At 41.6% G+C, this 144,179-nt stretch overlaps 9 protein-coding genes across 9 annotated transcripts in view; 5 read left to right on the forward strand and 4 right to left on the reverse strand.

Annotated features, from left to right (window-relative positions):
• Nucleotides 1-1,379: 1,379 nt before the first annotated feature.
• On the forward strand, nt 1,380-4,804 carry LOC139305544 (thioredoxin-like). Its single transcript, XM_070929425.1, has 5 exons — nt 1,380-1,497; nt 2,063-2,167; nt 2,310-2,375; nt 3,972-4,037; nt 4,544-4,804. Exons 1-5 carry the CDS (start codon nt 1,474-1,476, stop codon nt 4,607-4,609), a joined length of 327 nt encoding a protein of 108 aa, XP_070785526.1. The 5' UTR covers nt 1,380-1,473; the 3' UTR covers nt 4,610-4,804.
• Nucleotides 4,805-5,044: 240 nt separating this feature from the next.
• svep1 (sushi, von Willebrand factor type A, EGF and pentraxin domain containing 1) lies at nt 5,045-85,412 on the reverse strand. Its single transcript, XM_070929424.1, has 49 exons — nt 84,864-85,412; nt 63,210-63,465; nt 61,422-61,598; nt 43,822-43,980; nt 42,349-42,528; nt 40,599-40,778; nt 38,242-38,436; nt 35,875-35,993; nt 35,002-35,131; nt 33,492-33,599; nt 30,640-30,771; nt 30,274-30,465; nt 29,966-30,087; nt 29,773-29,878; nt 29,459-29,662; nt 28,999-29,232; nt 28,670-28,831; nt 28,251-28,412; nt 27,601-27,762; nt 26,519-26,607; nt 26,260-26,356; nt 26,001-26,114; nt 25,775-25,888; nt 25,309-25,510; nt 24,798-24,955; nt 24,303-24,501; nt 23,914-24,089; nt 23,596-23,720; nt 23,316-23,445; nt 22,950-23,120; nt 22,601-22,774; nt 22,348-22,467; nt 22,050-22,226; nt 20,163-20,247; nt 19,825-20,016; nt 19,294-19,461; nt 18,419-19,091; nt 15,283-18,011; nt 14,835-15,069; nt 14,317-14,472; nt 13,572-13,635; nt 12,928-13,101; nt 12,627-12,803; nt 11,511-11,693; nt 9,989-10,159; nt 8,502-8,597; nt 7,272-7,367; nt 6,314-6,407; nt 5,045-5,313 (listed from the first exon to the last, which is right to left on the reverse strand). Exons 1-49 carry the CDS (start codon nt 85,410-85,412, stop codon nt 5,283-5,285), a joined length of 10,899 nt encoding a protein of 3,632 aa, XP_070785525.1. The 3' UTR covers nt 5,045-5,282.
• A 17,220-nt stretch (nt 85,413-102,632) lies between these two features.
• Nucleotides 102,633-120,311, forward strand: slc7a8a (solute carrier family 7 member 8a). The gene is made up of 11 exons (XM_070930282.1): nt 102,633-102,765; nt 109,689-109,893; nt 112,682-112,833; nt 116,598-116,723; nt 117,652-117,805; nt 118,264-118,387; nt 118,578-118,681; nt 118,942-119,038; nt 119,198-119,347; nt 119,677-119,854; nt 120,157-120,311. The coding sequence occupies exons 1-11, from the start codon at nt 102,633-102,635 to the stop codon at nt 120,309-120,311; spliced, it is 1,578 nt and encodes a 525-aa protein (XP_070786383.1).
• A 2,481-nt stretch (nt 120,312-122,792) lies between these two features.
• Nucleotides 122,793-125,457, reverse strand: nedd8 (NEDD8 ubiquitin like modifier). The gene is made up of 4 exons (XM_070929741.1): nt 125,330-125,457; nt 125,138-125,185; nt 124,946-125,028; nt 122,793-124,538 (listed from the first exon to the last, which is right to left on the reverse strand). The coding sequence occupies exons 1-4, from the start codon at nt 125,345-125,347 to the stop codon at nt 124,412-124,414; spliced, it is 276 nt and encodes a 91-aa protein (XP_070785842.1). The 5' UTR covers nt 125,348-125,457; the 3' UTR covers nt 122,793-124,411.
• Nucleotides 125,458-125,855: 398 nt separating this feature from the next.
• On the forward strand, nt 125,856-130,527 carry gmpr2 (guanosine monophosphate reductase 2). Its single transcript, XM_070929612.1, has 10 exons — nt 125,856-125,899; nt 126,338-126,499; nt 126,629-126,748; nt 126,866-126,949; nt 127,052-127,225; nt 127,324-127,405; nt 127,809-127,915; nt 128,767-128,809; nt 128,914-129,073; nt 129,224-130,527. The coding sequence occupies exons 2-10, from the start codon at nt 126,413-126,415 to the stop codon at nt 129,411-129,413; spliced, it is 1,047 nt and encodes a 348-aa protein (XP_070785713.1). The 5' UTR covers nt 125,856-125,899; nt 126,338-126,412; the 3' UTR covers nt 129,414-130,527.
• Nucleotides 130,528-130,539: 12 nt separating this feature from the next.
• LOC139305691 (tripartite motif-containing protein 16) lies at nt 130,540-132,725 on the reverse strand. Its single transcript, XM_070929613.1, has one exon. The coding sequence runs from the start codon at nt 132,579-132,581 to the stop codon at nt 131,022-131,024; it is 1,560 nt and encodes a 519-aa protein (XP_070785714.1). The 5' UTR covers nt 132,582-132,725; the 3' UTR covers nt 130,540-131,021.
• A 2,048-nt stretch (nt 132,726-134,773) lies between these two features.
• homezb (homeobox and leucine zipper encoding b) lies at nt 134,774-136,565 on the forward strand. The gene is made up of 3 exons (XM_070930211.1): nt 134,774-134,779; nt 135,168-136,085; nt 136,185-136,565. Exons 1-3 carry the CDS (start codon nt 134,774-134,776, stop codon nt 136,563-136,565), a joined length of 1,305 nt encoding a protein of 434 aa, XP_070786312.1.
• Nucleotides 136,566-137,339: 774 nt separating this feature from the next.
• Nucleotides 137,340-140,138, reverse strand: cideb (cell death inducing DFFA like effector b). Its single transcript, XM_070930090.1, has 5 exons — nt 140,113-140,138; nt 139,379-139,493; nt 138,478-138,630; nt 138,157-138,347; nt 137,340-137,481 (listed from the first exon to the last, which is right to left on the reverse strand). The coding sequence occupies exons 1-5, from the start codon at nt 140,136-140,138 to the stop codon at nt 137,340-137,342; spliced, it is 627 nt and encodes a 208-aa protein (XP_070786191.1).
• A 722-nt stretch (nt 140,139-140,860) lies between these two features.
• The window catches only part of tinf2 (TERF1 (TRF1)-interacting nuclear factor 2), a 4,484-nt gene continuing 1,165 nt past the window's right edge, over nt 140,861-144,179 (forward strand). The window contains exons 1-7 of the mRNA XM_070930000.1: nt 140,861-140,893; nt 141,572-141,774; nt 141,950-142,057; nt 142,314-142,409; nt 142,490-142,600; nt 142,723-142,846; nt 142,964-143,747. Coding sequence (XP_070786101.1) covers nt 141,649-141,774; nt 141,950-142,057; nt 142,314-142,409; nt 142,490-142,600; nt 142,723-142,846; nt 142,964-143,747 — 1,349 coding nt within the window. The 5' untranslated portion in view covers nt 140,861-140,893; nt 141,572-141,648. The remainder of the gene's footprint in view (nt 140,894-141,571; nt 141,775-141,949; nt 142,058-142,313; nt 142,410-142,489; nt 142,601-142,722; nt 142,847-142,963; nt 143,748-144,179) is intronic.

A 144,179-nucleotide genomic window follows, 5' to 3' on the forward strand; every position in this document is an offset into this window, starting at 1 on the left:
TAACCTGAGTTGAGGACGCACCTGCACATGGCAGGCAGTGCTTAAACATCTGGATAAACTGCAGTATCTTGGTTTCCGATATGGTATTTGAGTTTCTCAGGTTTCTGAAACCACAATGTGATGTTGACTGGCACAAATGCATAAATATGATACTTCTGATTATACTGGCGTGCATGTAAATACTCTCCTTTGATACGTCATCTCTCTATTTCTTACTGTAAGCTATCAAGTGAAATGTGTTATAGTGAGTTTGACAATGAGGGGAATAAAAACTTAAAACATTGCTGCAATGCAATTCCTCTATTCTAGCACTCTCAGTGGGGAAATGTGTGTTCATAACCTTTTCCTGTAAGGTGATTTGTACAAAACTTCCTCACAGCTTCATTGAAAGTATCTTGGCAGAACAACCAGCAACAAAACACACATGAATGTAAGGTACATCACTAGTGGACGATAATGTATAGATATAAATCATGTAATTTACTTCCTGGAATAATTCTGAGCAAGCAGGCAAGAGCCTTTCCTTAGAAATTCAACAGATTCGTCACTTCGTAATAAAACCGCTGGCGAGGATGACTCATGAAAACATGGGACTTCTGGTGAAGCTCATTTGTTTACTTCAGGCCTCAGTTTCTCTTCACCCAAAGGACCGTGTACAACAGTAGAGGGGAGAGCAGAGCGCTCATTCTGCATGTGTGACTGCAGTATGCAGGATGGAGAATGCTAAATATCCAACAAATGTTTAAATGCAGCCAGTAGGATTTAGATATTCCATTAAATATGTGTTTTACTCTGTAAAGTATGAACTAAATTACTCTTTTTTTGAATAGATTCTTAATAACTAAACTCCAGAAATTGTTCCTAGTTTAAAGGTTTAAACAGTTGGATACTATATTTTATAATGTTTTATACTAATACTTATATTTAACGTGTCCGCTCCACCCTGGACTGCAGTGACATCTGTTCGGCCTGATGCATCTGTCTTCATGAGGAGGAAGTCGAGTCTACAAAAACGATGCTGCATTTTCTCGGCAATGAGCAAATTATAAAGATATTCATTTTGTCTACATAAAAAGAACCACTCACCAAGAAACTATATATCACCCAGAGAAAAATGCAGCAGCAGAAAACAAAAAGTCTTTATCAGAGAAAGCTCTGCAGAGCATCACACAGAATCAAAACTAACAATATATTAATTGTGAAATGCGTACGGAATGAGAATGCAGTTAAAGCAGGTTGCACATGCACAACACACACCCATCGCTTTAACGCTGTGTACGCTTGCCGTTGTTTTCAGTAACTCGCTTTACAGTGATACACTTTTATTTTGTAAAGCAAAGCACACTGACTTCCGCTATGGTTGAAGTAGCTTGATGTAGCTGCAATAAAAACGCAGCGTATCCTCTGAAACTCGGGCATTCTCAAAGTTAGCCGTTCGTTAACCACCCAAGGCGCGGTCACTCAGCAGTTATCATGGTTCGCGAAGTGGAAAATTTGGTAAGTTGTATCTTGTTTGTGTTTTGTGTTGTTTCCGTAGCGGTTATCGTTGTTAGAAGCCGCCATTGTTAAACATTAGGTTAGTTGATGTTTTATGTTAATAACGTTCGATGATGTGGGGCTTCCACCAGCCGGGCTGCCGCGCGCCCGTTTCCCCCTCCCGTTTCCCCCTCCCTGTGTCTTAAATGCAGAGTAAACTAAAGAAGCAGTGTTTGAAGTATAATATGGAAAAATAAAATAATGTACAATTTTGAATTCAATAAGCTGCCTTTGTTTGAAGCCTGTGTGTGATGTGGTCTGGTTGTACTATAAGTTCAGAAAAACGGCATTTCTGTCTGTTACACGGCACTGAAAGTGAAAGCTTTCAGTTATAATGAAGGAAATGTTTAAACTACATCACTGACCAAATAAATAACTGCAGATGATGATCACGAGACAAACGGCCGGCAATAAGTAAAACAAATTGCATATCAAAACAGCGTTGCTTTCCAAATGTAAGTGAGGTCAGGTTAGTTAATCACCATCGCAAGAAGTTACAGACATTAACGGTTTTTATTTTCTGTAGGCGGAATTCAAGGCCATCCTGAAGGAAGCTGGAGACAAGCTGGTGGTGGTGGACTTCACAGCCACGTGGTGTGGCCCCTGTAAACAGATTGGGCCAGAATTTGAAGTAAGTGGATGGTTTTGGCCCTCAAGTCTCAACCACAGCTGGATGATGTCTGTAGAGTCTTCTTCTCACAATCGTATGGCAGCGGACGTTATGTACACTCTGTCATTCATATCTGAATGCTCACTGATCGACTCTCTTGCAGAAAGAGTCGTTAAAACCTGAGAACGCGAACGTGATTTTCCTGAAAGTGGACGTGGATGAGGCTGAGGTAAGCGTGCCACTTCTGTTTTTATTTTTCAGTGATTGTTTTTTTTAAGTCTGACAGACCAGCAGGTTTACTACAGCTGCCGCTAGCACAGACACCTCCAACACACAGTGTTCTTCTTCTCCATGTAGCCCTGTGTGTTAACCAGTGTCGTGGCGTGACTTTTCCACTAGGTGGGGCTACTAAATCTTGGCATGCTATCCGCCACTCTGTCACGTAAAAAAAAAACGGTGCCGATTGTCCACTGCGTCTTGGTGTTATTTACGGGCGCGCTGCTTCTGTCCTCTGTTGTCTGTGTCGGTGTTGACACACACACACACACACACACACACACTATTGACAACCAAGAAAAGAAGCAAGCAGGCTAGCTAAAGCCTTGTTTATCTGTCAATCCTCCGCTCCGTTTCAGCGCCTCTCCTAGCTACTTGGGCAGTGTTGCCAGGTTGGTTCAAAGACGTAATTATTAGCCAGAAAATAATATCAATACTGGGTGGGGAGATAAGAGAAATGTCCGCACCGTCTGACAAATTAGGCCACAGGAGGGGCGGCGCCTCAACGCCCTTAAAGGACCACACGCCACTGGTGTGAGCCACATATTTGAGCATTAGAAGTGAAAAGATTGACGTGCACATCACGTCACATCAACAGCTGATCATTGGTGGAAATTGTAAAGGAAACTCTGGTGTTTTATGTGAGAGAAGGTAATTGTCCTTTTTTTCTGGTGTTGTTGGGGGTCATGTCAATAATACTCGAAGCAATGTGGATTATTCATGAAATCCATTTCACCAGGCCACGTGGAACCACAGCTGGCTCATGTGACCAAAGTTTTTCTGTCTCAGTGCTACAACACAGCAATGTTAAAGAGACAAAGACTTCTGGGTGGCTTATTGTAACCACATGTGGTAATTTTCTGGCACACATTCAGACATAAGGGGTGTGTTTACAAATGCTGTGTGTTCTAGCTGTTGGCCAAACTCCAGGTAATATATGATCTGTAAAGCTGTTAATATGAAACTTTGATACCTTGTTTGATTCTCCCTATGTAAGTCAACAAAACATGTATTATCAAGTGGCTCATAATCTTATCTTTAAAGTTATTAACCTTTTACACAGAAAATGTTTCCAGATAACTTTGTAAAACAGGTGCAAGCTTCCTCCTGTAACTGTCTTTACAAATAAACAGCTGCTGTGGTACAAGACAGATTTAATATACAGACAGTGAAGAAGAACAATAATTGGGGTCGGTCCTGTGGGAAACAAGGCAGTGAGGATGGAGGGAGAGGCTCAGGTGTCCTGTTCACCCAACAACTCACAATAGTTTCCTGTTTATCGTCTTGTATCTGGATGCCTGAAACAAGTCCGTCACGTGCATGTAAAAGCTGCCAAAGCCTGTATAAGTTACTCTACTGCTTGCTTGAGGGGAGGCTCGGCCCTGTACTCGCAACACAACACAGTTTTGTTGACCTTCCAGTTCATGCTTCACACATGTATTTGTCTGTTTGACTCATGCATGTTCACTTGAATGGTCCTCAATAAAGGGCGTAGAAGTGTTGTTGACTTGGTCCATCCATCTTACTGTTTCCCTTTTGCTCTTTTCAGGATGTGAGTTCAGAGTGCAAAATTTCTTGCATGCCCACATTCCATTTTTACAAGAATGGAGCGAAGGTAAGTGTTGCATGAAAATTAATAAACATTGACATTATCACCTTTTTTATAAAGTTGTTAAGTAAGTAAGTCGTGTTTCTGGCCACCTGATGAATCCCTGGAAGAAATATCTGGCTTCTTTAGCTGCTAAATGCTCCACTTTCCTCACAGGCTAATCTCAACATGTGTCTGCCTGCCTTTGTCTGAGAGTGGTCTAGACCATTTACGACAAGTATGTCCAGTTAAGCAAGTTTAGTGAATCTATCACTAGTATGAGGTTTAGGATAGGAGACGGAGAATGCTCTTGCATGAGGCCCAGTGTGGATGAGGGTGGAGTTTGTGGGCTATAAAACCAAAACAATAATCTAAAAGAGATTTTTTTTTTTTTTTTTTTTTGTTAAAGGCCCCATAGATCTGACAGGAACTGTTGATTTGATCCATAGTAAAGCAAAAAATATTGTATCAGTGTGATTTTTATTTTCTGTAATTTAAAGTTGTTTTCTTTTTTTAATCCTCTTGTCTTTCAGGTGGATGAGTTCTCTGGTGCTAACAAAGCTACACTGCTGGAAAAACTGGCAACTTTGAGAACATAAAAACCACAGTAGCCACCGTTACCCTCTGTACATGCCGAAGAAATCCCAGTTCCCATTTTATGTACAATAACCATCAGGTCTTGTATTCCACCCATCATGTACTGGTTACATCCTGTAGTCCTGTCAGCTCAGTGTCTGTATCAACTGTCTCAACAACTGGATGAAATTTGATTAAAACCTGATGACCACTTTTAATTCTTTTTTCTTTTTTTTTTGTAAATGACAAATTGGCTGTCTAACTCCTGAACTTTCTTTATGTTCAACCAGGTGGATTTAATAAATGAAGATCAGTTACACAAACTTTGTACTCTTCTAATTCACATTTGAACGCATCGCATGACTTTTGATACAAAACCCCTTGCTGTACGAGCAAAGAATCTGATCAGAAGAGAGCATTTAATGGCATTTTATGCTTTAATAAAAATGTGAGAATAGTTTACACATATACATTGGACAATCACATCAATTTTTTTTTTTTACACATCGTACAAGTATATAGCAGCATATGTTTAATACTGTTGAGTCTCTATATGAAAAAATACAGCTTTATTTTACAAAATGGTTCTTGCTTTGCCTTTTGCAGAGAGATGAGAATGAATGGTTTACAAGTGTGTCAGTTAACTATACAAGAATTCCCTTCATAAGACGATTCACATAGAACTGAGTGGAACCTTTAGAAGTGATAGTATCCTGATTTCCTTTTCCTGCAAACAGAAGGAAGGAGAAACGGTATTCAGTCATGTATAAAATTCAGGCTTCGTGGGGCTCTTTCACAGCCCTTTTTTTAAGAAAAAAATGACTTAATATTCAAAATATGACAGAATAAAGCTGTAACTGTGCATCAAAGCTGAGTGCAAAAACCCATGAGGAATTAAATTAGACTTTACATGTACGTAGTCTTTCTTTTCCTCCACTGATGGAGATATTCATTTCCAAACACTGTCTCTTTAAAGAGTAAAGGCTGCTACGTACCGCCCATCAATATTTCAGATGATGAGGTTTTTCCTTTCTCAGGGAATATGCCTGCTCAACTCATTTCAGTTCCTTGAGTGGTAAGTGTAGTTCCCTATTGATTCATTTTAGGATTTCCAACATTTCCCAGAATGCTTTTTGACAACACCCAGAGAACGTGCACACTAGTATCCCAGTTAGGAGTCTTAACCTGGTTTTGGTCATGTTTGATATTAATTTCCCTGCATGTTCTTCTGATTGTATGCGTGCAGGGGTGTCTTTGACTTCCTCCACAGTCATCTCTTTTGTTGCTGAGTTTATAAACTCTGCAGGCTTGGCTTCTCCATTTGATCACCAGTAACAGTGTCAGCATGTACTGTAGAGCTTCATTACACATAATCATCATATTTTTTTATTACACTAACTGAACTGTATGTAACCTGAGTTGAGGATGCACCTGCACATGGCAGGCAGTGCTTAAACATCTGGATAAACTGCAGTATCTTGGTTTCAGATATGGTATCTGGTTTCTGAAACCACAATATGATGTTGACTAGCACAAACACATAAATATGATACCTCTACCCCTATGTTTTGTACTAATACTTACATTTCTTCTATATACATATCTAGCTTTACATAGTAATTCATGAATCACTGATGTGAAAGAACTTATTTTTGGAATGTTTGAAAAACAATCTCGGGATAGTTTTGCATTTTTAAAAGACCTTTTTTTGGTTTGTCTCTACTCACCTGGAGCAGTCGTGTCCGCTCCACCCTGGACTGCAGTGACATCTGTTCGGCCTGATGCATCTGCCTCCATTCAGACAAGGTGATGAACACACAGCTGTGGACACACACACGCAAACATGAAACACAGCACAATCGTCATTACTGTATGTGCAGTTTTGTGCTCATGAGGAAGTGGCGCTAATAAATTCAAGAGATAGTCGCCCATCAGATATTAACTTTCTCTGCATAAAAAGAACCACTCACCAACAAACTATATATCACCCAGAGAAAAATGCAGCAGCAGAAAACAAAAAGTCTATCTTGGTGGAAGTACCCTTTAAAGGAGTGCTGACTCAGTGTGTTTGCTTTGAGCTCTCGGAGCACAAAACCTGTAACACACTGTCATGACAGACAGATGGTCAAGTGCCCTCTCACTCCTCTTTCTCCTTGATGCCGTCCATTTTTACCATCATCAACACTGTCATTGATAAAAGCCCAGTGAGATGGCTATAATGCAATACGTTGTTAAAAAGGCATATTTGTAGGAACAAATAAATAAAACACAAAAAAAGATACATTCATAAAATGTTTTTTTTTTATCTGGGTTTCTCATATTAAAGCTTCAGAGCTCCGGCAGCAAAATGCATTAAAAGTCAGTAAAGACAGTAAGATTACAATTCTAATAGTTATTGAAATAGTTTATAAGCATGCAGAGCAATAAAGAAGAAGTAGATTAATTTTAATAAAGCAATCATGCATGATATCATTATGCTAAACTGTTATTTACGTATTTATGACTTCATATCTAATCAAATACATAATACGTCACACAACCCTCCTGAGTCAGTGGCATCAGGATGGGAGTGCATACAGAGAGTAAACCCTCGCTTCACAGGATTCCCTTTACGTCGCTGTGTTATTAATGCGCAGGTACCAGCCTAAACATGTGAAAGCATCACTGGCTCGCGCATGAACTCACCACTGTGACAGCGCGTGCCCGCCCACCCGGTGGGACACTCGCACTGGTAGGGTGCCACGCAGCGCCCTCCATTCAGGCACGGCAGGATGCAGATGGCTGTTATTAAAGAAGAGAGAGGAGCGTAAACAGGAAGTCATTCAAGGTCATCAATCCCCTCTATCTCTCTTTGTTGAAATCCCAGACACTTGATTCGGTTGTGAAATTCAAGATCTCTATGACTGCAGGCTTGACAGAAGAATTTTTGTCCTGAAGAAGAAGTGATCCGAAATTTAAGATGACTGCATGAAGAGCATAATCTCTCCAGTAGTCTGTGTTAAGTGTAAAGTACAACAATGTACAGTAAAGTTAATCATTAATAGCTCTATTTTTTGCTAATTGTTAAAGGGATGCCTTCGACGGACTAACTGTTTGAGAACTACAGTAATCTTTGGCCACACACATATTTTAATCTTAAAAACAAGTGTTTAGTGTTTAAAGTGCATAATAATTAACAAACACATTTAACACGGTGTTGAGTTTCTTCTCTCCAGTAGGTTTATCAAGACTACAGCCATGCTAGCAGCTCTGTGAGGCTGTGCGTGGGGCACAGCGGCGCTTTGAGCTAAACGCTAACATGCTCACAATGACACTGCTAACAATGCTGATGTTACGCAGGTATGATGTTTACCATGTTCACCATCTGAGTTTAGCGTGTTAGCATGCGAGTACAGCTGCGGCTGATGGGAATGTCATTAGTTTTGATGGTAGTTGGTCTTAAACAACTCACTTAAATTGATTATATTGATGATGGCGTTAAAAGTTAAGGGATTTTCAAGATTGTTACAACTGGTCCTGAGGGAAACGTGAATGTCTTTTGTGTATTTAAAATCTTTTCAGTCAATTTGAGAGCAGTTTCCAATCACATGATTCTTGCATTATTGTTCCTTTAACTCCTGTGTTGAGTGAGCAAGAGACTAAATATCTATAAACTGTTGGACAGTGTTTTGTTTAAGTGCAGAGACTGAATGACAATAACTCAATTTCTCAGTTGAAAACAAGCCGTCACTCCATTATCTCTGACCCTCTTTGTGCACCATTGTCTGCTAAAATCTGCTTAGCAAGCCAGTTGGATCCCTGTGTGTTAGTGAGGGTTTTGTTTGAGTTTGGGTTGTAACACACTTAGGATCATGTTCTGGGTGTTAGTTTACTGACAGTGTGTGTCGATTTTTGACTTATCGATACTTGACTTACGCTCTTCACAAAGTCGGCCCATCCAGCCCTCGGGGCAGGAGCAAGTGTTGGGCCGCTGACACACACCTCCGTTCTGGCAATGCAGCCAACACACTGCTGAGGGAGAGGACACACACACACAAAGGCATATCAAAGACACATTTTCATACTTTACATACATTAGACTATCTTCAAGTGTACTCACACAGAGGAGAGTTAGATACCGAACACATTCAATCCTCTTCCAGTGAAATAAGAAACGTTTTACAGGTTATATTCTCTGCCACGCCCTCCAGAGCATCTGGTGCAACTCTCGGCCATGCAACCTCATGCACGAGAACAAAAGGCAGCATTCACACACTGCAGATTCAATTCAAGTACAAACTCGCATCAACAGAAATGCCCCGACTGTGTCTGTGTGTGTGTGTTTCAGCGTGTATGAGGAGACAGGAACGTGCACGAACACAGCAGCTGTTGAGGAAAGGCTCGCCTGGATCCAACCTTTGTTTTCATGTGTAAAACATGCGAGAGGCCATTTGAATTTCATGTTGCGTGGGGGATCGGCGGTGGTTTCTCTTCCTTTTTAAATTTGCAGCAAGCGAGGAAGCTCATGAATATGGAGTCTGACTGGTTTGATGCTCTGATGTGTCATTTGTACCCATGTACCCATGATGTTTTAATCGGTCACATTTGTTTCCTGTTCAAATTACAGCTCTTGTCTTAAATTTTGGTCATTAAACAATGTTTATGGATTAGTACATGTTCTGGCTTGTGCTTGCTGGACAGAATATCCACTTTGAGGACAAAGCATCTATATGTCTAATCTTCCACACAGAATATCTTAAAACTGCACTGGAGTCTGGTCAACTGAGCCAGCTGTCATATGAGAAATTGATATATTTTCCTCTTTGCACTGTAAGACAGATGACAGTTCTCAAATGAAGCTCCTCCACTTTGATCCTGAAGGCCATACACAGAAACTAAAACTATGGATGTTTTGCATAGCTGAAAAAAATTACAACCAACAATTTTATCCAAATCTTCCACAGGAATAAGAAAAATACACCAATAGGCACTACAATGGTCCCAATCTTTTTTTTTCTTCCTTTAATGAGGCTGGATCTAGGCTTTAGAAAGTACTCATATCTGAAGGTATCAGTCAGGGTACAGTGAAAGGGAAGAGGTTCTGGGGTGAAGCTGCCTTTTTAGGTTGACTACTTGAACCATATCCTTTCCCAACCTTAACTGGTAATGAGGAAAAGGCACATGCAACTGGTGTGAACCCAGTAGAAGAAGGCATTAGAGGACAGAGAGAGCAGGCACAGAAACGTTAATGCCCTCCAGAGAAGATGGTATCTGTTGGGGGTGAGCAGGAGCAGACCAGAGCAGAATTAAAAGGCTGAGAAGCAGCAGGGCGTCATGAGCAAAAGGGAAAGTCAGATGAAGCAGGAAGTGTCTGGGAAAGGGGAGAGTCCCCTCTGTTAAACACAGAGGCGTGTTTGCTCTACCTCTGCATGTGGGAGGCGGCGTCCAGGTGCCGTTCTCCAGACACCTGCTCCTTCCAACGCCCTCCATGGCGTAGCCGCCAAAACACGAGTACACCGCCACGTCCCCGAACTGGAACACCGCCCCCCGCACCACCCCATTGGCCACGTGGAGGGGGGGGCCACAGGACACCCCTGTACAACAACCCAGATGGAACGACTCACGAGTTACTCACTACACGTCTGTCTAAGTTAATGTCGGCCTTAACATGCTGCTGTGTTTGACACTCACCAATTCAGGAAGCAACTTTCTAGACAACAAGTAACCACAGATTTGCTCAGCAACAATACAAACAAGAACCTTAAAAATGACCAAAAATGTGTTTGTTTGTGGAGCCTCTATATCATATTGTATGGTGCTTCTGTCATTTTGTCTGCCCCTTGTATATCTATAAAATTTTTTCAATAAGATGTGTCCATTGAATGTTTTCTGTATCCCTCATGACCTGTGAAGACAGTGAATTTCATGCAAAATATCCAAATGTGTCAGATAGTTCAGTTGTCGGTGGACTACCCCTCGGGGCCAAAAACGGGACTAAAAGGATTACGGTAAACATGCATATAGGAGAATTAACACCATGCAAATACAAACAACGAGCCATAGCAACGTAAGCACCATTGTGTTGCATATTCAGGACAACTGCACGTAAGAAAGATCAGAGGATTATCTGACAAAGGTTGCCATAGAAGCTGCAGAGGTGCCCATAATTAGTCCAGCATACAGGACACCAACACAGTGTTTGATGCAGCTCCCATTTGTTTTGATAAAAGCTCAGAGAGACGGACAACAACAGAGAGAAAGACTGAGATTTAAGCCAGCGGTCATGCAAGTGTTTGGCACAAGACAAGGGGAGCATGCAGAGATGTGCAATATCAAATACACGTTTACTTGATTATAGTTTGAGTACAGAGACATCCTAATAATTACATTTGATTTTCCCACAAACATAACTAAATCACATGACCTGGATCTCATCTGTCAAAACTGAAAGAGTTGTGACAAACACATGTACTGAGACAGGGTCATTTACAGTTGAACCATAAACTTTACTACCACAGACGACAGAAACAGTGAAGATGGCAGTACATTTTGAACAGTAACCCTGCCTTAAATTGAGAAAAATTAATTTAATGCAATCAATAAAACAAAATGTATTGCAAATTATATTTACCTGTCTATCAACACATGTGCTGATACTGATATATCAGTGATAATCCAATATCTGTCAATATTATTGATAGCTGATAGACTGGTCAGACTTTATTATTGATGGATTATGTGGGGAACTGTGGTTTTAGATTTATTTAAAATAAAAGAGTGACTTCGCAACTTTGATTATTGAAATATTTTGAATATTTGCAACAGAAGATAAATTACTCTTCTTTTTGAAGAACTCATTCTCAATAGTTATCTATACTAATATATATTTTCCACCAGATCCTCACTTAACGTGCAACAAGAGCATATGCAGTACTTTTCACCTACTTTCACACACAGAGCTGATAGGGCTCCAGGTCTGGTCTGGCCTGCAGGTGATGGTGCCGCTGCCTTTCACTTGCTGGCCTTTGGGACAAGTGACTCGGACTGACTGTCCAACATGAAACTCCTGCTGGGATCCATTCCCGCTACTGCCCCCCCTCCAGCCTGGAGGAGCCGGGCAAGACTTGGCTGTAAGGAACCCAGACGAAGGATTGTTTTTTAGACTAATTAAGGTCTTTATACAGTTGACACACAATATCTGTTAGTAATACAAAATGATCATTTCTTAAATGTTCACCACAGATTGTAATCGCTAACATGGATTGGATTTGAGACAGTTTGAGAATATACATGTATATGGAAGTTTAGGAGGGAGAGAGTAATACATGATACCTGATATGATACCTATAAAATCTAAAAGTTTTGAGTTACAATAATATAAATTAGTTAGGCTATACTCTGTGATATTCTTTTTTCTCCATGTATGTAAATTGAGGTAGACAAACATTGAAAACTTCTTTAAATGTAATGTAATCTGATGAGACACCATCACAGGCACATTACCACAGAAGTGAGTCACAACCAAGTTTGAAGTTTCACAAAGACTGTATTCATTGCAGGACTCATATAAGACTGCAGTATGTGATACAGGCGTTCCTATTTTCACTTAATATTTGTTTGGTGTTAACAGTGCATACAAAGAAATGTGTATATAGTATATATGTTTTTGAGTTTTATATTTCATTATTTTGAAATTATCAGTCATGGCTTTTTTACGCATATCCTGACGTAAGACTCAAAAAAGTGTCTTTTCCAGTGAAGGGCTCTGACTCAAACTTTAACTCCGCTTTCATCGCAGGCTTTGTTGTGAAACAGATGTTGAAACTCAGTGATGCAAAGAATTTAGAGTAGGGTGTTTGCTCGCACTGTGTTATCTATGTGCAACAGCGATCATGTCGACAAGCTGTGAAGAAAGCAGAAAGTCAAGCATAACAGGAAGCCTGATAAACACAGTGAGTGGTACACAGTGGCAGGTAGTAATATTATACATAATAATAATACATCAGTTAGACTTCCCCTGTATTTTGCGTGCATGTTTCTGTGGTTGTGTGAGTTTCTCACGTTGGCAGGTGGGGAAAGTGGAGCTCCAGGTGTTGCCCCCCATACACACCACCAGGCGATCTCCCACCAGGTTGTAACCTTTATCACACTGGAACTCCACAGCGCGCCCTGTGTTCAGGTTGTGTTCTTGCACTTTACCGTACAGCATTTGCTTCGGGCTGTCGCAGCCTTTGGCCACTGACATGAGAGAAAATGATAAGGGATTAAAATTATGACTCAGAAAGAAAAACTGAAAAAGAAAGAAACACAACGAATAACGATGATGGATGCGGGTTGTGTTGCCCATGGCAACCCTCCATACCTTCACATGTAGGAGCTGGTGGGCTCCACGTGCCGTTAGCCAGACAGATGACAGTCTTTGGGCCGACCAACTGCAGGCCAGCATTACATACATAACTGGCATTGTGTAGGTAAGTCTCTCCTGTTGTCTGCACCTGTGCATTTTTTACTGTGGGAGGAGACCCACAGGACTGTGCTGAGGAGACAACAGACAAGCATAAACAAAGTGTCAAGGGCGTGGTGGGGTTGATGTATGTCTGTACAGTATACTGTCACAGGTTGCATAACATTATGAGGAACTCTAGGTTACACCCTCTATACCTTCACCTCTATACTTTTTTTTGAAAATGTTAAATATTTCTGACTGGGATCAGGTTTTTTTTGTCTTTTCCACACAAATTGCAGCACAAATTAGCAAAGCACAGATTGTGCAACATGCCCGTTTTTGTTTTGTAACAGGAACACATGAGAAATTGTCTTCATGTGAAATTTCAGGCGCTGCCTCGTGACTCTAATCCTCGTCTACCTGTCATTTAATGTGTTGTCTTGTTAGTCTTTGTAGGTTTCAGTGATCTCAAGGTGTGCTCCAAGGTTTACTGATTTACAACAATGGGATTAAATATTTGACATTCTTACGGACATTTCCTGGTCTGTAAACAAACCTACCAACACACACTGGCTGGGTGCCACTCCACGATCTGTCTCCCTGGCAGGTCTGGACAGAGTCTCCCTGTGACAAGAAGAAGTGTAAAGTGTAAAGCTACAAGAATAGTAGATGACCCAAACACAGCAAAGTGTGCCCTACTCGATATTGATCTGTAGCAATAGCAGGAAACGTGATACAATGCACGGTATGTATTTTTTCACTTTGGGCTTAGACAATGAACCTCTTTTAGCTTCTATTAAAGTCAGCAGTTTGTCCTCTCTATGTGTCTTCAGTGTAATAAAAGGCATTCATTGTCGTGAGTATTCAAATTGAAGAGGCTAGTGTATCAGTGGGCTGGAGATAGAGACAGATATCAGAAACAGAGTGACTCAGCTTCTTCTGTTTGCTCTGCAACTACACACTCGTACTGATTACCAAGGAGAAATCATGTGACTTTCTGTAATCTGATTGTTATCCATTAGCTCAGCGTGGACAGCCTGTTGTTTAAAAGCACAGTGCAGGAGAGGAGAGGAAGCCCTCTGTTGTATTACAGGAGAATATTAGTTCTTTTAGGAGTTATGAAAACTTGGAAAAAGATGCATTGTTACAATAAACTCAGTAAAGGAAGAATGTTTTCTAATACAGCTGTGTTTTTTGCATGTTTTTTTTCCCCTGTGTATGTTTTCAGGTGAGGTAAATGTTTTCTAATCTTAGCTGCTAAACTACTAAATTCTACAAAAGGAAACTTGGCCTGATGAGCCGTACCTTCATGTCAAAGTCTGGCAGGCATGAGTACATGACAAAGTCTCCGTAGTTGTAGCTGTCCCCCTCAGTGACACCGTGAAGAAGAGGAGGGGGTTTCTCACAAACCACCAGCTCGCAGGAAACTAAGGAGATGCTTGGCGCCCAGCTTCCACCCAGCTTATAACACAATACAACAGACAGGACAGGAAAGCACTACATTATTCAAGGTTTCTAATTGACATGTTGAGTGGAAAAGAGGAGAGCTATGTGCCAAGTGTTGCCTCTGCAGAGAGAAATTTCTTCATGGGTCATTGCACCCATAATGGCTACTTCTTTGGATTTCACTGGTCTGTCATAGCAGACAGACATTTCACATCTGCACTTCATTGTCAAAAAGCGTTACCTAGCACAACGTGTTCTTAGCACATAGAGTGACCAAGAACATCTTGTTAAAGTTTATTCCACCAGGTAGTCACATTAAGATTAAGAATCTATGAGACTAAATAAACAAATAAATAATTGACCAATGTCTTTCCTACCTGACACTCAGCTAATGCTAACCCCTGCAGGTAGAGACCAGGAGGGCAGGAGAGGGTGATGGTGCCCCCGACAGGAGTGAGCTCCTTCCCAGTGACTACCACATGGGGGATGGAGAAGTTGGTGGGTAGCGGGCAGGGGGAGGGGCGGCACCGAACACTGTGTTTGGACCAGGTGCCGTCACTCTGGCAGGAGAGAGAGTATGTCTGTGTGGCTAATTCGTACCCATCCTCACACCTGGAGAGCAAGAGGGAAACACATGAAAATGAAGAAAGCAAAAAGAAGCGACATTCATGAGAAAAACTGATTCGGAAAAAGAGCAGAAACTTAGGGCTAGAGTTAGAGCTATCAGAAATACAGCTTTCTAAAAAACATGCAGGAGGTCAGGTGATACACGGCAAGGTTATGCAATGTAATTGGACTATAGTTTCACCTTACTGGCTAATTTACCTGTATGTGATTTGGTTTGGGAAGGTGAAGGTGTCTCCCACCACCTGAGCGTGGGCTACAGCGGGAGGTTTTCCACAGCTCATAGGCTCACAGCTAATCCTGGGTTCACCCCACCTGCCGTCTCTTCCACAGGAGAGGTGTGGATACCCCTTTGGCTGGTAGCCGGGCCGACACCTGTATATAACTGTGTCTGAGAAGGTGGCACTGCCGCCCTGCAGGACAGCGTTAGGGACTGTAGGCGGGGCGGCACTGCACCTCCCCCGGCCACACAAAGGCACACCGGGGCTCCACATCCCTCCCTTCTCACACACCGCCTGAGAGGGACCCAGCAGCTTGTAGCCGTCGTCACACTGGAAGTGCACTCGGTCTCCGCAGGCACGGTCGCGACCAAGGACCACCCCAAATTTCACCACGGGTAGACCACAGATGCAGGGTCGACACTGAGGCACGGTGCCCACCCAGAAGCCTTGAGCAGTACACCGCAGGACAGGATCCCCGACGACCTCATAGCCATCGAAGCAGACATACTCCACCACATCATCGTAGTCGAAGCTGGAGCCGTTCAGGAAGCCATGACTGATGTCCTCAGGTGGATCACAACTTATGATGTCACAGCGAGGGGCAGGTTTGTCCCAAAGTCCATCTGACTGACAGATATGCGTGGGATCTCCGTTAAGTGTGTATCCCTCATCACATTCATACTTTACCTTGCTGTTGAAGCCAAACTCTGACCCCAACACATGCCCATTGGTTATTGGTGAGGGTTTGCCACAGCGGGCAGGTACACAGGTAGGAGACTCATGGCTCCAGGTGCCATCAGTCTGGCAAACACTAATGGATTTCCCTTGTAAGAGGAAACCAGGCTGACAGCTCAGTTCTATCTCACTATTATAGCTGTACTCCTCTCCTTTAAAAGTAATATCACTGGGGACTTTAGGAGGACCACAAGATACTGGCTCACACCAAGGCTTCGGCCCATTCCACTTTCCATCCACATGACAGGCGATGGTGTCCCTACCCTTTAGGATGAATCCAGGACTACACTCATAGTGCAGGACCTCAGGATACACAAAAGCACCTCCGTGAGCTGTGCCATTAGAGATAGCACCTGGGTCGCCACAGGATACAGGGCGACAAACTGGGGCGTCGTTAGTCCATAGTCGACCTGATACACACTGCCTCACAGGCTCCCCCTCCAGCTCATATCCTTCCTCACAAGTATACTTGACCATACTGCCGAGGGAGGTATCAGTCACATTCACCCACCCATGCTCTGGACTGGGTGGTGTTTCACACTCTGCTGGGACACAGGACGGGGCGGTCCCATTCCAGCCTCCGTCCTCCTGACACACCAACCTGGTGGGGCTTGTGAGGTCGTAACCTTTGTGGCAACGGTACTCGATAAACGTCCCATGAAGGAAGCTCAAGTCCATAGGTGAGGCCGGTATTCCAGTGTCTTTAGATGCAGTATCAGAGCCAACACCCAGCTGTGTCACCCTAATATATTCCCCAAAGTCAATGTGAGGAGGCAGGCCGCAGTCTGAGGGCACACAGACAGGAACAGAACTGGACCAGCCGAACTCCTCACAGGTCAGATGGTCCTGTCCTACTAGCTGGAAGCCAGGTAAGCAGCTGTAGAAAATAGTGACACCAAAACTGTGATCCTGGCCCTCTACGAATCCATTATCAATAGGTTGGGGTGGGGTGCAAGATATCTGCACACAAGCAGGTGGCTCAATGTCCCACTCCCCACTGGCCAGGCACTTCAGAGTCTCTGGGCCTTGAAGACGATAACCACGACGGCATGAGTAGGTGGCACTGTGACCAAATTGGAGTTTTGTATAAACTGCTTTTCCATTGGCTATCTGTTTAGGGATTGAGCATTCAATTGGGCGGCAAGAAGGTACTCCTCCAATCCAGAGTCCCTTCTCTCCACAGAGGACAGTAGAGTTACCCACTAAATTATATCCAGTCTTACAGCTGTACAGTGCTTTGCTGAGGTACATCAGACCTTGAACATCAACAATACCATTAGAAATCTCCACAGGCTGAGGGCATTCAACTGGGATACACTCTGGGTAAGGACTGCTCCACTGCCCGCTGGTTAGACAGGACACGTAGGCCTCTTTTCTTAAAGTAAAGCCATCCATGCATGTGTAGCTCACCACGGAGCTGAAAGGGAATGGGGGAGAGGACGAGGAAGGGCCACCAAATGACACTTCAGGCAGCGGGCCGCAAAAAACCTTCTTACACACAGGAAAAGTGTCGTTCCACTCCTGTGATGGGGTACAGCGGAGGATCCGGGCACCCTCAAGGACGTAGCCATCCTCGCAGGATAATTCCACTGTTCCAGATTCAGAGTCCAGGCCCTTCAGGACCAGGTGGTTCTCCTCCAGCGGTGGCTCAGGACACTGCACCGGTGAGCAGCGTGGACGCCTCGTCTTATCCCACTTTCCATACTTCAGACAGGTCCAGGTGGCATCCCCGGCCAGCTCGTAACCCTCATCACAGACATACTGCACTTTTCGGCCCACCTGGAAATCAGACCCCCTGTAATGTCCATGGACAATGTCGGGAGGAGGGTCACAGGTCAAAAGGACACAGGTGGGAGGGTCGTTGTTGGACCACTGTCGGTTGGCTTGGCAAACTCGCTCTGGACGACCGACAAGTCTGTATCCTGCATTACAGGTGTATGTCACCTTGCTGTTGAAGGTTAATCGACCTCTGCTCTATAGGGGAATAAACAGAGGGATAGCTCAATCAATATATTTACAATCAGTCATGTAACCAATTTGAAATATGAAAATATGTGTTTTTTACAGACATGTAACTTCTCAATAATTTCTAGAAAGTTTATAATAAGTATAATAAATAAGTAAATATGTATTTATCACTTATTTACTATTTGAAACTTCATTCTTCCAGTAAACGTCTTGGGGAATTATTAGGAATTTACTGACATGTAATAGAATCTTTAAGGTTAGAAACAGGCTTCGTGCCAGTATCAAGTAAGGCTGTATGATATTATAAAAAATGTATTATTTCTTATTATTGTTATCAAAATATAATAATTTTTCATCATTATAAGACGGATTAATGTGTGCAGTGTGTAATAATTCTGGTGTATGTGACTAACCTGGATGTATCCATTCTTGAGTAAAGGAGGAGCGGAGCAGGACACAGGTACACAGGTAGGCAGAGCTCCTCCCCACTCTCCATTGGCCTTGCAGGTCCTCCTCTTCTCCCCTCGGATCAGGAAGCCTTTATCGCAGCTGTACGCCACCACAGCTCCAAAACTATAGTTTGATCCGCTCACATAGCCCCGATCAATGCTCTCAGGCTTGGAGCACCTCACTGGCACACAGCCGATATCATACGGCGAAGGCTCCCACTCTCCTCCCATCAGACATCTCAGTGTGGCTGTGGTGTTGAGCATGAAGCCCTCCTCACATTTATAGCTCACTTCAGTGTTGCTGGCGTATTTGGGTTTGTTGACCGAATCTAAAATTGCATGGGGTAGCTCAGGTGGACGCAGGCAGAAGTTCGCGATGCAGCGGGGGGCCTCCATGCCACCAGGGGGCGCCCACACACCCTGAGCATTACACACCATCTTAGAGTTGTTGCCAGCAGTGTATCCGTCAGTGCAGTAGTAGTTAGCAGTGTCTCCGAACAGCTGGTGGCTCTCGTAGGGCTCAGCGTGGTCGATGGCAGGTGGGGGTCCACAGGAGCGGGGGACGCACTGGGCAGAGCTGTCACTCCATTGGCCACTTGGAAGACATTCTCTGGTCTCTGGGCCAATCAGAGTGTAGCTGTGAAGGAGACCAAACGTGATTAGCAAAGGGCAAAAAGAAGTCACAGCTCACGTAACAAATGTAAAATTTGAAGAGGGGTCAAATGCAGAAGACACATTTCTCCATGGGCATTAACTAAATATATCTTCTTAATTTTAACATGTTTCAGTTTCTATTGACAAAACAGAATGATAACTGAGTAGACTTCAACCACATTTACCCTTCTTTGCAGACATAGTGCACCTTGTTTCCCAGTTCATAGTTCTCTCCTATGGTCACGGCGTCTCTCAGGGCCGGAGGCTCGCTGCACAGGACGCTCACACACCGCGGGACAGGCCTGCTCCACTCCCCTGTCGCTTCACAGACCACTTCCATGGAGCCCTGTGGTCTTCGCACCGACACACTACTTAGTTTACACATTCACACTACTGTAATTACAGTGTCACAGAGATTCATAGAGGACAACTTGTGAAAATAAATAAATCAAAACTGATGACATGTTACAAATTCAAAGTTCAAGAGTTCATAATGTCATTGGAGGTCGCAACTGCATTGCGCTGACGAGTTAACTGAGTCTATAAGCTTAAATTTGAACTTGAAATAAAAAGGACTTATTTCAAGAGAAATGATGTGGTTTATTCAGATTCAATAAACAGTGGACTCTTTGATGCTCCAAACAATAAAGATTCAACTGATCAAATATCATCAGACGGGATAGTGAACAGTACAGCTGACGGTCATTTATCCATACCTGTATCCCTCAGCACAGGTATATGTGACAGTGGATTGGTATGTGTTTGTGTTGAGGGTGTAGTCGGCATTCCCGATAGTTGGAGGCCTCCCGCAGGTCACTGGGTGACAGACAGGTGGCGTCCCGCTCCACCTCAGACTAGTGAGACACTGGAACTCGTAGGGGATCTGAGGCAGGAAGCCATTCATACAGCTGAGGAGAATGAAAACAAAGTGAAACAGAGTTTAACAAGAAACTCCAAGCTTGTAATATTTAATTTGACACATTTGTAAACACCTTCTGTAATATTTCCTACTGCTATCATTACACCTTGGTGTTGTAGGGGATGCAAATGATACCTGAAAGTCACCTTGCTTCCATAGGTGAAGTTGTTTCCCTTCATGATGGAGTTCTCTGGAACAGTTGGTGGCGGGCAGGATAGAGCTAGAGTGCACAGAGATTATTAGTAACTGCTGTTTTCTACTGAAAACATGAAGTGACTAAATGCAAGCCTTGCTACCTTTGTCTTTAGACTAAAGAACCGCTGTACACATTTATATGAGGAGAGATAAATTTACAGACGCCTGTAAGTGTTATTGATTAAATGTAGATTAGATTTTGGCAAAGACTTCGTCTAGGATAAATGCCCCATTACATTTTACACTGAAAGGATAAAAGAGGCACACAGGAAAGTACATAAATGGACAGAAGCCAAAGAGATGTGACTGAGAGGGGAGCGCTAATCAGATGGTTACTTCAGTGATTAAGTATTGCACTTCCATGAATATGTGGGACTCACAACAGAAAGATTTAAAAAAAAAGAAAGGCCAAATTTGAAGCAGAAGAGGTCGAGATATCCTGACACTTTCAAAGGCTCCAAAAACACTGGATCCTACATTTTCCATAATCCAACAAATAGCATGCTTTCATTAGACCCCAGGGATGACATCTCAGCATTTTGAAAGCTCCCTTTAGAGCCACAAAAGACATTATACAACTGTTTTCACAAGCTGGGGTCAGGTACTGTTTGGCACCAGTGACTCTACCAGCCATACACCCATCACCTCATACTTTCAATATTCAGATAACAATGCTTAATTACAACAATGGAAGATGGAAATTTTCCACCTCACACAATGATGCAACTGTATTTGTGTGTGCTTATCACTGTTGCAGAAAACCTTGATGCTGTAGCCACATGTTGAGCCATTAGTTTTCTCTCTAATGCGTAACAACATCAGTTATTTAACTTCTGTTATTGTTACCTATAACGCACAAGAAAACAATCCAAATTAAATTAAACTGTTTTGATTTTGGCAGAGAACATCACACAGATGCTTTATAATTTTCGGATGATACAGACGAGTTCCACTTTCAGTTTGACGATCAACAGTCAATGTGGGCTGAGGGTTAACAAACTGATGCAGTCTGCAGGCGCTGAGTAAGTCAGTTCCTCTTTCTCTATGAGCAAGAATGTGGCTGAGAGCCAGTGGAGGTGCTGCGGCAGTCAGGCCTTTCAGCCCGCTGCACAGTGGAAGACAAAAAGACAGCTGCATATTTAATCACCCCTTCTAGCAACAGGGGTCAGGCACACTGCATAATGTGTGTTTGTGAAAAGTGTACATGGTTGTGTATGTATCTCTGTATATGTCTGTACTATTTCCTTTTGTGTGTTTATGCATCCACAATATCTCTGTTTTGTGTGTTTACGTGAAGTGTATCAGTACTTCTGCAATCTGCATAATGACAAAAGACTGTGATTACATCTGTGTAGTTTCATTTGTGTGGTGGAACACATAAAATAAAGAAATAATAATTATATAAAATGTGAATGCTGTGAATGCAAAAGCGTTGTGTATAACAGGAAATGAAATTAAAATGTGTCTTCCTGACGTGCTTTTGTTGTCACACCAAAGACCACATAGCACCTTTACCACACAAAGTAGGGGAAGTTTGTTTACGTGATCACTCAGACAACAAGGCCACCATGATTCCTGCTACATGTCTACATTTTACAGTGACAGGTCACAAATATAAAGACTTATTTTTACTGTTTTTTTGTATTTGTTGATTGTGTATATATGATTGACTTATATAAACTACAGTGGCTATGTTCATGGTAATTAAGGAACTTAAGTGACCTTAAGGAACTGACTTTAGAATTAGAAAGAATATGAATCACTTGAAATGCCTGAGGGACTTAATATTCCACTGCTGCACTGCGATGGCATGACATGACCCCTCACCTCTGCAGTATGGGACTGGATTGTCCCAGGTTCCTGTCTCCAGGCAGCGGAGGTGAGACGAGCCGGTCAGCTCATAGCCGTCCTGGCAGCCAAAAACAACCTCACCGCCCATCAGAAAGTTGCTGCCGTCTCTGTGACCAAACTCTGGAGACCCGGGGTTCTCACACTTGACTGGCTCTGGCGGGAACACAAACACATATAATAAATAGGTTTATATATGGACAGATAAAATGGCTCACAAAGTGTCTTAATAGCACTTTCTCCAAACACGAAAGCTTGTGGACCTGCATCTCGTTACCTGTGCAGTTTTTGCCGTCTCCACTGTACGGGTGGATGCAGGTGCAGGTGTAGGAGCCGTCCGTGTTCTGACAGCTAGCGTGTTCATCACAGTCAGATCCCAGAGCACACTCATCCACATCTGAGCACACACATAGACAAAGGCATGTATACACATAGTATATGTAGTATAGTATATACATAACTCAAATATTTTTCAAACAGGGGTTTTCTTCTCCCATATATCAGTGATTAAAAAAAATCTAATGAAGTACCCAGACAGGCTGGTGGATTTCCTCCCCACTTGCCACTGTTGGTACAGTGCACCTTGGTGTCGCCCAGCAGATAAAAGCCAGCGTTACACTGATAGACCACAGAGCTGGTGGCATGGAAGTCCGTCCCCTGAAACAAGCCATTCTCCAGAGGACGAGGAGGCCCACAGGATACTCCTGTAACACGCACAGAGGACAGAGGAATCAGGATCTTTCAAATTACTTGATTTTTTTCATCACCACAGAAATGTACTCACATACATCAAATCAGCCAGGAAAGGTGGAAAAACATATGGTAAGATATGACTCATTTACAATTCAAATCAGAGAGTCGTTTGTGTCTCTGCCTTACGTTCACAGCTGGGCAGAGGATGGCTCCACAATCCTTTATTTTGGCACTGTAGCACCGGCTCCCCCAACAGGTAGAAGCCAGGATCACAGGACAGCTGGACCTGTGCGCCGGGGCTCACCTCCACTGTGGAGGCGTGCAGGTGGGGCACTGCGTTCTCCAGCTTGGGGCAATCTGGAGAAACCAGGCGTGGTTTTCAGTGTTGGTGAAAGAGCCAATGTGACTTTATTTGCACACAACAGGGTCGGTTTAAAGAACCAAACTGTTGTTGTTAGTGGCTGCAAATAGTAAAGCATTCTCCTAAGGAATACAGAAATGTATTTGAGTTCATCATTCCAGGTACGTTGACACTTAGGAAGCCTCTCTTACCAGCACAGAAAATGCTGTTGAGGTTCACTTTGACTCGGCCCACCACCCCGCTGAGGAAGTCGGGCCAGGCAAGGACGTTCCCCCTGTGGGTCACATGGGAGGCTGGACAGTTGCTGGCCAGGACCTTGATCTAGAGTAAACAGGAGGGGAAGATCAGTTGGTACAACACATAAAAGAAATCATTCACATTCATAGTCTCATAAACTTGGGTTCAAATTTGCCAAAGAAATCCTCAGGAGAATATTTGGCACTTAACAGAAAAACTAATCACTACATTTACCTGTTGAGGTGTGAGAACACGATCCCAGATGTTGAGTTGGCTGATGGAGCCAACAAAGGATTCGACGGGGTTGAAGCCCTCTCCCCTCTGATCCTGGTCCTGACCTAATACCAGCGCCCCACCACCTATACGACACATGTTAAAGGTCAGATGTTAACCACAACTCACTGAGAAATGATTGTCCTTGCCTACTGGGTTACTGTGTTCAGAAACAAAGACATTCAACGCTGTTTTACTGAAGCAATTAAGCAAATTAATACAGATATGGAAAACTTTTCTTATAGCAGAAAGGTGACCAGGTCGAGGATAGCACTACACCTGGGATAGTGGTGCCGACTGACAGGCCTTTGCCTCCGTCTGAGGGCTTCCCATTGATGTAGATTCTCCAGTCACCATCCCAGCTCCTCCAGGACACCCCAATGTGGTACCATAGACCGGTGTTCACTGCAGGACAGTCAGTGATCCGCTCCTTACCATTCACATACAGCACCCACCTGTAGGGAGGGAAAACAATGGGAAGAAGGAAAAATGGTCAGAGATGATTTCATACAGAAGGAAGTGAGATATATAATTAAGCAGAAAGTTTTTCTTTAATTCAACCTTTTCTTAAGTGAAAAAAGGACACAGAAAGAAAACATTAAAGATGTACTGCATGAAATAATACAGTGTATGTCCATTTATATTCTCGTAACTCTTGCATCACTGACCCATTGTAGTCTATGAGTAGGAAAGCGTTGTCGCTGCCCTCCACGGCGTAGGAGACAGGTGTGCCGTAATTGGTGGTGTCCGATGACCTCATCCAAAAGGTGCAGGTGATCTCTGTCAGCGCCGGCATCACTCCATCCATCATTACATAACCATGGATACCAGACACCTCAAAGTCCAGGTTGAAGGCAGCGGACATCTCTGATAGGACAGAAAAGCATTTACGTTAATAGAGTGAATTAAACAATTTCTTTAAATTAGGTTATTAGTGTTACTATTTTATCTTCTCCTACGTGACTGTTCATGACTTCTTTAATCAATGATTGGTTTAACTACTCACAACTCATAAATACATACAACTTGTAACAAAGGGAGAAGTTGCTTCGTTTTCAGGGGTCATATGCCGAAAAAGTGACACTTGGATAACCTTTAAATCAGTTATCTCTCTTTTCCTCCTCTAGAGTTGCTATGGTGATGTGTCATCTGTCCTATAGTACCTGTCTCACACCTGGTTCCGTTGAACCCAGGGAGGCAGCGGCAGGTGTAGGATCCCAGACCGTCCAGGCAGCTGGCCCCGTTCACACAGGGGTTAGGATCGCACTCGTCCACGTCCACCTCACACAGGTGGCCACGGTAGCCCTCCACACACTGACACCTGAGAGAGGGAAGCAAGACACGGTACAATACCACCTACATGACACTTCACCTTTTCCAGCTGAAATGCATGCAAGTATGGTGTATTGCATTGCTATATAAAGCTGTATCCTCCATGTTGTTATTCAGTTTTGAGTAAATCATTTCAGCAAGCACAGTTTCTACAACAAATTACATTTTCTCATTCATTTGAAAAAGTTATGTTTGAAATTTCCGAATATTTTTCTCTTTAAAGCTTTAAGCTGTAGATCATGTATTTTCAAATCCTTGTTCAGAAGTGACATTACAGCATCATGCATGCATGGGGTGTCGCAAATGCAAAGAGCTGCTTCCTCTCATCAGGATCTTTATTACCTGAAATTGTTAACAGCGTCCAGACATGAGCCTCCATTCAGACAGGGGGCGCTATAACATTCATCGATGTTGACCTCACAGCTATCCCCTGAGAAGCCAACAGCACAATTACAAGTGTAGCCACCCGTCAGGTCCTCACACACACCTCCGTTCAGACAGGGGTTGGAAAGGCACTCGTTTATTTCCAGCTCACAACGAGATCCTGCGGAAATGTGAAAAGACAAGATGGAAAAAAGCTTTTCAAAGCCGTAACTGAAGTATTAAGCCTTTTTCTGCACCAAGGTAAGACTTTTTGTATACGGTATTATCATATGGTTATACTGTATGTAGTCTATGTAGTAATAGCAGATAATTTACAGAATGAAAAAGAGCCAAGAATACACATGAATAATTATCTGATGTTATGTCCGATGAGGAAATCAACTGTCAAACTGAATGAGAATGTAACCCAGTCCTGTTATCTAACCTGTGAAGCCGTCAGCACAACTGCAGGTGAACTTGTTGACCTCATCCACACACACACCTTCATTCAGACAGGGGGAGGAGACACACTCGTTCACCTCCGCCTCACACAGAGAGCCTGAGACAAACGGGGGCAAAAGTTAAGAGTCAAACAGAGATCGGGGGAACAGCACAAAGGTGAGATACAGAACAGTTTGTGATAAGACTTTATTCCCTCAGTGGTCCCTTACCTAAAAATCCAGGCTTGCACTGACACTCGAACTCTCCCATGCCGTCCTTACACAGGCCTCCATTCTGGCATGGAGCAGAGTCACACTCATCTATGTCAATCTCACACTTGGCACCTGAGAGTGAAATATCAAGAGGCTGAATCAAATTGTCATCATAACAAAGTCACATACAACACAACTATGGTTGAGATGAATGATGAATGTTCTTCATTAAAGTTAATAAACATCAGACCAGGTAAATCTCTGACTGGTGGTTTACCTGTGAACCCAGGCATGCAGGTGCAGACGTATCCCGCCCCGACCTCCTCACATGTCCCCTTATTCTGGCAGGGATTCAGGAAGCACTCATGGAAAACCTGCAGGGACAACCAATCACATCAATCTGTCACACAGATCTCTATCTATAATACATGTCCTATGTAGAATTTTGGACATTTGAGACCTATAATGGTGGTAAAATGCTTTTAAATTTGTTTTTAAAATTTTAAACATGTAATGTAAGTTTAGACAAGACAAACCTGACTGCTTGCTTGGTAGTCCTCAATGACCTCCACCTCTGGAGCTGCAGTTACACTCTCCTCTTTGGGTAGAAAACTGGAGCCAAAACCTGACAATGACACCCAGAGAAAATACAGGCAATGTAAGCGACTTGGAAAAACACAGCAAGGATCTTTCCCCTTGCCACCAGACACGCAGACGGTTGTGATCTGTCTGAACAAAAGTCTGTATTCTTATTGAAAACTGGCAGCGTGTCCCGACCACTGTTCGTTCCCACACTTAAGGCATACAGTGTTTTTCATTTCCATTCAGCAGCAGAGCAATAAAAGTCATATTATTTCCATTTCCCCCCTGATCCCGTGCAGTAATTCCTTTTCCAATTGGACTGAGCTGTCACAACACAGATCAGACACCACACAACTGGAGCAATGGCAGCAAGTTTTGAAACTGTAGACTGGCCGTCACACAGAGTGGCACAGAACAGTTCCATATATTTCGCTCTCTGCTGACTTCACTTGGCACGTCCTGTAGAAATTTAACATAAGTCATTTTAAATGCCAACTCAACACAGCACAATGGCGTTAAAATAGAACTCGAGGTGCAACATACCAGGGAATACAATGCATACAGTGCCTATATTTGTCCAGATCTCAATCCAATTGTGAATTGACTTGAAAAAGACCTCCTTTACTTATGCCAACAAGTAGTTCATGCGTTATATTTGTAATTAATTAAGATCACTTTGTAGAGATCTGTTTTCACTTTGACATTAAACAGTCCTTCTGTGTTGATCAGTGTCACTTTAAATCTACTTTGTTTCGATGTTGTAAATCAATGAAAAATGGAAATTGATCAAATATCTTTTATAGGCATTGCGTTTATCATGACAACATTTGAAGAAAGCCAGTACAACTGGTGAACTGTAACTTTATTTTGAAGTATTACATTTATGTTTTTATACTTCTGAATAATGTGCTAATTTCATTGTGTTAAAAAGATTTTTAGTTATTAAAGAATGGTTTAATACTGTTGAGAGATTTCATTTTGACACCAATTCAATTTGAAGAGGATTTGGGGGGTTTTTCTGGTCAGGGACACTTACTGGAGCAGTGCTGTATGGTGGTTGCCCCAGTTACGGTGGTGGTTCCATAGAAGGGACAGGAGAGGCAGTAGGAGCGGCCATGTTCAGGCTGGTAGTAATCTCTGGGACAAGGGTAACAGGGAACCAGACCGGTACGGGAGAAATGACCTGCCGAACAGGGGACTGCAAGGGTGGAGACCAGAGTAGACCAGAAGAGAAGAGAACCAGAGAAAGAAAAGAAGAAGTTTAGGAAAATAAAGGGGCAGGTGAAGAGCCAGAATCACCCAAATATTATTTTTAAAAGGTGTGGCATTTGCTGGTTGAAAAGTCCAAATGTCTGGGAGCTTCAAGTCTACATTTTCAAAGGTTATAGATTATTTTTGTATTTTAACTGGGAAACTCAGGTAGCAAAAATGTTCACAGTTTCCAGATTTATCATCCAACTTTAAAGGGCAATCATATGAAATTTCCAAGTAGGAATGTCTGATATAATTGCACATGAACGCCAAATACTAACAGACACATTTTTGCTTACAGGCAGCAATTATATTTGTTTTTGTTACCTAGCAGCATTTTGAATAACTTCAGAATGATTAAGGCTTTTCAAAGTTAAAATAAGCAAGTTGATAGGACATTAAGGGAGTGCACTCCACACTGTCAAACTGTATCACCTCCACACTCTGCCTCGTCCACTGCTCCTCTGGTGACAGTCGAGGTCTCGTCAGGACAGACGAGACACTCCCTGGCGCCAAAACCAGCCTGGAAGTGACCCAGCGGGCATGACTCGCAGATCTCCAACCCATTCAGAGAGTGACTACCAGGCTTACACTGCCCTGCAAACACGTGCAAACCACCACATCGTGAGCAATATTCAGACGCAACAATTTCAATCTGAGGATATGTATGAAAATTAAGCACTATTTGTGACTCATTTGTAATTATTACATCCAGCTTATGGTGCCAAATGAGCAGGATAGTCGCTAAGGATAGTAAGATTAGTATCAGTAAGAGGCAATTATTGTACATTTTTATTATCAAAATGTACCAGATACCATCTAAGTTATTTGCAAATGCTGTGAATGTATCTTACCTTTGCACTCAGCGACGCTGCGGGAGTGCAGGTAGGCCGTGGATGTTCCCTCAGGGCAGGACTTACACTCCAGCTGACCCTCCTGGTCCTGGAAGGAGCCCAGCCAGCAGCTCTCACACTCGTTATGTTCCAGAGAGAAGTATGTTCCCACCGGGCATTGGACTGCAAGAGCACACACAAACACATAACTTTTACAGCAGTATTAGATTTTCTTAAAATCCCATAAATGTTCATGTATTTTATATTGTTATGAAGGTAATTAAACCCAATACCACAAATGAAAAAGAGATTAGATGAGTTTAGGCTCCATTGAATTCCCTCCCACTCACCGCACATCCTGCCTTTGAGCACCGAGCCCGGCCTGCAGAACAGAGAGGGCTTTTTGCTCTCCAGAGATTTGGGATCAGCTACAATCATCTCTGAGGACACGTGGAAACTGGACAGCGGCTGCTTGGCCAGCGTTCGCTTCAGACGATTGGTCAGTTGCTCCAGGGTTCGCAGGAGTCTCTTCTGATTGGCCACCTCTATTGAGTCGTTCCTCGACAGGGGCAGAGGGATGCTTGCTGGGAGAATGGACAAAGTTTAAAAGACTGATAACTAACAACTGATAGTTTTGAATATAAAAAACACAGATATACTGTATATATATAATGGGTTTAAAACACATAATATGATCATTAAGCAGACCATAACATATATATATATATATATATATATATATATATATGTATATATATTCCCAGCACTCAATAAAGTCAATAAACACATAGCAAATCACATTCGATATACCTGTGATGTTGAAAAAGATCTGGATCTTTTGGTCTCTGGTGGGTCCTGTGATTTTTCGGTGCCTCTTGGTGCGGTGGTTGGGTTGCATGCTGCTGCCTTGCTGCCGCCTGGCGAGCTGCCGGGTACCTGTGGCAAAGCCTGATTCAAAGTAGGCATAGTCCTGGGCACCCTGAGGACCCCAGCTGTTGCTCCAACCCCCTGGTACTGTTAAATATTAGATAGGGAGAGGGAAGAACAAGGAGCTAATAAGATGCTTCCATTAAAATATAGGTGGGGTGTTTAGTGAGGGTGTATTTTGTGCATGTAAATCCTACCAATAGAAAACCCGTTCTCGTAGTCGTAGTTGTACTCTAGACAGTGACCCTGTGACATCACCTCCAGCTTGCAGGTGACGTCATCGCTGCTACAAATATTGGGGAGCTGTGGAGAAGAAAAGAAGCAACACGTGTTTGAGAGTTGATTTACAGGATATCAGTGTGTATGTGTGTGTATATCGCAAGTCCTCACCATGCCTCCCAGTTTGGTGTTGAACTCCCCAGTAAATGACTTGACCAGGTCCACATCGTCACAGCGAGATGCTTTAAACAGCATCTCAAAGGGCTTGAAACCGTTGTTTGCTATACGGTTCACTGGGAGAGACAAAAAAGGGTTTATACAGCACTGCTGCACATGTTTGAATGTGTTTTATCGTTTAAGTGGCCAAAACCCATGTAATAAGACCAAGAATTATGTGCACATGCAGGTATTTATGTAGACTGAAATGTACCTGCGAGAGTAATGAGACGTACCTAACAGAATACCTGTGCTGTGCTTACCTGAGCAGTCGGGCCTGTCTGGAGAGTAGGCGGGCTCCCACACACCGTTGTAGGCACAGAAGTAGCTGTGCACTGCATCCTGAGTGAAGCTGTAGCCGTCTTTACAGTGAAGAGTACAGTTGACGCCCTCCTCTTCTTCAGAGCAGATGAACTCTCCATTCACTGGGACATATGGCTGGTCACAGGTCGTCCCTGGACACACACATAATATATAATAATTCCATGGTTTAGGTGATGTTAATACGACACAGACGTGTATACTGCTACATGCACAACTGTCTAGTCTCAGGGTTTGATAATGCTATTCATCTTATATTTAATTGTGTATAATAGTTCCATGCTGTACCACGGTCCTCAGCTCTGTACCTTGCACGGTGATGGTGAGGTTGCAGGTGCGGCTGTTTTCTCCTGCATCAGTAGCTGTGTACTGGACCAGAGTTTCTCCTACTGGGAACGGAGAGCCTGGACTATGGCTACTGGTCACTGTGAGACGACCACCTGAGAGAGACACACATTACAAAATGTTGGTAATACATACAGTACATTTAACAACACATAATTGTGTTGTGACTGTAAAATAACACCATCATAGTAATATTACACAATATCTTTATACTTTATTGCTTATTAGCTAGTCACACATTAGCATTACTCTTGAAGAGTTATTAGCCAATATAATTACAGTTACTCCAGTTACCCTGCAGAGGGCAGTCTTGGCCTTACTCCCTTTTCCAGGACTAAATGAGTCACTCTTAGTAAACCATAGAAGTTATGTTAAACAACGATATGTTGACATGGGAATGATGTGTCTGGACATAATGTGTCAGCAGAAAAATATAGCTCTTGGGATTGGAGAGGGAAAATTGTTTAAGTCTGGCTGGCTTAAAAACACTGAATGTGAAGAGAGTGATGGAGAGCCTTGGGAGAGGCAGCAGTGATGAGGGGAGTGTATGAGTGTGTGTGTTTGCATGATTGAAATCTTGTGGCTGACACACTGGCTGTGAACAAAAAAACAGTGAAGACATCTGCACTGTAAGTGTGAGAGACACAGACAAGATTAAAAAACAAAGCAAGAAGGTGGAAAACTGAGTGATTGACCTTTCGTTTGACTCCAATCCACTTCCTCCATTAACGTCGTTCTAACAGGGCTGACACACGTCTGGCCTGTTAGAGTCTGGTGTCTCCCCTTATATATAGCCAGTGTGTGTGTGTGTGTGTGTGTGTGTGTGTGTGTTTGGACAAGTGTTTATGTGTGTGTCTACCGAGTCGTGACTATATATAGCGCTGGCATCAGGGTGTGGGCCTGGAAAAACAAAACACTGACGTCGAAGCAGCACTGGGCTGACGTCGTGTGGCCCGAAGCAGCCGCAGCAGCCTGTTATTACAGTGTATGTGTGTGAGACGAGTGTGTATGCGAGTGTGTGTTTGATGGGGGTGCACCTCTGCAGACAGGTGGGGGAAGGAGCACCCTGGGTTTTGGGAGTCAGATGTTAAGTTTGAGGCCTGTGATTGTGTGCGCGCCCATGCTTGCGTATGTTTCTGCACGCACACTAACACTTATCTGAGCTGTGTTAGTGTTGTTCATGTATATGCGTATGCATGGAGCCAGAGCCAGTGAATTACATGGGCCTGGCTGTGGGCTGGAACCCTGGAGAAGTCTGGTTTGTTGTCTGTCACCACTATGGCTGTTTGGGTAAAGCTAGAGCGCCAGCAAAGAGCCAGCCAGCTCTACGATATTTAGTCTATTTGGCAGAGTGGCCTTGATGCACTCCTTTATAGCAGGATCGGCCTGAATTGCTAAGCATCAACGTAGTGAGCGTAGCAGGGTGGCATAGGCTGAAAAGAGAGACTAACGGGTTGCATATTAAATCCTCACGACAGCCAGTATGTGCCTTGTGACCTTCTGGACTGCCCTTGAACTATCTGAGTCAGGTATAAGTGGTCTACATTTACAGGCAAATGTGCAGAGGAGGACAGTAACTATGCACTGGACACAGTATATTACTGTTGTACTTTACTTATGTATTTCAACAACTCAAAATCTGTTTTTGTCTCTTTCAATATGTTTCAGGTGAAATTAGCATAGCTTTTACTCCAGTACATTTGCTGTAGTTACTACTCACTTTAAAAATAAAAATGTTACACATGTATTAACATATCATGAGCTTATGAAATAAGTTGAATTTCTACAGATGAAGTAAAGTAATCATCACATCTCCCATGTCTTCAGCAATTCATATAGCGTGAATGAAGTGAAATTAAATAGAGTTTCAGTGTGATTGTAAAGCTTGATCAAGTTTTTAGTTAACAGTAATAGTTAACAGATTTATGGACTAATAGATAGTTAATAAGAGACACCACCAGGTTTAACTCCTCAATAATTGACTACTCTAACATTTAAAGGGGGTCACCCTCCTTCATATGAGGACTTTTACTTTTGATACCTCAGTATATTTTGCTGTTAGTACTAATTAATTTGCTGTTGAACGCAGGACTTTTAGCTGTTATACTCTGCAGTATTGCTATTCTAGAATATGAATACTTCTGGCCAGTTGTGAACTGGGAACTAAATGAATATTTTTCCAGTGGGTGTAATGCTGGAGTGTCAACTTTGCTAAGACACTGATTAATAGCCAGATCTATTGTGCAGTGCAGTCACACTGATTAAGAAAATATTCAAAAACATTTAACTCCCATATGAGTTAAGTACTGTGCATGCTCACAAAATTATACAAATGACTGTGAAAATGGATGGAATGAGTGCAGATTCTCACAAAAGAGCTTATTTTTATAGCAAAAACACCTGTTTCTCTCTGCTGCCTCCGTCTGTTTTAACATTAATGACACTAACAGACACTGTAACAACTTCATCTGTCCACAAGTCTTATTCTCTCTCTATCTCTCTCTTAAACAGACACACAAATGAGGCATTCATGAACACAATTACAATCCATCCTCTCACCATTGGACCATATGTCCAGTGTCTCTCATCATTATTCACACACACACACACACACACACACACACACACACACACACACACACACACACACACACACAATAAATCCGTCTCCTGATCCCCTTTTTCCAGTCACCCAATGGAAAAGATCCTGTTTAACCATCATCAGTGGAGGATGAGGGTGGAGCGGAGTGGAACAGAGGAGCAAAAGAATAAACCATCTACGGAGCTGCTGTCTGAGAACGGCGACCAGACATACCTGAGTTGTCGGAAAATTGTGGCACCTCCCAAACGACCGCCGTCTCCGTGTCTGTGGCCTGGACTGTGGGCGGCGACCTGCACCTGTCAATCACTGGGGGCTCCGTATCTAGAAAGGGATAAAAGGTTGTCAGCTGCAGGTGTAATGCCTGATAACCAGAAGGAGAAGACACAATGAAACATTTAAACATATCAATAGCAGTCATTTGACATTCACCAATGCAAAGAAAATCAAACTTACACACATTTGCTCAAAAGACTGGAATAGATTATAGCAATGTTAGAGAAGTTGGGAGCAGAGTGCTACGCTGTGATCTGACTTCTTCGATGCAGCGGTACAGAGTGTCAGAGGGCACTAGTTAAACACATGTCTCTAATAAAAAACCACAACGTTCCACCACCATAATAACATATGGAAATGTTCATGGCTACCATGCTTGAGGTTTTTCCCCCTGACTGCTGTGATTATTGAGCGGTTGACATGGGACACCCCTGTTTTTCACTCTCTGCAGTAACCCTGTTTGGCACCTGCTGAGGGGTGGACGGACTCCTCAACTAAATCACAGTTTTACACTGAATGACAGAAATAAGCTGCAGCACAGAGGATGGAGATGGAGTAACAATCCAGGCGGTCGGGTCTGCACTGATGGATAGAGAGGCTGTCCTGTAACTGAGAGGCCACTGGTTTGAACCTAACAAAGGCAAGAGTGAGTCTGAAAACTGACTTTAAGTTGTGCCATGCAAGTATGTCAGCTAATTATGTTAAAAGTAAAATGCTGACTCTTTACCCACATTCACACTAACGCTAATCATCTACAAAGTTGCACGTACAATATCTGTTTTGCTTTCAAACCGCTGTCACCTTCGGCTCTCGTCCTCTGAAAGACATGGTTGCTCTGAGTTGAAGCGCTTTGACTTTTAAGATTGAACACATGTTGCTTGTTGCCAGGATGTACACGCCTTTCTCTTTGAATCGGTTTTGATGTGGACCCCAGGGTAGATATTGTGGTTTAGAGTGGTACATGATCAACAACCTACATGCGACTTGTATTTAAACACTTTAATTGGAATTTGTCAGAACTTCCAAGAAAAAATAAATCTTTACATCAGTCATCTAAAATATATTTCATAAGTAAACAAAGAAGCTCAGCCGTGTGTACTTGAGCCAGCATTAGCAGGGAGAAAAATGAGACAAAACGATAGATAGAAAGCCAAAAAGCTGACGTCACTGTTATTAGGGAGACGCATCGCATCAGTCAGATGAGATGTCTTATGTCTTTTCTGATGTCTTTAAAGCCACTATGTGTATGAGACATCAGAACCTGGGGGAAACTACCCCCAGGGTGCACCGAAGTCAAAAATGATCTTATTCTATACATCGAGTTTTTGTCTTTATATCTGTCAAAAAAGGGTCTACAGTGTGAACAAAGCTTTTCCTCTCATGCAAGGCATGCCGCAGACCACATGAAGCACACATTGCGTTCATGCAGTCTCCAGAAGGATGAACTCACCGATGACAGTGACTGTGAAGGAGCAGTTGGCCTGGTTCCCCGAGCGGTCTGTCGCAATGTAGGTGATGGTTTCCTTTCCAATGGGGAACAGCTGGGGAGGGGTGTACACTGGTTTCACCTGCACGGCCACCTGGAGGAGGGAGAGACAGTAAAATATGAAGAACTGACTCAAAACTGAACTTAATGAGTGGCGTCATGAAAAGAGATAGTTTTGATTGATTTGATTTTATGCAGTTTACTTACTTACTGAGCATCACTGTATAATTCACTAACTGATAATTATATGAAACTAACCTCAGTGGCTTATGACCCATAAAAATGAAGTAGTATATACTTATGATCCCTTGTCACAGGTTATGTTGGATATAAGAGTGAGTTTTCCTTTATATACTGATCCATTTGAGGGATCTTTATGGACCAAAAAGTATCCAGTATTTCATGAGAAAATTGCAAAAAATAAATTTTGTCCAACACAACTGTTTTTGTCCTTTTTTGATCCTTGAATCATCCCATGACTCATTAGATTTATCATGAGACCCTTTGGAGTGCCCCAACCCGCAGGTTGGGAACCACTGATCTAAATCTTTGAGTCACTCTGGTGACTGAGAAGGGCTAACTGACTAAGATTAGTCAAAAGAAATTTAATCTGCAACATTTTCATAGCTGTTAAAGCCGATTAATCATCAAAAATTCCAAAAATGATCTTGTTCCAGCTACTGAAATGGCAACTTAGGCATTGGCAATGGCTTTTTTCACTATTTTCCAACATTTTATAGACAAAATGATTTCTAAATAATGAAAATCTTTTATGAAAACAATTCATAGTTGCGTCCATTCTACTGCATGCATTGTTTGCAGTGTCAAGTGTCCAACCTCTTCTTTAGAGTTGTCGGTGGCAGTCGGGACGTTCCAGCTAACATTGGCGGTGCCGCGCCGCTCATCTGTCTCTGCAACAATGTTCCCGGGGCACTGGATCCACGGTGGTTCAGCATCTGAAGAGACACAGAAAAAAAACTATTTTAGAGGAGGGAGAGAATCAGATGAGGGACTGGACACTCCAAATACTGCAGATGTTCACATCCTGTATACACTGACCTCAGCCTGCTCCTTATTATCACTGAGGAAGTCGCTGCGTGATGTAATCTGACCCATGACCTTTTTAATCACACACTCATTATTGGTCATTACTGAATCAAAGAGAGAGTGCATCACTGTCACAGTCATTGTTCCAACCAAATCCCACTGATGTTACATTAATACTGTATGTGGGTGTAACTGTCCCTTATCTCTCTTCATCCATTAGCTCAACATGAGGCCACAATGGTAAAGGCCACAGGTTAATAGATATAGAAGTGAAATGACGTGTGTGAAACAGGCTTTGTCATTGTCAAAACAGTTGGGCTCATGGAAGCTTCAACTGGGATACATTACGTTTTTCAGTCTTGATAATCAGTAAAACAGAAGATCCACATTGTATTGGTAAAAGCAACAACTTGGTGCTTGGGGGTGAACACAATTATTCAAATCTTCACTTTCAAACAGCCCCGATTATTTTAAATATGATATTTTGAGAGGCAGGTAAAAAAAGGGGATTAAAGGGTTAAAATGAAAAAAAAACAACAACAAAAAAAACCTCATGCCAAATGTAGATCTCCTGTATCTACTGCCAGGTACAGTAAATAGCAATGAGGCAGCAGTAGCATTAAGATTTGAGAAACGTGGATGCGTTTGCAAGGTCCCAAACAAGCTGAAAAAGTTAAACCAGAACTCCTATTTGCTTCAGATGATGGGTAACCCTCTATATATTAAGTAAATTTTTTACCCTAATGTCTACCTATTTGGCTACCAGCCACCATGACCCTTGGATGAAACAGCTTTTTCTTTTTTCTCATTCTCCATACAGTATGTTGTAAAAATGAGAAGCCAGCACAGTTCAGTTCAACTCAGTTCGAGCCTGCAGTAAATGAGTAAACCCTCCAAGAGCTGAATCTCCCATCGATCGGCAGTGGTCATGCCTGTTGCGTTGTGTAAGAGAGTTGTTCTCATCTGGACCTGATAACCGATCCACTTAGGCATCCATCTCTGCTAAACACTAACACACTTAGCTCCAATCGGCTCCATTCATCTTCATAACAAGGGAGGAATATTTCACTATGGGTGTCACCAACATGAAGTGAGAGCCGAAAGAAGCCAGAAGCTTACAAAGAGCAATTTCAACTTTGTAATAACTTTCTGTTTCTTGATCTCCTCATAATGTGCCGCTCATATTGCAGCATGCTCTCCTTTTTCTTTCTATCTCATCTACATCTTCTTTTTAATATCTCTTTTTCTCTCCCTCCCTCAGCCCATTTGTGCCTGAGGGGATCAGAAAAACTCATCTTCTCTCTACCACCCCATTATAAAACACCTACAGATGACTCATCCTCCCCTCTCACCTCCCTGTCCGCCCTACCTCTCCATTCGTTTTCATCTTTATGGCACCTCTTCCTTTCCTTAACGACAGCAGTTCCTTCATTAGCAAACTTTCACTGTGAGGAAATGAGGGGATTGAGGACATTGGAGGGGAGGCAGGCGCTGCACCACCTGTTTCACCTGCAAGGCATCTGGAGGGCTGCAGCCTATTATAATGATCCCCAGCCCAGTCGGAGTGGAGGGGGGAGACATGAGAGCTCGGACATGGTATGGTTTGAGTTAGTGACCCGAGGCTTGCTTCAAAACGGGGTTAGCGCCATTCTCACCATTCACAAAGCGGAGAAAAATGCAGAAAGGAGAAATAGAGAATGGAAAAATGTTTCCCTCCAAGTTTCCTGCTGTTTTCATTTTATGTCTACCTCTTTCTCCACGTATTCAGTATCTGTCTCACTCTCTCCTTCTGCCTTGCAAATAAACCTCCATGTTACAAATGTCAATCTTCTCATCTAACTCTTGTCAAGTGTATTTCCTAAAATGTTGAAGTATTGCTTTAAATATGCCCTACCCCAATTAAATTACCAAACTAATTGGTGACAAGATTCTAATCTAAACTCCACGATCTGAGCTCCGCCTACTCTAATCTTGACCTTTGACCTCAACATATTTCACATCCTTGTTGCGATCTTACAACCAATTTACAGCCCTTAAAGCTGACCCTGACCTCTGACCTCAGGATGGCAGAAGTGAAAAGATGAATTTCCTCTTTAGGGAAACTCACACACACACACACACACACACACACACACACACACACACAGAGTACGTTACCTGTACAGATGGCTTTATAGACATTAGCTGTCCAGTTCCCAGAGCCCAGGCACACCGCCTTCCTGTTTCCCTGGAGACTGTAACCTTGACGACAGGTGAGCAGGCAAGCGGAGCCCGGCGACACTGCCCTCTTCCCACAGGCAGGGGGCATCAGCAAGATGTTCTTCAGGGTCACGATGGGGGGACAACGCACCTCTGGGGAGAGAATGGGAGAAACCGAGAGATGAATCTGATATCTGAAATAATTTATTTTTTGTTTATTTTTATTTCAACCTCAATCAGTCAGAGTTGAACTGGATTCCACATCTCATGACTCTTTTTTGTTGTTGTTCACTTTTAAAAGTAGTTGAAGAAGTTTTCATAACTGCATTTGAATTGGCATTTATTGTGCGTTAATGAAATCAGGCTTGCTGCAGAAAAAACAATCTATTGAGTATTAGACGATACGGTCGGTCTGAGCAGAAAAGACAGAACAGAACAGGCAAACAAACCTCTTCCAAGATCATGAGCGTGCTTCCTGTGTTTTTACCCGAATGCGATAAAATCTTACTTTCAGCTGGCTCCACTATAACTGCTAACAATAAAGCTATTTTCAGGGGCTGTCTATCAAAAACTGGCACAAAAACAACAAACATTTGGTCGGAAATCAACCTAAGAAAGCTCTGACCACAGGACTCATGCACTGGAGGCTTTTTATGCATTTTTGAGATGCAGGCCATTGTGGCTTTCACTTGATGATGGATGGATCATTCTCATTCTCTCCTCTAACTCCTGTTTCATTGGCTTTAGCTGTAGGAGCTATAAAGGGAAAAGCTCACTGAGAGGGAGATTAAACATGGGAGATTTCAATCAGAAAAAATATCTCTGCATCCTCTCAGGGCAGCCAGAGGCGATCCTGTTTCACCACAGTGCAAACAAACACTAAAACAAGCCACTCAGCTGCATCGGCCCACAGAGTCCTCTTAGCTGTGTTAAAGAGGTAACAACAGTCTGCGGGGAAACTGAGATGGTCAAACAAACAAGCTGTAGCTCAGTCAGAGCATGCGGGAAAGAGATGGTAGCTATCGATGTATGGATAGAGATGATGGAGAGAGTTTTCCGGAAGCTACAGAGTTGGGTTTTTTAAATAGAGCAGCTAGCTGGTTGGTTGGAAGTGAGTCAGTGCAGGCCGGAGGTTTGTGGCTCTTACACTGTCCCTTTTTTGTGTGTTGGTGTGCCTGACCTGGGTGCTCTCTGTGGCGGGCATGAGTGTGTGCAACTATTTTAACTTAACTATCAGTTCTGAAGTGTGTGGGTCATTTTGTGTGCATGTGTATATGTGGTGACTGTAGTTGTGCTATGAGAAAGCAGATGTATCTTTCTCTGGATGATGTAGTGTGGCTGTGTGCAAATACACACCATATGTTTAACCACGGTGCATGTGTGAGTGTATGTTCTCCTGTGTGTGTTTACATATGTGTGTAAAACCACATGTTTCTACATAGAAATACCCATATCATGTGCTATTTTAGAGTCATTCATTTGATAAATTGTCTTTCTATTATTTTAGCCAGACAGGAATCACTAAGCAATAGCTAAACAGATAATATGAGCTTACAGTTAAATACAGTCAGGCTATAAGAAAGATGTACTGCTAGAGAAATGTACTGTGTGTGTTTGAGTGAATGCAGGGCTCTGCCATTTATCACAGAAAATAATGTAAATTGAATAACCAAATAAAAAAATCTCATTAAACTCCATAGATGAGGAAACTACAAAACTTCGACATGACAAATGAAAACAAAAAAACTATTGGATGAGATAGATTAATTTCCTTGGAGAGGATGTAAGTAAATTAATTAAACTGGGATTGAACTGCGACCCAGTGTCTCCGAGCAGATTTATTTTAGGATGTTTGCCAAAATGGCCACATATACAGTGCATATATATTTCAAATAAAGAATTTATAACCAAAAACAAGAAACATATCACAGGAATAAACTGTGATTGCAAAAAGATTGATAGCACAAAACAGGTTATGTCTCACTTTTTACTATACAAACAAATAAGACAGCTATCCCTCAACTTGTTTTTCCTCTTCTACTTTCTAAGTGCCTTGTCTATGTGTTCTTTTATTCTTGCAATGAATCATGGGACCTCCTTTGTTTTGGAATCATATTTTGCCTTTAGATATTAGGTCATAAATGTAATTGAGAACATATGTTCAATAATGCATTTTGATACAGAACCACAAGCTAAAGCGTTCTGAGTTCCTTTCACGTTGGCAGATGGTGGAAACTTAAGATCAAAGCACCTCATGACGACATTTTCTGACAACACACAGGGTGAGATAGTGTTTGGAGGTGATGAAGGCTTACCCACACACCGAGGTTGGGGTCCACTCCACTGAGAGTTGGCCTGGCAGGTGAGTTTGGAGTCTCCCTCTAGCCTGTAGCCTCGCTCACAGCCCACCTGACACTCCGCCCTGTAGGAGGTGCCGCCATCGCTGCACCTCAGGAAGCCATGCTGAGGCCGAGAGAGGGGTGGGCAGGAGCGGACTGTGGGTTGAAAAAAAATAAACATAAGAATCCAATCACTCAAAACAGAAATATATTGTTAGATTTCACTGGATCTATTTATTGTGTTTTTTTAACCTCCCTTTATTTGTTACAGTTTGTCAAAGTGAAAGAAAATGAGAGCAACAGACGAATGAAAAAGCACTTTCAACTACATTTTAGGGTTCGTTTTAGACAATTTAGAGGCCTACAAAATGTGACAATCACAGAAAATATTTTACTCTGAAAAAAATATACTTTTTGATTGGCACCCAACCTCAAGCTGCAATATGCTCACCTGTATGCTTCTTCAAGATGACTAAAACAAATGCTAATCATTTAGTTATTACTTCTGTATATGATTTGCAAATGCTTTTGATGCTAAATATGAGTTGTAACTTATAAGCACAGGTACTGTATATAAACCACAAGAGGAGGAGAAAGCAGTAAATCAACTTCAGGAATGTGCAGCACTATTATCATCTTCAGCTACAACTTGGGGTCTATCATTTAACCCAATGTGTGAAAGTCCCTATGAAATAAAATAAAATATTCTCATGAGTGCCTGTTCTGAATTTTGCTGAGGTCTAGAAGAGGGTGTGTAGTGTGTTATTTCTCATCACCACCCGCAGACAGACAGGCGGTTCAGAGGAGACCCCCCCCCCTCGGGGCTTTACTAGCTGGGAGGTCCTACAGTATGTGGCAAAGACTAGGCTTAGTATAACACATACAAGCAGATGTATGCACACACACTCAGAAACATATATACCCAAAGCCACTACTATAAATCTTCAACACACACCCTTGAATAATCATTGTCTTGGTATTTCTATGAGTCACACTGTTGCTGTCTTTCTGTTAAAACTGGCATTTTCCTCATTAATCTCTTGACCTCTCAAACTCCCTCTTCTTTTCTTTCTTCCCTTTCTTGAACTTCCTTACACTCTTGCTTCAACAACCTTCTGTCCTTCCTTTCCTTTAATCCTCCCTTCCTTTCAGTCTCTCCTCCATGGACTCTCTCTCTCTCTCTCTCTCTCTCTCTCTCTATTTAACTGAATCCTCCCTACCTTTCTTCCTCTCAACATCTGGTCTGGCAGAAAGCAGTAGTCTCCCAGTAAATGTTGATTCCTTGTTCAGTCTAAACACATATGATCTCAATACACGGCAAGAAATCTTTACACGCCGAGACATGCGGACTCCCTCTCACTCTGGCTTGAAGGAGACAGCGAATCAGTACAACAGATCAACTCACTCTTGATAAGTCGCTTAAGGACCTGAGTAATCAAGAGGCTTGACTGATATTCATATTCCACAAGCTAGAAAAGACAAATTCTTCGTGATCACCAGCTATCAGCAGGCGATCTGGTTTCTGTGCTTACTTGCTCTGCCAACCAAAGACATTTAGCTTCATTATTCGCAGTTCTGCCTTGTTTTTTGTTGAGATTCAATTATAGAGAGATGACAGGAAATGAGGGGGGAGAGAGAGAGAGATATGGGGAAGGTCTCGGAGGTGTTTGTCAGAGCCTTAAACCTCTAGGCCAGCAGCAGTCTCATCGGCCTGCTTCCTCCTCACCTCTGCAGCTGGCAGGTGTCCCTGACCAGGTACCGTCAGCCTGGCACAGTCTGATGCTGGTTCCCTGGAGATCAAAGTCTGGCTGGCATCGCACGCCGCAGGCCGCATCAAAGTGGTTGTTACATACATTTTGGACGAAAAAGCCATTTTCTGGAGGGGAGAGTGCTGGACAGTATACCACTGGGAGAAGAGAAGAAAGGAGACATTTTCATATTGTAGTGAACACAAAAAGTCATTCAAAAACAAAGAGACACAAAATATAACACACACACACACACACACACACACACACACACACACACACACACACAGAAAGCCTGCTGGTGGGAAACACTGATTCTGTGACACAATGGAAAGTTAATGTTCCTGACAAAAAGGATGAGAAGGCACAAAAGCAGAAAATTACAGGTTGTCAAACATCATCTCCCCAATATACAGAGAGGCGGGAGGAGAAGCCATGAAGCTGAAGATTAATGAACACCATTGTGTTGAGATAAACTGCTGTGTGGAAATCACTGGCTCATGCTTCAAGGAAGCAGATTGATAACGCAGGATGTGCTGATGCTAACCTCGTACTTCTGTGGAATACTGTGTTTCTGTTCCAGTTGATTCATCTTCATGTATTTACAAACCCTCACGATTTTCACTGCCCTCATCCAGTGGCCACAAATTCTCCCATATTTCTTACTTTATGAAACATGTTTATTCATGTGTTAAGACCATTATATAGTTTTTCCCACCATTACAAACTCATGAGGCCAGAAAATCACACTATTTCCAGGGTTTACTACACAGCAGCTTTGACTGAATGACTTGTTGGGAACAGAGTGAGATGAAGAGCTAAAGTATGCACTTGGAAGGAGGACTTTTGGATATTAGTTGGGAAATGTATGCTCTGCAGGAGGGTTCGCACCCAGCACGGTCATGCTGTGTTGCTTTGAGGCAACAGTGTGTTAAATCCTGTGCCATCTTGCCATAGCAAAATCATCAATTTCAGACCTACGTTCTTCTTCTCAATCATGAGGGATGTATTCAAACTGCATTATGGCTCCTGAAAAGGCGTCATTAATGGGCCATCAAACAGTCATAAAATCTGCTCCACCTACACAGGACATGGTAACAAGTATAATAATGGAAATCAGCAATAGTGAAGTTATGTGATGCCTTTTTTTCTTGGCTTTTCTCTTGATGTACTTTAGTTTAAGTTGGCGATTTTTATTATGGCTCACACTAACTGTTTAAACACCATTCTCGCAACAGCCATTTCTTATGCAGCAGGAATGCTGTCTTGGGAAAGCCTTACATTACATTTAATGTTTAACATGAACATGATACAGGTTGAATCACTTGAATCTGTTTTATCAACTGTTTGAAATGTAGAAGGTGCCAAAAGTGATTTTCTGCAAAAGCACACACAAGCGTCTGGGATTGAGACTCATCAGGCATTGCAGTTAACAGATCAGTTCCTCTTACCCTGGCAGGTCATGCCAATTGGCTGATAGCCTGGCTTGCAGATGCAGTCACTGAGGGAGGTGCTGCCAGGCTGGGAGGTGTGCTGCGGGTCGGGGCATGACAGGCAGGAGCTCAGGCCTCCTGGTGTTCCCTCTGGTTTATAGGTGCCGGGTGGACATGCTGGTAGGAGGAGAGAAGAGGAGAAATACTGCAGTTAGAAACAAAACTGCTTACTATAAATGTGTGTAATGTCATGCACAAAGAAAAAGACAGCTGCATGGAAAGATTGGATGATGAACATGTATAAAAGAAAATTTAGCTGAGATGAAAAACTGCCTCACTACTGCAAGACTGCTAAAAAAGCTTCGTGACTGAAACTGAAAAACAGCTTCACAGATTTATGAGGAGACTTTGATCATATTCATGTCTGGACATGTAGTGAAGGAAAATGTGGCAAAAATGACACAATGATCTCACTGGCTAGGTAAAAAAGACAAGTTCAGGAAAGCATCTTAATTGTTCTAAGCAGGGAAAACTGTTTCGTGGCACCAAACACAATATAGAACATTTTTATTTTGAAAGAAATGCAACAATCAAAGAAAGGTTTATGAGCATCTAAAACCAATTACCGTTCACATGTGAGCGCACATGGGCTACATTAGAGAAACCCTTTTGATCACCTGCACGTGCACACACAGACATAATACAGTAAGTTTCCTATTAGCATCACCTGAGTCCGATCAGAGGACATGCTGTAAAGATGAAGACGAAGCAGGGGTCATATGAAGGCCCTCCAACATTCTTTCATTCACCATCAATCACCATCTCCATGCATTACTTGCATTGCAGAGGAGTGAAAATGAATGACTGAATCCATCACATCAGGGTTTAAAGGTTACTTTCTCGTGGGACTGTTCATAAATTACAGATTTCCTGATTAAACGTGTGATCAGTGATGCAATTCACTGTAATATATTCAGTGATGTAATGTGCGTCTAATCCCCTGATATCCAGTGATCTCATAAGTCTCTGATGTTTTTAGATCAACTTCTTTAAATTAGCTCCAAAATTCTGATTCTGATTATTTGACTTACGTTATTACCAGGGACAACAGCCCTTATCAAGCATTATAGGGGTAGTTTCACACATGCAATTAGCTATTCTGGTGATTCCCATAATTCACAGCGATTACTGGTGCACTTTGCAGGGAAAAGCCTTTTTCAGTTGCTCCCCAAAGTCAAAGCAATTTTCTCCCGTGTTGTTTTTCTTCCTGTGTTTCCAAACCACTTTAAAAGGAAACAGCACCACATCACAGCCACTATATCTTTGATGACTGCAGTTGTTATTCACATGGACATATGATTCACTCCAACTGTTTTACCGTTACGTCCATACTTTAGAAAACCCTCTCGGGAATAACTACAAAATGACTTGGTTAATTAATGTTTGTATGACCGATTAATCATTTTGTCTGAAACCCAAAGACACTCAGTTTATAATAGTGTTTATATACGGGGGCCTAGAGTCACAGAACATTTGGCATCTTTCCTTTTTAAATAAATTCTTTTTATACATATATTATTTATTTGGTTGTTAGTGCTATGTACAGTGTGGTTTTAATATTGATGCTGTCATGTTTTGCTATTTTACATAAGTATCAAATAAAGTTAATTTGTTAACAGATTACAGTTGTCATTTCTTTCCTGGGTGCTGCACTGTTACTCACATCATAGTCTGTACAAGCAAATCCAAATGTTGTTTGCATATATTGGAAAAACACACCCTTAGTATTAACTACAGCAGTTTCCAAATCAAAACAGGCTACAGAGAAAAGGGGAGTTTCAGACAGCTTCTTAGACAGTTTCATTTGGTGTTGAGCACTTTAAATGAGAAAATCATAGACTCAACCCACACCCACACACATCATTTAAACACTTTTAATAAATAAAAAAAATATGAGGAAAAACTTGTATCCATATGGGAAATCTGATGGGATTCAAAACCCTTTAGACTAGTTATGAGCTTTACCACTATTTCAGTATATGAAATGACAATTTTATATCAATGTCTTTGTTGGCTTCAGTTCAGAGGTCTCCAGTTCATAACATTAAGCTTAAGTAAACTGTGTCAAAAAACATTCAACAAGCAGGTTGAATTACAAGCTGTTCTGTACGGTAGGTGCAACAGAGAGTCCACAGTACTAATATTCTTCACAAGTCATTTACTCGCCGCTAAGCCAGAGGCCAGGTGTGAATTTCCACCGCTGAGCCAATGCCAGCCTGGCCTCTCACCACGCCCCCCCCCCCAATGAAACCCGGCAGCAGGTCAGCCAGGAGATGTTAACTGACTGTAAAGCAGGCACTGGCTGCTGGCACTAAAATGCACCCAGTAACCCACATCAAACACACACACAGAAAAACCATGTGGTATACCTGTTCTGGTGCAGACAGTGTGTGTGTGTGTGTGTGTGTGTGTGTGTGTGTGTGTGTGTATGTGTGTGTCGGTCTGCAGTTTTCATTTGATAACACAAGCAGCCGATGCAACTTCTCCATCCTGTGTCCTTTAAACTCAGAGGAGGCATCTTACATAAGATGGCTAAAAGTGTCTCCTCTGTTCAAGTCCTCAGGAATCTGTTTTACAGCTTCATTTAAGGTTTACAGGAAGCCTAGTCGTTTTTAATGCGAATAATAATTCACCCCAACGCAACAGTGGAAATACTGTATCGAAAAAACATAAAATTTAAATTCCTGGCAGGTTGCATGTGCTGGCAGATAGAAATGTACACAGACAGACGCATGGTCACATACACACACACATACACCCACACGCAGAGTTTAAACCAACCAAACCGGGCTTCTGGCTATGGGAATCGGGACAAAGGAAGGAGGGCGGGATGAACAGGAAGGGATAAATGATGAAAGAACGAGCAGCAAAAAGGAAAAGCTGGAAGGTGAACATGGAGAAAACTGTGTGAATTTCCTTTAAAATGTATCACTGCTCCATGACTTCAGCCAAAAGTCAGACCCCATACTGAAACTAATTGTGTTTGGACCCTGCACCGGTCTGAATTACGCAGCAGCCAATAGTCTCATTTTGGGTCCATCTATTTACTGCCTATGACTGCGGAGTTAACTCTGCTGCACTGTACCCGTCATTTAGAGAGGAAGTGGACCGTCAGCGGGCCAGATGACCATAAAACAGAAAGAGCCCGCTGTGTCTGGACTGGCTGTAACTATATGGAGGAACAGCAGCTGGTCAAAGAGATCTACTGTACGCAGTAATGATCTTAGGAAAGGAAAATGATCAGAAGCTATTTATTTAAAGTTAAAGCAATATTTGAGCAATCCTAATAACTAATAATGAAGCTAAATTATGTATCATAACATCACCAGTTTTCATATTTTCCGATTCATATTAGGTCTGTTTGAAAATGAAGTTTTTAAATAGTTTCTTCAAAAATTTGCTACATCAGACAGAAATATTACTTTAATAAAGGAAGTCCTGAGTACGCCAAACAATCATTTTTGAGAGGAGACGGGAGATAAGATAAACAGAGCAATCGAAATGGATGTCTGATTTTCCAACAAGGGATGTCTCCTTCATCATTCCTGCGACTAATGTTGACTCCCTCAACAACTGACCTGAGGTCCGCTCTGCCTCCTTTTAAAGAATGAGTTTGGAGATAGTCTGCATTTTTCTGATGGTCAACAAACTTCATGAGAAGACCAACAATTAATTGATCCTTTTAACCATTATTGCCTGTGTACAGTAGCCGAAGCTTGATATACAGTGTATCTTATTCCCCTGTGCCGTAGACCTCCAGTTTGGTCGGAGATTTAGGTGTGTTATGCTAGTAGTGGCTAATGTAGCCTCGAGCCGCTAGCCTCAAGAAAGATGAGGAAAGGGCTACAGAGGTCTGGTACTACTCAAGTCAACACTCTCACATCTTTTAAATTTTTAAATTTTGAGTCCTCAGCACCAACCAATGCTGATTCAAGTGACATTGTTTAAGGCAATTTTTCACATTTCGAGCCACAAAACACTTTACAGAACTTTTTTTTTTTTTTTTTTTTTTTTTTTACATATGCAGTAGTGCTTCCAAAGACCTCAAGGCAATCTAGGATTTTGATTTTGGATTTTTCTTCTGTACATTTCAAGACATTTTGAAATTTGCAGTGCCTTTTTAATTTATCATGTATTGACTTTCAGTGGAATCATGTGTAGACATGAACATATTGTGTTATTGTTTTACAAAATAATTTAGTTGTACAAGTCAGATTTTGATGTGTAAAGTCGTTGGAGTAACCTTTACTCAGGAGTCCAAACCTCACCTCTGAATATAAAGACTTACATAACTCACATAAGAGTTAATTACAGTATCTTAATTTGTCACTAACATCTAAAATGGGGAACAAAATATGGATTAAATAGGGAGTCAAAAAGAAAAGACAATGACAAAACCAAACATAGGCCGGTTCATCTGTTAAAGTCCTTTCTCTTAATATGAAGTGAGTAAATTTAAACTGGCAGACACGTCTGGCCCGGGAGCCAAAGTTACTATCACACGAGAATCTCTCAAGTCTCTGGGGGGAGGCTGTGTTCGATTAGCCAGGCCTAAAAACAGACTGGGACGGAAACGATGAAAGGAGATCCAGAGGGAGAGCAAGAACATCTGCCTCCTTAGCCACAATGACAGAGAAAGAGAGAGAGTGGTTTCCATTTTAGAGGGACATATTCTGCTTAGTCCAACAAAATCCACAAACATGCTTACAAACACACAAAATCATACAGTGCTCATACACACACTGCTTCTTACATGTTATCTTGAACATGAACCACATATCTATGATATTTCCCATATAGAAGCAATCTATATGGATCTCAAATCTTGCAAGTCAGTGTGGTTCATAAGTAGGTGAACGTTGTCTGGTCAGATATGTTTATTCATTCTTTGATCAGATAGTTCTTGATTTAAATTATAATTTTGCCAATTTTAAACTATTTCATGTAAGCAAAGTTCGAACATTTCCTATGCTTGTGCCAATATTATACCTAACATTCAGTACCAAGAAAAATAAATTAATATGAACAACACAACCGTGTCTTTATCCCACATCGATCTACTACTTGAAAGACTCTTCTTTCTACATTTAACAGACAACATTTAGATTTAGGGACCATAACTGTCACTGACACAACGTGTAGCTAACATTATGGGCATAATGTGCAAAGCAGAAAATAAAAGTAGCAAATGTTGCTGTGATCCTATAATATTGTGATGCCGTGACCCAATTCTGTCTGTCTGTCATCTACAAAGCCAAACAATGGAGACCGAGGAAGTCCAGCAATATTGTGAATGGGCTGCCAAATCTGGACAGAGGCCCGGCCACTTGTGGTCGAAGGCCCTCTCACACAAGAAATGTTGTTAAGTTGGGCCTTAAATTCCAGGGTATTTCACTGAGAAAACAATGTTCACATGCGAGGAAACTTTCCACCGTTAACTGAGACTCCCCATGCACTCTTAAGGTGCATAAATAGAAAATGGAAATGGACAATTAAAATGTATAGTCTAGCCCTCAAAAACAGACATACATTCACGCAAAGGCCTGACAGAGACATGAAGAAACTGGTGCTCAGTCTGACTGCTTCATTTCAGGTAAACACAGTCTGTATATACATTTATTCTGAGCCAGCAGACTATGCAACTCATACTGAATTCATCTGGACCACCAGGCTAGCTTAAAATGGTGAGATTTAGGGATGTGAAGAATGTAAAGGATACATAAGTGCGACTAAGATGAACACATTAATCCTACAAGTGTCAGAAAGTCAAACACAATCAGCCCTAACAGCACTGATTGAAGACTACATCTCCTCCTATCATTGCATATACGGTTGCCTCAATGACAAGCCACCACAACAAGAGAGCACTAGCATCTGTCTACCATTCACCATTTCATTCACACTGCTCCATATGGCAGACTTTCCCAAGTTTCAGGAAGATGAATCTGTGAGGTCCTATTGTACCAAGAAGCTACCATGGGTGTGTAGCGGCGCAGAGAATCAATGACACAATGGCAAATTGTTTGTAAAGTGATAATATCAACAAGAGAAAATGAACATAAACATAATGCATTGTAAATAGGAAAATTCCTCCCTGCTGAAGTGTCCCTGAACATGACACTGGGACCCTTCCAGCTTTAATAAAACAAATATTTCAGCTATTTATTATGAAGCGGGAAGCTTTCAGCAGGTTTCAGACTTAAAATCCACTGAGAAAAATCACACAGCCAGCCTACAGACAGCTGTCACCTGGTTCTGCTCTGTTTGAGGATACATTTTGCCCTCATAGAAGACTGAAACCAAGATGTGCAATGTGTCTGTGTTTGCAACGATAAGGGTGACAGGAATTTTCCAAACTCAATGCATGGGTCACCTGTAGCAAAAAAGTTTGGGAGTCCCATCAGCGTGGAATGTCAGGAGGCTCTAAATCACATCGCCAGAGTCTCATTGAAGTCTAGTCTGCTCTCCAGCTGGATTGTGGAGTCAAAAAGGGGGATGGGGTGAGATGTGGCGGTTGCACAGCTGTCCACCTACACAGCCTCCATCTGGGGGGGATACAGACCTCCACGGACCCCCTGATCCCAAAAATGTAAAATTCTGCATTGTGATGCAAGGCAGTCTTTGGAGAGGAAACTTAGGAAGTTCAGTGGCTGTTCCATTGCTGTTTGCCTGCTTATTATTCAATCCGACTCCCCAGGGAGAATGACTTCACCGCAATTGCTAGATACCTCTTCTGGATTCCCAAGGACAGGGAGACTGTCCTGCTCACTTATTACAGACTCCGGGAACACTGGGATTCAACGGGAGAGCGAGGCAAACCGCTAAACAACTGTACAAACACAGGTTGATCCCCAGTCTGGTGTGCTTGATTACAGATGTCAGTGTGCAGAGAAATGTTGTGATAAAAGACTGTGGTATGATCTCAGTACACTCTGGACAACGTAGCATAACTTTCACAATGTTAACACTAACATGTTTGAAGAAAAAGGCCTGTTTTCATTACGTCACCGTTTCACCAAATCCCTCAATGTTTTCACACTTCGGGATTTGAAGGATGTGTTATCAGACGTGTATATGCACACATACAGTACATGCATGTGTAAAAAGCACACCACCATATGCACATTCGTCCACCACACACAATCTGCCGTTCCCACAGTAGCCTCAGAGTTGGTGTTTCCTTGTGGGATTGTGAGTTGAGGGGTGGTTTTTCCTAAACAGATTCACTGACAGGACACAAGCCCATCCAGTGTGTGTGCTTGTGTCTTTCTGTGTTTCCTTGTGTATCTATATACAGTATGTGTTTATGTGTGTGTGTGCGTGTGTGTGTGTGTGTGCATAAAGCAGATGCTAATCCAAATGAGTCATAAACAAACTGAAAACAATTGTGGTGTCTGCCCTGTTGTCCTGCCAACTCTCCACACCCTAATATTATCTCACATCGCGTTTTGTGTGTTTAATGGACATTGACACACTATTTCTACTGCAACACAACAATTTCTGGAGTTGAAGAAGCCGTTGAATCAGAACAGGAGCTGATTGGTGGGTCACAAGAGCAAGAGAAAAAGAAAGAGAGACAGATGTTTCTCTTCCAGAAAGCTGGCAGCTGCTGACTTCCTCCATCCTTAGCCTGTGACCTTTGACGTAGCGTGTGTCCCTCTTCGTCACCTCCTACCAACTGGAGAGATTTCAGTCAACAGCTCACACACACAGAATGGGAAGATCAAAAAGTGAAAGGAAGTAGGAGGGAGCTGAAAGAAAGGGGGTCGGTGAAAATATCCAGAGACGGATGGGGTCATAGGAAGGGACAAACATGTTGGATTTGAAGAAGGGCAAAGGCCTTGAAAAAGACACTGGAGAAAAGCACTTAAGATGCTAAAGAAGAACTTCATTCCACCTTAAATTCCCATGGGCACATTTGTCAGTTTAAATTATGTGTGAGAGAGAACTGGAAGCACAAAGAAGAAGAAATATTTAAGTGCAAAAAGCAAGGCAGAGAAGATATAATGTGCACTTTGTCAGCCCTATCTGAGCTAAGAGGTTATGTTTGTGTCTCCACCATGGCCCTGGTCTGTCCTAAAGCTACGAATCGGATCTGAGAAGATTTAACAAGAGGTGTTTCTGGCCTGCTTAATACGGCTCTGTAAATGGCCAATTTAAGCCTGGCACACCTGGTGACACAGTACAGTAGCTGGAGAGAGGCTCGGAAAGACGGAGAGAAGAGGGGGGGTCAGGGAGGAGACCTAGCAGTGGAAGGCAGGAGGAAAATAAAAGAGAAATTGACAATGGAAAGAAAGATGGAGGGATGGATGGATGGAAAGAGGAGTGTTAATGACACAGTGAGGTTCTGCTTTGCACCACTGGCTGTTTCACGGCTCCTTGTTTTTCATGCTCTCCTGCCGAGGAGGGTCCTATTAGTCCCAGTTTATAGCCTCTCTGCCTCCTCGCTCCTTCATCTCTGTCTCTTTTACACACACACACACTCACACACACACACAGAGTGGCCTCAGTTTATAACACAAGTCGTGTCTGCTTTACAGCATCCGTGACCTACAAACACGGCAGCAGTAGTCATCAATTAAGGCTTTTTACAGACCTATATGTGTCGTTTAATGAGGGGAGGGAGGGTGGAACGGGGCTGAAACATGTGGCGTCGAGGGAGGGACTAATATGGATTTCAACACTGCCTGTACTTTAAGATTGACGTATACAGTCTGCTCTAAAGCAAAAACTTCAAACGCCAAATGACATGAAAGACTGTCTGAAAACACCTGAGGGCGGTTCAGACACTGGGCTCTTTTTTAAAAGCAGTAGAAAAACTTTCTACTTCCTTTCTAGACATTTTTGGTGAGCTGCCAAGTTTTGTTTCAATTGCTGTACCTCCTGTTTCGCCCCATTTAATCTTGTATTTCACTTGTTAAAGGATTACTTTAACGTTTATTACAACTTGGGTTTTATTTTCAAAGCTTTGGCCATCATTTATATCTATTATAATAACATTGTACTCACAAAGTAATAGCTGAGACCTGAAACGCGGCATCATGTCCAAAGGGACAAGAAACACGCGTGTTCAGGTGTTCAGTCAGGTTTTAAACAAGCAAGCAGTTTAACCTCATTATCTACCACTTTATTTGTAGGTAAATCCCAAAGTGAGCACACCTGAAATGTCAGTAACAATCCCTCACTGGCCAGTAAAAACTGAGCACACAACTACAGAAATGCAGTAGGCCAAAACTGAACCAGAAAGTCGGCCTGTAAAGTGTGAAGGACTGTTTACAATGGACAGTTTGAATAATAGTATCATTTGCCTTTGTTTTCTAATCCAAAAAAGTTTGGCCAGCCTCTTGTATGTTCATCTGAATGCTTGTGTTTCTTGCCCCATTTGACTTCTTTTTATTGACACATTATTGTTATTATTATCTATAAGAAACAAGACTAAGAGCCATGCTAGCAGCTCTGTGAGGCTGTACTGCACAGCAGTGCTGTGGTGGTGTACCAAATTTCATGGCAATAGTTTTCGAGACATTTCACTCAAAACCACAAATTCATTGTCTAGGAACCGCGAATGTCTGTGCCAAAGTTTGATCCCATCCATCCAGTATCTGTTGAGATATTTACTAATACCAGGGATAACCAAAGTCATTAGGATTCATTCCCTGGGGACCATAAATGTCTGTAAAACATTTCATGGCAATCCATCCAATAGTTGTTAAGATATTTCAGTCTTGACCAAAGTGGTGGACCGACCCACAGACAGACCGTCATTGCCGTCCCTAGAGCCACGCTGCTAGCATGGCTAATAAAAAGTACATTGCTGTCATAAACGAGTCTGGGAGAGAGATTTACTTTCTTTGCATTAGAGTGCTACAAGGCTGGTCCTCTGTAGGTGTTAGGGTTATTTTTTAATCACTCATAAAGACACTTTCACAGGTAGGTTCATACAGGATATACAGTGCACTTTATAAAAAGTTTGAACCTAACTTATATGCCCATTTCATTCCTCTGTAATCACCTTTTGATGTTTTATTTGTCTGGCTTTCATTAACATAACATCATATCAGAATATCACATAATATCTTACGGCCTATAAATCACTTTGCAGGTACGTTCCATATAAATGATCTTTATTACCAAGCTTATTAGTGGTAGTCCCCCCCCCCCCCCCCCCCCCCGTCTGGCACAGAGCCAGTCTGATCTTTCCCCAGTCACTGAAAGCTACCAGAGAAAAACACAAACCTACACTTCCATCCACTCGGGGTGGGGGGGTGATGCTACCCCAAAAACCCTTCTCTGCTTGTCCTCAGGAAATCCCAGTCATTTGCCCCCCGCTCATAACTAGACCAAAACTGGGCCAGGATTCATGTTGAGCAACTGAAGCTTTTATTTTCACCACAAAAACATTGAGAAACAAGGACTTGGATGGACGCAGAGATACTGTACAGAAGCAGACAGTCTGCTGTGGTTATTGAAGCCGTGGGGATTAGGATTTGTGCAGTTAGAGGAAATAGAGAGTCTTTATAAGCATGTTTACGTAACATGTTGGATGAGTTGGTCAAATTCACTCCCCTGGTAGAAAATAAATTTACTTTTGAAAACATTTAAGTGCAAATTACAACGACTGCGCAAACAGAAGGCCAGTGTCAAGTGTTAGGCCGCTTTTATCCGTCTGCTGGCAGAGGCGCTAATGAATGTCAGTTTTCTGTTAGTCTAACATGCTGGTCCAAAACACGCTAAGATTCAGTTAACTCTCTGACCTTTCGTCTAATATCACCATGTGGTTGGCATTTGCCCTTGACGAACATTTTGGTCAGGTATCTTCAAAACCACTGACCATGACATCTGCTGTAAATTGTCATGGACCTCAGATGTTGAATCTTAGCCCTCCTAACCCTGCTCTTGTGCCATCATCAGGCCACATTTTTTCCACACAAAATTAAATGGGCAGTTTGCCATGACATCTGTTGAGCATAACTTGTTCCTAGGCGATAAAGCCTTATTGATGGCCTTTCATCCAGCAGCACCATCAGGAGAAACTTAACCTTTTGAGCATCAACACTGGTAGGAATAGCAAAACCATCATTACATTGTTTTTATTGGGTGTGTATTGAAAATTGTAGTCTGTGATGTTTTAGGAGTGTGGCCTTTTGGTCTTTTATTTATTCATCTATAATTTTACCTCTATTCATGTAGCTTTTTAAATACTTTTGGCCACATTAAACTGGTACCAATACAAGCTCTTTAACTAACTCTTTTCTTTGAAACACATATTCTAATGCATTATTCATACATGTTTTCAATCATTTTTACTACTAGTTTTTAAAAAGCCTCGTGACCATGTGGACAAGAACGGACAAACCACACATAATGACTTTCCAACAACATACACATACATAAATTAACATTCATCAGAAAGATTTACACTATTTAGAATAATCTTAATTAGAACGGCAAACAACAACTGAAACTGATTCCACCCAACTTGGTGCAGTCAGTTGTCATGGCCAAATCAATCAAATCGATTCAGCAATCAGTAGTTGGGGTCCCCACCTTTAATCCCTATAGCCAAAGAAGAGAAGCACATAAACAGAGAGAAATAAAGAAACAGATAGTTGGAGAGAAGACCATTTCATTGTGCTACTGTAGGCTGAAACTGTCAATCCACTGCTATGTTTACAAAAGGATTTCTAAGACACAAGTCTTAACGTAAGCGTATTCATTTGGTGTTCGTAAAAGATTTAAAAGCTCATTGTTATCCATTACTACAGTATGTAATGTCTGTGCTCTCTCAGGTGATATAACCAGGCTGGTCTCTGCAATATTGCCTCCTCAGACAGGCATCTGGAATGTGTCAGATCCTTGAATGTGGTATATTTTAATGGATCAGAGGTGTGTGCACACAAAGCACGCCAAAAACATGTGGCTGTGCATATGTGGTGATCCCTGCATAGTATATACTTGTGTGTAACCAAGTGTTAGCGTGACAGTGCAGAGGGATGATGATAACCAATGTGGTGCCAAGTTCAGCCACATTCCTCAGAGTTCACAAAAAGCATTTATCTTTTGCAGCTTTTTTATTTTTATTCTGACTTGTCTTCATTTACACGGGAGACCTCTGCAAGGGGGTTGAGAGAGTGAAAGGAGAGAAGACAAGAAATAATGATTGCAACATTCCTCCCATTTCAACACTTTTCATAATCCTCCTTAACATTTAACAAATTCCACCTCTTGTTGTCATTTTAATTCTTCTGTGGAATTTATGTCCACGCGTCTTCCACTGCCGGGATCTCTCGGTCATTCACATCGAGACCACAAATATTTACAGTGCAGACGCAGTGAATGCCTCCTTGCAACAGACACAAGGAAACAGACACAGAGAGATGGATGTGTTATGTTCAGGGTCGAGGCGAAGCTCACTGTTGCCACGCGTCTCCTCTTGGGATCAAGAGGCTTTCATGGAGTAAATATTGTAAACATTGAGCAATTCTTCCAGTATCAACTCTGAGGAGGCGGCAATGTTTTGTTGCACTCACAGCATTCCAGTCAACAGCTCATGAAGGGTAGGCCAGTGAAACGTATTTCTTCATATCCCAATCACAGATATCCATCAATAAACAAAATACTGTGAATATTTCAGAGGAACAGAATCTACTCAGACACAAATCTCCTAAACTACCCTAAACTAAGTAGTAGAATTAACATAGTTCCATTAATTCACTGTGTGTCCGCTGCCTCACTTGAGTGACAGGCTAACAGGTGGTAATGTAACTGTAAGACAGCCGCTTTTTGAAAGTTTTTGAACAGCCTTACGTTTATAAATGAATTTTGAATAAAAGGGGGCAGCCATACAGTAGTAACCTATTCAACATGTGCAAACTTGTAAGTAAAGTATAAATTGCTTGAGTATCCTGGTTGATAATAACATATAGTATATTAAATTGCCCAATATAGAATCAAATAAACTGTAAGGTAATTTGCTACACTGGATAGACCCAGTGAATTAAAATTAAACTGCAATAAAGTGCGTGACTGCAGTCAACTCTTTAAAGCTCCTTCTTATCGACGCATTAAAGTGGGAAGTAATTCTTGCTTATCTAAGCAGCAAAGCAAAAATTAGAACATTGAGAAAGATCAAATATACAAAGGTAGAGTATTTGACACAACGCCTTATATCTCTAAATCAGCCTGCAAATAATTTCTCCAAATTTTTTCCTGTCGTCTCACCTGCCAAGCTTAATCTTTCTTTCTTATTTCTGTCTTTTATTTCTTTGTTTCCTTACTGCTTTCATGCTGTCCTCTGCTCTCTGTCTCTCCCCCATTCATGCCCAGCAGAGCCGTTCTGAGAACAAAGCCTGTGCTGACACCACATTAACACAGTCCAGAGCTCCTGTCATTCTCTCAGGCTACAGAAGAGGCTGATAAGCTAGAATGTGTGACAGGAGGAAAACATGTTCTGCACCCCCTCTTCTCACTCCATTTATCCACTTCCCCATTCCTCTGGTGATCCTCCTTGATGCAGATATTGTGAGCTTGAGATCGGTATTTGAAGAGAGACAACAATGTACTGTTTGGCCTGTCAGAGTAAACCAAACTGTGCAGGAACTGGGTTCATCATCCGTTTCTATCTGCTGGGATTCCAATCGTGTTTGGTGGAAGAGGCTGTTTCACTTGGCTGTCGACAGATTCATAAACAACACTGCTGTGCACTGTAGGGATTTGGATAGTGTTTCCAACAGAGCCTTTCAGCCAATGATAATAATAATCCACTGACAGGCCTAAGGTTCGGTCATATTATTTTCAGATGTGTCAAAGACTGTTAAATGTGAGAAAACAAAGTCCAAAAAGAATAAAACCTCTCCAAACTCTCAGTCTAGACAACGAGCCCACCTGAAGCCACACAGCGACCATCAAGCTTATGCAAACCAGAGCAACTTCTGGCAGTGTATGGCTGCGTCTGTCTGCCACTCAAGAGCCCTGGCATTGCTGACGCAGACGGTGTACCCATAATTCACAAAACACCTTCGGTTCAGCCAAGCCCATTGAGGTTAAAGCAACAGAATATTAAAGAGAGACGCTGGATTTTTCTGAAAACAGCAGGAGTTTGTCAAGTTTACTTGTATGTTTCTTGGTTACGTACTGCTCTTGCCACAAATCTAATTGGCTTTGGAGCCACTACTACTTCAAAAGAGCCTCGTCAGTTATTAGAGAATAAAACCTTTAATAAATGCAGTGTTCAAAAACATATATGAGGGTATTTCACACCACTTAACAAAACCAAAACTGAGATGAACAAGGATAATACTGCCTTAGCCTGCCAACAAATCCACAACAGCAACTTCAGTGACATATATTCCAGTCTGGGTACCTGTCAGCTCTTGAGAATGAGGATGACGACTCTGAGACAATCAAGTGTCCATAACAAAATAGCCCGTTCCTATGGCAAATTGTTTTAACATTAAATAGCTAGACTAGATATATATTGCAGATATCTGTAATTCAATTCTTCCTAGTCAATAAGAACAATTCCACAACGTCATTCTTCCTAAGACAAATTACGTCACTTTTGCCATTCATTGGGCTTTCAATTTCAGATATGCATTATTACATTTTGATATCTAGAATGAACATTCTGGATATCTACAATAGCATTCTTACTAGGAAAAACTCCTTGAAATACAATTTCTACTAGTAAGAATGTCATTGTGGATATCTTTAATTACCATTCTGACTAGTGAGAATACAATTTTGAGTAGGAGAAATGCTATTATGGATATCTAAAATGTAATTACAGATAGGAGTGTGGTTCGAGTAAATGATAAAATGGCTTGCCCTAAACTCCTCTCCCATGAGACCTTGTTATATGAGTGAGTGAGAGACAGACAGAGGAAGCAGTCGTCAGCTGCGGTTGCAGCGCCTCGCTGAGTCCTTCCTTCCTCGAGCCGGGTGAGCCAACTCTGCAGTCTGCTCTCTGCTATTAATTAAACCATTAAAACAGATTAATAAGCAGAGTGGGGCTCCAGTCTCGACAACATCTGATGAGAATTAGGGAGGCGAGTTTTTTGGCATGATGACCCCGATGCCCTTTCCTTTGGCACTCACTTTGAAAATCCTCCTCCCTCTGCTGCTTTCTTTTCTCTCAGCGACTTTTAAACTCTGATCTGACTTATTTACACTTGTCTGTCATTCAAATGGCCCTTTTCCCCTCCTCCTCTGCCTGTTATCTAATTCTGGATTGAAAACATGTGGGTACAAAGAGAAAGACCTAGAGGGCAAATACAACCAGGATTATGGCCCATTGTTTCCTATTATTAGAGAATATTGTTATCCAGATTTCTACTGACTGTTTCTTCTACGCAGCGTTTTTTTTTCTTCTAGTCCATCTTTCCCTCCCACCTGCCTCCCCTGCGAGAAGGGTGAGCTGTCTAAATAACTAAGGTTTAACACGGCAGTTACTTAAACACAGACACGCACACACTAGCCAGTGCATCTGTTAGTCGCTCTGATCTCCAACAATCACACAGACTGCTATGTTCCTCTGTGAGTTTGGTGATTACATATTCAGTAAAAATAATGTATCAACCCTTAACCTTACACTTAAATGATGGAGACCACCCGCACCAAATTGCAACATTATGCTGCGTAACTTTAGAGATTTAACAGACCAGAGAGTGGACAATTAGAAGACAAATTAATGTGTCATTACACGGGCTGCTGGCAAGTGTTTTAACTTGACTGTCTGCAGTGGAGGATTGATGTTAAGCAACACACTCAAGCAAAACAAAATGAATGCATTGCCACAAAGTGCATCTGTCAATTCAGCTGTGGGACCTTTCAAAAGAATGAAGGTTTCCCCACATAAAGAAGAGCCACTGCCTCACCACTTCCACTCAGCAAAGATACCCACCATTTCTGTGTGGGGATCATTAAAGATGTTCATTATCTCATTTACAAAGATTATTTCGATTATATCTGATTGAAGAAGTCATCCCACCAACTGACGAATAGAAACAGAAATGTACCCGAATTTTGAGATTTTCATTTTGAGAGTCGATGAAATCATGTTACCTAAAAATATATTTTGAGACTCTAAAGAAGATTCAAAGGAGACTCTGAGGAGATTACAAGAAAGATGATAGGAAAGGTAAATGTTTGTGTTTAAGAGAAAGAAAAGCCCTCCTACATCCCATATTTTCACTCTCCACTGAACACTGTTTATGTTAGTACATTTTACATTACTACAATTTCAGCTTGAACTTACAGTTTATTGACCTGTAAAATTTTAAGGAAATAATTCCATGTGTGTGAACGCCACATTAATATATGCATGGACATGCCTGCGTATGCATCTAAGATGACCTGTTTATGGTTATACACACACACACACACACACAGACATACATCCATGAGTGCAAATCATGATGCTCTTATCTAAAACGACGTTTGTGTGCAACCACAAAACAATAAGTCCTAGAGCAACATAAATAACCAGTAGTAAGGAACAAAAGGGTAAAAGCCAGAGCACTTTGGCAACAGATGAAACTGATATTTTCATTCCTCAAATTGATATGTATGAAACAGAAGTGGGAGGCGAAGTAATAAGAGCCACAGAAAAAAGGCAGTTAGTTTAAAAAAGAATACAAATTTTCAGGGCATGTAGAGAAGAGGAGAAGAAAAAATGTGTGATTTAAAGGAGGAAATTGAAGGAGGAGAGGGAGATGTGGTGGGTCCAACTGGACGTCAGATAGTCAGAGGTGAGGGAACATACACAAACACATCACTGTCTCAGTTCTCCACCTCTACGGCATATTATTGGGTTTAATGATAGTGATCTGCACTGTGGACAGCTTACACTGTGTTAAGTGGACAGGCTGCTTATTTAACTTTCACCCATTACTCACCAGTGACCTAAGGCCAAGTGGCCCTGATTTGGAGGGGACACTGACAGGTAAAGGAGACGAAGACAAGAGGAAGAGAAACTGTAAGGAACTCCGAATGTCTACTTCAAACATGTTGTACTTTTTCAAGTTAGACTGTTTGTCAAATGTTGGGACTTTAGCTGTTGATGAGGAGGACAGGAGTAGCATCTCACTTTGGTGCTTCCACACAAAAAGCTGTGAATGATAACATTTAGTGAGATCTTATGTGTCATTTTACAAGGTGGAACAAATTTTTACCTCCCCAAACACACACGCAGAGAAAATACACAGTAGCTGCTCAGGTTACAAGCATTTTGGGCTGATTTATCTGATATTTGTTCCACCTGACAAGTCTAAGGGTCTTATTTAGTATCAGTGTTTGGCACAGAATAACTGGTAATATTGTATGAGCACTTAACAGATAAAATCTTCTCCCTCCTCAAATGCTGGCGAACTCAAGAGGCCTTCCAAATAATTTCAAACCATTACATCACTGTTCTCCGTCACTAAAAAATAAATTGACGAGAAGAGAAGAGAACTTTAAAGATGGTGTACAGAGAAAACAAGTTGGTGTGAGAGTTTGCTGAGAACGAGGCGAGGCTGGTGAAATGTGGCAAGAACCTGGCATACATCCGTCTGTCCTACCTGTGCACTCGTGCTGCAGACCCTTGCCGTAGTATCCCTTCTCACAGATGCAGTCGTACTGTCCGGTGTGTGTGCCGCACTTACAGCTGGCCATCAGGTCGCAGCAATCCCTGCCTGCTTCACACAGAGAGGAGCAGCGCGACAGATCTTCCTGGATGTAGCTGCCTGTAGGGAGGTCTGAGGGTGGAAAACAAACACAGAGAAATGCAGGTTGCAGTACGATCAGATTACACCACCTGGCCATCAGACAATTTACATGTTCAGTTGTTAAAAGTGGGCACAACTTCACCTACTTTCAAGGTGCATGAATAAGGGAAATACTTAAAGGGTATCAACTTCAGCAACACTTGTAGTACTTTGCTGTCAGACCCACGGCTTTCTTTTCTTTTGTCTGACAGTAAAGTTGTTCTTAATTCTAACATCATGATGGTACAAAACTGACTTTGAATTTCAATCTCCCTGCGTGTTCTGTACAGCATGTCATTGAGGCTACAGGCTGAAGTAAACACAGGCTTCCCACAGACATCTGACATCCTTTGCTCAAGAAATCAGAGCACAAAGCGAACAAACACCTTCACCACATATGTGCATAAATAAAAATCAACAGTGCCTGCAAGCCACACATGTAAAACTGACTAAAAGCAAACAACCATATCTTCTTTTCCCAGTATGAAAATTGCTCCAAAACACAGTAGTCACTAACAAAAGCCCATAAATCAGAGCTGAGGCATTCTGCAGGAGAAATGGATTGGGACTATAACTAGGAGTTGAGACTGAGGGCAAATCTGGCTTTGATACTGGGCTATAAAAAACATACAAAACTTATTTAATTTCAAGACGTCAACCTGCTTTTCCTGCTTTTGACGACAGAAAGCGCCATAGAAGAAGAAGAGACGTCTCTGGTGCAATTACTGCGATTTAATCCATGGCGAACAAGAGTGGCTCAACATGTGGCTCCATGTTTGAAAACCTGAGTGTGTACTTTGAGGTTGTTGTCGGCAGAGGCGTTGGGCAGACTTCAAGACAGACGGACCGGAGGCTGAGCTGATAGTACGGTGTGTGTTGGCTTTCATTCTCACGGCCTTATCCTTGCGCTGTCTCACAGATCTCTACTACTGCACCTACTGTCTGGGATTTCAGACACCGTATGTGAGGGTGCACATACACAGTCTACAAGTGCATGATTTATAGCTTTCTACACACTCAGCTCTGTACTCAACTGTGATATTTTATGGTGATAAGTTTTAAAGCCATGACTGAATCCCTCTTTTCACCAAATTGTGGGAAGTCCCCCTCAAGTGTGGGAAAAGAGCCTTACTCTGTCCAATCTGTATGGAAGCGAGGTCTAATGGCTGTTGGCAGTACATAACAGAAGAGACCATGTGAAATTCACGTTGTCAGATTCCATTTGAAATATTATCAGCTTCCTTTTAAGTAAACACTGAATTTTAACAGGGTCAAAACCTTCACTTAAGAAATATTGCTATCGGTCAAATGGTGATGATGTGAGCACTGGGGCTTCAAAGAGACAAAGAGTAGCCACGGTAGTTTCAACTTCAATTTACCAAAACACAGGGTTTGATGTAACTCTCCCTTGTGTAGCTAAAATGGGTAAAGTGGGAAAGGGGTGAGATCTAAGTGAGGGTGAGAGTCTTTAAGGCTGTGAAGTGAGATCACAGATGTTTCCATGAATTGAAGGATGTGATTCAGTCTCTGAAAAATCTAAAACAGCCAGCACAACCATAGCACAACAAATCAACTTAAGTAATCCTCATCTGTCCTTCATACCTTCATGCAGTGCACGACGAGCCAGGGCCTCAAACTCGGCAAAATTGTGCACCAGGTAGCAGTGCTGGTCCTTGGGCTGCGAGGCCATGTCATGAAGCTCCCTGATGTTACCCTGCCAGATGCCCAACGTGAAGATCTCAACGCCACGTTCCCTAAGAGCGGCCGCCACCGGCCGAGGGTCCCCGCCATTAGAGTAGCCATCAGTGATCAGGAAAATGACCTTGGTGGCATTACCACGGGAGTGACGTAGGATTTGCTGTTGGAGAAGGAAATATAAACTCATTAAATGAAGAAGCAGCAGAATGAATTTTCCAATTTTTAAATCAAATGTTGCACAATGAAACTCAACCAAAGAACCAAAGTGTAAAAACGACAATTTGTTGACAATTTACAGGGAGTTATGTGCTGGACTATTTCTTGACCGGGCACAGTGACTTCTTGCAGTCTTGTCGTCCCCGTAAGGACAAAAAAGTGTACTGGTGTGATTAAAAAAGAAAAGTGTACTTAGACATTGGACTTTCAAAAATCAAGAAACATTAAGCTGAAAAGCAATACAAAAAATGTGTTTTAGTTAGCGTAGTCACGCTGTTACTGTTGTGCAAAGGATGGCCATTCAAAGACACACATCCAATTGCTCTGCCTGCACGCTACCAACATAGCTCCAGCTTTAGTGACATGACTAAATTGAATAACGAAGAACGTCACACACAACCACTAAAAACAGCCCTCAATTCTAGGGTTCCTCAAAACCCTACATCAGCAAGACAGGCAATGAGGGCACGTTGGGGAGGAGGGACAAAAAAGAAGGAGAAAGCTCTACAATTGTAATTATTTCTCCTACAGACTATGCAGCTGCTTGCCAGTGGTCTAAAACCACCAGAGAACACTGGGCAACGCAGACCGTGCTGCTGTGTCCGCCCCAGACACCGGTTACAGTTCCCAAACTAACTTTAGCCACCGTTTACAATCCACCACATACAATTAGACCGGACATTAAAGTCAGAGAAACATATCTTTATTTTCTCTGGAGTAAAGAAGAAAAAAAAACAACAGGACCATCTGCTAGCTTTGCTGTGGACGCCAAGCTGACAGTGTCTAGGTTTGTTATAAGAGTGTTTTAAATGAGGTTAAGAGGTTACGTGGATAAAACCCAGTGAACAATGGTTGAAAAGAAAAAGAAGCAATAAGGTGGAGTAGAGGCAGCCAAGATGAAGTCAGTAGGACAGATATCCACTTACTTACTGCAAGCTAGAAAGGTCATGTGTATATCATAAAGAATTAGGGAAACAAAGGATGTGTGTTAGGAGGACGTGGATGATTTTTCTGTATTCTGAGTCCAAACAGTACGTAACAGTTGCACACATGAGAGACTGTAAAATACGAGAGGTGAAGAAAGAGGAGACACGCAAGGGTGTGACCACAGAGGGAGAGAAACAGAGCAGGAGAGAAAGCTCTGGTCTTTATTGTCTAATTGGCTAAACTTCAAGCGGCTCTAGCAGGAGCGGCGTAATTACAGAGCCCGTGAAGCGAGGGAGTGAGGGAGGAAAAGGAGGATGGAGAGAGAATAGAGGAGAGGGAGAGCCTGGTTTCTCTGATCCTCAAAGCTCCAGGCTGCCTGCTGCTCCGGTTCCCAGCCGGGGGAGGTTTGCTACAGCCGCTCCCAACTCTCAGTGCACCCCATTGGGCTGCCGCATTAAGGAGAGAGGAGCCCTCCCTGGTCCTCCGTGGCTATTGCCAGCTGTCAGCACAGTGATATTTGTGTCTATGTGTTAACATTTAATTTCATGCTAGAGTGCAATAACAATGAGCAAATCAGTGTGTGCACACTTGCTGTTATGCCTAGCAGTCTCCTCTTTATGTGTTAATATTGTATGTCTGAGTGTTTCGGGATGTTTTTAGGTCTTTTATTAGGCGTCTGCTCAAAGTGCTTTTGGGCCACAGCGGTTTCTGCGTTAGCCATGAGTCAGTGGCTGGTGTTAGCGACTGTGAAGATGCCACCAAACAGAGCATACGCATGCATACCCACTAATAATACCCTCCCGAATAGCCTCCACATACCTTAGGTCAGAGTACTAACATAAAGGCAACCACAGGAGCCAGTGTGTGGGAAGGGGCTGCCCTTAAGTGTAACTCTCTGTATGCAACTTATTGTTCAAGGCATACAGTACTCAAAGCAGCAAATAATGATGTAGACATTTAACTGCTAACGGTGACAGCAGAAAAACTAAACACATTCTGTTTGTGTACAAAATACATATAAGAAGTGGAAAAAAAAAGCTCCTGAGTGAGTGATGATTCATTTTCATTATAAGAATCATTATAAATATCTAGATCCCAGCTGTTTTCGCTCATGAAAACATATTTTCTCTGATCATTACAGCACAAGATTAAAACAGTCATTCTGTAAGAACAGAGGGATAAAAGAGATTAAAGAAAAAGTAATATTTCATCTTCAAAGGTTAACAGACGTGTCTGAGACTAAGCCAACACACTGTAAAAATAATGGCAAGTGCAAGTCAAGTTGCTTATTGTGCAGCATAAATTCTTAAAATGTTAATCTTCCTTAAACCAAGTAAAAAGACATATAAAACAAAGGGTGAGAGCATTTTGATTATAGTCTTGCGTCATTGCCTAAAAATAAACAATATAATTTTATTCAAGAAAACCCTTGAAGTCCACTTGAAAGATGTTTATTTGTATTGCACTATTCTGATCCAATGTTAAGACTCCACTAGATTAACTAAATAAATAGGATGGTCAAATGCAGTGGACAGAAATGTCATTTAAATTTTTAAGCTACATGCATCTGAGCACAACTTGAACAGCTGTATGTCAGCTTGAGGCCTCTCTATGCTGTACATCCCATGCATTTCTTCAATTACGCACTTGGCAGACGCTTCAATGCAGGCATAGGTCCAGAGAAGAGATAATAAGCCTGCAGCAATGGGACAGTTTAAGTGTGTCTGGCTTGGAGCCGTTGATATCTGTCAAAGCAGCGGTGATAGCACAGGGACCAACAGGCCTGGAGGGATTAGTGGTAAGAACAGTGAATCCATCTCCGCTCCAAAGCACCTCGAACTTTGGCAAGAAGCGCGAGAGAGGGAGAGAGATATGTGAAGCTGGTGACTGTTTATTTTATACAGTAGAATCACGTTCACACACTTACACATAGAGTAAATTGTACACACAGGATTATAGGCCAGCAAACACATAAATACGAGTGCACAAATACAGTGAGAGGGTCTCGCAAGGAGACACATCCACACACACTCTTTTGTTACAGTGCTATTAGGGTCAGTATGGTTGGTTTGTACATTGTTCTTTGAGGATAATAAAGGGGAGAAGTGACAAAGAATTTTCAGATCTTAACAAATCTGGTTATTTCACCATCTTGGAATCAGATACAAAATTGAACTGGCTATCAAACCTCGGTCATATACACGATACCCTTTCCAATCCACTGATGAACCACCAATATAAATAAACCATCTAAATAAAACCTTGAGTCCACTGATCAAAACCTGGATCCTTATTCTAACGGACTCTCCCTCTCCAAACAGATGCTTGTATGATTCAAACTTCAAAAGCAGGCACCTCGTTGCATTTGGCAGAAGAGACTAGGAAACCTTTCCACACCTTGAGGGGCTGATGATGGTGCCAAGGTACCCCAGCTGTTAATCAAAGGCTTATATATGCATGGCAGCTATTCTGAATACTAAATGAGGACCCCCCCCCACCTCTCCAGCACACTGCTGGCCTCCCATCAGCCCCTCCTGTGACTTTGATCAGAGCCTGAACCCACCTGGCTCTGAGCAAGGCTGGTTAATGATTTCTGTCTTTCTCTATCTGCAACAGTGGGTACCACATTGAACAACTTTCTACTTTAAGTGACACTCGTGGAAAATACAAAATGGTAAAACCCTTTAACAGTTCTTGATGATGCACGCTGTCATTTCACTTCATTTCACAAGCCGTTTCTTCTTGAAAGACAAGTCTGCCCGTTATTCTCTTACATGGTTTTTCACTTCCTTGAGATCCACCTTCCAAAAACAAAAACTGTATTTGCTGGCATTCCACAGAGGATAAAAAAAAGAAGCAACTCAACTGCATCCGTTCGGAAAAGCTGTCTCCCCATCGGTCGGAAGTGAAAGCGCTTGTTTTGACAGGCTATCTGCTCTTGGCTTGGGTGGTAAGAATAACAACAATAACTCTGCAGGGGCCCAACAGAACAACATGCACACACGTACACACAATTACAGACTCTAGACTCAACTTTGGTATTATTGAGCAACATCTCAGGGACACATACTTTGCATATTTGAGATAAACTAGGTCACTAGCAAAAATAATTTGTTTCCTGGTCGAATTTGTGACATGCCACGATCTTTTGTCCCCCAAACATCTTGGTTTTGTTCCTCATGTATTGCATGAGGAACAAAACTGTGACAAATGAATCCTGAAATGTTTTGGCAAGAGAGCACATGTAAAGCACATGTATTTTCTTGAACTGGTTGTATTTCTGAACATTTGCCTTCAAGCTTTGATTCAATTTGTTCCACACCTCTTACATATTGTACAATGTTTCATGCCACATCACCTCTTGTTTCACTAACTTTATTTCACCAAACTTTCCATGCTCGTTTTGCTCAGTGGGTAGCCATGAGACTGACACAGTAAGGGTAAGGAGGTTGGTTTCCACAAGGGCCACCCAGGATGCTAAGGGCCATGTTTTCGCCTATGCATGTACATAGTATGTACTGCAAATTATGTATACACTAAGCATTTCTTAAAGTAAAATGAAGTTTTGATTATTTTCCAACCTTTCAGCCTGTCAGTTACAGTTCATGACAGTGTGGTATGTAAATCAACTTGTAGAGACTTGACACTTGCCTCAGATACAGCAGACAGTCCATCTCATAAATGTCATGTCATCCTTTTTTTCTGGCAAAGTAGGTTATTGTTACCTGTTAAAGCAAGTTTCAAAAAGTCTTTCCTGCTGATGCTGCTCAACACCCATGATTTAGGATTGGCTGCCAAAAAGCATTGCCTTCAGTGGTTTTTAAAGATGCTTTTAAATGGTCTATGCTCAGAACTACATTATTACAAGAAGTTATTATAACTTGTCAGAATAATAAAGGAGAAGAGTTGTTCCCTGTGATGTATTATCTAAAAATGTATGGTATGCTTTGGGAGACGGTCTCCAGTAAAGTTACACAATTGTTGGCTGTTAATGGATAAAAACATGCAAACCCACTAATCTTGCATTTTAAAGTTTCCATAGTTAATTACTTCTCTGCCACGGCAGCAAAGACTGAACCCACTGTGCTGCTGTCCAGCTGTTTCTCAACAGTCATATGTTGCAAATAAAGTGACACACGACCAAGGCACCTTGTCAGGATGACACTCTGCAGAAACGTCAGTAGGAGTAATAAACCAGACTGCGGACACTGTCTGTGTATAGCTCCTGTTCATTATCAACACTGCGGAGTGACTGTTCACACTGCAGAGCTAGAAACATACTGGAACTGGCACTGCAACAGATGTTGCTTCCAAGCAGTAATATTTATTTTGTAATGTCTTATGATGAATAAAAACTTGGTCATGTCAGGGTTTCTCAACCTTTTCTGGCCCGTGACCTCATTTTAAAATCCTAAAATTCATCAATCACATCAATTTGACAGTTTTCATGTTATACAAGGATAGTTTTGTATTCTATAACCTGGAGCATAAAGGGAGCTCCAGAGGGCAATTATATGGAAACATAGATACATTTTTTAATTTGGTCATATATTCCAAATATATCAAGTGTTAGACATCTCCTGAAATGCAATCTGCATATCAACCAACCTCACATGGTGTGTCAGATGACCCAGATGATGTAGGTATTGGTACTTTAAGAGGAGAAGACACAAAAAGCTATACAATATTCTAAGGCAGGATCACTCATCAATCATTGTGCTTAAAGTGGAGGTTCCCAAAACCACAGATGTTTTTGAAGTTAGAAGGAGACTACATAGATAATTGTTAACCTGTCTGGGGTATAGTTGGCAAAATTTTAGGGATGGAAAACTATTCCTAGAACAGGAGAGCCATTACAGGAAAATGCTCCCAATTTGGCAACCACCGACTCACTTACCACTACCTAATGATTTAAAAGTCTTCACCAAAGTCTGCCTGTGTAATGTGGATTTGTAAGCAGCCCAAGCTGAGCCCAGTTTGACTGAGAAGTGTAACTGCATCCAAACTGTTGGAGAAGAGAGTGCGGACAGTCAGTTAATTGCCAGACACGGTAGGCTGGACGGCTATGTGAGTTAGCTTGACGGTTTCTGTCACAACACCATTCATCAAACTCAACAACTCAACCAGGAACGACGAGAGAAGGAGAGACACGGGGAGAGAGAGAAGAGCTAATTCCACAATGTGATGCCAAGGGGAAAGGCTATCTTGGCTGGCAAATGAGAAACTCATTCAATTATCCCCCCACTGGTCTCTGTGTTGTGCTGGGGGAACGAAGCGCTGAGAAAAACATTTTGGGCACTGACTGTGTTCCAATCGGACACGGCATTCTGGGTAATTGGATGCGGAAAGCTGGTTGATTGAGTGGGAGGAAGAACAACAAGAGCAGTTACGGTCTGAGTACCAGTTGGACGTCGGTGGGGTCAGACTGGCTTGGCAATCTGCCTCATGTCATGTATCTTGGGTTATTTATATTTATTACATTTTGTTTTCTCTGCTCATGGCATGTGTTTGACATTTAAATGGTATGTTTTGTTTCTCTCTGTATGCCTGTATATGGTATACAGAAAATATGGAAGGTATATACAGTATCAGCGTAGTGTATCTGCTTGTCTTTTTTATGGAGGTCTTACTATTGCATATCTGACCTCATCTGCTTTATTTTCTGGGCACTGACATGTACAGTCACATGGTTTGCACAATATGTCACATAAAATTGAGTGCATGGTATGGTTACTGTTATACATGTGTATATATATATATATACATACACACATATGCTGCCTTCATGTTTTTGATCACATGAAAACCAGTGTGCGATACATTTTACACACGTACTGTATTAGGTTTATTAAACTGCTGCTGTTGCTGCATGAGTAGGCTAATACAGCAGATTCCATCAGATGCTGCTTTTTGGCCATGTTTTTAAAGAAAACACCCACCCTCAGATGTTATATAAGTCTTGCGCTAGTAGTGTGATTCATTTCCTGGTGTACTTATTTCTTCTTCAGTTAGTCATTTTGGGATGTTTTCCGGGATGCCTTTGAGCAACCAGAAAGCCAGCATGAAACATATTGTTGTTTTCAGATTTAACAAGTAGGTGGTGGAGAGTGATAGTTTTAGTAAGAGTTTTCTTCATTGGATTTTTGTCTGCTGCCGTTAGTCAAGAAACTGTATCTGACTCTGTTCTGACAGACTGATCCCTATACAATGGGTCAGCATCACCAAAGCAAAACCTTAACGCCTTAAAATACTTAACGCTGATATTTTAGACAGATGTTTTGCCACTAAACTGTATTGTGGCTGAGTTGGATGATGATCTACATGTGACTTGAAAATCCATTTTCAACAGAATTACGTTTAAGAGTGGAAGAAATTCCACAAGTTATGTAATATTTGTAACATTCATGAGATCATTACCTCATTATCCAAGCGCAGGGCAGCCACAGCATCATCTCTAAGGCCGAGCTTTGACTTTGAAATAAACAAATGCAACAGTGTGGTGGAGTGCAATGCTTTTCTTGACTCCAGACTGGCACGTTGAAAGTGCTTATACGCAGGGAATGATTTGGGGACTGTCGCTGGCTTACAGCATCCATGAAAATGTATCCCATGTCATCCAGATTTAGCTCAGACCACACTGTGGAGACAGACGCAGCATTTTCCTTTGTTATGTTGACTGTTGTTGCTGTAGTTGCATTTCTTCCTCATGTTTCTCTCTTTCTGTCCTCCCCTTCTTTCTTCTCCTGATTTGTCTGGACACCCGCTGTAGGTGGAGATTTCCTCTAGTACATTGGAGAAACGTCCGTGTTTGTAATACGGATTCATGGAGACGTTTCAATTTATTGATCCCCCTGTTTGTTCTGGACTCGGCCCTCATTGGCAGTATAAATTATATTAGACCTCATGACATCAAGAGGAAGCACAAGCTGGGAGGCCGTTTAAAGAGGAGGACACATTTTGGCCGTTATTGCTCGGAGATCGTATGGACTCGGCCTGAGTTGCCATGGATTTGTACAAATGCTCTAAACCTCACTATAAATCAAGAGAAATGTGGAACATACGGTGATGTTGCACATGCTTGTTCTCCAAGAAAACTAAAATGCCAATAAAAATATGCTGTTGCTGGGAAACACCTGCATTTAGTGTTTGGATACCCTGAATTGAAACAGATTATACTTGTATGCTTTTGTGTTCTCCGAAAATTACTTGGGTGATCCGTATCGGGTCCTGGGGGACTGGTTTCTTGCCAACATATGGCATTTCAAACAGGAACTGATTAAAGTTGAGGCGAGTGCATATTTTGTCTCTATATTTCTGTAACTACTTGGAACAGTGTTTCTTACTGAGGCTGAAAACACAACTAATAGCTTCAGAAACTAAAATCTTGCACAATCAGACCTGGAAATGGGGAAAAAATCACATAAAAGCACACAAACAAAGGCAACAGGATGTAGGCATATATTTGTGGGTTCACATGCATGTACCAATTACCTACTTATAGTCATTCACACAAACAGAGACATACAGTCACACAAACACGTACATACACTCGCTCACCAAAGAAAACAACCCAATGGAATCTGGCACTCTCAAACTGTAACCTCAACATAGCAAGTGGTTTACTAATAGACCTACACGCCTTAGCCCATAAAAACATGTTATTTAGTTTGCCACTACTGGCTCTTTGAAATAGTTTTGGTTTCTTCAGGTGCCAATGTATGACGCTTTTGGTAAATCCTAATCTTAAAATGCCAAAGTAAATCCATACGCTTAAAGAATTTGTGTGATTTGTGTCTTTAATCAAAAAGCTGTGGTCTTAATACCGTTTTTTGAGCACTTAGAGGTATGTGATTGATTTATAGCAACAAGATGAGAAGTTCAAGTACAATAATCAAACGCAGTTTATTCCTTTATTGAAAATACATGTTTGTTATTGAATATTAGAAGCCAACTCATCTGCATGACAGACATTATAAGCCCCTTCTATCTCATGAATATTGCAACACAGAAATGCCCAAAACTTTCAATCTTAACTTTTGAGTTAATGATGACAAGACCTCCTTAAGTGCTCAGAAAAAAAGGCCAACATCTACATTTCCATCACAACTGGGTAACTTGCTCTGCTGAGGAAGATCATGTCAACTCTCAAATATCAATATCGGAATAAATTTTAGGCTCTATTCAATACACTGAAAAAGTTTCATCTAAAAAATATGTGCTACACAGCCTACTTTTAAAAGAACCATGGTTTCCACAGCACGGTGGCCTGATGGAAACACACTTTTTCCAGTGAGATCAAGAAACCACTGTTTTCTAATGATATTCATAGCTGATCATGGCTTTTAAATGCAGGATACTAAAGTTGCTGACAGTCAGTTCCTGTCCTTGCTGACTCCTCCCTGACCTTTGACCCTGCCGACAGAGTATTAATCTTCAAAGCCTCCTTACCACTCCTTTCTGAATCGCACATTTCACTCCATACCTCTCCACCTCCACACCCCACCCCCTCGGCTTTCATTTATCGCTTTCACACACTCACATAGAGCTCCATAAGGCTGGTGTCAGCAGCACCTATCAATCGCTGAGCAGTATTTTAAGTAAGAGGGAATCTGTGTATAGGTGTGTGCGTGTTTGTGTGAATACACACTCAGTGGAAAGAACAGAGTGTGAGGTTAAGAGAGTGAGCATGATGTGTGGAGGAAAGTGTGCGTTCACAACCGTATGTGTGTGTAGGTGTGTGCATCTGACTGACCAAAGAGTGTAAAGCTGTACTTTATTTTTGCATCAAACGGTGAAGCTGATTTTAAGTAATGTCGCATATACCGAAATGCTAATTAGCTAATTAAACATGTGTCAAGATGTCAAGTGTCAGGTGGAAATAATAATCATTACACAAACTGCTGATCACCTAATCATGAGATAAAGAAGAAATAATTCAGATAAAAATGGTGACAAGCATAGATTAAATAAATGCAGATCTCTTTAACCTAGAAACATCACCAATCACGCCGGTGTGATCAAGACGTCACCGCGTAAAAACGGAGTCACATTGAGCATCGCAGTCGACTTCTATCTTAAGTGCTGGCTTCAAACTCTGTGCTAGTTCTTGTTTGCAAAATAAGCAGCACATCTTAAAGGTTATTTTTGTGCACGGACGTACAAGGATGGATGTGTGTATGTGAGATTGAGTGTCTGTGTGTGTGTGTGTGCCATTCATGTTTGTTTAACGGGGGCTGAAGTAGTGAAATGCGTCCTCATGAGCTAACAGCAGCTCCTGGAGACTCCCCACTTTGTAGATCAGATTTTTATGACAGGACTTACACTCCTCCTTTCTGCAGTCATTAAACTAAAAACCTCATCTCAGGGGAACAATTAACTGTAGGGGTAACATGCAAAAAATGATATAATGACATTTCTGTCCGTTGAGGGGGTTTACTGACATCTGTGTTTTACTGAGCCGGGAAATGTAAAGACTGCCCTCTCCAGTCTCCTCTGCTGAGCTCATTCCAACTTCCCATTTTTCTAAAAGGAGTGAAAAAAGGTACAGAGGATAATTGTGACTTAAGTGGTGCAAGTAGCAAGAGAATCATTTCTTTTGGGCCTGGGTTGAAAGAAGTGGTGTGTGGTAATTTCCCATCTGGCAAAGTATCTGACTCCTGATGCATGTACCAGGAGAAAAATTGGAGAACAAGAATGAGAAATACTTCTAGAAAACGTGAAACATTTACTATTTCCTCTTCCTCACTCACATTTTCACACATTCATCCACATCGTAAATCCCACTTTCTCACGTCCAGTGAAGACACTAAAAGATGTCACAGAGTGATTCTGATAAGCAATCCACAACCGCACAGCCACAGTCATTTCCACTGAGAATTTAGCTGAGTAATTGCCCTGGTGACGCAACGAGATCTGGGTGTGTTTTCCATCTTCAAGCATACAAATAAACTGTTTCTCTGGTTTAGATATACATGCTGAAAACTGCACAAGGAACATGAGCATTAAAAATGAAGAGTTCATGTTTTTTGTCCTTTGCATTTGCACACACATCTGTAATCTACTGATACATCATATTGGATTGGTAATCAAAAAGATCAGGTAAACAAAATTAGCAAAAGCCTACAAGGACAATTGGTGTATGAACTTCTGTATGTTAGTTAAAAAGTGTTGTGTAGTTATAACCCCTTCAGCACCTTGAACGAGATTGATCCAATCAGTTGTGGGGAATACAGAAACCAAATTGGTGTTGGATAAGCACTTGGACAAAGCCCTGACTTTACACTCCCTGTTGTTTCCACTGGCCTCAATCTCTTCATTTTCATTCTCTAATTCTTTCTCTAACTGGAGTTGCTGGTTTTGGCCAGAGCAAAGCCCAGTTATTTGACCACAGCAGCTTTAGCCCAAGGCCAAGTGGGACACTCTCCACAGCATCCAAACCAGCACGTACTGTATACACTGACGTCTACTGAAAAACGCTGCAGCACACCCTCGAGGCAGGAAAATTAGGCGTGACGCAGAGCGAGACAAACTGCAAACAGAAAGAAATGAAAGGGAGAGACAGATGGATGGATCACCTGGTGCTGAAAACTGAGACAGTGAAAAGCAGACATTGTGATTCAAACAGCAGTCGGAAAAGACGGCGACTACAAACAGCAGCTTTTGCAGGAGCCAAATACTTTATTAACTGCTGTAATTTACAACCTTTCAGCAAAGTCTAGAATAACTGAACAAAGACTGATTCTGGGTTATTTTCACTGACAGAGAGCAAAACAGAGAGTGGTCTAAATTTTCTACAAATACACAGACAACATACATATGGATGCCTGCCTTCCAACAAAGTCAGATATAGATCCTCTCCTCCCATTTTAAATTTATTCAAAGCCACAAACAGCTGCCAGCTGCTTCAGGATCTGTCCGACATGCATTAGTTTGTTTCAACATGAGGTTTTCAACACTTACTTATGCAGTGCACTTCTCTAAATTGCATTTATCCACCACCAAAAGACTAAATTAGTAGAAATGAGGTGGTATTGTGTGAAACCTAATCGGACCAGCTTGTTTTCCGAATCGTTCCACCCGACAAATCAACACTGGGGCTTTTCTTGGCAATGAGATGGATGTGAAACCTGAACTTGGGTTTTCCTAAATTTGTGTTGGACTCATAGGGGGTTCCTGACAGGGTAAGACTGCTGAGCTACTAGAAAAAGATCTAAAGAAGATGAGGAAGGATAAAGAAGGTAGTTGAAGGACGTAGCTTGGTCTTACATTGCCAAGTCTATGGCTGCTGAATACAGACGGGACCAGGATGCTTGGAGAGTTGCTGGAGGAAACCAGTGACCTTGGATTGGGCTTCAAAAAAAGCCTCAGCTCTGTCAAATTGAAGAGTTTTGTTCCAAATGAGATATCCAGCATTTGGAAAATCTATTATAAAATGGCTCAGAACAAAAAGATTGAAACAAACAGTGGTGCTATTTTAGAGATTGTACATCAGCACTTGCTTGATTTAAACAAAATGGCACATTCAGAGACAAGATAATCTGCATTTTCAAGAACTTTTTAATTACTTCCCTAATAGATAGGTTGTGTCCAACTGGAAAGATAAGAGACTGCAGCATTCCTTGCTGCTGGGACTATTTCAAAGAGATCTTTGTAGGCATCCAGTTTTCTGACAGGTTGCACATATTTGGGCCACTCTCAGCCTCTTATGGGCCTTTCTGCACTATAGTGGGTTGCAAATGCACCCGTTGCCATGACTGCTGAACTCAGCTGACCTCTCAGCTGACCTCTCAGCTGGCATATTTCTGTCCTACCTGGTTGTCTGTCAACACCTCTCCACAGATATTCGACAAGGAGTTCAAAGGGTCCTAAGTTATCAATACATGGTGACAGCTGCTGGAGAACAGAGGATCAGTTGACCATGTCTTCATATATACAATTATTCTAAGAGCCCTGTACAAAAAAATAATAATAATCTGATGGAAAACATCAAAATATATTCAGGAAGCCTTCATGCTTTGCATACTGATTGAAATGAGATCATGGTTGTGTTTTTTAAAGTTTGATTTCTGTTTCTTTTCATCAGATGTCAGTTACATCAGGCCAGCTTGCATGTTACGTTACGTGTGTGCGTCTGTGTTTGTGTGAGATAATGGTGAATGAGGAGGCCCTCAGGGTCCTTCGAGAGGTTGGAAAGTAGGCCCCTGTTTCTGGAAAATATTCGGTATCCATTTCAGAGAGGAGGGCAGGGGTGAGCAGAGTGTGATGAGAGAAGGAACAGGAGTGCACGAGCCACTGTTGAGTAACAAAGGCAAACTTTGTCTATACAATTAGACTTAGTAAGACAGATCACTACTGATTATTTTCTTGATTAATTGAATATCGTTTGGTGTAAAAAATGTCAGAAAATAGAGAAAAATGCCTGAAATATCCCGTTTTCCCAAAGCCCAATGTGACCAAATTGCTTGTTTTGTTTGACTAACCAATCTTAAACCTAAAGATACTTAATTTACTATTAAGACAAACATCTTCACATTTGGAACAGCTTGGAAAATGATTTCATCAAAATGTTTTGGCTGTAGTAGTCAAACTGAAGAAAAAAAAAATCACAACGCCCACAGTTTCTTTTCCTCTAAAACAGAAGTATTAATGATGACAATACTGACAAAATACAGCTCTGTCAAAGCATTTTGTGAGAAAAATGCTCCAAAATACCTCAACAGAGCATAGTTGAGGTTGATGGACAAAGTTATGAAAGAGGAGAATGGAGAACATTTCTGTCAGAATGATTCAGTTTGAAGAGGCCCAGAGGAGCAGAACCCGAGACTAAAGCATTTCTTCCTCCGAAACCCAAAACATACACTCAGACGCACACATACACACACACACTGAAGCACACACAGTCCTGTTGAGTCTATTGTCTCGATTACCATGACTGTATCTGAACAACTTTCCAACTACACCCTGAAGCATACGTGCCGTGTTAGCACCCAGTAAAGAGTATGTAAGGGAGTGTGTGTGTGTGTGTGTATAAGGAGTGCACTACTTCAAAATTAGATCATTTTGAGAAAAAAGTCACTCCTATTACAATATTATTCTAGGCCATGAATGTAAAGCATGTTATGTTGAAGTCAGGAGTCATATTAAGATATCTGCTTACAATAAAAATTACATTTGAAATATATCATCATCTATGTTTTAAAAATCCGGGACTCTCAGATGCTTTCCAAAACCAACACACAATGTAATGAAGTCAAATCCTATATATTCAGTCATTATAAAACTAAAAGTTTAGAAATACAAGAAGCAAATGGAGTTTTGTGAGTCAGAAAGAAGAAACCAGTGGTTTCACATGATCATTATTGGGAGAGGAAAGAAACATATTCTGCTACACAAAATTATGTGTACTTTTCAGACTTTCTATAATTATTTTATCCCTTTGGGCTTCTAAAATTATTCAAATTAAACAACTGGAGGAGGAAAAAAATCACTTGTAGTTTAATACATAATACAAACTGCTGGGGTCACATGTAGGCTTTACATTGTTTTAAGTTGGAACTACTGGTCCAGTTGGAACTACTGGTAAAGAAAAGTTGCAAAAAAGCTTTCAATTTATTTCCATCTCTCTATGCCGCATTTACCCTAGTTGGAGATGTTCTCCATACTCTGCTATTGAGAAATGAAGATTTGTGAAACAACTAAAAAACTTTACAAAAGAGACACTACATCATCTGTGCTGTAGTTTGAACCAGCTTTAAGTTACAAGTTTCAGCTTTAAAACTGAGATAATTTTCTTCTACTGAAGTTAATATCAGAAAATGTCCTGACAGAAACAGTACTGCTCTTCCCACCACTTATCTTGTTTCAGGGCAAAAGCAATGTGCGTTATTTTAAAGCCTCCTGATTAATCATTTCACAGATTTATGAGGTGCAATATACTGTAATGGTAGTGACCCACATCCCACTGCAGACTCAGAAATTTTAAATCTGTTGGTGTCTGTGGACGTTCCTGTCTGGCCTCTGTCTTATCAGGGCTTTTCTGGCTGGTAGGTGAGGCGGACTGTCTGCTCCATCCTTCTGTCTCATCCAACCCTGTCGGAGACCCTCTGATACTGAGGAGGAGGAGGAGGAGGAGGAGGCAGAGGGGCAGAGGGGCTGAGGGGGAGGAAATGATTAAGGGTGAGATGGCGGGAAGTAGCAGTTGCACAGACAGGAAACAGAGACTTTTCTTATCATCTTATCATGGCTGAGTCCAGCCTCAGGGACCGGATCAAAGAGGTGCACCTTGCTTTCATTTGTTGCAGTGGGAACTTGTTTGCATCGGCTCTTTCACTGAAACTGCAGTCATCTTCCCTTTTTCTTTTGTGCAACAGTCGTACACTTTCTCCTATTTTAGGGAGGTTTGAAGGGGAAATAAGTTTATTCTCTTAGTGAAAACTGTCTCTACAGTGTCATTTCCCACCTTCTTGTAGTGAGAGTTTAGCTTCAATCTAGTGCTGTTGAGAATTCACTGGTTTGTTTAAAATGTGTCCGGTGACTCAGCCAAGAGAATAAAAAATGCTCCAGTGAGCAAATATGTTTTCTAGAAATGAAAAGGACCCTGAAAATCACCTGCCACAGACAAAATTGTCCAGCATTCAGGTGATGGATGGTGTTCATTTCCTTCCTTAATTTGCTGCACTCTACATCTCATTACTGGTGATTCAGAAATCCAGGCTCAAGGCTCAGACTCTCAAACATTAACATCAATTGTAAATGTGTGTGCCTGCGAGTGTGTGTGTGTGTGTGCACTTCAGACAGGCTAAGAATGTACACGATCTCTACAGTACATCTCCACAGGCCAAATATAAGCAACTTACACAAGCCTCATTTAATGTTGAAAAACAATCCCGCATATTTCAGCTGTAATGCGTCAAAGCTGAGGATGGTGACGTTCCCCTGTCTGACTCTCTGCTGGGGAGTTCTGCAGCTCTGGAGGAGAGCATGATGGGAAGGCATAAAAATGAAAGAAATGGCGTTGAGCCATTGGAATGACTGGGGCCTCACAAACCCAGCCCTCAATATTTGTTTTGCTTATTGTGGTCTGGCAAAGCTCAATACAGAGAGGCATCATTTCATGTAGAACTGTATGAAGTGTGATTGACAAGTGTTCTCCTTCTCTGAAACATCAACGAGGACTATGTGTACACTTTACAGGACAAATGTGGGCTTTGTTTCAAGTTTTCTAACTGGAAAAACTTGGTGTCTGTACTCTCCTAAACTATCCAGCAAAATGTTTTTCTGATTAATACGAGGAGAGAACTAGAACTTGTATTTGCATTATGCTTCATTTTACATCTACAATGACTATAAAAAATGTTAACTTTGGAAGTCAGCGACACAGTTTGAATTCAAAATTAATTTCAGTTTTCAGAAAACGAAACAGCTCCACAAAGTTTTCAGACTGGGCCAGCTTCCAACTGTTCAATTTACTTTTGGTGGATGTTTGCAGGACTAAAATCGTGCAGAAAAGGAGTTTTGAGGTTGGATTTACAAGTCTACAGCTCTGTGTTGAGAACACAAGCTCAATGTCTATAAATGCAACCACATACATTCTCATGCACACACTCCAGTTTACAGTCTATAATACAACCTCTCTGAATTAAATCATGACAACCGTGTAAAGACATGCAGCTGGTCCACAAACTCTCTGTGTGTGAATTTGAGTGTGAAAAATGAACGTGAACTTGTGTGTTTTCCTGGTACGTTGGTCAACATTAGAAGTCACTGGAACTTTTCACTGAAGAAGCAGAAGAAAATAACCCACCTGCTAGTCCAACTTATACAGATTTCAGTCCCAGAAACACATTGGCTGAGCAGAAAGCTCCTTTTATTAAGTGGCTAATGCCAGTAAACTACTCTGTAGTCTGTTTTGACCCAGATACAGGCAGAGCTTAACCAACAGTCAGGTAAAAACATTACTGTGAATAACCACCAGAGAGCCACATTCTCTCTATCACTTCCTCGACCCAGGGCTTTTTCCCCGTTTTCTTCTACTTTTTTCCTCTCATTCTTCCATCTTGCTCCTTTCCTCTCATCAACTCTCTTCACACGCTGCCCATCTGTCTGTGACTGTGAGGGCAGACTGACACAGAGAAGCCGCCAAGTCCAGTTTAGTGCTTGCGTTTCTTTGCCAAAGCCGGGCCTGCCTGCAGAGAGCAAGAGGGGGTTTTATCTGGCAAGACATGGCAACCCAGAGGCGAAACTCCAGGATGAAGACAAATGATGAGACAAAAAACAAGTGATGGCAGGGATTTTTAACTGGCTATTACAGATAGTCGTTTCTCTCCCTGTATTTTTATAGCAGACACTCGTATCCAAAGCAAGCTAAAATAAACGCAACAATGGAAAAAGCCATAATTCCTGGATCAACAAGATTACTAGCAACCAATAGAATAAAATAAAGGCTTTGAGCCATATTGCCTTGAAGATATTTGGTCATGTAAAAGGCAAATGCATGGAAAATGAATTAAATGAGAGCTAGAAAGAGCAGGAAAATGGATCAACTTTTTCAGGGCAATTACAGTAAGCAGAGGGGAAAGGAATATGATTCAGTTTGGAGATGGTGAACTACTTCTGTCTCAGGTACAGTACAGTAGTTATTCCTCAGTGGCCTGAAAAGGTTTACTGAAAGTCATCAATCAGCTCCTTTGTACGGTGCTCATGAACGTGCTGGAAAGCTACAGCAGTGCGGTGAGTTATGACATCAGCTACCAGGTCATCATGTCCGACACAAGGTTGAGGAGAGACAGATCCGCTGTGAATCAATATGACAAAGTGCTGCACCCTAAATAAACTCATAGTGTATGACACTTACCCTCATCATTATTTCAAACACACAGAATGATGCGCTGGTTTATATCAATAAAGTAAAGAAAGAGAAGGGCTGGGTATCGAATCTCAATAACATGTGAGTGACAAATTCGTATCAGCACCATATTGGCACCGGTTTTGAACAATTTCCAATGATGTCCAACCCTCAGTATGCTCCAAACAAAGTGCTTGACAGTCCAACAGTGTCTGAAACCCTCTTTCCAAGTGGAATCTAGGGGGCTGCGTCTGACAATTTTTGGTACTTTCCGAAACCACCAATCCAACACTTTACGCAGCGATTAGCCAGTTATGCGGGGGTGCGAAAAAGTATGCAGGATTTTAGCTTCTCCCTTAAGCTCTCTTTTGTCATTCTTCCATTACATTTCGTGTGTACACTCAAGTGCAAAACCATAACTGCCTTCAAGGAAAGTCTGTCCGAGCGTGTGCGCAATTATCCACATCTCTTAATTAATTGCATCTTTCTATGGGAGGCATTCTTCTTGCCACGCCTTAAGAGTGTGGCCGTTCAGAGAACAGCTATAAACACGTTTGCCTTTAGATGTGGTCATCAACCTAGTTCCCTGAAGCATATGACACTATAAGAGAGAGCTTATTTGGCTACAACCAGCCTATATTATCTCATTTTACTCCCTATACAGATATAAACACGGCTTACTCGTTCAATATATTCTTAAGTGTATGTTTACACATTTACTGTATATACTAACACTAAACACAGTTTAACACTAAATACAATATTTGCCTAAACTAGCTTTAACTAAGTTAAAAAAATCAGAAACTCCTGAATTAGAAATCATTTTGGGACCTAAACTGATCCTTTAAAAATACTGTATGATGTATTAGGTGAAAAGAGAGACAGCAGATAGACAGACAGACAGACAGACAGACAGACAGCAGAAAGACAGACAGCAGAGAGACAGAGATGAAGAGTGCTGGAGGAGAGCCCTGTCTCTACATGCACGGCTGGTGGAAAAATGTCTCTCTTAATGGATCCCAGCTTTCTGCAGCACTTAGAACCGCCAAGACCAGCCAAGGGAATAAAATATGGCATTATTATTATTATACTGCAATTATCAATTATCCTCTCTCTCTCACTTTCACTGTCTCTCTCTCTTTCTAACACAGATGTGCACGTTCACACACATCACATAGACTTACAAACACATATGCGCCTACACCCTTAATTTTCCCTTGAAGCCTCAGATGGATACACGGGAGCACAAACACATGGAGGCACGTGTACGGGCAAAAGCGCAAAATCACTAATTACATGCAGTCACACACACAAGGCAAAATTCCCAATTCAACAAACTCACACACTGAGACAGTTGCCCTACAGTTTAGTCGGGACACGATGACAGGCGGATATGCGCCTTGTAGATTAGTGTTAGCAGACCCATCCTTTATGCAGCTAATGGAAAGAGACGACAAATGCTCCTTTTTCCTCTTTCAGATTCAGACGGATGATAAAATAACCCAGAGATCAGGCGATAAATCACAGACGGCCTGTTTTCTTTTTTTTTTAAACATCACTTCCTCGATCATGTGAAGACAGTAAATGTCAGACTGAATCTATCAGGTGTAGGCCGGTTTCTGGAGTACCGGTTGATGTGTTGCGATCTGCTAAGCTCATCTATCTTTCCAAAAAATCTCAGCTCTGTGTAGGCTGCACGTACCTCTCCCATTACTCATACATGGCTCAAGTCGGCCTACAGACTCTCACCATGCAGATGCCATACTGGAAAGAAATACAGGAGAGTTTGTTGGCTATGATAAGTGAATAACGGAATTAAATTGAATGTTTTATTTTAATCAGACCTTGAATCAATAACAATGCCTGGAGGTCAACTTAAAAGCCTGAGCAGCAGTACACCCAGCCATCTTTGGCTGAATTAGACTACTACATCACTTGATATATCACCTAAAACATTCAGAGTGTTTGTGAATAATGATAAGGCACTAAAGTTCCCCCAGAAAGCCTTTTCTTGGTATTGTTGTGGTCTTTAGCAGCTGGGACGCAGCCAGCGGTCTCCTTATCAGCACTTAACTTAGGAGGGCAAGCTGAAAACCTGTCCTGAGGGCCAAGCTTTCAGCGCTAAGCCGGAGGATACGGTCCAAGGCTATTAGCTTTAAACAGGGATGGATTGAAGGGTAAACCTGCCAAAACTCAGCTTACCTACCCTTTTTGTCTGTAAAACTAGGCTGACGTGATTTTTTATCTACAGTGCATTCATGGAAAGTTAGTGATGTTGCATCAAAGTGATATAGGTCTTAAGGTGACAATTTTCTGAATACATTATTGAAAACTGATGGTTTGCCTTATGATGATCACTGACTGGATGTAGTATTTGTCCCACTTCAACAACCTGTTTATTCAACACCACATCACTGACTTTAAGCAGTTGAGGCTGCGGCTAGACAGCAACAAGCTTAGCTATTTGGACAACCATCAGCAGTTTCATCACATGATTGTACCCATGTCAAAGAGGTACTGGTAGGAGATCTATTTTGTATTTGTGCACAACTATCAGCAGACTGCAAAATAACAGAAAGTAGGTAAGTAACAGGGTGTAGTATTTCTTACCATGTTTGCAGACCTCAAAAGCACCTGAATATTCTCCTGCGTGTACTTAAAATAACGCTCAGTGCCTCACAAAGCTCCTGACTGAAGGCAGATCTGAGGCATGAGCTGAGGTGTGTGTGTTTATACAGGACCAGTCGCTATACCACCAACACAGCTTTTACAGCTGGACTGTTTGGACTTGACGGATGAACTGTGCCATATGTCCTCGATGCATGTGTGTGTGTGTGCGCGGCTGGGTGTCATGCAGCTCAAATCAACAAACCATAAACAAGCTAACATTTTGACCCCTTGTAATCCCACATAACCCCCAAATCCCTGCCTCTACAACAATTTCACTCTTACAGCCAGTAATGCTTCTCTTTAAGAGCCAAAACTCTCAGGAAGAATGAAATTAGGTAAAAGGAGTATTTGACAAAAACCTATCAGTAACATTGAAGCAATTCATATTCACCTAGAAAGCAGAACAACAACTAAAACTGTTTAACGTGACTTATGCGTGTCCACTTGTTCTCAGTGTTGTTCTGTGTTACATGTTAGTTAATTTATGTGTTGCTATGTGCATGCATCCATGTGTGTCTGTGCATGCGTGTGCTCACTCCTAATGGTATTTTCATCACTGGAAACTCCTGAACAATCAGCCGGCAAGCGGCTTCCCCTCACTATCTGCTAGTGTGTAATTTAGAGGAAGCAGAAGCAGCAACAGCAAGGCCACGCAGGGCCTCATTAACATCAACCGTACTAAGCCACAATCACTCCCTGCACAGACAGCAGGCTGTAGACTAACTGACACACACACATATACAGACACAGTCACACATATAGTAAAGATTTCTGAAAGGCAAGCTCAGGTTCATTATTGAGATGCAAAGAAAACGAGAAAGTGAGCAAACTTCCAGAAAACAAATAAATAAAGGCCTCGCTGACATTAATGTTCATTAACTTTATCTTTTGGTCTGACTCACCGCTGCCCTCTGGAAGGCTCCTTTCGTGTAGGTGCCCCCTCCTCTGTAGTTGATGGCCGGGATCTCCTGGTTGAACAGGGAACACTTGTGCTGGTGGGACTTAGGCGCTGAGATGTGGTCCACCCTCGTCACTACATGGGTCTTGGATGAGAAGGTGACCAACGCCACCCGTGTGTCCTCCGGCGCAACAGGAAAGTCGGACAGCATCTTGCGTACGAACCTCAGCTCGCTCAGGAAGTTATTGGCCCCCACACTGGACGACTCGTCCACCAGGAAGACCAGGTCCAAGCAGGAGCTTTTCTCACGTAGCTCACGGACATTTCGCTTGAACGCCTGGCCGAGGCGCTCCACTTTGCTCTCGGCACTCTCTGACAGGTTGCCGGCTGATGAGGAGGAGGTTACGGGTGACATCTGCCTGGACCGGCGGGACTTCAACTGGGGTTGGGATTGTTGGGCAGCCGGCCAGGCTGTGGTCCATACATCCAGGATGCACAAGACCAAAAGGCAAGAAGTCCATGATGGTGTTAAAGAGTACCTTTGAGAAAACATAGTGACAGTCAGCAAAACACCTGCGCTGAAGAAGGACTCTGTAGAAACAAAAAGACAACGTGGATCCTCTTCTCAAGAGGAATTCAGTGAAGAGAAATGTGTCCTATGCCTGCGTCAGTATCCAGGATAGCAGACAGCAGCAGTTCAGTGCAGAGTTCCTCAAAAGCATTTCTGGATGAAGATGAGGATTCTTCTCTTTTGAGTCAAAAAGTACCTCTGTCCATCAGCCTCTTTCTCTCTCCAGTGGAAAAAGACTCCGGTCAAGTCTGGAAAAATGTTTAGGCTTGCTCGCAAGGTATCTGTCTGCTTGTCTTTTCTACAAAAATAAATCAGTAGATCTGGCTTTTTCCTTGCTTTTTGTACAGTCTGTGTGTGTAAATGTATTGTTTAAAGCTTGTTCAGTCTGTATAAATCAATATGTTCTTTCTGTCTCCTTCTTCCCGCCTCTCCTGTCTGTTAGTCAATCCTTAGGTCTGTGCATCAGATCTAAAAACCCCCCAAGCCTCTTCAGTCCTCTTCAGTCCCAGTGCGCTGCCCCTCAGGCTCCTGTTTGCCTATGTGACGCTCCTGCCTGCACCGTCAGCCAAGCTCCGAATGCTTGTTCCCCTCTTCTCCCCAAATCATTTAAAAAAACACACAGAGGAGGAGGAGGAGGAGGGAGGAAAAAAGTTGAGAGACAGAGAGAGGCTGAGGGGAAAAAAGGGGGCAGTCCAGTCATGGCCGTGAAGTCATTTTTTTCCCCTTCATCTCTCCTCCTCCTTTTCTCTCACCTCCCCCTCTCTCCCTATCTCTTTCTGTGTCTCTCACCCTCCCCCCTACTCCCCCCCCTTCTCTCTCTCACCCTCTCTCCCTGTATCTGTCTATCTCTCTCATCCTGACAGTGGAGGGAGGCTCAATGTCAGTGCAGCGCCTTGCCTGTCAACTTGTCAACATTCCCCAAAAAAACACACATCAGGCGCTGTGATCAGCTCCATATGTCCACACATGCACACAAGGTGACATCAGAAAGAGATCAAACAAAGTGAGAATGAGAGGTGAGATAAAGGGAGGAGTGGACAAAAAGATAAGGCAGATTAAAAACTCAGACAAGATTTAAGAGGTAACATCAGACAGATGCAGGGTTTGACTGAAATCTCAATCTGTACTTCAGAGTTAGGAAGCAGTTAAGTCTGCTCTGGATACGTGCTTTGTCAAATCATCACTCTTTTAGCAGCAATCATTTCCTCTCCCTCCTCCCCTCTCTTTCTCTCTTGTTCAAGAAATAAAAAAAGAGGAGGGAAGAACTGCCCTTCTCACTCTTTGGATTTGTCTATTTCTTCCTGCACCACAGGGATTCACACACACTCTTTCACTGCGCTGTTTTTCTACATCTCTTCAGTCTCTTATAGCCTCTCCCTCTTTCTCCTTCTCTCTCTGCTGTCGTGTTTTCCTTCAGTGATTTTATCAGTAACCAAAACAAAGGCAGCCGGTGTTACAGAGGCACAGTGCGCCTATTAAACCAAAGGCCTGAGATTTACAGCAAAGAGCTGGCTTCACAAGGAGCTGCAGAGGCTCATGAAGAGAGAGATAGAAACAGGACAAGAAACAGAAAGTAAAGAAGTGAGGGACACCGAGACAGGGAGCAAAGTTGAAAACAAGAGAAAGAGGGAGAGAGATACACTTCATGGCCAAAAGTATGAGGACATCCAAACGTTACAACTGTATGTGATTACAGAACATCTCATTCCAAAATCATGAGCATGAATCTGCTGCTGTAACAGCCTCCATCGTTCAGGGAAGACTTTCCACAAGAGTTGAGAACCTGGCTGAAAGGATTTGCTCCCATTTAGCCACAAGAGCATTAGTGAGGACGGGGACTGAGGTAGGGCTCGCAGTCAGCGTTCAAATTCATCCGAAAGGTGTAGGCTGGGGCTGAGGTTAGCGGCTAAAACTAAAACTCTTAACTAAAGATGATTTCATTATTATTATTATTTTATTGATTAATCATTTGGCCTATGAAAATAGAAAACAATGTCAATCAAAATATCCCAGAGCCATTAATCGACTACTTGTTTCAGCTCCAATCAGAACTAAGAGGTCCAGCCCAAACCACGAAAAACAGCCCTGGACCCCGGACTTTTGGTCATATAGTGTATGGAAACAAACGGATAGCAATAACAAAGAGAAAGTGAGGAAATAAAGAGGCAAGAGGAGGTGACAGAAACAATGAAAAAAATCAGAAAGTTGACAGAGGGTGTGTGTGTGTTTGTGTGTGTGTTTCCACCAGAGCAGTCCAGTGCAGTCAGTCTTGTACTATTAGCCACAATGACACACAGCTCAGGCACACACAGTGTTTATTAGGCTGTATAAGCCAGGCTTTCATTTAACGGTACTGGAAATTTCTGCACCGAAGAGGTGGGAATAGAAAGTAGCGTCATACTGGCCAGATAAACTGACTGAGACACACATACGTATAGAGACTAAAACACACACTAACCTAGATCTACAAACAGACACAGATAGAGACACAAAAACACACACACTCTCACACATGCCGAAAGGGGGATGAGCACAGCTGTGACTTCCTGCTTTTGGCACTGGAGACCCCTCACCAGACTTTCGCGGGAGTCCCAAGGGAGACAGGGGGTTGGTGGACGGAGAGGAGGCTTGCGAATGTGTGTGTGTTGATGGGGGGTTGTGTGTTGGTCACACTGAATATTTAAGCAAAATCTGTGAGGGAGTATGGCCTATATGTACTGTGCAAAGCTTCTGAGAAGATATCTTCACATTTGAGTGAAGGTTTAATCACTTTTATGACGTTTTTAATACCATGTACAGATAAAAAATACAATCTCCTCCTCTTCCTTCCTTTCCTTCAACTGTCAAGTCATAAAACTGAAACACGTTCTTCTTTTTCTGGGTTAAAATGTGCAGTTCGGCAAAACATGGCGTGCAGCCACCTATTTAGCAGAGTCTACACCATTTAAAATCCAAATAAAGCAATGGAAATTGTAATTGTTGAGAGATATAAAATTAAAGAAAATACAAAAAGACAGAACAAATAAGCAGACATATGCTCATTCAGTCTGCCGCAGATCAAATTTAATGTCTGCCCTTCTTAAATTCCAGACAATTTAAGGCTCTTTTTTTAGACCTGGACTTTCACAAACAAAAATTAAGACTTTTTAAGGATCTGTGGGAAGGATGTGAACACAGGATGAAGGATGTGTGCAAAGTTTCACATGCTATGTTTGCAAATGTCCACACAAACACACAAAGAACAAAGAAATATTGGGCAGAACAGAGGCTGAGGGGAATGCTGACAGTGTACTGCAGACACATCACCACTTCATAGTAGTAATAGACATGATGTGTGTACAGATGTCCAACAAAAAGCGCACACACACGCTAAGACACTTACTTTTGCTTTCTGACTCACTCGTCTTCTCTTTCTTCGTCGTCTGTGAAAGCAAAAAAGACTCAAAGGTCAAGGATAGTACGACAGCAATGGATGTCAAAAGGGAACCTCTTTATTCCCTCTCTCTCTCTCTCTCTCTCATTCACACACACACCTGTTCTCTCACCTGCCTGCAGTCTGGAGCTGCAGATACAGTAGCTACAGGTGACAACACATTCCTCGTATTTCTTGGCATTTCTGGCCTAAAGGATGAAGCACATATCTCAGCGGGAGGACAATCTTTCCAAAACATTCCTTCACAGCTTGGTTTGATCCAATATCAGGTATATTTTTCCGTGTGAGACTAGACTTTGAACTGGATACAAACATTAGGGTCTCCACATCCAATGGATTTAAAGAGTCGATTGATGTGTTTGTATGAGGGTTTGTATGTACTCCAACAATAATTCCTTTCCTTTTATTACTTCTGATTAGTGTTATTAGTGTTGAAAAAGTCAATAGACAGATAGAATAATAAACAGACAGCTTGACCAATAATGAAAAAGATTGTTTGTTCCAGCCCTAATGTAAATATTAAAATTATTTCAATTTCCCGATAGCTTTTTGTGTGATATGTTGTATCTGTGGAGGTTCCTATGTATTTGGGTCATGGGAACTACTTGTTGTGAACTTCATTTCCCATGACCACTTGCAAGAAGTGGCACAGGTGAGCTCTATGTGAAGTCATTATAAGCGTTGAGGACCCCTTTAGCAAAACATTTGCCCGGATGAAGGTCTACAGACTGAACTTCAGTGTGCAAAGCCTTCCTTTCTTAATTAGTGTAAGAGAAATGCAACAAGGAGAGAAACGTTAAAATTAACGTTACTTTGAACCTGGTGTCACTCCTACATCTACCAGTTTTCTTTAACGAGTTCAAGATATTTTACGACTCCTGTAGTCCTACATCTTTGTTCAGAGCAGGTTATGCTTCACATTCAGTTATTTATGTCCCTGTTTTGCATTGGGAACAGCCACACTGCCAATTCCGTCAGTTTTCCAAGTAAGGAGAAGCCGTTTCTAGCTGTTAGTGACTGCTTGCTAACTGATAAAACTGGAATAACATTTGCTGAGTAACTTAGACTGAAAGGGAAAAGCTTTGTAATTGTATCTAAAGCTAATGTCATCATTTGGGAATGTTACAGAGCGCTTGAAACAACCAAAAGGAGCAACCACAGACCAGGAACAACAAAGCTTTCACTCTTTAACGAGCTCGTTTAGCGCATTTAGCTAGCCTAATAGCTTAATTAGCAAGATGTTAATTAGCAGCGCCAGGCTAATGTAAACTCTACAGCGCCTGTTTAACTGGCGGCAACTAAAATGAGCTACGAATTAGAAACCTCACCCTTTTTGGTAATTGAATCCATGTCTCTTAACAGTATAAAAACTAAATTAAAAGCTCATTTACCGTTAACTGTTAAAAGTGCCTCCTTCTCCAATCAGCCAATACGTCGCTACAGCGTTATGTTGCACTGCCCTCTGCAGGCGGCGGGATGTCAGTACAATACAAATGTGTAGAGGACGCTATGCCACACTGTGGCCGTGGGGGGGCGCACTTATATAAGTCTGTGAGGGCTGGCATGAAGAAGATGCATCAACCAACTTCCATCAAGTTTAATCACTGAAGGAAAAGTTTATCAAATCTTTCACTTATGAAATTAAAACATCCATACCACTTAATTAATACTCAATACTCTACTAGGTAGATGGTTCGTTTCTGGAAAATTGTGCTTTATTTAGAGGTAGAAGAAGTGCTCAGATATTTCACTTAGTAGTGATACAGCAATTACAAAATGTTAAATTACAAGTGAAGGTGCTGCATTCAAATGCAAAAGTACGGGATCATGTGTTTTTGGAGCCTGACCCTTATTAGGGACTAAAAATCAACATGCAACAGGCCTCTGCTGCAATTCTGACAGTTCTTATAAATATGTCTCTTTAAAGTTCGCAACATTATTGAAGTATGAAATACTAAATCACTGCAGTGCCCCTTTCAAGTAAAAGTGCAGGAACATGACCAGAAAAAGTACTCATTATGCAGAATGGCACTTTGACAGTGTATACTTTTTCACAACCTAATGTATTTAGGAGCAAGAAGAAGGATTTCCAGTAATGTAATGTTGACGTGAGTGTGTGTGAGTGCATGCAGTAAAGGGAGTGTTCACCAAAAGAGGAGAGAAGTAAGACTGAGTGCACATAACAGCGTCACATCTGCTGAACACCAGACGTCATGTTTTGCTCTGGTTGGTAGTTTTATAAATTGACTCAGCAGCTGTCAAAGCACTGTCTGTGGCTGTGGCCCTCATTTCCTGTCATATCACCGTTCCCTGCAGAGTTGGGTATCTACAGTTCTGAAGATGATGTATGGAAGTTCATTAATGACAAAAAAATATTAAGAATGTGGTAATTAATCTGCAAGTCAAGATTTGAACAGGTCTTCAGTGCTGTGACTTGAGACTTGGGTCGCGTTCAAATAATATTCAGTCTAATCTGGTCAGGTAGTGTCTCATGTCTGTTTATCAATATGTGTAATACCTTAAGGGAGTCGAAGCAAATAGATCTGATCACGTGGTGTGTCATAATCTCTGGAGAAAATACGGAGAATGTCAGCCTCAAAGGGCAAATATCATGCATTGCTTCTCTTTATGACTGCAGCTGCTAATTAATTCGTGGCGTATTACGCTGCTGGTGTTGTCTCTCTTTTTTGGGGTCTGTTCGGGTCAGCCAGGATTGGGTCTAATTATCCTCGGGTGTATTCACTTTATTCATGTGCTTCATCTTTTATCATATTTTTCTGTTTCACTGCTGTGCAACCAATTTCCCCCTGGGGACAAATAAAGTGAACATTGACTGATAACAACAGGATATAAGTGCGCTCCTCTGAGCATATTAGTTGAAGCTTTGTTCTCAACTGAACATACCAAAACAGATGAAGAAATTAGTGGGAGCAGCTTTTAACTGAATGAAATGAATCATGTTTTACATTTATGAATCTGTTCCTGCAGGCTTTGATTGATAACAGTTTGAATTGATTTTGCGTTCATGCTCACTTAATAGTTTTTCACATTAACAAATCTCCTCAGACACATGTGGATGGTCAGGCTCAGCACAGAAACAGCAGCTTGTTGGGTATGTGTGCTCCTGAACAGTCCTCCAGAATTTCAATGCATCTGCATGATCAGAATGCAGCAGCGTGCGTCTAGTTTGTCAGTGAAGCTGTGTATGGATTTATGTCTATATGTGTTTGTGGGTGAGACATGAAGCTGTGTGAGAAGTTGAAACTAATGGCTTTATGTTTAGCTGAGACTATTTATAGCCCAGGCCGCACTCACATGCAACATAAATATTTTAAGTCCTACTAGCCCGCAAGAAAAAGGATGTCCTTGAGGTAGAAAATCGACCGCACACACTCACAGATTTATTGTCCTTTACTGAATAACCTCACACATAACAATCTATTGCTATACCATCACATCATCAGGAAATCCTCCTGAATAACTCAGCGCACAACATGTCAGGTTTTGGTGTCCACCAAGGTTGCAATTTCAGATTTTTTAAATAGTGATAAATACATTCTACATTGCTACATCATGTCATCTCTTGTCGCCAAAAAGTGTGCTACGTCCACAAAGATCCAATCAGGGGCCGCTGTTCGTTAAAATTGCCCCTAGCAGGCAATCAATCATTCAGTCATCAAACAAAACCAAACCTGAAAACTAATTAAAACATGTAAATGTGAAGATATTTGCATTCATAACCTCAGGCACTCAGGCATGCAAACACGTTCTTTAACCCTTAATCTTCAGTGGCGCTCTGCCTCACATCCACACAGTCGCACATCTGGGAGCTGATCAGGACAACAGCTGGCTGCTGCAGGCCACTGACGTGAATATGAGTTGTGTGCCTTGCCTAATGGCACTTCAGCAGCAATGTCCTTAATTGTCAGGTGATTGTGTATTCATACAAAGACAGATAAATGCATACAAATACACAAAAACACCTGCGCAATAAGAAGGTTGGGTATGTTAGAGAGCGAAGGGAAGCCTAATCGTGGGAAAGGTCCACAAAGAAGAAAGGTGTTAGATTCCACACCGTCACAAGAGCGATAGATCATATAGTACACACACATCAACACACAAATACAGGCAGCCAGCATACCAACAGTCCCTCTCAACCTCAGCCTATACTGTGAAATGCGCCTACTGTATAGTCCATTCAGTTTTTGACCAAAACAACCCTTTGTCCAGTGCTTTTGACCACATCTCACCATCTTCCTCAGCTAATTGAGTTTTCTCACTCAACTCCATCTGCTGAGCAAGATTGTGAGAGGCAGGTGAGAGCTACAGAAAAAGATTGAGAGAATTGGATCTTGAGTCAATGTTTGTCAAACTTTTGATTCCAAGGCCGAGAATGAACTGAACATATAAAATCGCTTGTTTTTCTTAAGGGCTGTCTGCTGGTAGCTTTGGATAATAAATGAGGAATAAGATACATTTATACATATACAATTTCATTCATAATTATTTGAATTTCCTCAAAATAATTGCCACATAGACAACGTTTGGGGCCCCTATGGGTCTGGGGCCCACTCTGTCCAATTGATTGATATCTGGACACACACATCTGGACACTTCTGCACATCTGTGCATTTACACTGTCCAAACCAGTTGTAGTTTCCTCTCTCTGTTTCTTTCTTTCTATATTTGTTTATTAGTTTCTTTATTTAGACAAATCCTCACACAAAAGTTGGTGACAAAAGACAAAGGGGGTTAACAGAAGAGGAAAAAAAGATGGGAGAGAAAAAGGGAAGATGGGAGGAAAAAACAAGAGAATTTATGCTGATATCCCTCCTGAGAAACTATGAGTACAGAACCTGGAAGTGGGCCAGAGTCATGACGGTTCATCTCACCAAAGCCCCTTTCACACATGCAGTCACGTGTGAATGGGAGCAGGGATCGATATTCAGGGACATCTGTGCCACCAATTTCTGGTGAGAAATGAGAGGAAGCAGAAAAAGGAGAAAGAAAGGAGGCAGAAGACAAAGGGCGTTGAAGTAAAGGAATAAAGAGCAGTACAGCAAGGAGAAAGAGGGGAGAGAGCTTCTATGAGATAGGTGGAGGAGGGAGGAGCGGGAGAGAGTAAGATGAGGAGGTCATTTCTTGAAGCAGTGTGAACTGGATTCAGCCAGACTTCCATAAAAACAGTCTCGTCCAGTGCTGACAGTCGGGGAGGGGCTGAACCGAGGGGGGGAGAGGGAAATGAATATGAGAAATGTCCACACACACACACACACACACACACACACACAGACAATCATGAAAAAAGAGGATACTCTATGTGCTGCCTCATGTGAAAAACACACCAGTCTGAGGTTTTATATGTACAAGTCATTCTCACTCCCCCTCATTCTGAAAGAGGAAGTTGTTTCAGAGCCTCTACAAGAACACAAACACACCCTGTGCTGCTGGCTCAGCTGATCAGGATTACTGAACATATCAAATCCCTTGTTTTTCTTAAGGGCTGTCTGCTGATAGTTTTGGATAGTGAATGAGGAATAAGGTATACAGAATATAGGGACGTCTAGGCAAATAAATTAGCTTTGTTGCATTTTCTTTTCTTAAAGTAGAAACCTGATGTCCTTTGTCCCAGTGGGACCCTGCCATGACGGAAATACTGATTCTGAAAGTCAACAGTGATATTAGGGATCTGGGTAAACAAAGAGCAGGATGAGAAACACATATTGCGTGTCAGCTGTGGAGCCGTTTGGAGGCGTAACCTTGTGCAAGACGAGCGAGAAGACGAGACCCAGACAAGCTCAGACTGGCTCAAGTTTTGAGGCGCAGACGTACACAAAGAGATCAGAAATCATGAATGTGGATGATTAATGTTCTAACATCTATTTATTTATTTAGAGCAACTGATTGACCAAAAAAGGTTTGTGAGGATACATTTGAATAAATGAGAGGTGAATTTTCCAAGCAAGCAAACTAATAAACAATAACAATCCATCAGCAACAACAACAACATAAGAAACTATAAATGTAACAGTAGCCCTAACTCTGATAATCATCATCCATACTAATAATTTAATGATAGACTAATAACAACATAACAATAACACAAAATAAAGTCAGCAATTACTCAATAATAATGTCAACAACAACAACAACATTGGCTGCTGACGTCAGATTCTGTGACCTTTAATCCATTATGCTTTTACTTTAAGGAGCGATTATTTTTAATGGCATTTCCTGTAGAGAGAAGTCTGCACTGCTTTACCTCATAACAATAATGTCATTTTGACAAAAAATTAACACAGATGCTGTTCACTGTGATGGATTACACAAATTAAAGCTGCGTTAATTTATTTTTTTGGCCACTTGGGGGCAGCACAACAAGCTGTAAACACATTGACACATTGTCACCAACATAAAGTTGGTATTGCAAAGTGTTAACAAGTTGACATGAAAGCAACATTAGCATTCATTAATTTTACCTCTGTTTTGGTCTCCACCAGCTCCTCAGGGAAACATTTGGCTCTTTAGCTGCTAAATACTCCACTATGTTCACCAGCTAATCGCTAACTGTGTCTGTCTTTGTCTCTTTCACGTTACACATTGCCAGTGGATCTATTATTAATATGAAAATGTTGATTAGTGCAGCTTTAAGCAAGTTTCAAGAGTCTGTTCATTGATTTTCATAACACACAAACGAATGGAAACCAACAAAAAGGTAGACAAAATAATAACAAATTCTAAAACATAACAGCATTTTTTTGCAAAATGGTTAGATGTGATAAATCATAAACTATAAGATTTGAAGTGAATCGGTTAAAACATACAAAAATAGACAGAAAAGATTCATTCCAAATTAATAAAAAATATAGGCATAATATGAAAATTGATCATTATACACATAAAACACAAGAATAGCAGCTATTACAAATCGTCCTCCACATCGTCTGTACGGCTCATTCATTTAATTTGTTTACAGGTTATAGATTCTCTCTTCAACCTACCAAAGTGAATGAGTTTGTTTGGGTCGTGATCGCAGCATGTGTTCTCGAACACATTGTCCCAAGAACTTATATGTTTCTGCAGACATGGTAAACACAAGGCTCGAATTACCATCTCTTCTCCCACACTCACACACCCCTTTCACCAACTCCCCTCCTCCTTTCTTCCAACCCCTCGATCCCTTCTTTCTACTACTTCTTTATCCTCTCTTCACTCCTCTGTTTTTACTCCAACTCTCACTGTAAGTTCACACATTCCTCTCTTTCTTGCAGAGGTCACAGACTTCTTCACTTTCCAAACATTTTCCTCCCCCTGACCTCTTTCTCTCTCTGCACACTCCTCCTCTCACACCTCCAGCCCCCTCCACCCACCCACCCGTTGTGCAACTCCATCTTAGGTTTCTGTAAATAAGTGTTTATATATACTGGATATGAATAAACACCATGTCACATTAGGAACCCACATGCCTCTGAATGAACATGTGCTCGGTCTCCCTGGGGTTTGGAAGACATGGAGATTTCTTGGAAAACAATGGGCGGTGACACTTCCACACCAGCGTCATCGCTCTGCTCCTTATTTGGTGTTGATATGCAAAGCAAAGGATCAAGGGCTGATGTGTCTAAAACTACACTGAACAAAACATTTGTCTACAGTATATGTACAATGACTTATATTTATCTTAATGTGAACAAATCAGACAGCTCTTAATTTCAGTTCAAGTTGCATTATTTAAGTATTAAATAACATGTTAAGGAGGTTAAATGTTATTCTTGTTTCACAAAGGGAGAAGCTTTTGGGTCTGTGCCACCTAATACAAAGAGCTGCATGTTTGGTATTAGAAAAGGTTACACTATGTTCCCTGAGATAGATGGGAAGCTTGAGGGCCACGCCTCCTCCTCCACTTCTTTCTCCTTCTACCCCTCATATCATCCTTTAGTTAAAGTAAAGCTAGTTTTGACTTGTACCCCTTGGTTGATCGGATAATGCCAGCATACAGGGCTTAGTGCTGAAACGCCTTTGTTCTCCTGGCATCACTGAAGCATAATCAAATTACAAACAGGAGATTCAGGAACAGGAGAACCCGAGCAAGCTTATACAGGTGGAGAATTTAATTTACTGTCGCCAGAGGAAGCCGTGATCAATCAACGCGTGGAGAGAATTAAATAAAGGAAGTAATACTCTAACCAGATAATAAAAGACATGCAAGAGGCCCCTCCATTAACAATTTTTCTCATCCCATCAAAACCATCACAGAGTGACAATAGCTCTGACCCTTTCATCAACTTTCATAATGGATAAGTAACACCTCCCTGATGAAATACGCAAGTAATTAACAGCTGTTTGCACTGCTCTTTCATCTGATTTCACAAATCAAACACTCACGTTAATGGCCTCTTATATCCTTTGTCTCTGTCTTTGTCCCAATTCAGATGGTTTCTTTTTAACAGAACAAGTCTTGAACAATAACTAGATAGGTAAATAGTATGGGACATTAAAAGAAATGTTCACACTCGGGACTGTGTGAAAATTATTAGTGCTGTCAGAAAAAGGGGTAGGGGAGAAATTGGTGGCACAGATGTCCCTGAATATCGATCCCTGCTCCCATTCACACGTGACTGCATGTGTGAAAGGGGCTTTGGTGAGATGAACCGTCATGACTCTGGCCCACTTCCAGGTTCTGTACTCATAGTTTATCAGGAGGGATATCAGCATAAATTCTCTTCCCAGGTTTCTTCTGGTGTGTCATTATTGTTTTTAACTTGCAGTAATCTGTCCTCTTTCATCTCTCTTTTAATTGGCTTCTGCTGCATCTGACCAGGGTGAGACTCTGACAGCTCAGGGCCATGAAAAATGTTTTATGACTTAATCTCAGATTTCATCACATGATCACTATGAAGAAATGACTTTCTGTTGAATTACCATGGGTCAGAATAACAGCTTTAGCTCTCTGAACATCATAAACTTCAAGCAGGTGAGAAAAGATAATTGCACATAACATATTTCTTATGCAGATAATCTGAGAGGAGCTTAATATCTCGTAGAAAAAGAGATTCCTGCACACATTGCATTCAAGACATTTAGTGAATCAGTACATCACACTAATGTCAGCTGCACACTGTGACACCTACAGCACCAGTGAAATTAGATGAGCAGGCGTTTATGTGATATATCTGCTGGCTGTCATACATATATACACATATATATATATATATATATATATATATATATATATTGCTAGCTGTTTCCAGTCTTTATGTTAAACTAATCTAACTGGCTGTTGGCTGCAGCTTTAGATTTAACGAACAGATATGACAGTGGTATCAATCTTCTCATCTGGCTCATCAGGATAAATACACATATTTCCTAAAATGTCAAACTATTGCTGTTAAACCATTGTATGGTTCAGATCATCGCTATATGTTGTCAGTGAAAAGAAGACATGTAATTCCAGGATCCTGACCGGAAACCAATGCAGCGTATCTATTCAATCTATTGTGCTAGATACATTTAGATGTCTATAGCACAAATGATCTTATGAAAGTGGTATTTTTGCCCCATCAAACATAGATACTGCTTTTAAAAGCGCTCTGGTAAACCAGCCGTTACTGTTGGTGTTATGGTCGGGTCCTTGTTGGAGCAAGCATCCCCCTGTGGTCTGCCTGCCTGGCACCACAGCCATTACCTCCGTGTTTGCATGTTATTGTTCCAATTTTCCAGCCACTGAGCAGCAAACAACCCTGAAACAGCAGGGTTACTCATTAACAGCCTTATCTGGAGAATCTCCATGCCTTTCACCACCCGATCTGTCACCTGCCCAGTTAGTTTCTATATGTGTGTGTGTGTGTGCATATTTTTCAGCTGATTACGTGAGCCTCCGTGTGATGGAAAGGTGGAATGTGTGTGAGACAGAGGTGAGGACCGGAAGAAGGGCTGCAGAAGTGTATCCGATTATTAAATGTGCCTTTTGGAAACTCCAATTAAGGTGATTTAAATAGTTTTATCACATGTATTCTGTGTACTATCATGTATGCGTTTGTGAGTGCAAGTCTTGTTTGTGTCCCGTGTGCACGTCCTGCACACACAGCTATGCATAAGTGTGTGCTGCTATCAGACAATGCTTGCAATGACAATGCTCAGTCACTAGATGGAAAGTCAGGAGATCACCAGAGTTACTACAAATCATCCTGATGGAGACATGAGTGTGTACCATATTTCATGGCAGTTGTGCAAAAAAACAACAGATGCCATCGTCATGGTGGCACTAGAGAAGAAGTCACCAAAGTCTCTGGGATACAACATCTGTGAACTAAATGTTTTTATAAAATGTCACAACAATTCATCCAGTATTTGTTGAGATTTTACAGACCAGATCAAAGTGGTGGACGGACGGACCGACAGACTGGCATTGCCTTCTCTATAGCCACGCTGCTAGCTTAGCTAAAAAGTGTCTCCAGGGTTTCAGCACGCACCCCTAAGTCTTTTCTCTTTGCTCAAATGGTCCAGTAAGCTGATCAAACACACACACACACACACACACACATCCAACTAAACACAAGCCATTAATTGATGGGAATACCTGTGACCTCTGCACTGACCCCTCCTTTAAGCTCTTAAGTGCTTACAGGCCACATGATGAGTAAAACCAGTGGAATATTACAGACTACTGACATTTGTTAATGGGACTGAAATGTCAAATATTCCTAAACTAAGATGGAAGGCTGGAGACACATTGATTTTACTACAAAATTCATAGCCTGTTGAAAAGGAGGGTGCCAAATACAGAAAATTGAGTTGACATCAAAATGGGCTCATAGAAGTTATGTTAAAGTTTGTTGAGTGGCAGTTTAATACATAAAAAAGACATGGCTAGGGGCATATGTTAGAAAGTTGAGGATTTTGCAACGTTTGGCCAATAAATACATTAATATTCAGTATTATCCACCAGAATTTTATATCTCTGTTGTGGTCCATTTCCTAAAGCTATTTTCTAGTAATTAATTTATCCAACCTCTTTATCCTGCTGTAATTACAAATGATGCAATTAGAATCAGTCTAATCTAATCAAGAGAACAATGTCAAATATAGGCTGTTTGACGGGTCTTTGTGTTTGATCACAAAGCCTTCGTGTAGGTATATTGATCAGCAGAGAATGTCGAGAATGACCTGACGTCGGGTCAAAAGAAGACTACATACATTTTCCTTCCTTTGTGATATTTGAATGTAAATAAAGAAGCATTTGTTGTAACCTTCACACTGTGTGATGATTTCATCCATACCATTTAATGTAAAGTCTCTGAACATGAGTTGAACATAAGGCAGCAGTTTTGAATGTGTTTTAATAGTGGCAGGCTGGTTAGAGGGACGATCCCACAATAGAAGAAAGCTTTTAAAGGAAGCTTTGACCCTCAAATCAAACACAACAAGACCAAAACCAGGCCGTACTGTCAACAACTAGCCCACTGACCTGTTTCCTAATGGTCAAGCATGTGTCCTGTGAGTGAGCAGTATCGCCACAGTTCCTTCTTCACTGACTTGGCACATTTAGAGTTTTTAAAATAGAACCAAACTTTTCCGATGACTTTCTTTGTGCAGAGAGTCAAAGACAAGAATCTGGGTCAGAGGTGACTGAAGTGACACAAGCATGTGAGCTGTGTTTTACTGTAGTCAGAGTCTGTTGAGGTGATTCAGGTGACCTTGTTGTTCTGTCCACTCAGCAGAGCACAACACTGGCTTGCTCAGTTTTGCAGAGATTAGTAGCCGAGGGTTATGTAACTCCTGCCTTTTGTTCTGCGCTGGCTATCATGAGTCAACAGTTGTTCAGGAAGAGACAGGGTCTCTCAGGTGGAATCTGAGGTTTCCTATGGAATCACAGGAGATGCTAATGAAGCAAAATGTGTTGGACATTAACTGAAGGACTGAAGGTTCAAGGCTCCTCGTCCTGCCTGCCAGCTGCAGCGTCCCTGAGCAAAACACTGAATCCCCTGAAGGAAGGACCAACCTGCTCATACAGAATTCCATAAACAAAACAACAGTTTTTATTTTAAAAAAAAGGCATGTGTATAAACAGTAAATACACCCACTTTTACAATTGTTTTCTTTAAGAAGAATCATTATTCTAAGTGTTGATACAGTAGATAAGTTTATTCTTTGGTTTTATCATAAACAAACAAACAAAAGACTGCAAAAAATACAATTAATATGTTATAAATGGACTTCAACATGATGCTGAGCCTGTTTATTTTTTGTTTTCTCAAACAATTTTGGAATGAGGAAATAGTTTAGCCTGTTTCACAGCATATCCTAATTTAAAGGGGAAAGACACTTTAACACTGGAGCTATTTAAGGAAGTCAGAGGTTTTTTTTTTGTTTCAACCAACAGATCATATCACGTAATTTCAGAATGTTAACAAGCATTTAGGAGACACACATCTTCAGCAGGGAGCAAACATTTGCATGCAGACAATATTGAACAATGGCGAGGACATGATATCAAAGAGAAGACTGTCTCACACTGAACAGGCAGAAATGCTCCTACTGGTGTGTTTACCAACTGTCAGATCTTTATTAAAGACTAATTTATTGTCTGCATGCAGGATCACAGTCGGTCATAACCTCCAGTCAGAGAGTACGGTTACTGCTACTAGCAGCATGGGTTTGGGTAAGAGTAGTAGTTTTTTATCATATGCAATGGGAATATATATACACACAGGATGGAAACACACCAGCAGGATTGCAGCATGTAGAGTGAAAAGTGATGTCTCAGTGAGCGGGCTAAATTTAGACTCTGGCGTCTGCTGCATCTTGAATAATAAGTGTGAATGAGTGAGAGTCTCTGTGCTTGCATGTTAGTGACAGAGTCAAAAAATGGAGAGAAAAAACGACAGTGACAGTGGGAGGAAGTGGTGAAGAGACAAGACAGAAACAGAGGAAGGCAAGTCGGGGAGCTGCAGCCTAAACGTGACTTGTCTTCCACCCATAAGCTGCCTTGTTTGGGGAGGGTTTCTCGATGTGGAAGATGTATCGTGCAGCAGATTTTGGAGGAACAGCTGATGGTTGGGGGAAAAAGATGGGAGGGTCCTGGAGAGGCTGAGCGAGAAAAAACAAGTAAGTGGGGGGGCGGCAGAAAGGGGCGGCGCTACTGTACTCATATGAAGGACACCATGTATATTTACTCAAATGCAACCTCTCATGTCAAAGCAAAACACAGGTCTGATGTGTACGAGGCAGACCTGAACAACTCCACAAGGCTTTTCTGTTTGTCGTCCACTGCTGGAGCAGCTTCTGGTCGCGGCGCAGAGAGGATGCTTTTGTCTCTTCAGCGCACACCTGGAACCAGGAAACAGTGAGAGCTTCTTTTTTATTTAGGTTTTTTTGTTTGTTTGTTTCTTTTTTTTTGTTTTTTTGTTTATCTTTTTGGCTCTTTCCGTTGCTCACACCAGAAGCGAAGTGAAGGAACGAGTCGTTTTCTTTCATCGCTTTCAAGGAGTCTCGTTGGATTATGAGCTTTTCGCTCGATAACCGGACTTGATGTGCGTGTAGACTGTGACCTGTAGCACCACCTGAGACACCGGCAGGCACCAGTGCAAGAGACAGTTTGGTTCACACCTCGAAGAAACGTTACAGCTGCACGATCAGCCAGGATTTTGCACTGTGAACGCGGGAAACTGACAAGATTTCCAACAGCCTGCACTTCTTTTTTTTCCCTGGAAAAAGAAGCTAAAAGCACAACCAAAAAGCCAAAAAGCGGGGAGCCAAGTCCAGCCATCAAAATGACGGACGGTGCAAGACAACGGAGCAGCACGTCTGGCTCCGCCAAGGATGCTGCGGGTGAGAAGGAGTCGGGAGGTGGAGTTGCGCTCAAGAAGGAAATCGGGCTCGTGAGCGCCTGCGGTATTATTGTTGGTAAGTCTGCGCTTTTGTCATTTATACTAGAGCCACATCTGCCATATGGTGCCACCAGCTGTCTAATTAACCCCACAACAATTCAACTTTCCATAGCAGCCATACTGCCTTTTAGTAGCCTACAGTTCATTCAGAAAGTATTAAAATGTGTGAGACATAAAGAGACGCAGAGGGGGAAAACGACAAATAGGGGGGAAGAAACAGAGTGTGCTGCCACCTGTGTAATTGATCAGATCATGTGATCAGATATAAAAGCTGCACTGGGATCAGATTCCACCGTTGAACGAGGAAGTTTATGATGAATATGTGGGAATTTCAAGATAAGGATGTTGTATTTTAACACAGAGTCAGGGATTTTACCTGCAGTTGTGCACCACACCAACATTTACAGAGAGAGAGCAGTGAGTTGAAATTATTCTATGCACACATTAAGGCATCTGTGTGACTAGTTTGAGATAAAACACACTGATTCTGGCCTTAAACTAGGATGGTACAAAGGCGCATTGTGTCCCAGAAACACATGTGATGACCACCTAAAAGGGCACACTCTGGTTTGTTTGTTACAGTAACTCTTTTAAAATGAACTTAGATCCCTCTCAGTCTCGTGCCTTCAGCCCCCACTGCAGTCCTTAATCAATGAAACTTTCATCACTTCTTTGTACCCTGGCCAGTGGTGATGATGTCGTCACCCTCACTCATCTCTGATGCTCAGAGGATTAGCCCATTCAGAGCAATTTGTAGGCTCACATGACTGACTCAGACACAGTGAGGTGGCAGGCTGTCAGCACGTGGACGGTCATAAATGTGTCATAAAATACTTAAGATATAAGAAGAGGCTTTGGTAACTTTGATGTCTTTTGTTTCTTATGTAGCACTCTGAAGTCTGAGAAACTAACCCTGATGATTTCATCAGGGATCCGATTGATTTGCATTGTGGGAAACGTAGCAGTTTGAAGTCAGGACATCTGGTCCTGTGCTGCGTCTCCTGCAAGCCTCTCAGTTTTGTGGAATTACTAGATCTAAAGCACGTGTAATAACTCGCTGGAGTAACACAAACACACATGGCCAATATAAACGTTTTTCATGGTAGAATAGTGTTTTCGTATTTCATTTAAGACGATAGCAAGTGTTGATTGATAAAACAAAGCAGATTTGTTACAGGATAGATACAGTTCAGGGATAATGTAAAGATGCCTGAGACTGATGTGCAACTAGCAGCATGTGCACAGTCACCACTTGGCCTGCATCTCCTCGATTGTGATGTTTCAGCACCAGAATGAATATATTTGCTATCTATGCTGGTAAATTTAGATTTTATTGGTTATCTTGATGATTAGACTCAATGGTTACTTATGTGTACAACAGGAGCTTACATTCTGTGCTGATTATTTTGTGGAGAAACAATTAATCATTTGGCCGATAGAATGTCAGAAAATTGTGAAAATGCCTTTTACATTTTACTAAAGCCCAAAGTAACAACTTTAAATGTCTTGTCTCGTCTCACCAACAGTCCAAAACCTAAAGATATTCAATTTATTATCACACAAGACAAAGAAAAGCAGCAAATCATCACAATTGAGAAGCTTAAGCTAGGGAATATTTGGTATTTTTGCTTGACAAATAACTAAATAAATGAATAGACTGTCTTCAACAATCTCGCAGGACTGTCATTGTCTGTTCTATTCAGATTTATGGTAAAAGTACAATCAGTTGACTTAAAGCAGTGAAACCTAACATTGCATTAATGACTTTATCTATATAATATTGGGGGTAAATGACACAAAATGCAGTAACGGGGCTGTACAGAGGCCAGTCAAGGGCGGTGAAAGCGATCGGTTTCATTCATTACAGACAACAAACAAATAGAGATAACTCCATCAGACGACAGGTCGATCAATACAAACACGGGGGTGAAATATGGCACAGGTTGTCCAGGTGGGTCCGGCAAGTGTGTGTGGTCTTCCGTGTTGACCTTGACAGGATGAAGACGGGGGGGAGGGGGGACTCATTCATTCGTGTGTTTCCACGGTAACGGGAGGAAAGAAGGGAGAGTGTGTGAGAGTGCACATGGGAGTTCCCAAGAGAGAGGAAGACAGAAGCTGGGGAGAAAAAAGGAGGACAAAACAGGGAGAGATGAAGAGCAACCTTGGCTATGTTCTTTACACACAAGACCACAATACAAGCTTAGAAGCAACCAACTTTAAACTCAATTTACACACATTTTTATTGATAGAATAACGTTTTAGCACCTTCCCAGGGCAATGACCATGTTCTGAGATGATTGCAAATATCGACAGATCACTAAAGATCTATAAAAGGCCTCTGCAAGCACAAAGGAGACGCTCCCTGTGCATGCTGCCAACATCTTCTCTCTGTGGCCTCACCCTGGAGCCTATCTTTGCCCCCACATTTAGATCATTTAATCATTTTCTTTATCGCTTTCCGCTCATCGACTGTTAAGAAACAGGCTGGCAGTGTTAAGCCACTCATGCCATCTTAGAGGATTGTTTTTTACGGCCGTCCAGAGTCCACACACCTCGTATGGCGGAGTCACCAGACTGTTCTTGGCTGGGGCTTTTCGTCCTTGACCAAGTCATTCATTCATGCTCGCTCAGCTCACACCGCCATGTGCGAGAGAGAGGCGTGGGGTCAGGTGACTCGTCTGAGCCCTTCGCTGCGAACATGCCCCGCTGGGTTTCCATGAAAAAAGGAGGGCCTAGCACATGAGGACATCAAACAGTTTCATGGCCTATTGTACAGTCCAGGCATTTACGACTCACACACACACACAATCCAGAAACATGCAAAGCCGGGAATTTGGATTAGAAATGAACTTTTGGCCACTTGGAAGAAGGCCCCGCCTTGATAATGCTGTTTTATTAGCTTGCCTGGTTTAGCTATGTCTGAGCTGGACTCCAATCTATGTGTTTCGCAATTGAGTTGCTGCAGAGACTCTAATTCACATCACTTTGATTAAATATTGAGCTCAGTTTTTATCCAATCACTGTAGCTTCTCATCTTACCGCAGAGCCTAAATCCTTAGTTGGCAGGCGTAATGATGACACCAAACTCTCTCTTTTTGCTTCCTCCTCTTTCTTGTAAGTTGCTTCAGTGTTGTAAATTGCTTTGGTGTAATAATAACTCACACACATGCATGTACACAGGCACACGGGCCTGCAGCAGCAGTCTGTGAGGGTCTGGCTGAGGGCCAAGCAGCAGGTTGCCTCAGCTTGGTGGCTGTTTGAACAGGGATTTAACGCTGGGTGGAAATGCAACAACTAATCTTACAGGGCTTTATAGAGGCGGATTAGGGTTATATCATAATGCTGCACAAACACACACGCTTGTTAATATTCATAGTCTGCTGCTGCTGGTGTGTCATTCAACCAAGTGTCATGGAGCCCCTAACAAGTAACACAACAGTTCATTTAAGTATTTTATGTAGAAATGTTCTATAATACACCAATAATCGTTCATTGTAAACAATAAAATCACAACACCCGTAAGCTGTTATTAGATATTTTCAACAGTTTTTTTAACCAGGAAAGTTCTCAAATCAAGAGTATCCTACCCAAGACATGCAGCAATAATAATGAGTAGAGCTGAAAGGATTAGTTGATTGCTGAATTACTCGATGGACAGCAATGCAGAATTACCAAACATTCCCCAAAGTGTGAGTATTTGCTGCCTTTCTTTGTCTTGTCTGTCTAGTTATGAATTTTCGGCCAAGACCAGACATTTGAAGACATTAACCTGGGCTTTAGATACTCGTAACAGGCATTTTCCACTATTTTCTGACATTTGATAGACCAAACAATTAATCAATTAACTGAGCAAAAAGATAAAATGATAATGAAAATGCTTGTCAGTTGCCCAAATAATGAATTACAGATTGACAACATAAAACAGATAACATAAACTCCAAATTAAACGGAAATGCTATTATAAAATCATGGATTAAATTTCTAATACAAATCATATAAAACAGTGCATCCTAGAAACAATCTAACTGAGATCTCAAAAGAACCTCAGAGCTGTTTAACACCATAGAAATAAGTTATGTGAAGTCTGAAGTGGAGCCTCAGCCTGTTGCTGTCAGAAGACATCAAACAAAGTCCAAGAGGAACAGAAATGTGCTCAGAGAGCATGTCTGAGACCAGGCCTCTTCCTTTGTGAAACAACAATCCAGCAACAAGGGAGGATATCAAAATATCCTGCAGTAAAAGAGGTTTGTAACAAGAGTAAGATTTGGTCCGGAAATATGACAAAGAGGCATGTGTGGCTGTGATGCGTGCTACCTCGAGAGATATGGCCGTTCAGACTTTTTATCGATTGCTTCTTAAAGTTGATACAAAAAGGTGCAGTCGGTGAAGAGAGAGCCGGCAGTTTAGCAACAGCTTGTTTTTAAGTAGCCCTGTTCCCTCTTGGCCTGGTTGGAGACAAAAGGATGTAAAAACGATGAGCACAAGAACAGGAAACCTGAAGAGATTCCACATTGGTCAGCATGTCTCACAAACACACAACATGCAAGCGTGCACATTTTCTCAGCCCTATAAAAGCACTCGCTCAGCCTTACATAACTGTAAAAATACGATCTCATTCAAACCATCCAGAACCAGCACGTTACCTTTATTACATCTGCAAAGTTGTTGCAGAAGCAAATCAGGGAGTTGGTAACAAAGGAAAGTGCTGAGTCAATGTATGGCTGCTTTATTCCCCTAGATGTCAAAGGTCACGCACCGAAGACCTCTGCTGCCATAAAGATGTCAACATAATCAGGGGTGCAACGCTTTGTTTGTCGTCTTTTTTACCTTTTACCTGCAACTGGTGTTACATAAGTGAGCGGCTGTCCTCATCACTCGCACGTGATGCATGTTGAATTTTCATGCCCTCCTCCCACTTTGTTTTAGATTTAACTGATCTGAGACAATAGATACATTATTTTTTGCATCTTTTCCTTTTGGTGCTGGATGTTGCAAAATCAACAAAATATTATTTTCTTATCATCATCATCGTAGTCTGTTGATTTTTATCATTAATTGACCTATAGTTTATTGTGGTTTAGTCCATCGGTTCCCACCCTTTTTATGTTTTGACCCCTTAAAATTAAGCAGTGTTTACCACTGACCCCTCGTCACAGGTTATGACCTCAGTATGGACATGAGCTGTGAACAGTCCACCAAAAAAAATCCAGATTACTCTGACTAATAGCTCGAAACCCAAAATATATTCAATTTCTAAGGATATAAAACTGAGAAAAGCAGTAAATAATATAAATAAAAGAGTCTGGAACCAGCATATATTTTATATTGTTAACATAATAAATGATGTAAATGACCACCACTATGTTGTCACACTATGCACCTAGCTGGATTTATAGCTGCAAGTTATATAGTTCATAGTTGGAAACATGATCCACACACACACACACACACACACACTTCATACCTTTGACTTTTGTACTGTAAAATGCCACTCAGCCTATCATCCAGTCAGCCTGTTATGATTCAAAACCTTCAACCTTTGACACTGACACCTTTTTTTATTGGCTGCTGGGTTCAAACACAGTCAGCTGAACCTTCATCTTTGACAGGAGAGAATCTGTCCGGAGGCTCGGACGGCTTCTTTCATGTCGGCCCAGAACCCCAACGTCCGTCGCTCCATCTTTCAGCTCCTGTGTAAACTGCCTGGCACTCTGATGCTCATTGAATCTGTCAGGGCATTATTCTGCATCTACCTCTCATCGCTCCTCCCTCTTTGTACTCTTTCACCCTGCACCCCATCTCGCTCCATCTCCTCATAACTCTTTGCTAAGAGGGCGGATCACAGGTTCCCTCTTTGCCAGATGATTCAACTGCTTCATTGCTGTTCAAACGGCGCTCTCACTCTCACTTTCTACTCATGACCTCATTCTTTTTCCTGCTCATTTTATCTGTCTGCCCACAACGCTGTTAGGCGAGGTCCCCCAATAACTATAACAAGTGATTTGTATTCAAGTAAAAGCACTACAGACAACTTAGGAAGGATAGCTAACTAACTCTCTACCTACAAATGTACTTTTGCTGAAATCGGGCTATTATGGTTCTTCTGGTTGTCTCAGTGAGGTTGGTACTAAAACCTGTGCACACTGACTGCATCTGTCAACTTTTATTTATCAAGAAATTGCTGAGGAACTTCCTGTCAATGCACAAATTATCACTCTTAATTCATGAGTTTGAATTAAGCAAACAGTTTCTGAGTTTTGGTATTGTTGGTAGCCGTAAATGTATACTTTCAGGCTAGCTGTTTCCCCCTGTTTCCAGTCTTTATGTTACGCTAGGCTAATTCCCTCCCTGTTCCAGTTCAGTGCTTAATGCACAGACATAGTGGTAACGAACACTGCTGTTGCATGGTGATACAGTTTAAATGTAGATTGATTTGAAGAGTTTGCTACACATAAATATACCTCATCATGAATAGTGGTTCTCAACATCCTCAAAAGTCCTCAAAAGGTTTTTAAAGGGGGTGCTCCAGTGACACATAAAAAAAAGAATGATCAAAATAGATACAGCAGATGCAGATATATGCCTTTTATAGACTTTTATTCCCTAATATGGGTCAAGCTCCAAAATACTAGATCCTATACTTCCCACATTTTAAAAACTCCACTCCCCCAGTTTGAAATCCAGGCTTTTCTTTAAAAAATTCTCAAAAGTCTCAAACCCAAGCTGAGATAACCTTTATTTTCTCAGACTTGACAGAGCTGCAGAAGACGTGATACGTGATTCTCAGGCTGAGTCGTACTTCCCATGACAAAATGGTGGAATGCCCCATTCAAATACACTAAAAAAGCACATTAAAACTTCTCACGACAATGCTGACAACAATCTCTTTTTTAGTCAGTAGTGAAACCTGACACCTCGTCCCTCCTCTCCCTCCATCAGGTAACATTATCGGCTCAGGTATCTTCGTCAGCCCAAAGGGAGTGATGGAGAACGCCAGCTCTGTGGGAGTGGCCCTGATCGTGTGGATCATCACGGGCGTCATCACCGCCATCGGGGCGCTGTGCTATGCCGAGCTGGGCGTCACCATCCCCAAGTCGGGGGGAGACTACTCCTACGTCAAGGACATCTTCGGAGGGCTGGCTGGGTGAGTGAACACTAGACATTCATAAAGACGTTCAGTCATCTACTTATAGTTTCATATAACATCTGAAGGTGTGATCTGAGTCACTAAGCATGAAGGAGACTGACATATAAAGGCATTTTTTAAGAAAGAGGAGGCTTGACTCTATATGTGTCATGTGCAGGAACCTTTTGGTTTTCTGGGTAGGTGGGGTTTTCTTGTAATTGGCATTTAGACATTTCAGTCTGGTGGTTTGTCTTCACTGCAAAGATGTTTCTGTAAAACATGATTTTGAGTTTCTCTTAGAGATATCTTATATTTATTCAGCGAGTAAAATAAATTCCTGGGGCAAAGGGACAAGTTATCATTTTGTTAACCAATGATGGTCGTTGAAGGCAATTTTTCATAATAACCAAAAGTTATTTTGAGGCTTATACAAGGGTGGATTTATTTATGGAGTGGTTTTTACTCACTCTCGGTTCACTAAGGTTTGATGAACCCCTTATTGACCCTGGCCAAACGTACTGTCTATTAAGAATATGACCCAGTTTTCTAGAAGAAGAGGCCTCCCAAACAATTAAAGTAAATTTGACATGGATTTAGGTGAGCATACCAACATGTCTAGATTCCTCTCTTTATCCTGGTGGATGAGCCTGCCGATGTAGGTCAGACATGGTGATCCGAAGCAGGGGGTCTTTTTGCCGGTAGTCAAGTGCAGAAGTTACATGTTGTAAAGCGAATACCGACTCACATGTCTAAGCACACATGGCCACAGTCACAAAGTAGTTTCTCACAGTGACTCACAGAATTACAAATGTCAGGCTGCTGTTGTTTTTTTGTTTTTTTTAATCTTTGTCAACTGGTTTTGAATTTCCTGTCAGCGCCCAGCCTTCTCCCATTCATCCACAACCACCTTAGCTTTAAGGTAACAGCGCTTACAGTAAACACTTGGGAACCATGCTAGGTTAATTTCCTAGCAAAACAATATTGTTTGTTAGCGTGGATTTTCACACACACTGTGCCTTTGCCCAGACTGTAAACACAGATTAGACCATTGTTTTTTCAACTATCACAAGGATACATATTATCAGGGTATTTTGGGAGAGGAATTCAACCAGACAAAACAGCCAATGATTGTTTTTGTCCCTTTGTACAGTAGCTATCAATACACATCAATGAACTTCAGATGCTCGGTTTGAAGTGTTGGGGCCACTCCGTTTCCCTGTGCCCTCTGTGTTCAAGGGATGTTTGTTTTTGTTGTCCTGCTCCTTTTATCCCTATGTGTGTGTGTATATGTGGGGGGGGGGGGGATACTTACATTACGAGCTCGTAGAAAAAGGGAAGAGCTTATAAAGTTGTACACTCAAACACAACATGAGGGGACAATGTTTGAAATACAAAGGCTCTTTGTTATGTCAGACTAATGAGGGTTGTTACACCCATAATCTGCAGCATATAGACTGCTATAGATGCCACAGGTTGCAGGAGGTCATTGTATAAAACTGGTTAGAGCGCGATTGTAAGATAAATATAATTGACTTGATGTAAATGGATAAAATGCAGGAGTACAAAGGAACAGATTAGTTTGTTTCTATTATTAATAGTCAAAACAGAGGAAATACTGGGAAATATATTTATTTATCCAGATTCATTCATGTGTCAAACTGTTATATTCAGTATAAGCCTTATATTAAAGGGGGCGGAAAAGATATTTCCATCTTTACCCAGAAAATCAGTACATTTTTAAGCATGCCAAAAATTCTCTACAAACTACTATGCAAGAACGTTCATAGAGCTTTGGTTTGTTTAATCTGTAGCAGTGAATCATATGAACTGCAAAGCAATTAGTAACTACAGCAGTCAAATCGATGTAGTGAAGTAAAAAGTACAATATTTCCCTGAGAAATGCAGTGGAGTAGAAGTATGTAATTGCATAAAATGTAAAGTAAAACAAACAAGTGCAAGTACATAAAAAGTACTGGCCTGCATTTTCATCTACATTTTTACATTAAACACACACATTCCAGTTAGACACACAATCCCGTTAAGGCAGTCAGGTGTAATGATCCCTCTATAAGCTTTCAGAGAATTTCATGGAAAAGCCACTCGCCTCGTCTCTCCTGCTATACTCAGCTAAACCCTCCTGCTCTCCTTCATCTCATCTCACCTCCCCCGTCCCCCCCCATGTATTAATCTGTTTGTGTAGCTCCAGTGACTGTCTGTGTCACTACTGACAAGGCTTGCATCAGTGTAGTATGTGACTCATCCAGTTCCTGTCAGATTCTATCAGTGAAAAATACGCATTTTTGTGTTCAGGTTACCTTGTGTTTTTTATGACCCTGCTGCTTTTGTTCATTTGGTTTCTGGTATGAAAGTTGTATTAAATGATCTTCTCTCTGAGAAAAAGGTCTTTCTTACAGAGAAAATGATAGAAAGAAGATAAAATACCCCTATAAAATCACTCAAAACAATGACTAATATCAGTAATGTTCTGTCATATTAGTGCATCATGATGTTCCTTCAAGTTTCCACAACAGTCACACACTAACAGTGTGAGGTTTTCCCCTTTGCCTTGTCTTAAGGGGCCTTCCCTCAAGACAATCTGTCAACTACTGACTAACTATCTATTGATTGTTCCATTAGTTAGCCTGTAAAATCTCATGAAAAAGCAAAGAATTGTCCAAGGTGACATCCTCCAATAGCTTGTTTCTCTGACAAATATAAAGATATACAATATAAAATGACATAAAACAGAAAGTGCATTAGCCTCTGTGTTTGTAACCGTGCCACCCCCTCTCCCTTTTTGTCTCAGGTTCCTGCGCCTGTGGATCGCCGTGCTGGTGATCTACCCGACCAACCAGGCTGTGATCGCGCTGACATTTTCCAACTACGTCCTGCAGCCTCTATTCCCCACCTGCTTCCCGCCGGAGAACGGACTGCGTCTGCTGGCGGCCGTCTGCCTCTGTGAGTAACACAGTCTGACATGCCAGAATAACAGAATAAAACCACGTAATGGTTTACTGTTCAAGTTATCAAAGAGTTCAAGAGCTTTACTTCCCAAACTAGGCTAGATTCATCGACACTTGCGAGGTCAGTGCATACACAGTGCCTGTCATGTACGATACCTGTGTGGGGTGAGATGTATGTGTCAGCTGTGTGTCATGATCATGACAGGAATATTCATCAAAGGAGTTTAGCGCAGTCATTAACAGAAATTGAACCCTTGCGCCTTATGAACCTACCTTCTCCTGCAAAAACACACTTTCCTGGTGACCCAGCTAACAGTCTCTCCACACGGGATTCGAGAGCAGATAGCCTAAAGAAATTTATTTTTGAGTGCACTTGTTGGCTGCAGTTACATCTTCAAAGCTGTCTACAAATTGTAAGTTATTTAAAGGCTAAATTACAGCTTGATTTATCCAGTTTATGTCACTCTATGTCCCTTTTTACTCCGAAGCTCTTCTGTTATTTAACCCGTCAGAGGTCAGAGGTCACCTCAGAGAAGGTGGACAATAACAGATAGCAGAGCAGCTGGAGGAGTGTAGCACTGAGCAGTGAGTGTGTTGAAGACAAATGGATAAATGTGTTGTCGCTGACATGACAGCGGTCGATTTGAATCCCTCAACAAAGTTCACACACGCTGGCAAAATACTGCAGGAAGCCTTCAGACAGAGAGACAGGCATGGACACCGGAGAAGAGAGAGTGTGAGAGTGTAAGTGTGAAGCAAACCTTGTGGAGGATTACAAAACAAGACTGTTAATCAAATAAACATCCAAAACTATTCCACAATCACTGCTTTTAGTGAGGCCTAACTCCTGCAACTGTAATGACATTTACGTTGGAAGCATGAGTACAAATATTCTTTTAGTCATCTTTTAAAATCACCGCTAAATGCTTGTCAGTGGAGAAGGGAGAAGGAAAAACACCTGTGTCCTTTCTTTTATGTCAAACTAAAAAAGGAAACTGGTTTTTGCAAAAGTAGGTGAGTGGCCAGGGTCAGTTACAGCAAAACAGGAGCTGGTAGAACTAGAGCTGTCATACTCACATATGCACAATTCAGCATGACGGATGCCGGCTGTCACTTGGGTTTTGTTGAGGTTCGTCAGTAGAAAGCTGCTGCTATGTGAGTCCATGTTGCCTACAATCAGTCTTTTTGTATTTATACTCCCTTACACTGAACTCCAAAGGGCTTTTTCCCTAGAGTTATGAAGCACCGGGGACGTCCTGTGACATGCTGTTCACTGGCAGATGGGCTCAGTTGGCTGCCCTGTTTGGCTTGACAATCTGGAAACCTAACTTTCCAAAGGCATGCACAATAACACACAACACATTTGTACTCAGTGAACCAAGAGATCCACTACGTAATTGCCTCTGCCAAACAAGTTGTGTTGATCAGTCAGCAGGACATCTCACAAACAAGTCAACAGATTTCATGTGTCACCCGAATCTAGCTGCAGCTGCTTAAGTTTACGCAAATAGGCCGAGCCCAAAAGTGTTTGACAGCCAATTACAGGAAAACTAAATACCAAATTTGGTAAAGTTAAGATGGCGGAGGTAAAAACAAATTGACAAAGAAAGTACAACCCTGTCTCTCTGAGGGATCTGTAGCGTTTTTGTTTGGATTAGAGACACATTGACCTACATTTACCTGTCTTTCTTGTTCCATGAATGCCTTAAAGCAAAATATGGTTAGTTCTGACAAGAACTGCTGGAAGTCGTAACTCTGGTTTGTTTTCAGCTAAACTGACTGTGATTGGCTGAGCCAGCAGAGTGATGTAGTTTCGTTCTTGTGTTGATTGGACAGATGTTATCAGGCAACAAAAAACCTGAGTTGCTGAGTCTTTATTTTTTTTAGATGTTTTATCCTTGTTTAGCTGTTGTTGTTCAGGCGAAAAGTGGGTGAGAGGTTAGCTGTTCCCCCTCAACTCTGAAGTCATCTTTGTTGTTTATGGTGGCAGTGTGCATGTGTTTATCTGCTTCTGCGTTTACACATAAATTCGTCCCCTTGCAGAATATTGTATAATAGTGTGCAGGATGTAACCATACTTATTTACCCACAAATCCAGTCATAGCGAGATTCCTTGACAGTCAAACCAGACGCCGCCAGTTGCTGGTCATTTTCAATCTATAGGGCAAACGTTTTCCAAGGTATATCGTTTCAAAAACATGCGGGGGGGGGGGGGGGGGGGGGGGTTCTCCCTGGGGTCCGACTCCTCCTACAGATGGTTATAACTCTGTCACGTTTTTCAGCAGGCTCACAGTTAACTCAGCAAGTTTCCACACACACATTTTGTATGCTCAGCTTACGGACAGCTGAGCGGCCCCATAGCTCCATGGCTCCACAGAATGTGTCCACAGGTGTTTACCCGCAGCCTGCCAATCAACAAAAAGGAGACACATGTGTCCTTAATGTAATGCAGTTGTATTAGTTCCTTGTGTCTGTGTGTACAGTGCACAAGTCAAGTCATAAGCTGATCTAAGTATGTATAGTTTCTCATTTACTGTTTTTTTGTGGAGGGGAGTAGTAGCAGCACCAGCTCTGTGGCTCTCACCCTCACCACAGCTCTTGTTCTGTCTGCTGTAGTAATTTTGTTTGCAAAAAAACCCCAGGAAATTTAAGTCACAACTTTTCCCCGCCTCTGCCCCCTTAAAACACCCACTCACCAACCTAAAAACATCATAAATGCCTCCACAACAACTCCAAAACAAGCCCAGTCTGCTAACCCCATCCGATCTACACATCCACAGCATGTGCATATCAGTGCAGACCCACGCACGTCTGTTAATGTGCATCTGCCTTTGTTCCCCAGCAGTGGCAGCTCAGCTCAGAGTTATTTAATGTGATGAACTTAATCCTGCGGAGTCAAACAGGCCTATTATTTAATGGCACCCTATTGGCCTGAACCCACTGGCCTGTTGTACCCAGCAGTACAGATCAAATCCATTATCTCTGTCTGTGTTAGCTCAGCCTCAAGTTGAACTGAGTTGAGTAGCATTTGTATTATCATTACAACTACTTGAATCACTGAAGCGTGAGGTGTCACAGATAACGGGTGAAGTTCAAGGCGATGATGCAGCGCGAGTTGAAGGTCGCTGCAGTGTTAGATGTTAAGACACGTCACATATGTTCAAGTGTGCGGCTCCTAATCTATCTCCTTTCACTGACCGGAGATCAGTTAACTTTCCATGAAGAAAACTCATGTGTAACATGTTTATCAGTGACAGTGACCAGTTTCGTAACTACTTCTTTTCTTGGGTAATAATCTGAGTGCTACTTCTGCAAACAATGCAGTGACAGTTCCTTTACAAGACCAATAAAACAGTCAACACATAAACCTTTATCTACTAATGTCACTCCAGAACATAATCATTCCCCAACCTTTCAACGCTGTCAGTACAAACTCATATTGTGCAGCTAAACATTTATTCAAACCCACCAAATTTAGTTTTAAATTCTGGTGGAGATCCAAAAATATCAATATGTCAGGCTGATTTATTGGGGGGAAATTGGTATAAAATGATGTACAAGATATGCAGAATCTGACAAAATGGTGCATTCAAAACAAAATATTGGGTCTTGGGTTTAAATATTTCACATCACAGAGCTTAGATGAAGGGACAGCATGGGATAAGGTTTTTCAAACCTTAAAGCCACTTCAAGGGAATTTCAGGGATAAAATAAGCACTAACTCTAGGTTTTGCTGTGTTTTTTTGTGTGTGTGTCTAGTGCTGCTGACATGGGTGAACTGCTCCAGTGTGAGGTGGGCCACCAGGGTGCAGGACATGTTCACTGCCGGCAAGCTGCTGGCCCTCGCCCTCATCATCATCATGGGCATCGTGCAGATCTGCAAGGGTAAGCTTAACAAAACGGCATCTGTGTATATGTCCATAGTACATTCCACCTTTGTCTGGTGGTTTCTGTCTATGTATGAAAGGGAAAAAGTCACACACACACACACACACACACACACACACACACACACACACACACACACACACACACACACACGTGGTCACTGGGGACATCTTATTCGGGACAGTATAGACTCCCCATGGACGCCACAGGGGTCAGGGAGTTGCTGGGGCCCCCTCATACATTAGCCCTCACATTGCTAATATCAGCACGCCTGTGTGGGTTTGCTGTCACAACATGGCTGAGGGCCAGTTATTACAGGGGCCACAGAGAGTAGGAGCCCCTGAAACAACAAAAATGGGGATTTCTGCACAAGTTTTTGAAGAGTTCAGTGGCTGATTTGATGGGAGACTTTAGGTCATATATGAGGGGGGACAGTATGTGAGAGTAGAAATACTTTAATGCTCTCTGAAAACATGCCTCAAGGAGGGATTTCAGGAAAAAAATGTAATGACAAAGGAGACAGAAACCAGATTCCTAAAGATCATGGATTATTTAGACATTTACCCCAAACAGAGTATTTGATCATTTCTCAGTGGGAACTCGGGAGATCCCAGCAGGTTTTACAAAATCACTTTACAGAGATTTAGCAGAATGTCTTTTACAACTTGTTTTACACACACTGATTGTACTAGATGATGGTTTGCAGCTGTGTTTCCTCGCAGCATGGCCAGACTTTAGTTTGTTTACCCTCACAGCAAAACAACATTAGCAAACGCAAGAGAAATGTTCAGGAATTAGACCTACTTAGTTAGGAACACAGAACACCCTGAATGAATGAGACAAAATTAAATGGAAAAGACCATTTAATGATCTACTTCTACTAAAAATGTCACCTAATCTTTCGCATTGTCTTCTCCACCTATAGGAGAGTACTACTGGTTGGAGCCAGCCAATGCCTTCGAGCCCTTCCAGGAATATGATGTGGGTTTGATAGCCTTAGCCTTTCTACAAGGCTCCTTCGCCTACGGAGGGTGGAACTTCCTCAACTACGTCACAGAGGAGCTGGTGGACCCCTACGTGTAAGACACTTTATCTGCCTCTCATATATCTCCAGAAACATTTTGTCGTTCCCACAGTGCCGAATGGCTTGTTGCTGCAGGAATATAGCTGGTTTTAAAGCTGCTTGCAGCTGTTTCAGTGATTAGCAGTTGCATACTTGACTAAGCTTCCCAGTTTAATCCTTGATCCCTTCTCTCAAAGCTCTCTGAAATTTATTTAACTTAGCATGGGAGGAAATTCTAACTATCATTCCCAGTATCTGGCCACTGAGCTAGAAACATTTCTGGTAGTATAAAATGGTTTATATCTTCATTTCCTCTGCATTTTCTGTCTTTTTAAATAACCTTGTTTTCCATTAATACACCTCCCCTAAGGTACAGGTTTTAATTTCCTACTTTAAATCCCCCCCTCGATCTCCTACTCTTTAGCTTTTTTTCCCTTTCTGTCTCCTAAACATTGCTGTTTTTATCGTCTCCAGGAACCTTCCTCGCGCCATCTTCATCTCCATCCCCCTGGTGACCTTCGTGTACGTCTTTGCCAACATCGCCTACGTCACGGCCATGAGTCCCCAGGAGCTGCTGGCCTCAAACGCTGTTGCCGTGGTGAGTAGATCAGAGCATGAGGCAGGGTGTTCCTGTGACACGATTCAAACACGCACCTCATAGCAGAGTGACTCTGTCGCCCTCTACTGATCCCTGCTGGTCAATGCTCAAGTCAAATGAGTCGGTTGATACCTTTTGTACCTCATTCATTGCACCCTCTAACCTTCATCCTCCCACTCCTCCATCCCAGACGTTTGGTGAGAAGCTGCTGGGAGTCATGTCATGGATCATGCCCATCTCTGTGGCTCTCTCCACCTTCGGGGGAGTCAACGGTTCCCTCTTCACCTCTTCACGGTCAGTTGGCTCGATAAGGACTTCCACCGCTTGATCCAAACAGTCTGAGCAAAATTTGTTTTCAGGGTTTTTTACTGCCAACCAGATAATTCAAACTCAATGTCAGGCAATTTGTCGCTCACTATATTGACTTTCTTCTAGTGCTCATTTCACTGGTCTATGAAAAAAAACACTCTGTGGCTCTGAAACAAGCAGGAATGGGTGTACGTAGACTTACTGTATATGCATTAACTGAATGTTTTCCATTGCAACTGTCACAGATTGTTCTTTGCTGGAGCCAGAGAGGGCCACCTCCCCAGTCTGCTGGCCATGATCCACGTGAAACGCTGCACTCCCATCCCTGCTCTGCTCTTCACTGTGAGTACTGCTCTCACCACTCCTTTCTATCAGCTCCTTCAGACAAGTCAGTTCCAGTCTCTCTTCAAGCAGCCTCGTGACAAACACTGAAGCTGCAGACAAAAACCACACACTATCAAACTTCCTGTCTCTGACCGTCCTTTCCTTCTTACTCCTCAGTGCCTGTCCACCCTTCTTATGCTGTGCACCAGTGACATGTACACTCTCATCAACTATGTGGGCTTCATCAACTACCTCTTCTATGGAGTCACTGTCGCCGGGCAGATTGTCCTGCGTATTAAACAGCCCGACATGCACCGACCAATCAAGGTGTGTTTATGTGGTGTTTTATGTGTTTTTGTCTCATTTTAGCTTTGTCTTTTTTCTTTTTTTTCCCCAGTATATTTTCGCACTTTATGTACCAAATTATGTAAACAAGAATATATAATATAATACAATACAATACATATGTCATATCTCTTCTGGTTAATTTCAGCATGTGACTGTTGATCTCTTTGCACTTTGTCTGTTGTGTTTGGCACATGATGACAGAGATGAATATGCAAAAATAATCAGTTAACAAAAATTTTACATAATATTCAAAAGGGAGAAACTATCTTCATGAGTGTAATGGGTTGTTGCTTTGTTATCTCTTCCAGGTCAGTCTGATATGGCCGGTCATTTACCTCATCTTCTGGGCCTTTTTGCTCATCTTCTCCCTTTACTCTGAGCCCGTGGTGTGTGGCATCGGCCTTGCCATCATGCTGACAGGCGTCCCCGTCTATTTCCTGGGAGTCTACTGGGACAACAAGCCACAGTGCTTCGACGCCTTCGTTGGTAAGTCAGCTTGTTGTGGGATGTGTCATATTAAAATAGTTGTTTGGGGAATTGTTAATTCTTCAGTATGGGGCGAGAGCTAGGAGGCAATTAGCTTAGCTTAGCTTAGACTGGAAGCATGGGGAAACAGCTATATTTGAAATATTTGTATGAAACATGACTGAATTTTAATTATTGATTCTGGGAGAAAACTATCTTGGCAGTTAATTAATCTCTGTATTGTCCAAATTAAAAACAACATGTCATTTTAAAGCTCATTACTGCCCCCTCTCCTGAAACTCTTCGTCGCTCTCTTCTTCCAGATAAGATGACGTACTTGGGCCAGAAGTTTTGTGTGGTGGTTTATCCGGCTGTAGGTAATAGCAGTGGGAGCGGAGAGGAAGGAGAGGAAATGAAGGAGGCCAGGTCTCCTCTGTCGAAGGAGGACGGAGACAACCACAAGTCAGCGGACTGCTAAAATGCACGCCTTTATCTCCCACCTGCCCCAAAAGAAACAGACATATGCAGACGTGGGTGCGTGTCACACACGGAAACACACATGCAAAGATACAACACACTTTTTCTTTAATATTTTTATTTGGTTTTAGCGATTTGTCACTCAATAATGTATAAGAGATGTTTGGAGTAATATAACCTCAAATTTTCTTGTCTGGGGTCCTTCAACAGTGCAATAAAGAAAGGTTAGCACCTTCCAACTCCTCAATACAGGTTTAACAGACACATTTAACCATCTACTACTCTTCATCATCATCATCCCACACACTCCATGCACACTCCTACTGTAAGAGATCCTTTTTCTTTTTTTTTTGTATTTTTTTATCTTTATCAAAAGACTCTTACTGTGATGGCTACGCAAACACCTTTTCTTTGTTTTTTTGTTGTCCTTTTTAGCCACATTGTAAATTTTGTCATATATTCAACACACCAAAGCTGTATTTTGATTGTCAAAGCAGAAAATCTAATTCAGATCAAGTCATTTTATGTCGTGTTTTGTTTTTAAAGGTGACTGTGATTCCGAAATGTTTCTCCTTTTTTTTGTAATTGTGATAATTGTTTATATCATTTGCCTTTTTTGTTATTTTAGTTTTAATATGTTAATTTTAGTTTTGTTGATATTCTTTTTTCTATTCAACATCATATACATCTGGGCCTATTTTTTTTTTTACTCTTGCAACCGTGGAGGTGTACACCTGAAAGCTAATGTGTGATCTGTACTTTGTGTTGGTAAATGGCGCACAGTTCTTAGTTAATTGCCTTAATTACAATATATTCTGTATTTGGATGCCATTGCAGCTCTGTTGTGACTGATGTGGAGAGATGGTTAATCCTCATAGTTTGGGGTAGTTTTTAATTTTATGGAAGCAACAAAAAAGTGTAATTAACCTATTAAAACTGCAAGTCCAGCATGGGGATAGATGACTTGAAAGAATAAATATAAGACATGATAGTTATCACCACCACATTTGCATTGGTCATGTGCAAACCCCTATACCGACACATGTGAATGCCTGTGTGAAAGTGAAGTATTTTTGTAGCTTAACATCTAGCTGTGTTTAAATCATTTTTTTCTTTATTTAGGGTGTAGAAATGAGAGTTTGTATTCATATAATTCACTAGAAGAGATTTTAGTGCAATATTAGTACAGACACTAGCAAAAAACTGAACATGCGCCCCTGAATGAACCCATTCTGTGTTGTCTGGTAATAGTTATGTATCTATACTTATTCTGTATATTATAGTAACAACACTCCACACTTCAACACACATTGTGTACTCTTGTGTCTTTCTATAATCCGTTTAGTGTCTCAGGGCATCCCCACTGCCTTCTCCTTACACACACTGCCTAAAACCTCCAGAACATGAACACTCGACAGATCTGATTGATTGCCTCTTTGCTAAATGTTTGTACTGGTGCTTTTAGATATCTTTTTCCTCAGGAGTCTCAATTTGACAAGCGATCCCAAAAATATCTCACAGAGGACGACAGATGTTGGCAAAAATGCGCATCAAAGTGAGGCCAGTATTGTTAAGTTTCTCTTGTTAAACTGTAAGGCGAACAGGGTGTCTTGGATGTCTTTACAAGTACAATGATTGTGTTTTGTGCCTGTACGGTTATTGTGTATTTACAGTATACGCAGACGGTCTGTATATTGTCTCTTAGTAAATAAAAAACACTGACAATGTTTGAATTTGTAATTCAGGGCCTCATTTATATATAAAAATGTTCCCAAACTATATTTTTATTCCATTGTGCGATCATTCATCAAGAATGTGATTAAATTCTTAGGACATTCAGTACTTTCAATAATGGCATTTTCCTCAATTTATAACACAAACTTTGTGAATTTCACGTTTCTCAGTAAGACCTTTTCTGTGAATAAATGAGGCCTGAATGTTTCCACCTCAGATATCAAATGCTGCAACTTTATATGGCAATGTAAACTGTGCAGACAGCAACTTAGAGCTTCACAAGTTCAGTGAGTCAAACTTTTCTCATTTGTAACTTAAAATCTAAAGAAAGTTTTAACAGTGTTGACTTGTCTTACGTTCTTGCTGCTCAATGTTCTAATAAGCCGCAACCTCGGCTTTTTGCTTTAATTCAGACCAAAAACGGGCCTTTAATGTGGTGGAAATATCAAGTTTTCTATGTTGTAACAGTCATCACGTGTACTGATAATCTAAGCAACTCTTCTCCTAGCAATACACCATCGTATTACAGTACACTGCCTGACAAGAATGTTATTTCTAAATCATTTTGTGTACTCATTGGTCTCTAATTTAAGTTGCCGTTTGCAGTCAACCTACCATACTGAGAGCCATTTTGACTGACGTGTCTCTCAAACTTCAGTCTATTTTTGTGTTAAAAATGTAAATGTACATATTGGTGGTGAGTGTGTGACAAGAATAAAAAATATTCATACGTGAACAAGAATTGTTGCTGTTTTGATATATTTTTATGAAGAACAGATTGGCAAAGTGAGGCATTTTCAGGATTAAGAATTATGAATTAGAATTATGTATTCTACGGACAAACTAATCCACAGCATAGGTCAATTCTGTACACACTTGGGGGCATATAGGTCCTTCAATGAACATACAAACAAACCTAACAATACCCATGTAAACTGAAGCCATTGTCGGATAACACCATAGTTGGCACGTTCCTTATCTTCTAAACAGTAAAATCTGCAATCAGCACAAAAACAAAATCACTCTTAACAAATGAAATTCATGTGAAATTATACAAAACATTATCCTACTGAATGGACATGCTCATTCTGCTTATGAAGCGTGTATAAAGCAAACTGTGTGGTTCATGATTTTGAATTAGTGGCGGGAGGTTTTCCTGGCACAAAACCTGTCCTTTAGTTCTTGTTTTCCCTTAAAGGAATAGTTTGGCATTTTGGGAAATAAGCTTATTCACCTTCTGGTGGAGAATTCACCTAACAGAACCTCTGAAGCTCACTAATTAACACATAATTTCTCAATTGTTTAATCCGTACAAAAACCAAAGTGTATCAAGCACAATTTACTGTTTTACAGGGGGTTATGTTCTGTACTATTTCTTGGCTGGGAACTGCTCAGAGCCAAGAAATAGCTTGGCACATAACCCTCCGTAAAACAGCAAATTGTCATTTTAAACTTCGGTTTTCGTACAGATTAACAAATGAGGTAAAAGTTGTTAATGAGTGAGGTTTAGAGGTGCTAGTAGGAGGCTCTAGCGTCTGTTGGACAAAGCAAGGCTAGCTGTTTTCCCCTGTTTCCAGTCTTTATGCAAAGCTAAGCTAAGCAAACCAGGTGCTGGCAGTAGCCTTATATCTAACGGACAAACGTGAGAGTAGTATTAATCATCTCATCTAACTTTCTGCCAGAAAGCAAATGTGTGTATTTCCCAAAAAGTCAAACTATTCTTTTAAACACGCTGTTGTCCATCTTTCACAAATCTAACTGAGCTACATGGGTGCTGATATGTTGACACACCAAATAGCCTCAGATAATTATAATAAGTGAGTTGGGGTATTTTGTAGAGAACAGAATAAAACATGAAGCAGAAATAACCTTATTTTGTGAAACCTTAGTTTGAAGCCAAAGGCTGTAATCCAATGATGGGTTTCCTTGAAGCATCTTTAAGCTACAGTTATCTGTTTTATCATCAGGGGAACAAAGATAACCTCTGTGCTTACATGCAGAGCCGCAGAAAGAGACAGAGAATAGCTTGAACATTGTAGTTCAAGTAGTTTTCTGTAGCAGCCACAATTAGCTCAGTACATCTTTAAAGCTTTGTTTAATTCTGAAAGTAACTTTGCCTTTTCTCTCAGGACAGAAGATGTAACATTCGTCATGACAATGTTACAGTGGGGGCAGTGTTTGCAGCCAACACACATTTGGCTGTAGGGAAGTGGCTGCCACAAGCAGAACCTGATCTAACTCTTTCTACCAGTGGCTCTGTGTTGCCTTCAATGCCGCCCGGTGACTCTGCAACCCGTGGTTTTGAGCCTTCGGTGTATCCGCTTAGTGTAGGAATCGCAAAGGCTACAGCATGTTTCCAAGTGATGACTACAATGCAGGCTCGGAGTATCGGCTTCTGGGAGAGCGGAGCGCCTGCCCTCCTCGCAGAGCAAGAACCAGATGGAGAACCGAGCCTCCCTGGATTTTATAGTCTGCTGCTGTTTTCTCATCGTTCCTGAAAACAAAGACAAAAGGGGGTGCAGGGCAGAAGACGTCACACAGCAGAAATCCCTCTATTAAAAAGCTATATATATATATATAGTTTCATTTCAAATAAAGGCTAAGTGATTTCCTATAACAGCCGGATGCTGTAGATTGTACTAAACATTAGCAATATTGGAGTAAATGGAGCATTTGTTTGGGACAATTTTTGGCTGCAGGTTAATATGCATTTGGTGCACTAGTTAGTATTTACACTACATCAGGACAGTGTATGTGGGACAACAATGGAGGGCTATGTAACAGTGAAATAAGCTACATGGGGCTTTAGATACACAGGCAGTACTTCACAGAAGGATCAATTCATAGGCTGTGGATATTAAAGAAAGAAAGAAAGAAAGAAAGAAATTAAGGGCATCTTACATCTGTTTTCCACTGTAGATCAACCTCTGCTGCTGCGGAGGGATCCCCTCTTTCTCCTCCACCCTTTCTTTAATTCGCTCCACCTGGATGGAAATAGATGAAAAACATATTGCTCAATGCTCAAACACACAATGAATAACGGGCAATTATTAGCATAGAGCACAAATATGGAAATAAAATATAATTATATACCTTATCTGTGGGCTCTATGTCAATCTCTATCTCTTTGCCTGTGAGTGTCTGTGATAAAAAAACAAAACAATTTCAGATTATTATTGAGTAAATCATGAGAGTGGACACAATTTAGTGACTCAGGAATAACAACTGTTCAAATGCTTGGCTAACTATTACACCGGGATAATCGGTATGCTTGCTTTGCCTTACCTTCACTTTAATCAGCATCTTTGTTGACTTGTTTTTATCAAATAAACTGGAGCGGGATCAGTTGTATGATTATATGTTAACTGAATCTATGATATGATATATGATAATGGTAACACTATTGTGTATTGTGGTGAGGAAACTCGATATTCTTCCCCTTCCAAAAATTCAATGCGTGTTTCCTGTGTTTCTCAGTGAATCCCACCGCCTCCTTCTTTGTGTGACAAAGGTTCCGCTTCAACCGGATTTCAGACTTCCCATTTCCTTTATTTACCATCGAAAAAGCACAGACTTTGCCCTAAAACGTATCTTACATTAGCGTTAGTATCACCCCAGCAAAAGCAAACCGAAATGTGTTTCCTGAATACCTAAAACAATCCTTACGACATCCGTGCAGCGTGTCGTAAAGCGAGTCTCACGCTTGTAGTTTTAGCCTGCGTGTCGCTTACTGGCTAAAGCCCTTCAAAAACTACAACGTGGCTGTCAGTTGGTGTCCGCCCCCGTAAAGCTTCCCGCGCAGACAGTGGAAAAGCAAACAGCGGCACAGACAGAATCATTCATTATTTCTTACAGGTAAACTCTTTATTTAGCTAAATCTGCAAGACAACCCATTCGTTAGCTAATACGTAGCTTATGCTAAAGTAAAGGCTTTGCAATTCTCATCAAGTGGATTCAATTTAGACACTTTAAACCAATCGTTATGTAACCTTGAATTTTGACGTCGGAGCTGTTCTGATCTTTGTGGTAACAGTTTAGTGTGCGTAGCATTTTCAGTAGCGTTTTATAAACCGCTTGCTAGCTAAAGATAGCCTTATTACATTTGAACATAGTAGTAATTAAACAGCCACAGTTCTGACTAACTTTTACGTATCTTTAGAATGAGAGAAGGATGTTCCTTGTTGTTAATGTGTGTGTATGAGTGTATGAACGGAGGAAAGGGGAGTTGTAGAAATGAGAAAAGACACAGCACAAACCAATCATCCTGAACTCTGACCTCCCGCTCTTTCACAGATTCACGTTCTAGGAGAAACTACTTAATTTCCGCAATTCATTTTTGTTACACTACCTGCACAACCTGTTTCCAGAATGCCTCGCATTGAGAATGACATCAAGCTGGACTTCAAGGATGTGCTCCTCCGTCCAAAGCGGAGCACGCTCAAGTCAAGGAGCGAGGTATACAGCTGTGGATTTCCCCACGTGAAACCTGACTGACCTAAATACAGATGAACCTTTACAGGTGATCCCTGGGAAGTTCATTGGAGTTAGTTTAAATCTATGTCTTATTGTCCTTGCGTCTCCCAGGTGGACCTAATGAGGAGCTTCACTTTCAGGAACTCCAAGGGCAGCTACAGGGGGATCCCCATCATCGCTGCAAACATGGACACTGTGGGGACCTTTGAGATGGCCCTGGCTTTGCACCAGGTAGGTTATGTATTACATGGGATGTGTATAAATCACTTATTATTTCAAAAAGAGCTTCTGAGAGCACATAGGGTTAGAATCTATCTCATTGTTATTCATCATTTTCTCCTCCACTAGTTCACTCTCTTCACCACGATTCACAAACATTACTCTGTGGGCGACTGGGTGGAGTTTGCAAAGAAGCATCCCAAATGCGTGGAGGTACTAAAAGTGTAAATTATTATGTATCCCTTTATTTTAAGAGTTTATTAATGGTGGTATTTATTGTAACACACTTCTCTCTCTTCTGTGTTTGTCTCCCAGAGTGTAGCAGTCAGCACAGGAACCAGTGACGGTGACTTTGACAGGATTTCAGCCATCTTGACGGCGGTGCCACAGCTGCAGTATATCTGTGTAGACGTGGCTAACGGCTACTCTGAACACTTTGTTCACTTTGTCAAAGACGTCAGGCAGAAGTTCCCCACTCACACTATAATGGTCAGTAGGTGTCTGCCGTTAAACTGCAGTAAGTGGGGCTGAAAGGGGAGTAAGTAATCAAGAAAACATTTTTTTATTTTTACTTTTGTTTTGCTCAGGCAGGAAACGTGGTGACAGGAGAGATGGTAGAAGAGCTGATCCTGGCCGGCGCTGACATCATCAAAGTAGGCATCGGACCAGGTGATCACAGCGTAACACAAACACATTTCTGCGTCTAGACAGACCATTATCACATTATCACCTCACACAGATGTCAAGGTTGATTTTTTCAAATACACCTCAAGGTTATCCTAATACTCTGTCACTAACACAATTTATAGAACTGTGTTTGAAAAAGACTAACTTGCTTGGAGTAACACATGGGTGGGGTTTCACCAATCAAGGGAATTCAGACAGTGTTACTTATCTTATATTAAATTAACTTTCACATACTCATCTGGATGGGTATTAGCTATGTAGAAACACCCATTCATTTGACACACAACAATCAAACAGACCACAAACAATGCTTGCATATGCTGTTTCCTGTTTGCAAATCATAGACTGCAGACTAGAAATCTTAAAGAGTCATCTTCCTCTACAGGCTCTGTGTGTACCACCCGCAAGAAGACAGGGGTGGGGTACCCCCAGCTCAGTGCTGTGATTGAGTGTGCAGATGCAGCTCATGGCTTGGGTGGCCACATCATCTCTGTGAGTGACTTTTCTATGACAATCCAGTGATTGAATCATAATTTCTACACAGTTCATGTTAAAGGAATAGTTTGACATTTTGGGAAATAGGCTCAGTGTTAGAAGAGACGTCAATACCACTTTCATGTCTGTGTGCCAAATGTGAAATACAGCCAGCAGATAGCTAACTTAGCTTAGCATAGAGACTGGAAACGGGGAAACTAGCCTGGCTCTGTCCAAAGTTAATACAATTCAGAGCCTACCAGCTCACTTTTTATACACACAATTTGTGTTTTATGTGCGGGACTGTTCACGGCCGGGTGCAGTAACCTACTTTTTATTGAATCTTGTTGTATGTGGCACATAACCAACCGCAAAACCACTTTTACACTTTGTACAGATTAGACAAACAAGATATAACGTGTTAGTTGGTGAGTTTTAGAGGTGCTGGTGGGTGAAATTTGTTACCTTCGGACACAGCCAGGCTAGCTGTTTCCCCCTGTTTCCAGTCTTTGTGCTAAGCTAAGCTAACCGGCTAATGGCTCCAGCTTCATATTGAGTTATAGAGATTGGTATTGATCTTCTTATCCAACTCTCAGCAAGAAAGAAGTATTCCTTTAAATTGAGACTTATGATAGAAAGTATTAATCATTCATCTATCTTTAATTTATTTGATTTGCCTGTACTTCGTTACTTTGTGTAATTCCATCCACTCTTTTCTTCCCAGCGTCAGTGTGATTTGTTAAACGTGTATGTAACCCTGAGAATGTGCAACCTTATCTTTTGTCTCCACATACAGCCATGATAAACATAGTCACACTCATAACGTGGTGTTTTGTTTTGTCTTTTCCCCTCTCTTCTCTTTCACACAGGATGGGGGATGTACTTGCCCAGGAGATGTCTCAAAGGCTTTTGGTAAGTTTTAGTGTTTTCACTCCAAATTCCAACCATAGTGAGAATTCTTTCTGTTAAAACAGGCTTCCCATTTATTTGTTTTGCTCTTTCTGTGTGACTCTCAGGTGCTGGAGCGGACTTTGTGATGCTGGGCGGTATGCTTGCCGGCCACTCAGAAAGCGGGGGCGAAATTATTGAGAAAAACGGCAAGAAATACAAGCTGTTCTATGGAATGAGCTCTGACACGGCGATGAAGAAACACGCAGGAGGCGTGGCTGAGTACAGGTCAGAGTCACAGTTATTTAAGGGAACAAATTGTCTTTCTTATGTGTTTGTGGGTGTTTTGCCAGTCTATACTAATTGCTAAACTTATAGTGCAGAGTGGTGTATACGTAGTATACCATGTTTACGCTGTCTCATGTTTTTTGCCTCCAGAGCGTCGGAGGGGAAAACAGTCGAAGTTTCTTACAAAGGTCCAGTGGATGTGACAATACGAGACATCCTGGGCGGGGTCCGCTCCACCTGCACCTACGTTGGGGCAGGCAAACTGAAGGAGCTGAGCCGCAGGACCACCTTCATCAGGGTCACCCAGCAGCTCAACACTGTCTTCGGCAACGACAGCTGAGTGTCCAGCTTGATCCTGCTTCAGAGCGAAGGATAAGTCTGCAACACTGCCTGTCTGACTCCCAGATGCTGTTTGTGCATTGACCATAAACACAAGTGAACAGACACGTATATTAATACTTAATGCCCTTTTACTATCCTTATTAGTTTTGTTTTTGGCGGTTTGTTACGGTTCTTTGACTTGAAATTTCACATATTTCATATAAGCCACAAAGTGTTTCAGGGGTCATTGTGTCTCTGGACAGTAAGATGTCAGCTAGAGCAGTAAATCTCCAGCTCTTTGCATGTCTGCTGTCTCATCATTCCAATGCAAGGTCCTTAGTTGTTCTTTTTATGCAAATCTGTGGCTGTCTATAAACAGTATCTATAACATGTCTCATACTGTAAGCCTTTGACACCCACATATATGATTATAGCAAATGTCTTAAATTTCTTTCTAGTATTTAGAAAGCCTAAATATATACGCAGCTGCTGTGACTAATTAGGAAATGTAACTGTTTTTAGAAATTCAATCATTCCATCACTCATTAAGTTTTGCACTTTAATGATTTGTAATCTGAGAGTCTAATATTTAGTTTCCGTTATTGTCTCATAGATATGTTTTGAAACTACAGTGTCATACATTGTTTCCAGCACCTACTACTACTGCTACTTTTGTTAATTAGTAGGTGAATTACATTTGGGATAATTTACATATGGACCAGTATATGCTGAATGCTAGAGTTACAATACTAGAGCACAGTACATAGTAATGAAGTGCTGAATTCATAGCAGAGGTGTTATTCTATATAAACATATATGCAGCTTTTCCCTTCTCTGGTTGTAGCTGCTCCTGATGAATACCAAAGTCTGTGTGGGTTTATGTTAGAGATGCATATTCAAGTTAATTAATGATTCATTATAGCCTTTAAATTAACTGGTTATTCCTTGGAATTAGCCTTGGACATTTTGCAGCATCACTATTGGGTGTGGTTTCACGTCACAATGTCTGTACTCCATTTCAAGCTGTTCTGACATGCTCTGTGTTTGATTTTTTTTATTGTCACATTGGTGTAAAAATGGAAAAAAATTTAGTTTTTAAATTCACTTTTTGAAGTTTTACAAAGTCAATAAAAACATTCCACAGATTAAAATTTTACTGGCTTTATTATTGATTGGATCATTCACAATGTATGTATGATACTGACTTAATAAGACCATGCACTGTAAGATACTGTACTATGTGAGAGCAATGACGCACTCACCACCAGTAGATGGGGACAAACACCTTAAACTGGCAGGCAGAAAAAAGTAAAAACATTTCAGTTAAAACAAAATGACCTTGATGCGTACATTAGAAGTAACTCCAAAAACAAAATAATTAACATTATTACAATGAAAAAACATTCAGCTGAAGACTTTAGTATATGATGTGTAGACTAAAAACAATCACAGTATTAGCCTATTATAGATATTTGCACTAAAAGCACAATATTTTCATTTGTCAGCAACTTAACACTAAATTATTGATTTATATCATCAAATAAAAGCAAAATGACTGTAAATATTTGTAGCCATGCACTTTTTAGCTTTGTATAATGATTAGCAATGATCAGCCAGGTTCCACCAATTACTGAAGTTCACAAACCACCTCTGTGATGCATACGTCACCAATATTTGCTCCACAGGCACAATTAGCCCGGTGAGAGTAGTTGCGCATTCCATTGTTGTATCCATAGGCATATTCATTGCCGTTGTTGCTGTAAACCTTCCCACAGGAGCACGTCCACTGCTGCTGGGGCCTATTTTGGCCGTTTTCCTTTCGTAGTTGAACAAAAGGGGCCAGGTCCCAGTTGTTGAGGCTCATCTTAATTGTGATAATTTCTTCCCTCTGATACTGACTGGTTCTGATGAAGAAGGACAGCGAGGAAGCAACAAAGTTCCAAAACACTTCCACCATTTCAGGTCGTGGTACGGCCTCATCTCCAGCTTTGCCCTGCTGTGTGATTAATGCAGAGGAAACCCTGTGTTGTTTCTCTGTTTTGGTCATGTCAGTTTTCAGCAGCCCAGAACTTTGTGAATTGATTGATGCATCACAACTATCCTCATACTCTGTCGTGAGAGAGCTGAGCTGGTTAGCTTCGCAGCACAGACCATAGACAGGTCCATCCTTTAAGTTCTTCGCAGACTGTTTGTCACATAAACCAATGGTCCAGTCAGAGTCTTGGGAAAGACTGACCATCCACCTCTGAAAGTTAGGAGCTGAATGGGTACTACGGATAAAAAGAGTAGCAGAGCATTGCCCCAGCCAGCTACTGTAGAAAACCTTCCTGTTGTCTTTGGACAGTGACATCCCAGGGCCAAAAATCTGCGGGTCAAAGATCAGGCCTGAACTAGTAGCAATGAGCTCCTGGTGGTTATCTGGGTCAACCAGAGTCAACAGGGATCCCCAGAACTGGCCTGCATGCTTCACCATTTTTTCACCATTCTGTCGTATCTCCTGAACCAGTTTGTCACGATCACTGCCAGGCTCCAACCCTTTTCTCAGATCCACAGCCTTGGCCCTCTCCACATCCTGATGCACCTGAGAATACATCTGCAGGAATCTGAAGGTGTCCTTCTCGTTCTGTGCTGCTTGCATGCTGGTCTTGCTGGTTTTGATAGACACCATACGGGCAGAGACTGAACTCTGGACACTGGTCAGGGCAATGTCACGCAGGTTAGTCACAGCCTCAATGAGTCGCAGACTAGAGCGACCCAGCTTCTCTCTTTCACTCTTCTCCCACTTTTCCAGACTCACATTCTCATCATCAGTTTTCACAGGTAAGGCCTGCTGCTCAGCGTTGAGTTTTTCCATGAGCTCTTTGTGGGCTGTGGAGAAGGTCTTCATATTGTGTAGGCGGTGCTGGTCTTCAATGGCACAGGAAACACACACACAGGTCAAGTCATCCAAGCAGTAGTACTCCACGAGTTTGCCATGTTGGGGGCATTTAGTGGTCCCACATAAAGACAAGGGCTCAGTCAGAGGATGAGTCTGTAGTAACACAGGAGTGGTCAGGTGGGCCTGGAGGTGCTGGACGCACATGGAGATCTCACATTTCATGCAAGTCTTCCTTGCCGGTTTCCTGTCCTCCTCTGTACACATGTCACAGAGGATAACTTGTGGCTCCTTTTGTAGATTGTCAGACATGTTTTCAAAAGCAGCAAGTCCTGATTAGATTTTCTTGAATTATTATTCGATGTAGAACAAAGTCTTTAGGATCCTCCTTGTTGCTCTTTATTTCTGTTTTGGCAGAAAACTGAAAATGAAATCAGATTTTGCTGAATTTAGTTGTCCACCCGTTTCTGGTCTCGCAGTCTCTGGTCTGAATTATCTGCCACCACAGCACTGCGCAGCAGTTTCAATTTCTGCTAAACAAACATTCAAGGGGTGGAGTCACATTTGGCTGCAGCCTTTTTGCTGGGTTTGGTTAGGTTAGGTTGTTGGGTAAGTTTCATTTCACACATTAGGAATTAGCAACACCCATGGGACCACTACTGCTACTGCTTTTCTCTTCTCTTCTGGGGTTCTAGCAAGTATACCTTGTTGCATACTGCTCCTGATGAATACTAAAGTCTGTGTGAGTTTATGTTCAAGATGTTCAAAGTAATTAATGTATTCACTCGTGTATGTATTCACACTGTAATGCTATATGTGAGAGCAATGACGCACTCACCACCAGTAGATGGGGACAAACACCTTAAACTGGCAAAAACATTTCAGTTAAAACAAAATGACCTTGATGCATACATTAGAAGTAACTCCAAAAACAAAGTAATTAACATTACTACAATGAAAAGACCTGCAGCTGAAGATGTTACATTGCCTATTGTGAAACATGTGTAGACTAAAAACAATCACAGCATTACCCTATTACAGATAAAATACTTTCATTTGTCAGCAACTTCACACTTTTTAATTATTTATATTTATGATTTATACTCATCCATTAAAAGCAAAATGACTGTGAATATTTGAAGCCATGCACTTCTTAGCTTTGTGTGATGATAGCAATGATCAGCCAGGTCCCACCAATTACTGAAGTTTTGTTAAATAATCTATATTTTCATCATTTTGAACCATATCAGATAAAGAGGGCGTGGACACCCTTTTTCATCGGTTTAGACTGATTGGAGTAACAGACTTTATTACAGAGAGATTACAATAAACATGCATTCCTCAAGATGTGACCATTAACTTTACATTACTCACCATACAAACTAAACTAGTTTAATTAGTGTTAATTTATCTGGATCCACTGGGCGGTCCTCGTGTATGGATTGATCCAGTCGTCTGTCATAAATTACATATAAAGATATTTTTGTGCGGTGAAAGGTAGCAACTCTAAACCATTCATTAATTGAAGTTAGTGATGATTTCGGTGTCTTCTTGATACTGCCACGGAAGAGATGAATAATCATAGGTAAATAAAACTAGCTCCGTTTGTTGTACAATAACAGCAAGCTAGCCTGTCGTGTGCGTTGTGCTGCAGCGAAGTATCACGTAGGCTACTAGGCTAGCTATTAACTTGCTAGCTAGCTAACGTCGCCGCTAATGCTAACAGACTGACAAATATTCTGATGCGCAGACGCAGCTCAATCGATCAGTGGCGGTAATCAATGATTTGAAATGTGGCTGTATGTTACCGCAGACTCGGTTAGACATTAGACTAGCTTAGTAACTTTATGCAAATGGTAAAAGTTTAGCACGAATTTAGCTAAAGTTAGCTTGCAAGTCAATATGAATGTTTTCCAAAATAACGCTAATTAATCACCAGCGTTAACGTTATTCCTTTGGTGTTAATTGTACAATGATTTAGTTAGCATGAAATTAAAATGATGCATTTTATTTTTAAGTTAGTTACAGTAACCCTTCTTCTATATGCCACATTACCCTAACTGTTAGCTAAGTTAAAATTCACTTCAGTAATTGTTTATATCATATTTCACTTTTTTCCTCCACTGCATTTCAGAGGGAAATATTATACTTTATATTCTCCACAAGTGTTATATTTCACAATATTTATTTAGTCTCAGTTCTATAATATACTAAGATAACTTTGCTACAAAACACGTGATTGACAAACATAAATGTCATTATGATATATTATAGATTAACCTAAAAAGCATAAATGTGCTACACCACATTGAAATGCTGAATCCACCTTAATACATCATCAAAACGTGAAAGTATTATTATATTTCTTTCCTCATAATACATAATTGAGGAACTTTTTTAATGAAGGTTTTATGAGTAAATGAAGGATCTGAGTACTTCTTTCACCACTGCAGCATGTTGATTTGCCTGTAAATCTCACTTCTTCTCAGTACGAGAGGGGAGACATGGCTGTCAGCTAACAATAAGTAACACCTCTATTAAGAGAGATAGAGAGAAATTTCTATTTTAGGTTTATCCAGTGAAATCAACACCTGACAAATCAAGTGCTTCATCAGAGTGACACAAAAATTATCCTCCTCACTGATTTGCAACGTGTTCCACAATTGCTAGATATAACCAGAAATATCAAAGGGGTCGCTACCACTATGTAAACTGTATTGAAAAATCTGACAGGTGACATATTGCCTCACAGTATATGTTGTCATAATGTTAACTAGCAGGTTGGTTTCATGTACATATTCACAAGACACCAAGAAAAAGTATGTGTTCGGATGATTACCTTTCAGTTTTTGTAGTCTGTTTTTTTCTTGTAATGAATACATATTTTCTGTTTGTCAGTCATTATTACAGATAAGAGAGATGAGGCAAAAGACACCTGACGCTTGTGGAGAGACTCCGACTTTATCAGAAAGTCTTAACCAGAACAGTGCAGTGTGTCTCCCCCTCGTCTCTGACAGTCAGAAGCTTATATGGGTACACTCAAACCAAATCAACCTACAGATGGATGGTGCAGCGGAGCTGGACAAGGCCTTTGACAGGTTTCCATATCTGACACAGAAACAGACAGCTGTATTGGCGCAGCGCTGCTCCCTGCACCCAGACCAGGTGAAGGTGTGGTTCATGGTACAGAGGCTCCGCTACGGCATCAGCTGGGACTATAAAGACATCCGCAACATTCGGAGGAAGTTCCACTCAAGTTGGGGAAAGGTAGAGCTGCAAGACAGGAAGGGAGAAGAGGTAAAGGAGGATACAGGAGAGAATAAGCAACGCAAAAGAGGGGCAAGAGTGTCAAGTGGGAAGAAGGCTGGAGAAGTTAGAGAGGAACAGAGTGCAAAGGGAAGGATGATGAACAAAGAGAAGGACAGAGAAGTAGAGGAAGACAAAAGGAAGACTCAGAAAAAGCGGAAAGGGATGACAGTGACAGACAAGATGGGAAAAAAGAGAATGAAGAAGGGTGTTGTGGAGAGAGCAGGAGAAGTTGAGAGGGAATCCACCAAATCAGACCCCGCCCAGTTGGAGACAACACTTTTCACCAGAAAGGAAATGATGAAGGCAAAAGCAAACAAAAGATTATTGTCCAGCCAAGAGTGGCCTGCCGACAAGAGCTTTGTGGTGCCTGATGAGCATCTGGATGCGAGTCCTCTGCTCACCCCCCTGTCTCAAACTCAAGCCTTTGATGAGCCTCCACTCACTGATAACCAGACCCCAGGTATTTGTATGACCCCTGTGAAAAGCCGCTTTGAGGGGAAAACAGAAATGGAGGCAAGGCTGGAGGGAAAACTGCGTGGAGAGTCAACAAACCACAATGGTGCCGTCGCTGATGTTGGCAAACTGACCAAGCTCATGGAAGTGAACAATAATCCTGTTGTTGCAGACGGTTGCTCCCGCTACAACCCAAAGACGCAGACTCAGTTGGCGATGATGAGGGCGGCTTTCTCGCACTGCCAGTATCCAGACATGGAGGAGTACAACCGACTGGTGACGCTGATTGGGGTCCCTCGCCGCACGTTGGTTCAGTGGTTCGGTGACATGCGCTATTACATCAAAGGAGTAAAGCCAAGCTGGTTGAATCAAGAGCAGCACAGCCAGGCGCTGGCCAACATCATGTACCGGCAGTGGCTGAACGCACTGGCAAAGGCACAGCCAAGCGGGGGCTGGATGAAGAAGCTCGACAGGAGTGAAAACAATGGCGACGAAGAAGGTGTGCAGGTGCCCACTGAGGGGAATGAAGGTTAATTACCTCTTAACATTTAGAAAGATGCATCAGAAGCAGTTTTATGACAGTTTGTTATGTTTTTTATACAGATGTTTGACAAAAGGTTGTCAAGTTAAGACACACTCTTGTGAATTTCCCTCTTCTTTCATAAGGAATGCGTTGTTGTTATACTGTTATTGTGATTCCTTAGCATGTTTGATAACATGAATGCATAGTCTTTTCAAAAGATACTCATTTGCAATCTAAATGCAATTTCACATAGATGGGTCCCTTTGTGCTGTGCGGTTTTCATTGTCATCCAAGTAAAAAAACATTCATTGCTTGTTCGAACATGACTCTGTTTATGATTAGTTACACCTGCCAACACATAATCCACACCAAATTAACAAAAATAAAGTACAATTCTAGGATATTACGTAGAATATATTGCACAGAAAATACAAAATCTACATTAATAGCTATGACACTCATTCTCATGTTACTAAGCTTCCTCTGTTGTTACTAAAGACACTCAATTGTTCAAGGTTTTTTTTGTCTGTTACATTCTGTTTATAACCTGAAGTTTAGTCAAAATATTTAAGGGTAGAAGAATATGTTTACAGTCATACAATCACCCTGTATATGACTATCACTGTTAGCATCTACAGATACTATAACAGATGTTCATGTCAAAAAAGCGGTTTCTTTTTACCCATTTTAAGGTGGTAAATGGCAGAACAATTATAGAATACATGGCTACCCAATCTGATGCTAGTTACTCTATGTTAAGACTAAACAGGCCTCTCTTGGGTCCGTCAGTTCCAGCTGGCTGTGTACTCCGCCCTCTGTGGCTGCCACAGCTCAGCGCCTTCGATAATGCGGCGGATCATGGAGGCGGAAGTGATGAGCAGGTGTCCAGCGGCGTGTAGGAGGGTGGAGGCTACACGCAGGGCTTCCCTGAAAAACAAAACCAAGATAAAGTGTCATCAGTATGATAAGTACGTTTTATCTCTGGCACTGTGCACTAAATTTGGAATTAAAAAAGCTTAATGCCTTCTCATCCAAGCAAATCTTAAAAAGTATTTCTTCCTAGGGAGAAAATGGTTACTTGGGTATTTACTTTTTATGCTGATTTATACCTCTACTCCACTACATTTCACAGGGAAATACTGTGTTTTTTACTCCACTACATTTACTTGACAGCTATTTACATTTCAGATTAAGATTTTGCCTAAAAACCATATGCCAAGTTTATAAAATGCAATGAGTTAAAGATTAAACCAGTGGTTCCCAAACTTTTTTGGCGTGTAACAAAAAGAAGTGTCTAGTCGGGGCTTTTGCTTTTTCTTTCTTACCCCATTAATCATCTCACAACCCCTCAGATTTAACTTGTGACCCTTTGGAGGGAGCACAACCCCTGGATTAGAACCATTGGACTCACTGACTAACTGCCTAACTGTATATAAAGCAGATCCAACTTGATGCATCAGTATTAACAATCTCATCATCATGTAATAAAATATCAGTCAGTCTGCAAAACAAGTACTTAATAGTCTTTCTATCATTTTTTTATGTGGCTTCTCTATTATGTATATTTTGTAATCACCTTCATCCCCGTCCCCCTTGGCTTACCTGAGGACTTTCTTGGGCCCCAGACACTGAAAGTTAGCGCTCACTGAGTACAGGCCTTGAAATGTGGCCTTCACACTCAGGGAGCCAAAGACATCCTTTGGGCTCATCCTGTAAAGGTCAAAGGTGACACGAGCTATGTCTCTCCCGGTCCGAGGCTTGTTGTGGTCTTGAGATTTGGACACAACTGAACCCTGGGGGACCAGAGACAACACAAGACAAAGCATTTAGTACCATTATAGTGTATCATGCAAAAGGAGCCTGTGTAAGGTAAATACATATGGGTCTATATAATGAATAACATTTGTCTTTGGTCAAACACACCGGTTGTGGTCTCCATGTCTGTCCAGGCTGCAGGGCCATGAGCATGGTGTTGTCAGGCAGGGTCATGAGGAACTCGTCAGCATCTACCTCTGTACCGTCCTCCTCACAAACCAGAGACACTGCAGACAGGGACAGCAGCAAAGCCTGGCAAACCTGCAGCACAGATTCAAGTTACTCTGGGTTGATGTGAATTAATATGTGAGTTAATAGTGAATTCTTGTTTCTCAGCATTAAGAAATAAAGTCACAATTAGTTCAGGGTTTCTGCAGTGTTCAACTAATTAAATATAAGACTTTTTAAGACCTTTTTAAATACCACGTAGAATTCAGTTCAACATGGTCATACCTGCCAAAGTGCCAGTATGGACAATGAGGTGTACCATCATTTATTACATGGTTTTATTGACATTTATATCACATTTATGTCAATAAAATTTCAGCATTCACACGCATTTTCTGCAGGAAATGTAATGTTGATATTCAAACGTTCTCAAAAGATTCAGTCTGGCCCTTGGCTACACTTCAGACATCTTATCTCTATACCAGTGTAGCTTTGACTCATGACTACATGTGATCACATGTTTTTGACATCGTCAGGCCCTTGAGATAATGGAACATCCTCCACAAAGATTTTAGACAAGATAACCAAGTTTCAATCCACTAAGTCAGAAATTTCCCTTTTTAATGAGTTTAATATCTTTTATATACAATGTTTTTCTTATTTGAACATTTATTCTTTTTCATTTCAAATTGCCCACCTTTTACTACATCATTTATTGTTAATATTTCTTTTTACATTTTCATCTTCATTTATTATATTATATATACTGCAAGCAGGTTACCCCAATCAGAACTTTATCTCTCATTTCTTCCCATTATGTATCTTTTACAGTCACTCTCACCCTCTCTTTCAGCTCCTCCAGGGTCCCGGCTGTGATGCCCTTCCTGGCCTCCCTGTTGTGACAACACACTCTGAAAGGACGCTGTGGCGGAGACCACACTCGCTTGGTTACAGATCTGAGGAAAGACCGGACAGAAAGGTAATACAATTATTTCATTTCCATACTCGGAAAAGCACAGGTCTTACTAGTAACATTATTTTCAAGTGTCCCATTAAGCTATGACAGTGAGACAACATGCACAATGCCAGGACCCTGAAACTGAAGCAGCTAAATGGAATTCATCCATCTTTCATCTTATTATTTCCACTTGACCTTTTCCCACATTAATTCTCCTTCTGTCATCTTTATTAACTGTATAATAGTTTCTCTACATTAGATCAGATTCTGTCATCCAGTTCTGTTGTAATGTTGTCTTTCACTTGTTTTTTTTAATGTTTTGTTTGTTAATTTTGAAGTGAAATAAGCAAATATTTCAAATCCACTTTTTTCATACCTCACTGAAACTGTTGCCATTCCTACCCATTATAACAGGCCGACACTTGAAAATGTCATCATATAACATTGCTTAAAATTTCATGTTATATCATTGAGTTAATGACTTGGTTACTTAAGAACAGCCTACGTTAATTTGGGGGATTCAACAGCCGCACAATGTTTGGGTGGTTGATCAAGCGAAGGGATCATGAAGCAAATCAATACAATATCAACAGGCCAAAAACTAATTCTTCACTTACTTGATAAATGAAGATGTGGTATCCATGTTCGTCAGTCTCTTGTTGTCTCTTCTCACAGCCTTATTTTTTTTGGTGTGAGAAATTGTAATGTAATCTCTGCTTGTGTTTGGACTTTGTCCTGAACCTGGTGATAACTCAGATACAGAACAGCACAGGGCAAAGTTCATCTCGCCTGTGTGCGACAAGCTGAATTATTATTACCTCTATAGCCCGACTGATACTAAATATTTAAGGTCAATACTGCAATAGCTGCAATAAGCTAATATCAGTGGATATATTGGCCCAGGCGATTTATCGGTCTGGCTCTAATACTTCTGAGAGATGCAGATATTACAACAACATTAATATCTTACAATATGAAAGAATGTCTTAAGCAATTTGAACCCCACTGTAGGGACATAAACTCATGTTGATAGCTGTCATGGTTGGTTAAATGTTCTTGTTTTTTTAGCCTCCTCTCTGGGCCATTATCTTTTAATAAGTTTTAATAAGTACATAATTCGTGTTCATATGTTCCTTAAAATGTTCTGACATTCTTCACACCATTTCCGCCTTACATTTAGTTATTTTTCATACTATTTTCAACTATCATAACATATTTACGCAAAACGGTAAAAACAAATTGGAGCAACGGCTGTCAGATCTGCTACGTCATTTCCTGGAAATAACTTTGGGTGCGCGTGATTAAAATATTACAGCGCGCGCGCGGACGGAGTTTCTTGTTTGAAGCGTTGTCTTTTATTCCAAATGCGCGAAGCACCGCCAATCCTGGACACCCAAAGTGAGGATTTGAGCGATTCTTATTACTCCAGTGAAGGCGGGAGGATGAGCAGCACAACTTTACATAGAAGTGTTGCTAGCTTTGTTTCTAGCGGGTGAAGAACAGTAACGATATACTGGTGTGTAGCGACAGGCATCGGTGTTAGTAAACATCACCTCAGCAGCATTTCCTGAATAACTTTGTTTGGGTAAACTGTTATTTCCGCGTCAGCTTTGAAGCTTACTCGGGGAGCAGTCTGTTGAAGGTGCTAAGCTAAGTTAACGTTTCTTAACGTCAACTTTTGGTCATTTAACCTGGCTTAGCTGACTTTGACTGCTTCAGTGGAATGGCCACAAGAAAACCTGCGGAAAATGGTAAGTGTTGATATCTGGGAGTACCTTTGGATGTAGTTAGAGGCTTTGATTGAGACAATCTGAAACTGTTCGTCACATAATGTAGGGAACATGGTTTAAGTTGATTGTTTAGGTTGTGGCAGGTGTGACAGTCAGTGGAGTCATACCACATCCTCACAGCAGCAGACACAGCGGGGTAGATCAATCAGTGTATTAGACAGCTTGTGGGAGACTTCTGCATTAGCATCACTGATTGGGTTCAGGCCAGTGGTGCAATATTGAATCAGTCCATGCAGACAAATCTTTTTTTTTTTTTTTTTTGCACCATACTTTGTCTCCTGCACAGACACCAGCCTTCCTTTTGCTGCACTTCAGCTCCTGGCCCCGCCTGTGCGTCTGGTGTCTGCAGCCCTCTGGAAAGTGATGAAGCAGAGGGACGTGATGCAGTATGGGATTGTGGAGGACTTTGTGACATCAGCCTGTGAGACCGTCCCCGAGCTGCTCACCGTGAGACACCAGGGCAAGCTGGCACTGGGACTGAGAGGACGGGTGTGTTTACATGAGTAGAGACATCGGATTTTGATGTGTGACTCCCATGATGCCAGTCTCTTTTATTCTTCTCTCCTATCTCTGTGTATTATTTCCCCCTCTGATAGATGAATTATTACCATTATATGTTCCATTATTACATTCTTTGCATGATGTGTATACATCTTCTTTCCAGTTAATCTTGGAGCTGTGCTGTACACAGCCGGATGAAAAGTTGATTATGCCACACCTGGAAAAGATCCGTGCTCCTGCTGCACCGTCACCCTCCTCTGCTCGTGCTGTGGTAAGTTAGATTTAATGTTCAGAATCTCACAACACACTGCATTGCCTTTTCTGTCACTGTAAACACTTTGTGTGCTTTTATTCCAAACATTGGTACATTACAACCACCGCCAGTAAAGTTTGGAGGCGATTACAGTATTAAACATCACAATATTTATATTATATACGATTTTACAATGTTTTGGGCATTACTATTGGTGTGTTCATAAAGTATTTAAACTGCACAATACCAATTTTTTTGCTATTTTGTCTCCTAGAAGAGAGATGTCAAAATTATGAGAACAGTCGAAAGTTTCCATTCATTGGTTCACACACTGTTGAGAGACCCAACAGAGAGAGAACAGTTCTTCAAGGTGAGTCCCTCTACTAGTGTTTTGTGATCATTTCTCAGTAGATGTACGTAGGAATGTATTCTTATTCTCTCTTCTGACAGGAGGAGTTTCCCGTGGATTATGGTCCAAAGTTTGACCTGGAACTGGAGAAGCTGCTGTGGGAGTTTTTGATTCGACTGGACCAGTTGCTTCCAGTTCCCAACCTATCGCAGGTAGAGGGTGCTTCTGAGAACAGCTTCCCTTGTTTCGTCACAACATCTAATTCACTATATAGCATGCCTGCTGACAAAAGAATTGGAAAAAAAGTGGTTATGTATCAATGATTTGTCTCCAGACTGTGTCGTGGCTCAATGAAACCCCCCCTGTCCTGGAGGAGTGTGCTCGGGCAGCCACCCAACCCCAGCTCCTGAAGATATTGCTTCAACATCAAACCTGTCTGGGTCATCTGGAGACTGCAGGTAGAACTAGATCACTTTTTAGCATCTTGCCAGAATGACTGTCACAGTGAGGCCTTTGATGTAGACTCCTAATAATTATCCACATGTTGTTGATTTTTTTTTTCCTGATTTTTACAGCATCCCTCCCTCCAAACATGGGAGACTCCATCCTGGATTCACTTTCTCTGCCACCCTCTGGAAGGGTACCTTCAATACCTTCCAATGGTGCACAGACAAGAGATAAAACACCATTTATTACACCTGTTATCGGACTAATATCTAATGAAGACGTACCAATTATGGGCTCTGCCAATAAGAGGACACTGAGATGTAGTGATGCGACAAACGAGCACTTGGACCCAAAAGAGAACTTGAAATTCACTGTGGTTAAACAGAGACAAAACCCCAAAGATGATGGAGTGAAAGAGGGTGGGGAGCAAGTGGAGGAGAGGAACTCCTCAAAAAGGAGCAGCGGAATGAAACGCAAGCAACCTGACAAAAGAGAAAGTGAATCTGATGAGGAGGAAGAAGTGGTAGGCATGACCAGTTCCAGGAAGAAAGGGATAAGTTTGAGAAATGGAGCAAGCAGGCTCGGGCAGGGTAGAAGTGACCAGAGGACAAATGAGAGCGAAGAAGACGGAGCAAAAACTGTAAGACACGAGGAGTGTAACAGAGCGGTCCTGGAGACCTGTATGACCCAGCTGGGTGTCAAAACACTGCACCTGCCTGAAGATCCATCCCTCCGCTCCGTGTATGTCTCTTGTCTGAGCAGCCAACCCAGAGTTGTTATTGAAAAACTGTCACTGACTTCTGCTAGTGCTAACAGGACTGGAAAATCCTCATATAAACAAAAACCGCAGAATCAGAGGAGGAAGTCCCCAGTCAAAGCTCCATCACATTTTCCTGGCGTGGATGATAAAGAGTAAGAGACACGGGAATACAGTATGCCTTAACATTATGTCAAGTTTGCATTGCGGCCACTGACTAAAAATCCTGCTACATTTAGTTAGGTTATGAGTTTTGGATTTTGTTAACCAGCCTTTTCTTGGATTCCTGTGTCGTACATTTTAAACAATTAATATGTTTTATCATTGCAGATAATTTCAGACATTTTAAGTTGACATGACAGAAGCATATTGGGCCGTATTGGATATACTGTTGTTTAAAATATATAAAGTTACGTTAGTTGACAGTTAGACACTTTACTCCACTAACATTGTAGACTGTGGTTCAAACCCTACAAATACAATAAAAACAACTGGTTTACTTCAATGTTTCGGTTTCATTTGGTTTTAGTGTCTCTCTGAGGTAGTATAAGTGATTTAAATATGTTTGTACTTAAACCTTTCAGTTC

Source organism: Enoplosus armatus, chromosome 23 (assembly GCF_043641665.1).
Source record: "Enoplosus armatus isolate fEnoArm2 chromosome 23, fEnoArm2.hap1, whole genome shotgun sequence".
Taxonomy (NCBI): Eukaryota; Metazoa; Chordata; class Actinopteri; order Centrarchiformes; family Enoplosidae; genus Enoplosus; species Enoplosus armatus.

Excerpts from the sequence above, each read along its gene's own strand:
- nedd8 (XM_070929741.1), bottom strand. Across the intron at positions 125,029-125,137 it reads ACATAGAGCCCACAGATAAG|GTGGAGCGAATTAAAGAAAG; the intron begins GTATATAATTAT and ends ATTTCCATCCAG. Across the intron at positions 124,539-124,945 it reads ATCTACAGTGGAAAACAGAT|GAACGATGAGAAAACAGCAG; the intron begins GTAAGATGCCCT and ends CTTTGTTTTCAG.
- LOC139305691 (XM_070929613.1), bottom strand. The coding sequence starts at position 132,581 with ATGTCTGACAATCTACAAAAGGAGCCACAAGTTATCCTCTGTGACATG.
- gmpr2 (XM_070929612.1), top strand. The coding sequence starts at position 126,413 with ATGCCTCGCATTGAGAATGACATCAAGCTGGACTTCAAGGATGTGCTC. Across the intron at positions 126,749-126,865 it reads TGGCCCTGGCTTTGCACCAG|TTCACTCTCTTCACCACGAT; the intron begins GTAGGTTATGTA and ends CTCCTCCACTAG. Across the intron at positions 126,950-127,051 it reads AGCATCCCAAATGCGTGGAG|AGTGTAGCAGTCAGCACAGG; the intron begins GTACTAAAAGTG and ends TTTGTCTCCCAG.
- cideb (XM_070930090.1), bottom strand. The coding sequence starts at position 140,138 with ATGGATACCACATCTTCATTTATCAA. Across the intron at positions 138,348-138,477 it reads AGACATGGAGACCACAACCG|GGTTCAGTTGTGTCCAAATC; the intron begins GTGTGTTTGACC and ends CTGGTCCCCCAG. Across the intron at positions 137,482-138,156 it reads GGGCCCAAGAAAGTCCTCAG|GGAAGCCCTGCGTGTAGCCT; the intron begins GTAAGCCAAGGG and ends TTTGTTTTTCAG.
- homezb (XM_070930211.1), top strand. Across the intron at positions 136,086-136,184 it reads GCTTTGAGGGGAAAACAGAA|AATAATCCTGTTGTTGCAGA; the intron begins ATGGAGGCAAGG and ends ATGGAAGTGAAC.
- LOC139305544 (XM_070929425.1), top strand. The coding sequence starts at position 1,474 with ATGGTTCGCGAAGTGGAAAATTTG. Across the intron at positions 1,498-2,062 it reads TTCGCGAAGTGGAAAATTTG|GCGGAATTCAAGGCCATCCT; the intron begins GTAAGTTGTATC and ends TATTTTCTGTAG. Across the intron at positions 4,038-4,543 it reads TTTACAAGAATGGAGCGAAG|GTGGATGAGTTCTCTGGTGC; the intron begins GTAAGTGTTGCA and ends CTTGTCTTTCAG.
- svep1 (XM_070929424.1), bottom strand. The coding sequence starts at position 85,412 with ATGTTTTCTCAAAGGTACTCTTTAACACCATCATGGACTTCTTGCCTT. Across the intron at positions 29,233-29,458 it reads GATCTTTTTCAACATCACAG|CAAGCATCCCTCTGCCCCTG; the intron begins GTATATCGAATG and ends CCATTCTCCCAG. Across the intron at positions 7,368-8,501 it reads GGGCCGACTTTGTGAAGAGC|CCATCTGCATCCTGCCGTGC; the intron begins GTAAGTCAAGTA and ends CTTTAATAACAG.
- slc7a8a (XM_070930282.1), top strand. The coding sequence starts at position 102,633 with ATGACGGACGGTGCAAGACAACGGAGCAGCACGTCTGGCTCCGCCAAG. Across the intron at positions 112,834-116,597 it reads GCTGGCGGCCGTCTGCCTCT|TGCTGCTGACATGGGTGAAC; the intron begins GTGAGTAACACA and ends GTGTGTGTCTAG. Across the intron at positions 119,855-120,156 it reads GTGCTTCGACGCCTTCGTTG|ATAAGATGACGTACTTGGGC; the intron begins GTAAGTCAGCTT and ends CTCTTCTTCCAG.